General features: G+C 47.6%; 12 protein-coding genes, 2 long non-coding RNA genes and 4 pseudogenes across 17 annotated transcripts; 11 read left to right on the top strand and 7 right to left on the bottom strand.

Moving 5' to 3' along the window:
* Window positions 1-1,697: 1,697 nt before the first annotated feature.
* On the bottom strand, window positions 1,698-4,595 carry LOC117861136 (AUGMIN subunit 1). The gene is made up of 5 exons (XM_034744635.2): window positions 4,060-4,595; window positions 3,435-3,569; window positions 3,214-3,340; window positions 2,089-2,226; window positions 1,698-2,004 (listed from the first exon to the last, which is right to left on the bottom strand). Exons 1-5 carry the CDS (start codon window positions 4,500-4,502, stop codon window positions 1,894-1,896), a joined length of 954 nt encoding a protein of 317 aa, XP_034600526.1. The 5' UTR covers window positions 4,503-4,595; the 3' UTR covers window positions 1,698-1,893.
* A 14,625-nt stretch (window positions 4,596-19,220) lies between these two features.
* LOC117859570 (uncharacterized) lies at window positions 19,221-22,231 on the top strand. Its single transcript, XM_034742698.2, has 2 exons — window positions 19,221-19,481; window positions 21,787-22,231. The coding sequence occupies exons 1-2, from the start codon at window positions 19,394-19,396 to the stop codon at window positions 21,984-21,986; spliced, it is 288 nt and encodes a 95-aa protein (XP_034598589.1). The 5' UTR covers window positions 19,221-19,393; the 3' UTR covers window positions 21,987-22,231.
* Window positions 22,232-24,517: 2,286 nt separating this feature from the next.
* On the top strand, window positions 24,518-27,919 carry LOC117861059 (succinate dehydrogenase subunit 6, mitochondrial). Its single transcript, XM_034744528.2, has 4 exons — window positions 24,518-24,790; window positions 24,891-24,993; window positions 25,120-25,263; window positions 27,569-27,919. The coding sequence occupies exons 1-4, from the start codon at window positions 24,626-24,628 to the stop codon at window positions 27,580-27,582; spliced, it is 426 nt and encodes a 141-aa protein (XP_034600419.1). The 5' UTR covers window positions 24,518-24,625; the 3' UTR covers window positions 27,583-27,919.
* Window positions 27,920-28,379: 460 nt separating this feature from the next.
* Window positions 28,380-30,758, bottom strand: LOC117861058 (MADS-box transcription factor 26). Its single transcript, XM_072294424.1, has 7 exons — window positions 30,376-30,758; window positions 30,220-30,304; window positions 29,614-29,675; window positions 29,110-29,212; window positions 28,987-29,032; window positions 28,867-28,904; window positions 28,380-28,788 (listed from the first exon to the last, which is right to left on the bottom strand). The coding sequence occupies exons 1-7, from the start codon at window positions 30,555-30,557 to the stop codon at window positions 28,627-28,629; spliced, it is 678 nt and encodes a 225-aa protein (XP_072150525.1). The 5' UTR covers window positions 30,558-30,758; the 3' UTR covers window positions 28,380-28,626.
* A 4,348-nt stretch (window positions 30,759-35,106) lies between these two features.
* Window positions 35,107-38,040, bottom strand: LOC117860841 (uncharacterized). The gene is made up of 3 exons (XM_034744231.2): window positions 37,723-38,040; window positions 36,203-36,317; window positions 35,107-35,466 (listed from the first exon to the last, which is right to left on the bottom strand). The coding sequence occupies exons 1-3, from the start codon at window positions 37,963-37,965 to the stop codon at window positions 35,393-35,395; spliced, it is 432 nt and encodes a 143-aa protein (XP_034600122.1). The 5' UTR covers window positions 37,966-38,040; the 3' UTR covers window positions 35,107-35,392.
* A 171-nt stretch (window positions 38,041-38,211) lies between these two features.
* LOC117860840 (ribosome-recycling factor, chloroplastic) lies at window positions 38,212-41,927 on the top strand. Its single transcript, XM_034744230.2, has 12 exons — window positions 38,212-38,369; window positions 38,999-39,098; window positions 39,182-39,248; window positions 39,340-39,435; window positions 39,681-39,778; window positions 39,859-39,970; window positions 40,708-40,749; window positions 40,912-40,968; window positions 41,052-41,102; window positions 41,237-41,293; window positions 41,561-41,601; window positions 41,720-41,927. Exons 1-11 carry the CDS (start codon window positions 38,291-38,293, stop codon window positions 41,576-41,578), a joined length of 777 nt encoding a protein of 258 aa, XP_034600121.1. The 5' UTR covers window positions 38,212-38,290; the 3' UTR covers window positions 41,579-41,601; window positions 41,720-41,927.
* Window positions 41,928-44,867: 2,940 nt separating this feature from the next.
* Window positions 44,868-50,495, top strand: LOC117861097 (probable serine/threonine-protein kinase At1g54610). The gene is made up of 8 exons (XM_034744586.2): window positions 44,868-45,928; window positions 46,519-46,803; window positions 46,903-47,220; window positions 47,870-48,097; window positions 48,561-48,661; window positions 48,760-48,844; window positions 49,195-49,653; window positions 49,925-50,495. The coding sequence occupies exons 1-8, from the start codon at window positions 45,359-45,361 to the stop codon at window positions 50,135-50,137; spliced, it is 2,259 nt and encodes a 752-aa protein (XP_034600477.1). The 5' UTR covers window positions 44,868-45,358; the 3' UTR covers window positions 50,138-50,495.
* On the bottom strand, window positions 50,425-53,000 carry LOC117861101 (uncharacterized). 3 transcript variants are annotated; one of them, XR_011898471.1, is made up of 4 exons: window positions 51,990-52,495; window positions 51,681-51,905; window positions 50,732-51,500; window positions 50,425-50,627 (listed from the first exon to the last, which is right to left on the bottom strand). It is a non-coding gene; the product is annotated as an uncharacterized lncRNA (long non-coding RNA). The 3 variants fall into 3 exon arrangements; XR_011898470.1 differs by lacking the exons at window positions 50,425-50,627; window positions 51,990-52,495 and adding an exon at window positions 52,517-53,000 and having other exon boundaries at window positions 50,731-51,500; XR_011898469.1 differs by lacking the exon at window positions 50,425-50,627 and having other exon boundaries at window positions 50,731-51,500.
* Window positions 53,001-53,366: 366 nt separating this feature from the next.
* On the bottom strand, window positions 53,367-57,535 carry LOC117861100 (uncharacterized; annotated as a pseudogene).
* Window positions 57,505-59,541, top strand: LOC117860696 (pentatricopeptide repeat-containing protein At1g71490). The gene is made up of 2 exons (XM_034744070.1): window positions 57,505-57,585; window positions 57,727-59,541. The coding sequence occupies exons 1-2, from the start codon at window positions 57,505-57,507 to the stop codon at window positions 59,539-59,541; spliced, it is 1,896 nt and encodes a 631-aa protein (XP_034599961.1).
* A 5-nt stretch (window positions 59,542-59,546) lies between these two features.
* LOC117861099 (uncharacterized acetyltransferase At3g50280-like) lies at window positions 59,547-63,774 on the top strand (annotated as a pseudogene).
* On the bottom strand, window positions 63,757-64,454 carry LOC117861102 (uncharacterized). Its single transcript, XR_004641683.2, has 2 exons — window positions 64,103-64,454; window positions 63,757-63,922 (listed from the first exon to the last, which is right to left on the bottom strand). It is a non-coding gene; the product is annotated as an uncharacterized lncRNA (long non-coding RNA).
* A 2,399-nt stretch (window positions 64,455-66,853) lies between these two features.
* On the top strand, window positions 66,854-69,557 carry LOC117861098 (uncharacterized acetyltransferase At3g50280). Of its 2 annotated transcripts, none has more exons than XM_072294439.1 (2): window positions 66,854-67,011; window positions 67,119-69,557. In XM_072294439.1, exon 2 carries the CDS (start codon window positions 67,588-67,590, stop codon window positions 69,061-69,063), a length of 1,476 nt encoding a protein of 491 aa, XP_072150540.1. In that variant the 5' UTR covers window positions 66,854-67,011; window positions 67,119-67,587; the 3' UTR covers window positions 69,064-69,557. The 2 variants fall into 2 exon arrangements, with proteins under 2 accessions (XP_072150540.1, XP_034600478.1); XM_034744587.2 differs by having other exon boundaries at window positions 66,866-67,011; window positions 67,526-69,557.
* Window positions 69,558-88,759: 19,202 nt separating this feature from the next.
* Window positions 88,760-91,681, bottom strand: LOC117861290 (probable inorganic phosphate transporter 1-8; annotated as a pseudogene).
* A 1,515-nt stretch (window positions 91,682-93,196) lies between these two features.
* LOC117861514 (aluminum-activated malate transporter 1) lies at window positions 93,197-95,614 on the top strand. The gene is made up of 7 exons (XM_034745085.2): window positions 93,197-93,590; window positions 93,735-93,875; window positions 93,969-94,241; window positions 94,491-94,603; window positions 94,689-94,838; window positions 94,923-95,280; window positions 95,359-95,614. Exons 1-7 carry the CDS (start codon window positions 93,290-93,292, stop codon window positions 95,376-95,378), a joined length of 1,356 nt encoding a protein of 451 aa, XP_034600976.1. The 5' UTR covers window positions 93,197-93,289; the 3' UTR covers window positions 95,379-95,614.
* Window positions 95,615-103,017: 7,403 nt separating this feature from the next.
* Window positions 103,018-104,756, top strand: LOC117859755 (uncharacterized acetyltransferase At3g50280). Its single transcript, XM_034742940.2, has one exon. It carries the CDS (start codon window positions 103,127-103,129, stop codon window positions 104,534-104,536), a length of 1,410 nt encoding a protein of 469 aa, XP_034598831.1. The 5' UTR covers window positions 103,018-103,126; the 3' UTR covers window positions 104,537-104,756.
* Window positions 104,757-106,742: 1,986 nt separating this feature from the next.
* On the top strand, window positions 106,743-111,715 carry LOC117859754 (succinate dehydrogenase [ubiquinone] flavoprotein subunit, mitochondrial). The gene is made up of 16 exons (XM_034742939.2): window positions 106,743-106,940; window positions 107,136-107,291; window positions 107,998-108,085; window positions 108,252-108,398; window positions 108,478-108,618; window positions 109,043-109,128; window positions 109,215-109,307; window positions 109,400-109,463; window positions 109,607-109,750; window positions 109,837-110,024; window positions 110,116-110,290; window positions 110,377-110,547; window positions 110,728-110,797; window positions 110,891-111,011; window positions 111,109-111,146; window positions 111,388-111,715. The coding sequence occupies exons 1-16, from the start codon at window positions 106,866-106,868 to the stop codon at window positions 111,488-111,490; spliced, it is 1,860 nt and encodes a 619-aa protein (XP_034598830.1). The 5' UTR covers window positions 106,743-106,865; the 3' UTR covers window positions 111,491-111,715.
* A 236-nt stretch (window positions 111,716-111,951) lies between these two features.
* LOC117860694 (uncharacterized acetyltransferase At3g50280-like) lies at window positions 111,952-112,899 on the top strand (annotated as a pseudogene).
* Window positions 112,900-113,444: the final 545 nt, after the last annotated feature.

Here is a 113,444-nt window from a genome sequence, read left to right as displayed (position 1 = left end):
TGACGTCTCCTCTTTCCCTCTTTCAGTTTCCACCACCTTGTTCTTCTAATCTTAGCTTGTTTATCCCTGCGCGCATCTGAAAATGAAAGTCCACCACCACAAGCTTATGTTAAGAAACAACACATTCCTCAACACATTCCCCTGGTATCACCATGCAATCCAAACATGCCCGTTTATCCTCTCTTCTTGTGAGGATAAAATCAAGAAAAAATTAGTTCTATAGCATCGAAAAAATAGCGTTTCTAGAAAATACCACCGAAAGACATCCGTCACGTAAAATACCATCGAAAGAGTAATCCGTCACGATTTTAGGTAATGGCTTCAACTCCTTCCAGCTCCTCGCCTTCTTTCCAATTGCTGAGGCCGGAGCTCATGTACCCTTCCGTTCTTCTTCCTCAAGTCCAACGAAAGTGGATCTGCGAAGGGTGGAGTCCGGCCATAGATCAACATAGCCCAGGCGAGGGGCGAATCCAGGTGGTGGCGCAATCTCGACGAGTCAGCAGGTCAGGCCGAGCCGAGCGGCAGCGTGCCTCGTCGAGTTTCGGCAACTTGGTGCAGCAGCGGCGCTGCGGAGCTCGGAAGAGGGCCTCTATAGCACGGTCATGCGGAGCACGAAAGCTCGATGCGAGCGGAGGCACAATCAAACGGCAGAGGAACAATTCTCACCTCACCTCTCATTCTCCACATTGATTTAATTTGCTTGCCGCATCCAGCCGTCCAGGTTCACCAAATGCACTCGTGTGCTTGCTCATCTGCTACACTAGGGACAAGTTCCCACTGTAATTCTAACGCGGCATCTTTTTTCAGTACTCTATCTTCAACTTCTACAGTTGCTGCCTCCTTCCGCGCGCTGCCGCAGCACTCAAGGAGCTCAGCAGGCAAACCTGCCCGCGTCCAGGCAGCCGCCTCTCCTTCCTTGCGATCTCGGCGAGGTACGTCTCCTCCACGTCCGCCGAGGCCAGCGCCTCCGCCACAGCTTCATCTCCTCCGCAGCCGGGTGCAGCAACGGCACCCGACACAGTCGCGTGAGCTCCACACCGCCGCAGCATCGGCAGGCACTCGCCATCGTTGCGGCATCCTCCTTTCCGCCGTCGTCGCGGAGCCGGCGACGGTGGCCACAAGCGCCACAAACTGGCCGTTGCGTGCACAGCTATGGACGCGGCCGTGGCGTCCTCCTTGACACGTGTGGTGGTGGCAAAACCAGTCAGGCGCACGGCGCGGCGACGTGGGCCCTCTGGCGTGGCTTCAACGCGGTTCAAGTCGTTGGGACCATGCTGCCGCCGCATGTCTTTCGAAAGAGCGTATTTAGCTAAATTATTCAGCCATCAAATAGTATTTCTCTCTCACAACAAATCAGCCGTTTTAGCTTTTCAGCCGGCTTATAAGCTGAAGCGAAGAGATCCAGTAAAAGCATGTCGTTCGGACAGGTTAACGGAAAACGTGACAGAATGCTAATTTAAGGTAACGGATCGTTTTTTATGGTATTTTTCGTGGCTGAGATCTTTTGGTAGTATTTTCCAGAAATGCTATTGTTTCGGTGCTATAGAACTAATTTTTCCTAAAATCAATCTGACTATAGTGTTAGCCACTGCTAAACGGCATTGAATAGAACCGTCAGAAAATGTTCGCTATCATAAGACACTATCCAAAATCAAATTCAAATTAACACAACCACACACACACACAACAGGCCAAGCTGTCTGGAGAGTGTCTTTTATCGATGAGATCATAACTGCAACAGAAATTAATTTCTATGGTGAAATTTGTCTAGTTAGGAAAGCAAAGGATATTACACGATTATACAACCAAGTTACAACTTACAAGAAAGTTAATTTACCATTACGCTTTCAATCAATGCCAACATGAAAGATACACCAAACAAAACTATGCACATTATAGGCCAGTTGTGGTTAGAGCAGATTGCAACACATCTTCTAGGTACTTCTCGGCAGCTGCATACTGCCTCTTTTTGTCCTCTATAGCTAGTGCAGCTAGAGCTTTATCCTGATGGAAATTGCAAACATACCCAAGAATTAGCAATGTACTCCACCAAAAAAAAAAGAAGAAAACAAAAGGTAAAAGGCATACTGGAGGTAAATCCTGGTAACTTCTTAATGTGTCGGCTATGGGTTTTGTCTTCCTCTCGAGATCCTTCTTATGCTCAGCCATTTCCATCAACACACCATGATTGATCTCCGGCGTGTAACCCACTCGGTTAAGCATTGCCTGATAAAGATAAGAAGACAAGCTTAAAAGGCATCGAAATAGACTTCCTAATCAGACAACAGTGTGTCACTGTAATCAAACAGCACATAAACTTGGCCTGCAAAGGGGAAAATAGCTCTACATATCTTAAACCACATGGTAAGGATGCAAAAAGAATACCACACCAGTAAAATATCAGACCTTGATGACGGATTATTCAATCCATGACCATACACCTTTGTTCATCGCTAGCTATCCATCACAGTAATGAAAACAGGTAATTGGCAAAAACAAATGCGCATCATTAGTTCAAAGCTTCACATGATACACATCATATTTGTTCACATGTCCAACAATCCAGAAAAGATATAAATCTCTATACTCTCATCTCTACATGGAAAGACTGAAGGTAGCTTAGCATATATTGGAGGGGTGTGCTCAATTGCTCATAGAACCAGGTGTTATGAAGCTATCGGCTACATAGTGCTTCAGCCCACCTTTATAAAGACATGTCCCCTGAAAACTTATGAGAGATTCCAACCTACTAAGGAAATAAATCCAGAACAGATTTGAATAGGCCACTTGCTGAAACACAAAGTTCAATCAAAAAGGCTGGCTACATACAACGTAATTGCATAACAGCATAGGAATAACAGCTGAGGTAAGGTAAGTCTATCAAGATCTTCTTCAAGTCCAGAAATAGCCTGACTGGGATAATTTGGATGTTGCAACATTCCGTTCAACAACAGTATCTTAGTATTACCGTACCTAATTAACTAATACATGGAATTTCCCTGAAGAAAAAACTAATACATGGAATTGATAGCTTACAGGATTCTTGCAATAATTTGATAGTTTCAAGCAAAAAAGGTATAGGTTTCCTTAGCAATGAAAAGTATCAGCACAAGTGTTTAGGGATTGTCATCCACACCTAGCAGGCCAAAATCAAGAACTGGAAGCACAAGCAGAAGCCAACAGCATATATGAATCATACAAAATGCTAGTCACCTTATAATTTGAGACTTGGAGGATATACTGGCGTTCCTTGGAGTCCATCATTACAAGCTTTGTCTGCCAATCTGTCATTTGCTCTGCTTGTTGCTTCTCCACATCATTTTTAAATTTCTCAAGCATCCTAGAAAAAGCACAAGTTTGACACAGAAATGCAGGTGACAATGATAAGTAGACACTCCTTGAGTCAACTATGGAATGAACAGTTTTCCACTCACTTCTTCAGCTCAGTAAGCTTGTTTATGGCCTTCCGTGTGTAATCAAGTAGTGCCTTTGACTCCTTATGCACTTTGTCTCTCTTCTCCTCCACCTCTGCTCGCCTCAGCGACAAGTCTGCACTCGCCACCACAAAGCTGCATGACCAAAATTTTAGAAACTAGGCAAAAAAAAAAGAATAATCGTAATAGTTCTTACAGCACCCAAAGACCAAAACGTCACTGATATCTATTCACCAGCTTCCTCAGAGTTGATGACAGTTTTTCTCCAATAAGTTGATGAAAAAGTTACAAATCAGATTCAATACATACATAAGGTGTTACACTCAGAAATTTCTAGTATATACAACAGAGGATAGAATTTTACAGGTTTGCTTATCTAGATTTTGCTTCAAGTTGCAGGAAGTGTTATTTTAGCATCAGCTTATTTTGGATTCAACCCCCAGGATTAACTGAAACGGAAGATTCATCGATTCATACAATGTGTGTGATAATATCCCAAACCCTGAAGTCTGAACAAGTGTCCCCATCAGAAGTACAGATCTCTCGCTTATTGGGTCCATGAGAGAAAAGAAGAGCTATGTCCCTCAGATAATTCGGTACTCAGAACCCTAGCACAACGAGTCACCTGCTCATCTCGGTGTCACGGATGGCGAGGAGGTTGCCGACGGCGGCGACGGCGCGCGCCGCCGCTGCTGCGGGTGGCGGGAGCGCGTCCCTCGCGAGCCCCGCCCGCTCGAGCGTCTCCCGCAGGCGCGCCGCCTCGGCGCGGTACTCCAAGGCCTGCGCGCGCAGCCCCGCGGCCGCGATCCCGGCGGCCTGCGACCGAGCCTGCGACGCTGCGGCCAGAGCCCGGAGGTAGGCCACCCCGCGCGGCGTGGGTTCGGGCCCCAGCGACAGCTCCGCGGCCGCCCCGCCGCCGGCGCCGCCTCGCCCTCCCGCTGCGCCCCCGGACCCGGCCTCCGCGGCAAGGGAGGCCAGCCACGCGTTAACCTCGGCGACGGCAGCGGAAGAGGAGGCGGACGCGGGCGCCGGCGCGGTGGGGTCGAGGTGCTCGGCGGCGTGATCCATGGGGGGCGAGTGGGTGGCCGGCGACACGGAGGACGGGAGATGAGAGGGGAGGTTGGTGCTTGAATTTTGTGGAGAATTATTTTCGGAAACGGGAGGACGGGAGGGTGTATTGGGTTGGGCTTTGCTGAGGAGTGGCGTGCTCTGGAATATGTATGATGATGAGTTGAGGACTTGAAGTGTTGAACGGTCCATTAGGCCTGTTGTGCTTGTTGGGCCTAGACTAGACAATTCTGGGCTGGAATTAGCATCGGTTTTGCTCTGGACCCATCTATCAAACAAAAACATTTTTCTCTTATAAAAAATGCATACTCTTCCCCCAAAAAAATGAAACTAATATTCTTGTATATAATAAAGTGAAAAAGGAATTTTGTTAGGCATCAACGGTCCAACCTGTTTCCCCTAACACTGACATTTGTCCCCTGAAGGTTGAAAAAGAATATTATTGTAAGATGCTTATGTGAGGCAGGGTTAATTTGTGTTCAATTCAAAGTTGTCTTAAATAATTTAAATGTACGAATTTCAAAAACAAAGGACAGTATGACATTAGCGCATTGAGCCATCATCGTGTTTGTAGCCTATGGCACGTCTTGCCTCCATGCTCGATCAGCTATATTGGCAACTTGTGTTGTACCTAACCGCCATGGGTTGCGGACCTCTGTTGTAATATATGTCTTGTCTTACAGAAGACATTAATAAAATTAGATTTTTTTTCATTATTCAGACTAAGCCTCAAATTCGAGTTAAAATTTTACTACTTGATGAATTGAATGTCACATTTTTATAAATTCGAGAAGGGAACGTTTTTCCACTTGTGAAGCCAAAGCTCTTGTAACATCCATAACAAACTGAAAGGTCCAGACCACAATTACTATAAGTGAGCCAAAAAAAATCAATTTATCTCTCGAACCTGCACAACATCAAATAGAAACTAAATTTGTGGCAATATTTAGAAATCGAGCCAACTGGTAGTAATTCAACCAGTTAATTAGATTACTTAGTGTGGAACCTTAATCACTCAAGTTGAAGTTTTAATTCAGCACAGTTACTTATATTTATGACTAATTAATTTTCATTGGTAGATGACATGCTCATCAATCAATAATGTGCATGCGATGAGTTCATCAATATCAATCAGCTCAAACTTTTAAAGGTGTTTATAGGGATAGGGTGTGTGTATGTTAGTGAATTCAGTATGTACTACATTTCGCAAACACAACATTTCGAAATTGTACACTCTGAACTACATCTCTAGGTATCGTAATTTAAATTGAGCTTGCATTGTGATTCAAAGACTCAACTCCAAAGGCCTCAGTACATTTTCAAATTACTGATAGTTTAATATTACTTATTTTCCTTAAAAGATCTATGCTTTTTCGGATGTTCTTGTGTTTAGATAAACAATGCACCTTAAGGCTTTGTTTGGAGGTGGTTTGGAATAAAAAACCATAGGATTAAGTACAAATTAAGAGAGGATATCTTTCAAATCCTGCAATAATTGAATTGATTCATGTGCATTTTTCCGTAGTATCCATGTTAAATGCTCGTGTTCCGTATAGGACCTAAATCCAAAAAAAAAAAATTAGAACCCGCCGTTGCGTCTAGACCTAAGTGGCATCTCGAGACCTGAGTTGAAGCTTGAAGACAGACACTTCATTTTTTGACAGCCATCGATCTACTTGTGTTAAAGTGTCAATGACTTCCTCGTTAAGTCTACAAAATCTAATCTTAATTGGAAAGGCGACGCTAACATGCATCCTTATCACAAGTACGTGGACATTTGTGCATCACAAAGTGGGGCCGGATCTGGATGTAATGTAACAAAGTGTGCCATTTCCCTTGCTTTGAATTCCTTGTAATGCATGCATCTCCACCCAGTGGACAGAAATAATGTTCTCGTGGCTTTTGAGGGGGAAATGGGTAAAGGGCTGCACACACTTGCTTTTGCTGCTAATTGTTGCACACACTTGCTATTTGCACTCACGGGTCAATCCCACTTCCACACTTCGTTGTGTGTTTCTTATCTTGATCGGCCTAGCAACAGCATCATCCTAGCTAGGCGTCTCCGAAAGTGGCATGGGACCCATCGCTTCCATGATTCCGTGTCGGTGGAAACATGGAAGGAATGAAAGAGTGGAAGACTAGCGCATAGCGCATCAAAAAATTAAATAATTTCGTAGTATATTATTTTATATTAAAATGATATATTTTTATAGATATATCACAGACCATACCAAAGCGATAACTTTTTCTATATGAAATGTGAGATTTCATTTGACAAGAACAAGTTACATACTTCATCCAAAAAAAATTCGGAACACAAGTGCATGCATTCAAATACACGCACACATACAAAACAAATGCTCTCCGTGAATGCATCAGAACACGCTTACTCTATCTCTATGATTGTGAGTGCCTTCGAGAGAACGGTATATATTGAGATTAATAAAGTCACAATAAACACCTTGTTGCCAATAATATTATGTTACGTCTCGCCATCCTTGTTTATGCGCATATTTGCCTACCACCACTAAAAGAATAACATCACTAATTTGTGGGATAAAATCCATAAAAATATAAGTACATGTACTGAGTTTAGAATTCAAACCAGAAGAAAGTTAACCAACTATGTAGGATCCACGATGGCCCCCAACCTCGCCCCCTCTCCGCCGCCCCGCCCCGCGCCGGCGCTGACCGCCCCCCGCACGCCCCTGCGCCTCCGCCGTGGACCCCCACCCCCCTGCCGCCAAGACCCCAGGCCGCCGTGCCCCCTACCACCTACCTCCCCGCGCGCCCGCTCGTCCTGGGAGCATTTCTTCTCCCCATCCCCGCCTCCGCCACCCCGCCATGGCAGACCGGCGCCCGTCAGCGACGAGTGGGTACCGGAATCGCCGGATCTGCGCATCTCCTCACCAGATCTTCGGCCCCCGACGACGGATCTGCTGCCAGAGAGCCAACCTGGCAAGAGACCATCCTACGCGGAGGCGGTCAGGGGGGGGGCTTTCAATTCCCCCCCTACTCCGCTCGCCCGGCGCAACATTGAAGGCCTCCTTCCCCCTGCCAGAGATGGAAGCAGTAACTCCGGCGACGCGACGGCCATACGGCGCATTCAACCCTCCACGACGTCACCTGCTACCCGGACCAAGCGCGACACGCCACCGGAGATCCAGCCGCGTCAGCCGTCTCGGGAGTGGCAGCCGGTGACGCGCCGCAGGACGCGGCAGCGCGCGCCGCCCGAGCTGCCGCGACGGGATGGCGGAAGTGACCGTCAGTACAGGACCTCTTCAAGGAAGCCACCCACCGCTGCTCTCCTCAACTTCAATCGCGCGACCGAGGGACGCTGCTTCATCTGCCTCGCACCCGACCACCGGGCTGCATTCTGCCGCGACCCGGTGCGCTGCTTCCGCTGCCGGCGCTCCGGCCACAAGGAGAGAGACTGCAAAGAAAGGACCGCTGCTTCCGCCGCATCTCGCCACCGCACCTCCATCAGCCACCGCCCCACATCCGCTGTGCCTCGCCCAACCATCAACTCGCGCAACGCCCCGGCCACCAAAGCGCCGCGCATCCCACCCTCCTCGGCTGCTCCTCTCCCGCCGTCAAGCCGCAAGACCTCCAACGCGATGGCCATCGGTGACCCCCATACGCGCCCGGAGGTCGAGACGGTCTTCGTCTCCGACTCCTTCCACCTCGCCCACGACGCTCGGGATTGGGAGGCCTGCGCCCTCGTCCCATGGGCGCTGCATCTGCCGCCGGGTGCCGGCGCACGGGACATCGCGGGGCTGCTCAGCAGGGAACTCCGACTGCGCCATGGCGAGGTCAGCGTCACCCTACACCAACCAGAGCCATACCTCATCCGCTTCGACAACGAGACCCAGGCGGCGGAGGCACGGCGACGCGGACGCTTCACCGGTGGGGGCATCGACATCTGCCTCCGGCCATGGCGTAGCCTCACCCACGCTCTCGGCTTCCGCATCTTCTACAGAGTACGGCTCTGCCTCGACGGAATCCCGAGCCACGCTTGGACGCCGGAGATCGTCGAGCGCATCATCGGCCACAAGTGCGCGCTCCAGCACATCGTCACCGACCTCGTCCAGCCGGCGGACTCACGCCACATCGAGCTCTGGGCGTGGACGGTCGACCCCAGCGAGATCCCGAAGAAGGTATGGCTAGCCTTCGTCCACAGTCCGGCGACCAAATCCTCTGCTTTCTCTGTTTCGGCCGAACCTCCCCCCACTTCTTGGCAGCAAGGCGCACGCTATGAAGTGTTCATCCACATGCCCCTCCTGGAAGATTTCACGGCGGCGGCGCGCAATCTGGAGCACGCCGTCAACAACCCGGAGAACATCACCCCAATTCGTCGCCGGTATGAATGGCGCTATGGGTTGGTGGATGGCGCCCCTCCGGACGCGCGCTCTCGTTTTCCGGCTCGGCTGCCGCGACCGCCGCGAGAGCCTGAGCAACGGGACCTCGACGACCACGGAGATGGAAGGATGCCTGCCCATCGCCGCGGAGGAACCGGCTCCTCCGGTGCCGCAGGCGGCGGCCGCGGAACCCACGGCGACGGAGGCGCGGCTGTCGGCGGCCAAGGGCGGGAACGACAACATCGCCAAGTCGATAGGAACCGCACCAAGCACCGGGCGGACCAGTCGACCTGTAAGCGGGGCTTCACCTGGCCGCCACGGCGCGGGGAGGACGACGACGATGACGACGACGTGCACCGCGACTACAACCACCCGGGTCACGGGCGCAAGTTTGGCGACGCCTATTGGGGCTGCGCGGCCTCAGGACGCCGTGAACGCACCAGATCCCCGCCCCGCCGCAGCTACGCGCCGCCGCAAGGACATCACCACGCCCAGGAACAGAGCACCTTCAACCCGTCTCAACTGCGGGCCTTATTCCAAGCTCAGGCGGCGACGCTGACGGGGAATGTCCAGGTAACAACACCATCTAACGTGTTTGCTTTGAAGGCCAGAAACAGGGGAACCGACGCCGGCGATTTCATCCGCAAGTTCTCCGCCATCGCCGACCGCCTCGACTTCGAGGACAACTCCTCAGGGGAAAAGGCCTGGTCCGCAACGGTACCTCTGCCCCGAGTCTTCGACACTCTGCGGACGGCGCTGCTCCCGGCGCCACCACCGCCGACGGTGGCGGAAGTTGAACAAGCTCTCGACGCCATGATTGTCGGCACCAAGCAGAGGAGATCCACGATGGGCCGCGACGCCGACTTCAACGAAGGTCCGCTGTCCACCGGGGTAGCGCTGCAGCGGGTGGTACTCCTTCCAGCGCCATTGCCGTCTGTGGCGGACGTCGAGCAGGTACCTGACGCCACGGTCGTCGACCGCGCCGCCGTCTCCAAGGAAGGGCCGTTCTCCCCTGAGGCAGCGTTGCAGCAGACCCCCCAGCTGGGCCAGCGGCCCACTTCGCCTGGGCTGAGCACCAGCCGCTCCAGTGGCTTGATGCTGGGGGGGGGCTCCGCGGGCCGCTCCCTCGCCCTGCCTGGGTCACCTTCCTCACCAGCACAGCTGGGCCAACGGGCCTTCTCCCCTGGGCCGAGCGACATCTCCCCTGGTGGCATGGGAGCGGGGGGGGGGCCACGGCCCACTTCGCTCTGGCCGGGGCACCTCCCTCATCGGCCCATGGGGCGCCACAGGCCAGCCCGGGGTCTACTGCCGGGCACTCTGCCCACGCGGCCTGCCGGGTGAAGAGCCAGGGAAGGCCCACTGACTTGGGCCTCACTCCTCTCAACGCCCAGAGAGGCCCACCGTGCAATGAAAGGGAGGGGGATCAGGACCTGAGAGTGATGGATTCCCTCTTCTGTATCCCACCCCCATCACTACTCCAGGAACCGGGACTGCGTCGCCAACGACAACGCCGCACCTTCGATATGACGGCTGTCCGGAGAAGTGCACGACTCGCAAAGAAACCAACCATGCCGGTGACCGAGAAGGCACAGAGAAACCTATGCAAGAAACTGGGTTTAACCAACGAAGAGCTAACTCCCATTGACGACGTCCTTCGTGACTTCCTGTCCATGTTTCAGGGCCCTCTCCCGGAGACCATTGTGGCAGCCCTGACGACCATCTTTGGCTTGGACGACGAAGGGGGGGACATGATAGAAGATGCGCTCCTGCACCACGCGGGCACGGCCGCGGCGGAGCCACAGCTTGATTAATGGGAGTCCCACGACTTGGCTCGGAAAGAACGTCTTCCTGCGATTACCGTTACTACATGACTGTTATCTTCTTATTTGTACCTGTACTGCAAAGCCCTGCTGGCTGCGACCTTCGGGCTTCTACCTTTTCACGCCCTGCTGGCTGCGACCTTCGGGCTCCTACATTTCCATGCCCTGCTGGCTTCGACCTTCGGGCAATTCCATGTATCATGAACCTGCGAACTTCCCTAAAGCTAGGAGGACCGACTGCCCACGTCATTCGCACGTCAACAACCGTCATCGAACCTGCCTACACAAATGACGCCGTTTTAACTTGCGACGATCACCGTTACGACCTACACCCCGTGTGCACAACCTCTGCCCCATGATATACGACAATCTAGCTATCCTATCATGGAACGTAAGGGGCCTAAACGCGCCAGCCCGCTGTCTAACCGTGCATGATTTCATGAGATCGACACCGTGCCAAATTGCATGCCTGCAAGAAACTAAACTTCAATCCATCGACTCGAGTCTGGCCTCCTTTCTGGGCGCCTACAAATTAGACAACTTCGCATACAAACCGGCGGCAGGTACGAGAGGAGGAATCCTCCTTCTCTGGGACGACACGGCAGTACATCTTCAAAACATAACCACTGGTCGATTCTCCATAACGGCAGAGGTCACCATCCGTCATTGCATGACCACCTTTACGCTCACTACGGTATACGGCCCGGCACGACGTCACGAGAAAGAATCTTTTCTAAGACACATGCGGTCTCTTAAACCTTCCGACGACACCAATTGGATAATCCTTGGAGACTTCAATTTAATCTACCGGGCAAGAGATAAAAACAATACGAACATCAACCGGCGGCTCATGAACAGCTTCAGAAACACCATCAATTACTGCGGCTTAAAGGAAATCAACTTGCAAAACAGGAAATACACGTGGAGTAACGAACGAAGGTCGCCAACTTTAGTCCGCCTGGACCGAGTCTTCTGCAACCAAAACTGGGACCTCCGATTCGAAAACAGCCTGTTACACGCGTTATCATCATCCCACTCGGATCACTGCCCCCTGCTGCTAACTAACCACGCCGATATACGCCGACCTGCAACCTTCAAATTTGAAAATTTCTGGGTACGATTGCCGCATTTCCAAGAGATTGTTTCCACGGCCTGGAACACACCGACCCATCACACGGAACCTTTCCATAGACTGGGCCATAAACTTTATATCACGTCGCAGGCGCTACGGCACTGGAGCAGATCAATGCTTCCAGATACACGAATGAAGATACACATGGCTTAGGAGGTGATTCTACGCCTAGACGAGGCCCAGGATACACGCGCGTTATCTTCGGCAGAAACACTACTACGGGGCAAACTGAAACAGAGGCTCATGGGGTGGACCGTCATAGAGAAAGCCAGGAAAAAGCAATGTTCCAGAGTCACTTATCTCAAAGAAGGAGATGCCAACACAAGATTTTTCCACCTTAAAGCTAATGGCAGAAGAAGAAAAAACTACATTCAGAAGTTACGTCGCGACAACAACGGCTGGGCACTTACCCATAATGACAAACTACAGATCGTACAAGATCATTTCCAAAAGGTCATGCAGGACCCGCCACGTAGGACGCTCGACCTAAACTGGCCAGCCCTTGCTCTCCCGACAGTCGACCTGTCAATGCTCGACAACCCCTTCACTGAAGAGGAGATCCGACAGGCCGTCTCCTAGATGCCAAAAAACAAAGCGCCCGGACCAGACGGCTTCACAGGCCTCTTCTTCACCACCTGCTGGGAGATTATCAAAAGTGACCTCATGGCGGCGATATCCTCCTTCTTCAACTCTCGCTGCGCCGATCTCAACCTCCTCAATAAAGCCACAATTATTCTAATACCCAAAAAAGAAGGGGCGGAGTGCATCGCAGACTACAGGCCCATTAGTCTCATACATGCCATAGCGAAGATTATAACAAAGACCCTGGCCCTGCGCCTAGCTCCTCTCATGCACAAACTTGTCTCACCTTGCCAAAGTGCCTTCATCAAAGGACGAAGCATCCACGACAACTTCTTATACGTCCAGAACCTAGCGCGCCGCTTCCACAGACGTAAGCAACCGACCTTGCTTATGAAGCTTGACATATCCAAGGCTTTCGACTCGGTACGCTGGGACTACCTTCTCACCATGATGCAACACAGAGGCTTCCCACCAAAATGGAGAGACTGGATCGCGGCAATCCTCACTACGTCAACATCACGAGTCTCCCTTAATGGATTTCTGCTGGACCACATACAACATGGGAGAGGACTCCGCCAGGGCGACCCCCTATCGCCGCTCCTCTTCATCCTTGCAATTGACCCACTACAGTACCTGCTATCGGCTGCCACGGAGACGAAACTGCTTCAAAAACTCAACAACCGTGCAACAGTTATGAGAACATCCATGTACGCTGATGACGCCGTGATCTTTGTCAAACCTTCCACACGGGACATCACAAACTTGAAGACTCTCCTCCAAAAGTTCGGAGAAGCGACGGGGCTCAAAACGAACATCCAAAAAACGAGTGTCACACCGATCAGCTGCTCAAACGATACCTTCCAGGAGCTGCTCAGTGACCTTCCGGTTGCAAGGAGGAACTTCCCGATAAAATACCTTGGCCTCCCACTAACGGTCGAACGCCTACGTCGCATTGACTTCCAGCCTCTGATCGACAAGGTGGCGAGCAAACTCTCAAAATGGAAGGGCAGAAATCTCACGCAAGCTGGCAGACTATGTCTCACCAAATCTGTTCTATCCTCACAACCCATCTACACGCTGACGGCCCTCAGAACGCCTAAGGAGGTACTAGAGGACATCGATAAAATCAGAAAACGCTTCCTATGGGCAGGGGACAAAGAACTTACTGGAGGCAAATGCAAAATCAACTGGACGAGGACAACTCTTCCGAAAAAACACGGCGGCGTCGGAATCCTTGACCTTCACAAGTTCGCAAGAGCGCTTCGACTGAGATGGCTATGGCATGCATGGGCTTCCCCGGATAAGAAGTGGGTTGGAACAGATACACCCTGTGACGACAAAGATAGACTCCTTTTTGCGGCATGTACGACGATCACACTCGGCAATGGAGCCAACACACGCTTCTGGTTAGATGCATGGGTCGCAGGGAGACGCCCAAAGGACATCGCTCCACATCTCTACGCGAAAACCAAAAGGAAAAAGAAAACAGTACGGGAGGCCTTCCACCATAGCAGTTGGATTAGAGACTTACAGCACAGAACAGGCTTCACAACCTCTCTTCTCCGCGAATTCGTCACATTATGGCCCCTAATCCAGCGATACTAGCTAAATCCGGACCAGGAGGACGCAATTACATGGAAATTCACCAATAGCGGTCAATACACCTCAGCTTCAGCATACAGGGCCCAACTACTAGGTAGCATCAAAACGCCAGATCTGGCAACAGTGTGGCAAGCTTGGGCACCGGCAAAATGCAAAATTTTCGCCTGGCTCATCCTCCAAAATAGGGTTTGGACTTCGGACAGATTAGCACAGCGGGGCTGGGACTATACTCCCACTTGCACCCTATGCCGCTGCACGATGGAGACGGCGCATCACCTACTAGCTGAATGCAGATACACAAAACAGGTTTGGAAACTCATAGGCCAATGGCTATCACAAGGTAACCTGCAACCGGAGCAATGGAATCACAGTACAAGGGCCATTGACTGGTGGCTCGGCATCACATCAACATCAGGGACCCCACGCAAAGCGTATAGAAGCCTAACCCTGCTGATTATGTGGAGCTATGGATTGAGCGAAACTCACGCATCTTCCGCCACAAGGGCTCATCGACAACGCAACTAATGGCAAAGATAAAGTCCTCAGCTAATATGTGGATCACAGCGGGAGCGAGAGACCTAGCGGCCCTGCTACCGTAATCACAACGCTACGACTCCATGCGTCGTTTTTTTGTTTTTCCCCCTTCCTTTCCTTTCTTTTCTTTCTTTTAATCACTTGACCGCTCCGACGGTTGTTTCTCCTCTATATCAATGAAATAGGCACACTCTCGTGCCCTTTCCGTTCAAAAAAAAAAAAAGTTAACCAACTTATCTACGAACCTACGAAGGTATGAATTTGCTACTTCGATTCTTTTTAAACAACAAAATACAGAAGTAGATGCTTACATGCGCATACATTTTTTTCTACAGTATACACACGTGCACTACCTTATGTTGTTATAAACATTTTGGTGGATTTGATAGATCTCAACACGGACGAAACAACTAGAAGCGTCTCAGCGTTTAGCACCGTACAAAATAGCTCCACAGTCCACACCAACGGATACGGCTACCTTGCTTTTGCCTGCTCGGCTGCTCGTGTGTGCTGCGGAACCAAATTGCTAATCCCATCTACATTAACCATCTGGACTAAGGGGCTGTTTGGTTAATTTTGCTTATTTTTAGCATCCGTCACATTGAATGTTTAGATACTAATTAGGAGTATTAAACGTAGATTATTTACAAAATCTATTACATAAGTGGAGGCTAAACGGCGAGACGAATCTATTAAGCCTAATTAGTCCATGATTTGATAATGTATTGCTACAGTAAACATTTGCTAATGATGTATTAATTAGGCTTAATAGATTCGTCTCGCCGTTTAGCCATCTGTGTAATAGATTTTATAAATAATCTACATTTAATACTCCTAATTAATATCTAAAATTCAATGTGACAGGTGCAGGAAACCAAACGCCCCCTTATAACTTTTTGATCGTGGCATGGAGCCGTGTATAGCAGACTAGCAGCCGAGCACGTTCAACGATGGGCGAGTCAAACCACACCCTCACCGGACCGGCGTCGCCAACCGAAATACCGGAACCGGAGATTCTGACACGAGATAATCTCCGTCGCCATTGGTGGCGCCGGCGCGGTCTCCGAAGCAGGGTAACTGCACATGGCAGAAGAGATAACTGCCAACCCGGGCTGCGTGCACCGTGCAGAGCTCCAGGCTCCCAGTCGTTCTAGGGGCAGTAGGCCGGTAGCTAGGCGCCTAGGCCAAGGTAGCCTGCGGGCCTACAGCGCTGCATCCGGCGCCACGTGTGCGCGACGGATGGCTGGGGTGGCCCCGTCGGCGGTCAACGACAACGGCTCCGTGGCCCGACCGGGGGAGCCCGCATGGGGACCTGTGGGCCGTCGCCGTCGATCAGTCTCAGCCTCATCCTCGTTTGTTTTCACCTTCAGTCCAGTTCCAGTCTGATGAGATGATCAATGAAGCTCCGTTTCGAAAATATATGGCGATTAAGGCACAATCTTCTTTGACGGGCATGCTCCCAACGGCCAAATTTACTCTCTCCTTTTTTTTTTCCTGCACATGAGCTTTGAACTAAGAAGAAGCCTCATTTGACGGGCTGCCACAAAATATATGGCAGTTTCTTAATATTGATATTAGTACTTTTCTTATCATCGAGGTTTTCTTATCATCGAGGATGATAAAAGTCAAAGATATTAAGATAAAATACTTTCCATTCTTTTTGACCTATGTGGCTGTGTGCATTTTACCTGTAGGTTTATTTTACCAAGTCATGTCAATGAGGTGATAAAATCAGTACTCCATCAGTTCCAAAAAATGTCTATGTGCATAATAATATCTATGAACCTAGAAAAGTCAAAATGACCTAAAATTTGGAACGGTGGGAGTAGTTAATAGTTTTTGATGGGGGAAACTGCTAATTAATTTGAGTTAACTAGGGTTCGGGAATTACAAATATTGTGAAAAATCAATACTCCCTCCGCCCAAATTATAGATCGTTTTGACTTTTCTAGATGAGTAAAATGCATAGCCAGCCCACGAACTTAGCAGGGGGTGTTATCTAGGTCTCTCAACTCCTAAAATGCACATTAGAGTCCCCGAACTTGATAATTAGTTCACATGAGGTCCAAATCTGCATAATCAAGGTTAATCCACCCATGTGGCATGCTGATTGGATGTTGACGTGGATTTGGCATGTGGAGCCCACAAGTCAGATCTTCCTCTTCCTCGCCTCCTGTTGGCCACACATCCCCAGGCCCACAAGGAGTCCTGTACAGACTCACACAAAGGACGTACTCGGTCACTGTCGTTGTCAAGATTAGCGGATCAAGACTTAGACTAGTAAATTTCTTTTATGCGCGTAAGGCTTCAGATGGTGGCGTGGGAGACATGGGGTTTAAACTGGTTCGGGCAAAGGAACGTCCTACGTCCAGTATCAGGAGCTGCTCGTGTTGCCCACGCGGGGTTCTGTAGTAGGGGTTACAGGAGTGCGAGAGAGGGAACCGGTCCCAGGTCTCTTGGGTGTGTACTGATGCTCTCGAAGGGTATGTGCATGTGTTCTGTTTTCTTGGAAGCGTTGTGGTGCTTCGAGTTGTCTCAGAAGCCTCCCCTGTCTCGGGCCCCCGATTCCCCTTTTATAGCGTAAGGAGGCCACCGGGGTTACAGGCGAGACCGAGTGTGAGGAGAAGTAAAAGAGATAAACATAGCTAGGTAACAACACGACATTAGGGGAGGGACCAAGTCCCCAGATCACCGGCGTCCTCGCCGGCCTTCGACCTCTGCCAGCGCGTTTGCCGGAGGAGGGCGGCCGCCGTCGCGTCCCACCGACGGTCTCCTCGGCAGCCGCAGCGGCCGAGCGTGATGATGGCGTTTCGTCGTGACACCTGTGTCCGTTGGGGGAGGCAGCAGATCCCCCTGTCCTCCTGACGGCTCGTGGAGGGCGGACGTCGCGTCTCTGCCACCGGACGCGCGGGTCGCGAGAACGGGCGAGACCTACCCCGGGCGGCGCAAGCCATGAGTGCCCTGTAGCGAATCGGTGGAGGTCGCAGCCACCGTAGCTCGTACTGTGCGGCCGCGCATTGGTACTTGTGGCGAGCTGCGTGGGGGACGCGGATATCCTTCTTCCGGACAGATCTGCGGCGCATTTATGGCGAGATCGATAGGGGGACCCACAAGATCCGCGCCCGAGGCGGATACTTGTCTGGAGGGCCCGGGTTAGCCCGACCCCCTACGCCTGGAGTTGGGCGAGGCGGAGACCTGCCGGGGGGGGGGAGGACGCTCCCGACCCCTGAACCGCGGTCGGGCGAGGCGGAGTTTGGTCTTCCGGGGGTCGGGGGCGTCCGACCCCGGGATACGGGGTCGGGCGAGGCGGAGCGTGATTCTCGCCCCCCATGTTGGGCCGACGGCAGTCGTTGTCATCTTAGGTGGGCCTGTGCCTTCATGTTTTGTTGTTTCCATGGGCTTCGAGAGGTTGTTAATATTTCCCCCGACAATATTTATATTTGGTTGATGGTGGGACAAGGTGGGCCATACTAAGGGCAAAATTGGAAAACAAATCTTGGGAAGCGTGTAGTGTCAAGTATTTAGGCTTGTTTGGATCCGTTTGTTAAACTTTAGCAGCTAAATTTTGCTAAACTTGAGTTGCTAAACTTTAGCCATGACTGTTTGGATCCATGGGCTAAACAACATTTAATGAGGTGTAGAGAGACATGTTTGTCCTTATTTAATGTGAGGGGGGGAGAGAGGGGGGGGTCCAAATAAGCAATAATGAGGGGCAAAGGGTGTCCAGCTCCAAGTTTAGTGGTTGCTAAAGGGCTATAGTTTAGCAACCATAGTTTAACAAAGTTTAGCAAGGGTGTTTGGCAAATTTGTTGCTAAACTTTAGTTGCTAAAGTTTAGTAAGGGTACACCCCTTAGAAAAAGAAAAGGTGGTCAAAATTGACTAGTGTTGTGAAACGGAGGTTAGTGCTAATTGTCAGGTAGGCCAGGTGCGTGGCTTATTGTTTCAGAGATTTTGTTTAGGCTTGATTTGTGCCGAAGGATATCTGTTATTTGTTGTTAATCTGCCGGATCACATCACGTGCACTATATGGTAATGAGATATTGCCGCACACTAATTCTCATTTATAATTTTTAGATACGGCTTATTTAGCATGGAGATATGATGCTATAGCATGCGAAGTTTGCCCATAGTAAATTCACATATGAATCAACCTTTTTCACAACCCGCTCTCAGAACCAACCTTTTTCACATCTGGATACATATGATTGCTTGGAGACGGAAAAAAATGAGGTTAAACATGATATAAGATGTTTACGTTATTATGGCGTTGATAGCTTATACACCATAGATCGGTAGTTGCAATTCTTGAGGTGTCGAAGCCATGGACACAAGCATGCAAACTCATTGTGCGAAAAAGGTAATAAACACCAGCTGACAAAGAAACAAAAAAACATCAGAGAATTTTGTTAGCCATTGGTTAGAAAAGTAAGTTGTTGCTAAAGAGATTACGGATAATCGGTACAGGGGTAACAGTAACTGAGTGCAAGAAAAGAAAAACCGGACGTTTTCCGTGGAAGAACAAACTCCGGATGAGCCGGTGCGGCGGCGGCAGGCGCCAACCACGTGCCTCCGAGAAACCCGGCCGCGAGTCGCAGCACGCAAGCGCCCCAACCCAACCCAACCGAACCCAGCCCGAACGGTGCCCCGCGCCCGGCCGACCGGAACCCACGGGATAAAACACCCCCCCCTGCCTCTGCCTGCCTGCCGAACCCAACTGAAACCACGCGCTGCCCCCGACTCCCCTTCACAGGCAGACACACACCCCGCCGGGGCAGGGCGACGCCGCCGCGGCCAAGGAGACTCGGAGGCAGGCAGCGCAGCCTCGCAGGCGGAAGAAGGGGCACCGCCGCCAGCGTCGCGGGATGGTGGCGTGGTGGCGGAGGAAGGTGGTGCCCCGCGCGCGCCGCGCCTGGGCCGCCGTCGCCGCGCGGCTCCGCGCGCGCAAGCCCGGTCAGTGACCATCCCTGCCCCCTTCCCTTCCCTTCCCTCATCCGGATGCTCTCTCTGTTAATGTTTTGGGGGGGAATCCTTGAGAATTAGACTCGAAAAAGCGATCGTACATCTCGTTCGTTCTCCTGGGCGTCGTAGACTCGTAGTGGGTTGCTTGCTCGATTTTGTTGTCGAGTTCGTCGGCTGACTCGGGTTCGCTTCGTCTCTGTTCCGGATTCTACAGAGGAATCGTAGAACATGTTCAACGAAATAAGGGTTAAGGAAGGGTATACGAAATTAATGGTCAAATCATCTCCAAAAACATACATGCATGATACGAGGGTTAGAGTATGCTCGTCTCTCGAATTTTCGTTTTGGCGACTCAGCTGGTACCAGGCTCGGTTCTGGTTACACACAGCACTCGACTGCTCTATTGGTTGTTCTCTCCCTGAAGTCCGGAACTGAAGTCGGCTTCGGCTTTACTGTTTCTCTTCTCCAGTTTTTTCTGTTCAAAAAAATGTAGTAGTATATGAAATCGACACTCAAATTTGTAAAAAGAAAAAGAAAAAAAGGACACGTAATATTCAGCTTGAATACTAACTAGCCTGCATCAACCAGGCTAAGTTTAGCACAATCTGAGAAACGACCAAGCAGAGGTAAACATCTCCCTCCAGGATATCACATAGCATGAATAGCTAGTCATCAGATTCACGAAGGTGAAGGCTCGAATTGAAGGGTACAAGGGGCTGCCGCCGCTGCTGGCAATGGCAGCGCAGCGAAAAGGAGCGGCTTATATTGGATCCATCCCCCTCGCCCGGATCCCGTTGCGCAGCAGCCGCACGAAAATCTCCGCACGATCTCGACTTGAATGGCCGCGCCGCGCTGCGTGGCCCGGCGGCCTCACCACGAGGCGCGCGCGGGGCCGCAAGCCAGGGGCGCGTCCGTCCCCCAACCACACACACGCGCACACGCGCCACATGGTGGCACATTGACACGGCCCCCTCCCTCTCCCTGGCCCGCTGGCCCCCCGCTGCCGCCATTGACCTTTAGCGCCGCCGACGGTGGGCCCCGGCCGCTGCTGCTGTGTGTCCCGCGTCGGATGTCGCTATCGGCCCACGTGCCGGCCTTAAATATCTCGCGTGCCTTGGATACGTATGCGTACTGGGGTGGAGCGCGGCGAGTGAATGCAGAACTGGATGGGCTTCTGCATGCAGTAGTAAAAGAAAAGCTTCACGATGCAGCAGTAGTTTCCTGTGCATGCAGCCTTTGATTGAATACTGGAGCAGTGGAGCCTGCTTTCTTGGGAGCACGGGAATTGTGCGAGGTTTTGGGAGATTTTTACCTTAATTTTCGTACAAAATCCACGTCCTGTGTGCCGAGAGAGGAGAAAATCGAAACCGGATGGAGCCATCCCCTGTGGACCAAAATCGTGATTCGTGAGCCTATATGTCAGCCACAGCGGGAAAAAGGCTGCTCAGGCCAAACGGACACGGTGCCTTGGCAGTGAAACTGCAGATGGCATCAGAGAATCACTTTTCAACGGTGCATCAGAGAATCATCAGTAGGAAGTTTCTTAAACAAAAGGGCGTCACTCACTATATGATTTGTACCGATCTTTTGGGACGTGGCCAATGCTGCTTTTGCATTCTTTTTTTAGGGAGGTTCTCTTTTTGTACCGCAGCCGTCCATTGGGTTGCTTAGGTCAATTTCTGGTAACTTTTCTTGGGATTGGGATGGTCCAAAGTTCCTATCTATGATGCCATTTGGCGGTTTAGCCCAAGGAAAGTGGAGGGACTGTCTCTTTTACATTATAAAATAGTAACAAAGTGTAAAGAAGTGAATATTTCTCCTTCTATATGTTTTTTCTGCAAAGATGTCTTCGTTACATTTGCCACCTTGCCTTGTTGATTTTTGGTTTCTTTTGGTGCTACGCTTCGACGTTTGTCATGGAAATCCCAAGCTAAGCCTCACGTTCAATAGAGTTCTTTATTTCGTTTAGCACAAATTTGTTAGGAAATCATTTGCTTAAATAATTGCAACAGTCCTAAAAGATGCATTAGTTTCGTATATGTACCAAATTAGCAAATTTATTTGCTTATGAATTCAACTTTTAGATTAATAACCAGCATTTTGATTAGATGACAAGTTTGGCTATATCTGTCTGATGAACTTTTAAGGGAGGTTCTTGATGGTTCTGTTTATTTCGCTTTCCTGAGATTAGTTTAAGAAAACACATGAATAATGCCTCTTCACAGAACTGGTAGCTGAGTCATGAATTTTGTTTTCCTCGCCACTATGCGTCTGACAAGATCTCACCTCAACACAGGCAGTGGCGGCATCCTGAAGCTCCACGAGGACGTGCAGACCTGCGGGTACAAGGACGTCCAGGTCATGTTCGACATGCTGACCTCGGAGCTCGAGGCAGCAGCTCAAGCCCAGAAGCCACCGCCGTCTCCGCCGCGCAAACAGGCGCCACCGCCTGTGTGGCCTGGCCGGTCCTCGTCGACGATCGCAGCTGCACAGTAGGATCCGGCAAAGCAGAAATGAATTCGTCGGTCGAGTACTAGCAGTCCCTTACAGTCTTTTAATACCAGGCGTCCTCCCCCTGCCGTTCTTCCGGCAAAAAGAGCGAAAAATCGCAGCAAGAACAATAAGCGAGAGGCTCCCAAACGTCATGTTTTGAGGTGTGTAGATAGAGATGATTATGAACCAATGCTGGACATTTCTTTCGCTACTTCAGAGGAAGAGGGAGCAAGAGGGGTTACTTTCGATTCTGTGGTGTATTTTTTTTTTGTTTTGTTTCAACATGCTGCTATTTGGTTTACAGCTTCAGATGTTCTTACGGGAGCTACTGAACAACCAGTTATACAATCATTCCTGAACAGCCACCGTCTCACAGTTTTCGTTTGACCTTAAATTTGAAACAATTTCAGAAATCCTAGACAACTTATCTTGGCTGAAACTTCAAAACATCAGCGAACGATATACTAGATGGCTTCTAGGGCTTACCGTGTAGTTTTAAAGATTTTATCGTTGACCCAATTCACTACTAATTATCTCGAACTTATGGGAAAGATGCATGAAACGCAACTTCTGATTCATGAAAATACAAAGATACCACATAATTTCTAGAAAAGGATTCCAGAAGGTCGCAAACAGGACATCTGATGTTCATTGAAAGTCAAATTTTAATTACAAAAACAAAACAAAAACCAAATTTTGGGAGCTTGCTTGCTTTCTTTATGGTGGTCTCGGCCCACTAACTCATAATCTCTCTCTCTAGATGTGCACGGCCCATTTATGTTTGGGCTTCTTTGTTTTCATTTTCCTTAGAACTTTTGTTTCCATCCTCCAAGTGAGTGACTGTACTTTTTTTTTCTTCTTTCGGTGAAAGGCAAGCTTCAACGTTCTGTGGGAAGTCATTTCCCTTGGGCCTCGTTAGTCTACTAGGATGGCTAGCGCCCGTATAACCACGTGTTTGCTGTGCTTTTCATTGATTCTTTATTCGTTGATGAAGATCACTTGCTATTGCTAATCACAAAGTGCTAGAGGACACCGAAGGCAAGCTCTTGGCTGAGCTGAACCCTGTCATCTTTACATTCCTGAGGCAGCAGCGGCGGTGTTCTGGTATCTGCCTCAAATCTGAGGAACCTCCAAGAACCGATTCATGCTCCATGCTTTGCTCACTTACCTGAAGAGGATGAAAAAGGAAATTGAGCTAGTGGATCCAATGCAGTGACCAGATGGATATCTTTAATTTGCACGATGGAATGAACGAACAGTGCCTTACCTCCAAGATAAAAGTATCCGAGGAAGGAAACCGGTGAAAGATAATCGTAGGATGGGGAGAAGGCAGGTCCTGATGATGTAATCAACACTATGGTCAGGTGCTTGAGGCAGAGAAATTTGGTAGGCAACACAAGTGTATCGACCACCTGCACAACATACAGCCATATGTTTCAGATCAATTATACACAAGGCATATAACACCTTTGTTTTTATAGCATACCTCATTACTGGAGCATATGAGACTCAAGATTTGGCATAATGGATGACAGATCGGCACGAGCGTAACAGACAGCTCTTGATCGGATCATGCGTAAGCGCTTCATCTTCAATGTTTCTCTAAGTGACAGCTTTACATTTCCATCAAAGCGTAAACTGGAGAGATTTGGAGCCTCCAGCATCCATTAACCTCCAGGCAGCTAAACTTTTGCAGCACACAAGGTACCTTCAGGCAAATTACCTTACTGCAATTACTAAGGTCCAACAGCTCCAAAGCAAGACAGTTGTTCTTAGAAGCCAACTGTCGAGACGGTGATCGGTGATGTCATATTGTTGAAGCTCCAATACCTTCACACCAGTGCCTGAGTGGTTTCTTAGAATACTGTCAATTATTTGGCTGACATTCACTCCGTATGCGTGTTCTTTCGAGAGAAGCACATCCCTATTCAAGGTAAGGTTGGGACGACATCTCCAGGAACGTAGAAAGGCACGAGATCATAGGCAAGCGGCACGAGCATCATCACGCAGTGGCAGTAGAGAATGTATATGGTACCAGATGTCCTGTATACAGTAAAGCATGGGAATAAAAGTTCAATGTTGGGAATACTAAATGGTAACCTGAACTGGGGACAGAAAAATAATACTGTACTTCCTCCATCCCAAATTACTATTCATTCAAGCAATCGATTCACCTACAATGCACACAAGCATGCATGGTTTTCTTCAAAAAGAATCGGAGGGAGCATAAAACAAAAGGAATCTTCAAAAAGAAAAAGAAGGTAAAATTGAAAGCAGCTAGGTTAAGGAAACAATCTTTGCCTATCGCCCTATCCAAGCTCCAAAGTAAAATTCAATCTTTGCCTGGTTTGGTTTTGGACGCCGATCGCACGGTTTCATGCGGGAAGGATCATTTATTGGGCTAGAACGGAAGCTGCTACATGGAGGCCCATCACTTTGCTACAATCGCCGCCAACGAAAGCCCATATAGTAGTAGGTCCGTCCATTCGAGCCCGGAGCAGAAAAGCCCATTTATCATCTGACCCTCTTCTTCCTTCCCCGGCCGGAATCCCACCAGACCAACCGCAGCAAGGGCACCCACACCACCTCCACCTCCTCGCCGTCGAAAGGAATCCAAAGGGATCAGCGAACCGGCGGCGGCGATGGGGATCGGGGAGCATTTCGAGGGCGTGAAGCAGCACTGGGCGCGCAACCTCGCCTTCCTCGACTACTTCAAGAAGGTCTACGGCCGCGCCGAGCCCCTCCCCAAGTGGTCCGACGCCGACGTCGAGGAGTTCATCGCCTCCGACCCCGTCTACGGGCCCCAGGTCGGCGCCCCGATCCGCTTCCCCACTTTCCATCCGTGCCTCCTCCTCTTCCTCTCGCTTCTCGTCTGACCACAGATGCGATGCGATGCGGTTACTGCAGCTCAAGGTCCTACGGGAGTCGAGGAAGTTCGCGCTCGGCGGGGCCCTCGTCGGCGCCGCCCACCTCGGCGGCGTGGCGTTCAAGTACTCCAAGGCGCCGCACGGTACGATGGGGATAGATGCTTTTGCGGCTGCGGCTGCGGCTGCCAGGGTTTACAGATCGATCGTGATCTCTGTTCCGTTGTTGCTGCTGATCGACGATTTGCGTCTGTGATTGTGATTGCCTGCAGGCGTCTTGCTGGCGACCGGGTTCGGGGCGATCACCGGTGCCGTGCTGGGAGCCGAGGTGGCGGAGCACTGGTACCAGCTCTACAAGGTGGACAAGCAGGGGGCCAACCTCAGGTTCATCTACTGGTGGGAGGACAAGGTCTCAGGTCTGTTCCTTGCGCTGTCTTGTCCCCTCCCCCCTTGCTTCATATGATGATCCACTGTTCGTCACATGTTTACTTATGTTGAGTGCTAATTTGCGGTTGTGGTCTGTATTTTGCCCGAGCTAATTACAATGATGAAGTACCACATTTGGTTGTGTTAGTTTCAGCCTGATTAACAGACGGTTGATTGTACTTGACCTACTGAATCCGAATGAATTTTGATGTTGAAATACTGGATGTGGTTCTGTCAGCTTCAACACGAGTAATGGATTGTACTTGACCAACTGCGTGATCTACTGTGTATTAAGCTAGTCATGATGTCAGTTTGGAAAGCTAAGTAGTGCCCAGGAAGGATACATTTCGATATTTGGGATCAATACTACAACGAGATGGGGATATTGATGATGATGTTAGTCATAGAATCAAAGCGGGGTGGATGAAGTGGCGCCAAGCATCAAGAATTTTATATGACGAGAGGGTACCATTGAAGCTAAAAGGCAAGTTTTATAGGACGGCGATTAGACCTATAATGTTGTATGGTGCAGAATGTTGGCATACAAAAATACGACATGTCCAACAGATAAGTGTTGCGGAAATGCGTATGTTGCGTTGGATTTGTGGTCATACGAGAAGGAATCGAGTCCGGAATGAGGATATACGTGATAGGTTAGGGGTAGCACCAATTGAAGAAAAGCTTATCGAACACCGGCTGAGATGGTCTGGACATGTCCAACGAAGGCCTCCGGAGGTACCGGTGCGTAGTGGAACCCTAAGGCGTAACAGTTTTGTGAAGAGAGGCAGAGGAAAGACCAAAATTGACATGGGAAGAGGCAATAAAAGGAGATTTGAAGGGATGGAATATACCCAAAGATTTAGCCCTGGATAGGAGTGCTTGGAAAACTTCTATTCATGTGCTCTTGTTGGATTTCAACTCTAGCCTACCCCAACTTGCTTGGGATTGAAAGGCCATGTTGTTGTTGCTGTTGTTGTTGTTTTGTAGGTCATTACAAATGTACATGGCAATTCTAGCGTAAAAGCTGCAGTGGTGGATTAGGACTGCAAAGTTTATAGAATGAAGTTGTGTCCATTCCTCTCCTTGTCCCAACTAAATACAACAATTGCTTTCTGGAAACACTTATTGCTCATTTTAGAGAAATTTCTTAATTCTTTTCCTGAGACCTACGAAATTTTAGGTTAGTATAATATTTAGAACTGCTTTATGTTCATGTCATAATGTATGCATCTGAAGCTACTCTTTAGCCTTTACACCTCAGATCCACTACCACTACTGTAAATGGTTGGAAGGGAACTCACTTTTCTATGTATCTGAGACTGAAAGCAGCACCTAACTCACAAGTACCACTGGAGAAGCGGTAATATCTGATCAATCGTAGAGGGAGTCTCAAGCTAGCTCATGGCACCCAAACAATATGCCAATAGGTCATTTACATCTTGTTAACCCACCTAAATACTAACAAAGATGCCTTTCTAGGAACACTTTACATTCAATTTTTTGTGCAAACTGTATATTAATATAACATATATTGCTTCTTTATGTTTATGTCAGGATGTATTTAGACTAGTTAGCATTGTTTTTGGGAGTTAAATAATGCTGGCTTCCATGTATTCTTGAGTTATCTATTCTCATGAGCACCAGAACCAGTCTTCTGGTCAAGAGAAACATTTGCAGAGGGGGATGTATATGCAAGTTCTGTGAGGCAGTAAGAAAGCAGGACTTTCAAAAGCCAAAGAATCCTTTGCACTTTGCAAATTGTTGGATAGATATGCTCAGGACCTAGTTCTAAATAACGTCTTGTGCTCAGTACAATACATACATAATTGCCGTGAGTCGCGACTTGATTATGTTTATGATACATCTTTTATGTGAATTTAGAATAGTAAGTATATGCAGTTGCTTAAGTTTCAGCACGAGATTACTCAGAAGTGATTGAAGTCAATCAACTGCATGATTTTATTATGCTAGTTTGCCAGGTTTGTATTAGCTTTTGTGGAACTTTATGGTTAGCAATTCTAGTTTTAGCCTTATAAAGGCATGTCAGTGAATTACAACTGTTAAAACTCTCGAAACTTGAAAGTATAGGATGGAGCTATATTAGTTTCAGCATGGTTGTACTTTATGTAGTTTAGTAGGCTGTCTGCTTGCACTTTTCCATTTTGGTTTTTTCCTACAGTATTGAAGATTCCTTATTGCAGTTTGATTGCAGTGAGCTGTTTGCTTGCACTTTTTGCTTCTGGCTTTCTCCTACAGCACTTGTTCTAACCTCATTTATTTTTCTTCTGCGAACAGGTCAGAAGAGCTGAACCACATTAAATGATGCCGATGTGAGCATACCAGCTTGACAAAACAGTGATGCCTCTTCTGTGGAATTCATAGTTTTTGCTTCCTAGTTTTTTTCCAATAAGGTGTGTATTGGTTGTGGAACCAACTGGACGATGTACCTTACTCTCTATCATGAGTGATGTTTATCCTGATCTTTCCAAAGACATGGTTTCTTGAATGAATATTTTGCAGCTAGTAGTTACAATTGATCTTGGATAAATAAAAAAGGCTGCACGCTGCATTCAAAACCATTTAGTGTTCCTGTATGTATACAACCCTTGGTCTCGAGGGCTGAAGTTATGACTGTCGGTTTCTGAAGTTGCAGTTTCTTCTAGCCCAGTGGATGATTATGATTCATATTGTTATTCAAATGCTAGGAAGCAAACTAGAATGTCATATTCTTGCCTGATGATAAGAATTGCCCGTTTATGTTGCAAGCATTGGTGTATTCGTTTTGCATGTAAAATTGTCTATTGTCAGTATTTCTTGGGAAGATGATCCATCTTTCACTATGCATTTTGGCCCATTTACTGACCCCGAGTTTAGTACATTCATTCCATTTCTGCTACAGTATAGCTAGCAATAGGGCTGATGGCTTTTAGATGTGCTGATGACTCGGTATAGTACCTGATAGTTTGACTTCCTGGTATTAGCTTCTAATGCCTATGGTTCTCTTTATATGTTACTTCTGCTCACCTTAGTCTCTGTAAACTGGGATCATAAGTCCATATTTTTGTCCAATTGTGCACATCACATGCTCTGATAGTAGATGCAAAGATGAGAATGAAACACAAACATATATTCGCCATCAAGTGAAGTAACACAACATCAGAGCTCCTCAAGAGTTCTTTAGGGAAGCAAAGAACCACAATGTATGACAATACAATACCAGGGCACTCCTGAGGGACAATGTCCTATATAGCTAGAAGTTACACCAAAGTAGCAGAACAAACCATTACACAAGCTTATTAATTGTATTACACACTAGTAATCAACAGAACGAGCCCCTCAGGGTGTTATTACCGTTAGAAGGAATAGCCCATCTCTGAGCCCCTACAATTAGAATAGCCACTCAGTATAGTCAGTGGGTTAGTGATCTCTTCTATCAGTGGGACTGTACTAAAATGCCCATTCTGCTGATCTGCTACCATCACGCCTACGTCGAGCAAACCACTCTGTTCTACTATCTGCATGCAACATCACATACTATCAGCTGCTTATCATTGATTAAAGTTTATAGCTCAGAGTGAACTGATAATCGCTACCTTCTCCTGGAGAACTTCGTTAGCAGCTTTCAACATGCCTTCCTGCATGCACAGAGATACTTTTAGTAAGTTGTGAATGTTGATTTGGTTGTTTATAGAGTTGATGAGTAAGAGTTTGACATGCCTTGCTTTTCAGTGCTTGGATCTCTTGAATCATTATCTGCATCTGTTAGACAAGCTACGATTTCAGCAATGTATGAAACTATATTTCTTTAAGAAAATTTGGGAGTTTTCGTAAATTACCTTTGCGGAGCGGATGTTGTACATCCATATCTCCAAGTACCTCTCTAGGGCATTCAGTTCTTCAACAGTCATGTGTTCATTTGCCCTGTTCCCGTATATGTACCTGCAGAATTGTTCCTTGTTTGTCAGCATGAATGGCAGAATTGAAGTGTGATGCTGTAAGCAAACTCTGTTGTTTCCTCTTTTGTTTTCTTTTTAAAGAAATCCTATTTTGAGATGGTAGTTCATGTTTTTCTATTGAACAGTTTAGTGTGAAGTGCAAGGGTTAGTTTCTTAGGTTTTGAAGTTTCTGTCTCTTCACACAAATGTTTTATGTTGCTTGCTTGGTTTGGTAATTCAGTGATGCTACACGTAGACAAAAACATGGAATGTACCGAATCCATGTCACAGCTCAAACTTGTTAGCAAACATAGAGGTTTATCGAGTTTCTTTGCGTGTGCTGGAAACAGGAGCTGATTTGATTGTTTTCTACAAACTGTAAGGTAAAGCTGTGAGAATAATTACCTCAGACCCTTCTGGAGCAGATTGATTTCCTGTTGCAGCACCATGGTTTCCTGTTTTGGGTCCTGGGTCACATACATGGCCAAAGCTTTTAGGCAACAGGCACAGGGAGGGCAGAGGGGAGAGTTGCAACCTGGAGTATGGTTGCAACAGAGGCAGAGAGGGTGCCTCTTGCCCAGCATCTAGCAGTTTAGCGACAGACAGGAACAAGATGGTTTGTGTTTGCAAGTAGTTTTAAATTAAATTGTGCTCAAATTTTATAGATGTGTTGGCATGAGCACAACAAACGTTGTCTCTGTACTTCTATAGCTGTTCATATTCTGGTATGATGCATAAGAAAATTCAGCCACTGGCAGTCTAATAACAGACCCTATAGCAATCACAAAGTTGCAGCGTTCCAGATCCTATAGCAGCTCATGATATGTAGGTGAAACCTAGCACTAGCGGTGTGTAAAAGTGAAAAATGTTGCAATGTTCAAGCAAAGTATGAATGAATAAGCATAGAATATGATGCTAACATTTCGCTATTCTGGGAGCAAAAGATTGGGTGGGGGCAAAGAACCAGAATACGATTCCAACAAGTTAAGAGCCGAGGGAGCTATCGCTAACCATTCTGTGGTCGCCGCCGCCGTCACCCTGCAGGGCTGCTTCTCCACTGGCCGTCTTGTACCTCTCGATCAGTTCCTCCATGGTTCTGTCGAGTGAGTTCATCAGCACACTGATGATCATGGCAGCTGCAGAGGAGAGCTATGCAGCTGGACCTACCCGGTGGTTGCGAGGTCGTAGAGCTTGCCGTGCGCGGAGAAGATGATGATGCCGATGTGGGCGTCGCAGAGGACGGAGAGCTCCCGGGCCTTCTTGAGCAGCCCGGCCCGGCGCTTGCAGAAGGTCACCTGCCGGTGCACCGGGTTCTCGATGCGCCGCAGCTGGACCTTGCCCCTCGCCATGGATGAGGATTGAGAGCTAGGATTCTCTTGATCAATGGGTACGTAGCAGCAGAAGCAGCAGCTTCGTCGAGCTTGGTCGTCGTCTTCCTCCCTGCACACAACCTCCCACTAGTTTGGACTAGCTTCGATGTTGCGAGGGTCCGTCCCTTTGCGCTTTCCCTCTCTTGCCCCTCCCTCCCTCTTGCTCACCACATGCCTGCCCACCGCTGCATCTTATATACTGCTGGCCTGGCCTATCTCTCTAGCTTCTCTCTCTCTCTCTCTCTTTCTGTCATGGAGATGGAGTCATGGAATGAGTGATGGGAGAATATAAGTTTCGTTTGGGTTCGGTCGGGGTGATGCACATACGCATCTCTTGCTTTACACCTGTTTCCATTTAACGTTTGGTTTTTTCTTTGGCGCGTGCACTCATGCCTGGCATGCATCTTTTGCGTTGCACGGCCACGATCTGCTACTGTTTCTTTGGCACGCGTGGTGGATTCATAGCAGAATTGCTCTCTTGTCATGACGGAGAGAATAGTTGAAGTCAAGATGCGTGGCGACGATCTCTCCATCAAGTACTGATGGTCCCCTGCTGGAATTTTGGTTTGGGATAGATGTGGAATTTTGTATGGCTCGATCCATGCTTCCGGTTCTTGATGATAACCAAACTGGTTGATCATGGCTTGAACTCTAATTCTTTGATATATACAGTCAAATAAAGCACAGTGATGCATTTTTCTTTGAACAAGCTTGCTGCTACTCCGAGAATTCTCTTTGCTCGGAGAATAATGATCCTGTTTCTCTCCTATAAACAGCTAATCTACCGGCAGCCCATACCCTTCATAGTGAAATGTGTTGAATTTTGAGACCAATAAGCCCATCTCAACCAAGCCTTAGGCCTTTCTGTCCGTAACACCGAAGTAACACAACAGGTTCTATCGGCACTGTGCCGTTATTTCTAATTTGCTACTCGAGGGCCATGAAGCCACGATTTGGTAGGCAACACTACTACTTGGCTCCCCCTATGGTCAAATCCTGGCTACGCCCGTTCTCTTTGGCAGTTTTATTTTGATCTAGCTCTACAGAATGAAGCTGGCTGGCTTTCTCTGAATTCCACTGGCCTTTTTACGTTGCGCCACTAGGGTTTTGGTGGCTAATGGCGCTACGAATTCCTCCTCCCCCATTGCTTTACGACTATATGTCTTGTTAGAAAGATGGCTAGCTTTGCTAGGGTTCATCGAAAACCGGATGCCCAGCAATTTGCTGTCACGTCAACAACCCCTACTTTCATTCTCTTTTGTTGGACGGGGCATCTCTACCCAACAATTTGCAGTGCCCAAAAGGATTCCCTGGCCATTTTCATTTTAAAACCCCCGCCTTCTCAGCTAGTGCTCTCTCTCCATCGTCTCTGCAGAATTTTTCCTCTGGCTCACAGAAAATTGGCTCTACTGCTAGTCGTTCGGGGAGAACCGGAGAGGATGGGCTCAACAATACATGGAATGGAAGCCAGCATATTTTTCTTTTCTCTTGAGGACTTGGAGCCCTGCATTATGTGAAAAGAGAGTGCCTTGTTCATGAAAACGATGTTTCCTCGTCTAAAACACATCCTGACATGAACATAAAGCAGATATATATAGGTTATACTAATCTGCAGTTTGCAAAAGATAAATGACAAGTGTTTCTAGAAAGGCATCTCTGCTTGTATTTAGGTGTTTTAAGGGGATGTGGATGAATCTGGGTTTCAATGTTTCGATTTCCATGAGCCAACTTGAGAAGCACTTAGTCTTTAAGATGAATCAGATATCACAAAAGGTGCTTCTGAGTTTGGTGCAGCTTTCAGTTTCAGGTACACAGAAGACTGGTTTCTCTTCATCTTCCATTTATAACGGTAGTTAATTGATCTGGTGTGTAGATACTAAAGAGTGAGTTCAAAAACATACATTGAAACGTGAACATAAAGTGGTTCTAAATGATATACTAATGTACAATCTGTACTTATCATCGAAAAATATATAATTGACTCTAAAATTAACGACAGGTGTTTAGCTGGGATGAGGAGATGACGATGAGTCATCAGGAATCACAAAAAAAAAGGTATCACTGAATAAGTTGCAGCTTTCAGTTTCTTCAGGTGTGACGAAGACTGCGTTTAATTTTGTCCTTTGCAACAGTGATTAATTGATCCGATGTGTAGAGACTAGAGAGTCCCTGAAATTCACCAAACCTTATAGAAGCACACAGAAATCACAAGAAACCTGCATAAATCCAGATGTCAGTCCACATTCATCACTAAAATATGCTGCTGCCTGGAGAGGGTGCCACCTGGTGCCATTGTAGAAGTGGAGACATCTCCTTGTGGGATGCTTCATAGTAATAGATGCTATCTAGCTAGTGCTTTGGGGCATAAAGCATGAACTGATTCCAATTGGCTTTTGCCTAATGGAAGGAAAAGCAACCCAAAAGGGGAGTGAGTGAATGCTCATTGGACATTCTTAAAAGAAACATTGTTGTCATCTCCCTGCATGTTTGGCCTGTGACACTCGAGACCTTTTGGATGCTCGCTGTTTTTCAATGCTTTCTATCCATCAGCATAGCATGTTCCTTCTGCAGCGAAACATCTACAATGGTCCTAGCTAGCCAAGGATATGTTATTGTTCAAGCTTGTTCTTCTCCATAGCTTGGCATTATTCGGTGGTTGTTGTAAGGTAAACTTAATAATATGTTTATGTTAAAATGCATAGTATCAAACAAGCTTATCTAATATGGTTCCAAATGCATATATAACTGGAGTCACCAAGAGCAAGATTGTTTGGAGGAATATATTTGGATTATATTGAACTTGAAGTAAAGTGCATTTTGTCACAAATACGCGAGGTGGCTGAGATTGTAAAGTTGTAAAGCTACCTCCTGAAATAAAATATTTTGCCTTTATATTTAGTAAAGGATTCTCTCTGTCTTTTTGTTTCAACAAATTAGTCAGTCAGGGAATATAACATTGGCTGTCCACAAGCATGGTCCTCTTCACACTGACAGGTATTAACATCAGTCTTCTTTTACATGAAACCGCCACAGAGAATCAAGAGCGAACTCCAACCAATCATATTATGTAACATCATCAGATTAAAGCAGGCTGCAAATCTATTACATATATCCTCAAAGTAGATTTCATGGCTTCATGGCTACAGAATGCTGTTATATATATTCTACCTTAGGGAAAAAAAGCTAGATGCATCATATATTATACATATGTGTTAATCATAACAACCGCATTAGTGCTTCATCTTTGAATTAATCCATTTAACGAATTCCTCCAGGATTCTTATAGTTTTAAGGCTCTAACATAATGGAGCATCTTATGAAGCAATATCAACCAAAAAAACTTGGACACTTTTCTCCCCCTTTTATTCTCACATTTGTAACTATCACTCTCTGAGCTCAACAACCATTGGAGCTAGCTTATACACAAAAATCCTCTTCGCTCCCAAGAAGTCGCTGTTCCGTAATAAATCCATATCCATTGGTAAACACAACATATGACCTCTTTCCTCTTTTTTTTCCCTTGAACTTCAATAGACATGGCTTACAGAAATGCACTGAAAATGCAACTATGTTGATCCTCTATACGACACCAATTTAATTCTTGTATAGCAGGTTCTTGCTTGACCTTGTCAGCTCTATATGTTTGCTGAACAAAGGCAAAGAATGGACGGATGAGCCGCAAGCACAGTAGATAGAAGCACACCAGAAGTGTAAGCTTATCCTAGCCTATGCCTAGCCTAATGTTACTCGACAAATAGAAAACTTGCCATCATGTTAGCGGCAGAATGCTGAGCAATGTGACCGAGCACTTGCTCATGTCTGCCATGGTACACTGAACTTCGATTCTCTCTGCATTAGGAGGTACAAGAAGTGACAACAAGTACCACTGCAGGAAGAGAATTGCTGCCGCTGGAAAAGAAATAAAGACAGGCCGGGCTTTCCAGGATGCAAAGGCGGCGAGCGGCAAGGCGTCCAGGACCACTCCCTTTGGCTCTGAATCTTGGAACACCAAAAGCAGCCAATGCAGAGCCTGTTAAGTTGCAGGGTCGGTTAGTACACTAAGGTGGCAAATCAAATAAAATGCCGTCCTATATATGCAACATCCACAATTGGACATGATTCGTAGATATGATCCCTAGCTACTAAAGTTATATGTATGTTAAAGATGCATATAGTTTATGGGTTCCAAATACAGGAGGGTCTTCCTGGTCCAACAAATGTGCACATATTTTGAGAGAAAGATAAAGGAAAAGATTTGCTCTTGTTCGTTTTGACTAGTAAACGAAACTGCTAAACTGGATTTAGTTTATGGCCTATGGGCATGAGCAGATACTTCGTTCTATTGGCCTTTGGAGTTTCATGCGCCTCTCCCTCTGTTTTAGGTGAAAGGAATGAAGCTCGGGAACTTGTCCAGCAAATGTCCATAGGTAAGCATGGTAACACTCCCCTTTTCACTTTTCACAAGCATGGCGAGTGAAAGCACAGATATTGACATGAATGGTAGCCGGGATGGCATTGGTAGATCTGATTGAAGATATGAAACTGAGCCACATTTCATTCAATTTTGTTCGAGTTCAAGCAGAAAGGGGAGCAGACTGTGAGTACAAGATCTGGAACTTGAATATATGATGCCACCAGTTTTACTAGCAGAAAATGCATGAAAGAAAAACCAGAATAAACAAAATTACAATCCAAACTTAAGAAACACCACACACACACACACACACTGTCTTTTGAAGCATACATATAACAGATCTCCAGTGTCTAGGACAACCGAGTTCTGAGCTCAGAACAGAAACATGGTTTGACTACAATCAGCGCATCCGGCGGGAACCATCATCACTCCCCAGTCCAAGGGACTTCTGTGCATTGGCAATTCCTTCTTCATCTGCAAGATGTCCAACACAGGGTTCAGTGAGACGGGAAAAAATCGATGGTGTCTAATTTGAACTAGGACAAGTTGAGGGAACATCACAAGTTAGCTAGATCCATTGATTTAACAACAACTATCCAGAGCAAGCATTTATGCTATTTAGTATGCCTTTTCCCCCTCAGGTTTGGAGAAGGACATCAATAACATTTATCACCCATGAGACCTACAGGAAGTACTGGCTTGAAATTAGTGCAATTCTATTGCTATTGTTTACTATCAAAATTGCCTGTGTGTTGTAACGGCACAACAAATCATAAAAATACACGTGGATGCATAGTTTATGTGAAATAGTGCCATAGAGGCGATAGTGAGTAAATTCCTAATAATCAGACTTAGGGGTGTATGTGGGTAAATAAGAATAAGTATAGGGGCAGAGTGGTGGTGATGGCAGGCACACCATCACCACCAACTCCAATGATTTAGATAATAGAGACTAGGAAAAAGAAATGGCATGTGGGTACTATGGAGTTTATGATTCTTCACAGTGCAGACATTATAAGATGCTCTCAGCTCCGTGGATATGTAGGCTATTGTTTGCAGGCAGAACAAGGTATCAGCCCTTTGCTCTTAATTTGCAGACATTAATGCAACTAGAAGGCAACTAAGTTATTACAATGACACAACCAGAAAAACAGGCTGAATAAGATCAGAAGAATGATTGCCAACACACAATATGATCAACATAGCTTACCCCAGAACTGCGTGAAGATCCGGAAGAAAAAGTTTACATTACGAGATACACTGTATGCCATTACAGGAGGAAGAGGCTTGACAAGTGTGTCCACACTAAAAACTCTCTTCAAAAACTGCAAAACATCCAGTTTAATGTCTAATAATTAAAGCAACAAACAACAAACATTTATTGCATGGAATGCCAATCAAGAGCTAAATTTTCTATAGAATAATAATCCACTCGATATAGAAGTAAAATGCTTCAAAAAAGGGGTATCATCCAGTTATTTTTTCTTATCTATTTGTCCTAGTTCCATGTCCATATCCAAATAAAATAAAGCATGCACTTCCAGAGAGCTTATAATTAGACTGGGCTAAGGTCATGCTGTTAGCACAGTTGAGTAAAAAAAAATGAAAGACAATGTCATAGATCTTGAAAAGCTGAAAGCAGTGGCACGATGTACTGTACAAAGTGGTTACAAAACCTTAGACATCACACACAGTGTGAGATGCCTAAGCTGTGTTTAATGACTTTCAGGTCCTGATAGTGCTCATAGTATTTGCTCCATCCACGCACTAGTGTGTAAAAGCAGACATGACCAGGAAGAAACTGAATTTGTGGAGCTTGGATAAACAATATGCCTTATTTCAGGGTTCTGATGATAGGATGGTGCAAGTAGCAAGGTGGTTGGATGTTACTGTGATGAGCAAAATCAGCATAAGTGTCTAGTTTAACTGCAACGGTACCACGCTATAGTGGAGCATGACAGGCACAACCTTTTCATTTGGACATTGTCTCCATTGCTGGCACTGAATATAGCAGTAAAGCTACACTGCATGCTTTAACTATGACAATAAATTCAGTGCAACACCAACTTGACAACAACAATATTAAAGTACTTGTATAGAGGTGGAATCTGTGACATGACATCAAATCCTATGAGGTATGCAAGCATGTACAAGTTTCTTAAGAAACTGCAGTTTACAAAATTGCAATGCTATTCTTGATAATGATAATCAGGTGCATTTTTTTTCTTTTCCATTCCTATGGTTAGCAGAATATACCCAAAGATTTAGCCCTAGATAGGAGTGCTTGGAAAACAGCTATTCATGTGCCTGAACCCTGATTTGTGGCTCTCGTTGGGTTTCAACTCTAGGCTACCCCAACCTGCATGGGACTGAAAGGCTATGTTGTTGTTGCTGCTGCTGCTGCCATTCTTATGGTTAGCACCGTGAAGGTCAGCATAATCCTGTTCTTTTCGAGCTAATACAATTCAATTCAATTAACTTTTCGAAAACACATGGAAGAATTGTGCGCAACACACGTTAAGAATCCTGAAGTTGCCAATTGTTCCTAGCGCAGGGTAGTAATCCATTACAAGGGCAACCTAATCAAGCATTCAAGGTAACAATTAGTCGAACACCTAGAGCACATAGCCCAGCGCACATGAGCGAGACACCGAGAAGGAACGAGGGAAATTGAAAAAAAAAAAAAACAGAAGATTGGAAGCGAGGGGGCGGGTGGGGAGGGTAATATACCCTGCTGTTCCGCTGGAAGGAGTAGCGCAGCTCGGGGTCGATCTCCTCCTCGTCGAAGTCATCGACGGTGAGGTCGAGGTCCTGGCGCCTGCTGCGGGGCACGTTCATGGTGGCCGTCTCCCCGGGGTTGTTGGTGACGCTGACCTTCCCCTCGCGGCTGAGCCTGGCCGCCTCCTCGTCCTCCGCGGCCTCCCCCGTCCGCCACGGCGCCGACGACAGCAGCTCCTTCCGCTTCCGCCCCATCCTCCTCGGCTCCTCCCTCTCCTCTCGTGGCGGCTTTGCTTCGCGATTGGTTTGGCTTTGCCTTCCGGCTTTGCGAGGAGGAAGAAGATGATGGCGATGAGGTTAGGCGGCTGGTGGGCCGGACCGTGGGAGGATGTGGGCCTTAATGGGCTGGATCGTCCGACGGAGGAGAGATGGGAATGAGACGGGCCGGACTGGAATGCAGCCCACCAGAAGGGCCCTCTTGACCATGACATGACCTTATCCACACGCCGTCCTCTTCCTCCTCCTCCTTTGGCGGCTTGGCCACTACTCCTCCCTCCCCACTCCCTCCCCAGCTGCGCGCATGGCGCTCCACGCCGTCTCCCCCGCGGCGGTCTCCTCCCCGCTGCGCGCCCTCGCGCACCGCCTCGCCCAGCGCCCAGGTCTGCTCCTCCTCCTCGCCCGACCGCCTCCCCGCGCTGCGCGAAATTTGAGCGTCTATCTAGCTGTAGTGAGCAAGGGGGGAAATCGGTTTAAAAATGGGCAACCGTTTCAAGCGCGGGATGGAACAGTGTGCAAGCTACGCGGGATTGCAGTCTCACGCGCGAGCATTTCATGAGCACGCAGAGTGATGTGGTGTTATACATTGTTTTCAGCAATGAACCAGTCACTGTCACAGTGTCACCAGACGGCTAGACACCAGGCCTAGGTTATTTGCTTGCCTGCCATTCCTCAGTGCAGGATCAGAATTTCTACTCGCTTTTAGGATATGCAAGTCCCGCTGCTTTGGGTGTAATGTTGTGGAGTAATCAATACTTGCTAAGTCGCTTTTGGGACAATGCTGCCATAAAATTGACACCCCGGGAAGCTTTTCCACCGAACAATGAAACAAGGTGCCAATAAAATTTATTGTTGATAGGAGTTACCCCGAAATGTTCGGAGTTATGGTCTACATTATATAGAGGATGCTACTGCACTACTCGATTCTCATGTAGTCTAAATACTCAGTTTACAGTGTCCCTTGAAATCAATAATTTGGCAAACTGTTGACAAACAGTGTCTTATTTTGTAGGCTGTGGTTGTCTCCCAAAGCAATTAGTCTCCATTTACTCCTCCGCAAACTTTGCGGGACTTCAGGCTGGGCCTCTTGTTCTTCGACACTCGGACAAGAGGCGAGTGGTTGCAGATATAAATATTTAACCCAATATTGACCTTCATACTAGTCTTCATTAGCTTGTGATTCTCATGTTATCAGAGCAGTTTTGACACATGCCACCATCGAAGAAATCGAAGCAGAAAAATCTGTTATTGAAGAGCAGGCTGTAAGTAATTGTATACACTATTGGAAATGCCCTTTTGTATGGTCAAGTTTTGCTCCTCTAGTTTTAACTAGCTGCTCTTATGTATCTTCAGAAAGAAAAGATGGAAAAGGCAATCGAAACAGTCCAAACTAACTTCAACACTGTGAGGACAGGGCGTGCAAACCCGGCAATGCTTGACCGGATTGAGGTTTGATAACTCATCCTTGTTCCCCTTTTCTCTTATGAAGTACCAACTGTTGCATGATCTAATATGTTCCTATGTGTTGGACACATCTTCATGACTTTTCCTTTTTGCGTGCATTTAGCTATTTTGTTTGATTTCCTGCTTGGCTGGAACAATGTACAAGATGGTGGTTCTCATAGCTCAGTAACTGTAACATAAATTCCTGAACTGATTTTAGCAAGCAATGATTGAATAAGAGTTTCTTACAGGTTGAGTACTATGGAACTCCAGTGAACTTGAAGAGTATTGCACAGATAAGCACTCCAGATGCAACTTCTCTCCTTATTCAGCCATATGACAAGTCAAGGCAAGCTATCTAACCAACTTTCTAGCCCAGAGCCAATGTTGAGTTTTCATACTATGTTTTCACACCCATGTGCTGTGCAGCCTCAAGCTTATTGAGAAAACAATAGTTGCTGCAAATCTTGGTGTAACACCAAGCAATGATGGAGAAGTGATACGAGTGACTGTCCCACCACTGACATCTGATCGCAGAAAGGTTTGTGTTTGGAAATTCATCTGTGCATTACATGTGTCACCTTTCTATGTTGTCAGGAAATGTTCCTGCAAATTTAGAATGGTACTCTGTGCATACCAAAATAAAATTCAGTAGAACATGCAAACTACGGATTCATCAAAAGACTAGAATTTGCAAGTGCTGCCATATATTCCATATGTCCCAAGACTATATAGTGTGTTGAAATAAGTGCAAATACCATAAGTAAATATGTAAAACTTGTTAACAAAGATAAATATTTTTCTTTTGATAATTTAAGTAAAGTCCTTGTGTTCATTCCTTTTTTTTTTGAAAGAGACACCAAGATGTGTCTCAAAACAATACACTTTGCAACGACCTGTAAAAAGGTCCACTTAGATTCTTGTCTGCAAAATCTACTGCTAAAACATATTTTATCCATATTGAATTGTCTATGAATTCTGTGGGATCACACCCCAGCACCTTTGCTGATAAATTTTACCAGTCCTATGTGAATTTAGTCTGGCCTGGCCCAGGCCTAAGTTTAGCCCTGACTATGCTTGGAAAATAGAAAAGGTCTCAGGGACCAACTAGGCCTGGCCCAGAATTGGGTAGCCTGCAGAAACGGCCTTCATTCCATAGTTTGGCATGGGTTTTGGTGTTTGTTCATGTTATTGGGTTAGTAAAAATTGTATGTCTTCCTCTGATCCTATAGTTCTTGGCACTTCGATACCCTTCTGACGTTCTTGATTTTTCTGCAGGAATTAGCAAAAACTGTAGCTAAGTTAGCTGAGGATGGCAAGGTATTATCCAAGTTTTATTTGTTCACCTTTCTTGCTGCGTTTTCACCTCAAATATTGCCCTTTTTATCTTCTTACTTGGACACTTTTACCTCACTTTTTCTACCCATTAAAGGTCATTTTTTATCCTAATGAATGTGGTATCTACGAATGTTCTTTTTGCAGGTTGCTATAAGGAACATAAGAAGAGATGCAATCAAAGCTTATGATAAGCTACAGAAGGTACGCTATTCTCAGTTGGCACTAGTCTATGCAGGCTATTGTAGCTTTGTGATGAAATTCATGTACTGCATCTGTTTATGTAGGAAAAGAAGCTTTCTGAAGATAACGTGAAAGATTTATCTGCTGATCTACAAGTGAGGATACTTTTTCAAACATTTCTTCCTGTAGCTGTACTGAGATTCCCAATGATGTGTCGAGCATCGACATCCCTTAGAAAGCTTATTCGGTAGGTTGAGTGGGGGCTAACTTTCTTGTGCACATTCTGCAGAAAGTCACAGACGGTTACATGAAAAAGATAGAATCCATCCAGAAGCAGAAGGAAGAGGTACTTTTTTATCTATTCATTGACCTTTTTTGTCAACCAAGACGTCCTGTTTGCTGGTTCTATGCTTCCTGTTCCTGCTGAATCAAGATAATTGGCTGATTGGTGATTGACACATTTGAGTAAAAGCTGCTGTACTGAATTGAACTTCTGAATAAAATGAGTACACTTGATACTGGAACAAGACGTTGCAGTATTCTTGAGTTGTCTGCTAATTGCTGTAAACCTCAGAAACAGAAAGTGAAACGGAATTGTCTTATTTTTTTTCAGGAACTGATGAAAATTTAGATCTCAAGCTGACAGTACAACTGGTGAGTTACTGTTCCTGCAAAGAATGATCTGAACCCCAGCATGTCTTGGCGAGACCAGCATTTTTCAATATTTGCGGCCAATGTTTTCTGAAGCAATTTATTGTCTTGTGGTTGGCAGCTTGGCTCTGCGCCGGGGATGCACGTTTTGGTTCGGTGCTTTGCTAGAACTTTTTGGATGCAAGTTCAGACAATGTTGCTGTTGCTGTGCTTCTCTTTTTGTAATGCTCGTAAATAGGCAGGATCTCATCACAGTGGTGGTCGGACCGCCACATTGTCAATATTTCTCACCATCTCAATCTCAAGTGTCTGTGAATTGTTTGGTTCTACCCTCAAGTCCCTGTTTTGAAGTTTTTGAGGCTCGAAACAATTGTGCGTGACTAGATGGGCTGTATCGTGTGCGTGCAAACAGGGGGTGTGGGCTTCGGTGTGCTCGATCGTCCGGGATTAGGTGGGGCCCGATTGAATTTCGACCCAGAATGGCCCTTTTCGGCTTGCAAAGCATTCGTGTTCACAGAAATTAAAGTCGTTGGAATGTTTTATTCCAAAAAAAAGGGGGTAAATTTGCATCGGTGCATTACAAGAATTGAAATATTTTGATAGCCCACTGCCCAAGCATAGAGGCATTTTTATTTAATTTGAGCTAAATTATAGAATTTCTCGGAGCAATCCTATTTTGAGAACCATTGGGTGTACCTTGATTTCCTACCCATTCAACTTCAGAGCGATAATCAAGCATGAATAGAATGTTAAGTTTTGAGTCATGCCAAAAGGATATGTAATCGCCAAAAAAAACTTGGGAAATTAATCTTTGCCCTTTTTATTTTTATTTTATAAAAAAATCTGCCACCCTCTTGCTCTTTTCCTTCCTCCCTCATCCTCCTCCTATATTGTGAGTGGCTATGGTAATAGATGGTGCAACTATTTTATGTATATATAAAAAAGAATGGTGCAACATTCCTCCTCTTTTGTATCCTCCCATGGGCGAAGCCAGACCAAAAGAGCATAAGGGATTCAGGGTCTTACATAGAAGAGGATGGATCATAAGGAACCATTAACAGTTGGATATAGTGATTTTCTCAAAATTCGTTAGGTGGAACTAAAGATTGATTTTGTAGTGGTTATGAATTGTAGTGTGGTGGTACGGTACTGGTGTCAAATACCTACTTGTGTGATTCATTAGAGTGTCGTGGTATTTGCCATGATAAACAAAGAAGGAATATACGATGGGGGAGACCCGCGGAGAGGGAGAAGGGAACGACTAGAGAGTAACTGCATATGCCATAGGACTTGTCTTTCAAAAAGAAAAAAAAACCTCCATGCAGGTTGAAAAAAAATGTGGAGCGATGAAAAATTTTGTTGCAATATGCCAATATATGTGCAGTAGCAAACTTGAAATGGCAATCCTGGTGTGGCCGAAATCTACCACAATCGACATGGCTAAACAAATGCCATCATCCATTGATGTACAATTTGGTTCCCATTATTTTTTTGCCATGAAGTTACAATAGATTTCAAGTAGATCGGTGAACTTGCAGGCCTGGAGCGGCTGTCTTGGCGCTGCTTCCTTGTCGGCATGGTGGCATCCTTTTAGTTGGTCCATTCCTAGCTAGAAAGAAAGCTCTGCTTGGAATGAGTCTCCCTAACACGATAGCTGCAGCCCTGCAGCGTATAACTGGCATCAAGTCTCCCTCCGAAAGCAACACGTTAACTGACCTGACCATGTCTGCTTCCATTTCTTAATCCATTTCTCATGGTGCTGTGGCTCTGTGTGTGTGGTGGTTCCTTTTAGGCAATCACAAGGAGTTGTTTCCAAGCACAAGCAAAGGCACAAGATCGTTTTGCAAAAAAAAGATGGGGGAATTATCTCTTTCGTCCGTCGGTGCTTATACAGTTATACATATGAATATCTGGTGCTTGCTTGCAAGCTATAATTAGTTCCAAAAATATGACGTGACCAAGTCATGAAGCTTGTAATTTTTTTTCTTTTAATAATGAGTGTAACATCTGGTCTCTCTGCATTAAAAAGGACGGGCATTAATATTTTTTCTATTTAAAAATGTGTGTATCAGGATTCGAACACTTACAACGCCACCACCACACTAAAAAAAGATGCTTTTGTCAGATAATCCATCCATTTCAAATTATACGTATATTTTATATTTATAGATTTTGCTATATATATCAAGACATGGAGCATATTAATATGTATAGAAAAACTATACTATAATTTGGGACGGATCGGGAAGAGTAAGATGTAATTAATGCAACATGCGTAAGACCTTACACGAATAAGGTAACGAGAAGATAATACGCACACATATATGTATACAAGCGGCAATATACTCAGTGAAAACATTCTCTTTATCTAGATAGAGAATAAAGGTTAATTCTTTTCTCAACGAATAATGCCTATATCTCCTCATGGTGCATAGAGTCCCTTTTGACTAGTCCCCCTCTTTTGTTTTTTACCTGTGGATGCACACGACCCTTTCACTCTCTTTTTCAGTGGAAATCTACGAGAGGCTGACACCTTGATAGAGGATGTTGCTATCGGTATCAACTATGAACCTAACGACAGCAGCAAAGCAAAATGACAGAGTGCAGGCGTGTCTGCCCACATGCATTATTGTTCGTTCGCTGCATATGTTCTCATGGGAAAATGTGTGCTTGAGATTGTTGACCATCTCCGATCCATCACCACATCTAATGCATTCTCTCCTAGTTGTACATGTGTTGTCACTAAAATGAACATGGAGTAATCAAAAGGATCAATTTGGTCTTAATCATCATCAATGAGAAAATGATTAAGAATCAGATATGCATTAATTTTTTTTTGTATTTGCGTTAGACCAGCTTCTACATGTATTTTCTTGCTCATGCCTTGCAACTCTTTTCCTCTAATTTCCTACCACCATTCCTTGCCAAACGCTATCCATAGTTCAACACGTTGCATAGGAGTAGTAGGCCTTTGACCTTATTCTCTCCAAGATATAGAAGTCTTAGGTGCTAAGGGTTTGACAAACTCATAAGCTATCCAAGTTAACACAGCTAAGCAATTGAACGTTGTACGTATTTTCCAGTCCTAAAAATAATCATTTTTCTCCAAATCCATTCAAAGTTCCAAATCTTGTAATTGGATTCAAAATCATTGATGCTTCTCTCTCTCTACATCTGTTTCTCTTTCCTCTTTTCACCAACCAACGTAATTTCTGACTAAATAAGAGGGGGAGCGAAAAAAAAAAAACAACCCGAACAAAAGGGAAAACGACCAAGTGCTTGCCAAAAACCAAACAGAACAAGGACCAAAGCAAAAGGCCATCACTGACTGCAAAGAGCGAAGAGGGAGATCTCCCGAGGGCCGACGCCTCGCGATTTCCGGCGGCAAGGTTCGATTTTGATCCCGCCCCTAGGTTCCCCCACCCCGATTCGCCCCCATCCCAGCCGCTGCTTCCGGCGGAGCACTGGAGAAAAAGATCCCCGTTTTTTTCCTTTTCTCCAGTTGCAGTTCGTGCCGCCGCTGCCACTCCCTTGTCTCCGATTCGGCAGTTGCTGGACTGAGGGGAGTTGGTGCTGTGGGATTCCGGTTCGGATCTGCGGAGGGGGCAGGTTTCTTGCTCCAATTCGGCCAGCAATGAGGGTCCCTGAACCGTGTTGATGCGCGGCCCAGATGCGGGAGGCGTACTGGGAGAAGGTTTCTTGAAATCTTCGTCTGGGCTTCGTGGAGTGAGGTCCCTCTCCGGGATCGCCCGGTCGTCCTATGGGCTGTGTCAGTTCCAAGCAATTCCACGGCGGGGACGAGCATGGGGACGGGAAGCCGCGCCGGCGACCCTCGAGCAACTCGCTGAAGCGCCTGGTTAGTTACAGTTCCAGCAAGAGGCATGAGGACTTGGAAGAGGAGGATGAGGAAGGGGCAGTTGTGGCAGCCACGTCCTCGACCGCCGGCCGCCGTGCTGGGAACGATGCCAGCACTGCGAGGCTGATCCGGAAGCCTCCAGCACCGGTGGTTGAGGCTGTACCGGCATTGCCAGAGGAGGCAGCCACTTTGGCGATAGGTGTCGTTGATGCCGAGAGGGCAGTTGCTGCTGCAGCTGGGAATTGGAAGCGGGCTCCGGCGGATGTACAAGTCAATGGCGCAGCAGAGCAAGAGCCCAGGAGTGCAGGTCCTAGGACTGAGGGGGAGGCCAAACCAAGGATCAGGGATGTGCCCAATGGAGTCCAGGGGGAGCATGTGGCGGCAGGGTGGCCTAGATGGCTCACAGAGGTGGCAGCAGAGGCGGTTCGCGGGTGGCAGCCTCGGCGGGCAGAGTCTTTTGAGAAGTTGGACAAGGTTTGTCTTTATGACGACTGTTACTTATGCGACAAATTTATCACTTTTTCCTTTTCCAGGACCTTCATTAGCTATCTTCTGGATCATCATTATGACTTATGAGTTATTGCCTATTGGGCATCACTGTTTTAGGTGGCTGATTATTCATACGATGTTTTGATATGTGTTTAACTGGGCATGCTTCTAGGGTGCATATGATTTTTGGAATGTCATTCTTGAGGGTTGGGAATGGTTGAAAAGAAAAAAAGATTGCAACACTAGGAACACAGTGCTCACTGCCAACTCCATTCGTATGTCAAAATGAAATTTACTTTGTATCACAGGTTACGCCATTCCATTTCAGGCATAATGTGTTAACTAGATCCAGAGTCCAGACAGACCACACAGTACACACAGTAGACAAACAAGACACCCGCCATCTTGATCAATGCTACTCCTGCTAGACGGCGACTTCTTTAGAACAATGCAATACAACTGTTTTCTACTTCTGTAATAGAATGCAACATTAGAGAAAAAGTTCCTGATTACAATTGAAACCATCATCGAACCACTGATCCTAACTTTTCTCATGTCATCTATAAATATTTCAGATAGGACAAGGTACATACAGCAGTGTTTACAAAGCACGTGATCTTGAGAACGGAAAAATTGTGGCTCTGAAGAAAGTTCGGTTTGCCAATATGGACCCTGAGAGTGTCCGATTTATGGCCAGGGAAATTCACATCTTAAGAAGGCTTGATCATCCAAACGTTGTGAAGCTTGAAGGTTTGGTGACGTCGCGCATGTCGAGCAGCTTGTATCTTGTATTTGAATACATGGAGCATGACCTTGCAGGACTTGCTGCTACACCTGGCTTAAAATTCACAGAACCTCAGGTTTACCCTCTAGATGTGTCCATTGGCTTTCCATTATGAACCCTTTTCCATTTGTATTGTGGTTTAAGTTGTTCTCACTTCGAAAAATGGTCATTTCAGGTCAAGTGTTACATGCGACAACTACTTTCTGGACTTGAACATTGTCATAACCGTGGTGTTTTGCACCGGGATATAAAGGGTGCAAATCTCCTTATTGACAACAATGGCATTCTTAAAATAGCAGATTTTGGTCTAGCTACATTCTTTAATCCCAACCAAAAGCAACATTTGACAAGTCGTGTCGTAACATTGTGGTACCGGCCTCCTGAGCTTTTGTTGGGTGCCACTAACTATGGCGCTGCTGTTGATCTATGGAGTGCCGGTTGCATTCTTGCTGAGTTGCTGTCAGGCAAGCCTATCATGCCAGGACGAACTGAGGTACTATTTGGCTTTTCTTGCTGTGATCGAACTTGCAGATGGTTGCATTCTAAGAATAATGCTATATTTTCTATCTACAATGCTCCTAATAATGCTATAATATTTCTGTGAATCTGTCATTTGTTTTATTACATTACTATCTCCGATCAGAAACACATGATGTTTCTGACTGGAGATTTGAAATTGAATCTGGTCGGTTGGAACGTCATCTATTACCGACCGGAGGTAGTATTTGTTAAAACTAATTTGGGTGCATAAAAGATTTACGAAGATGATTGTGAGTTAGTTCCTTTGAGTACTTGGCACAGTGAAGGGTATTTTCAGTTGAGAATTTAAAAATGCTAGGAAAATGATATGGTGTTTAGTTCAAGATGCCTGTAGTTTATGCATTAAGAAATTGTTCATGTTTTTAATATTTATATCCCACAACATATTCTTATATTACTGACATACATACAGGTTGAGTGATAATAGGCCTATTTTACTTTCACATGGACCACTGCCAGTTTAAAGTAAATAATATTATCTGTAACTTTTTTATCTTCATGATAAATGGTTGGTTTATTTATTATACGTCTTTGTAGTTTTAGATTTTTTTATTATCATTGTGAATTTGCAATGGTTGATTCTGTTGTGTTAACTCATTCAGGTGGAACAGTTGCACAAGATATTTAAGCTTTGTGGTTCACCATCAGAGGAGTTTTGGGCTAATCTGAAGTTGTCCCGAGCTACCATATTCAAGCCTCAGCATCCATACCGCCGATGTGTGAATGATGTATATAAGGACTTCCCTACTACAGCTTTAGCACTACTGGATCGTCTACTTGCTGTAGAACCTGGTAATAGGGGTACCGCTGCATCTGCCCTTGACAGTGAAGTAAGTACTGGCCCTTACATTTATTGATCTGCATGTCTGGCTCATGCGTGCGCTAAGTTGGCCTGTCCATTTTTCAATCTGCATGTCGTTTATTGCCTGCACTAAATTACCAAACTATGATGTATAGTGTACTTTTGCATTGTTTGGCATGTTGGTCTTCATCTAACCTCCCCTATATTTGTTGCTACGTGTGAACTTTGACATTTTCAAGTTTCTTTTATCTTCTTCTGTGACTTTTCTTTTTTTTCCCCCTAAGTTGCAGCCTTGGGCCCTAGATGTTCCTTTTCTTGTTTTCCTTGCCAGGAATGACTTTTACTCTTAGACGTGGGCATGCATATGAGATGCTAAAACTGCTCCTAGATTTATGTGTTTACATGCAACATCATTGGCATGGATCAGGTTGTTTGATCCAGAAATACGAGTTTTGTGACATTGCTGTTAATATGTTGTTTTCTTTTTATAGTTCTTCACAACAAAGCCTTATGCCTGCGATCCATCAAGTCTACCCAAATATCCTCCAAGCAAGGAATACGATGCCAAGCTTCGAGATGAAGAAGCTAGGAGGTGATCTCTCTCAGCAACCATGGCATGCTAAGAAGCCGCATTGCTGATTTCTGTTTGTACATTTCTTATTTAATCCAAGAGCATGGCTTTGTTTACAGGCAAAGAGCAGCTGCTAAAGGACAGGAAGCTGAAGCTGGACGGAGGAAGCAACTTCCTGGACCTGATGGCAACAGTGGATTGCAGGTACTGAATTTACTCTTAAAATACCGAGATCTTTGAGTGAAAGTAGATAACCATTGCACAAGAACTACATTCTTGTTCTTTTTTTTTTCGTGCCAAAATGGTAACAGTATCGAGCTTTTAAAATATTGCTGGGAGATTATTGAACCATCAAATGCACATTAATTTTACGGAACACGGATTCATTACAGTGATTAGCAGGCTACATAACCATTTGAGTATTCGTTAGGAAGTTAGTGTGCATCTGTAATGCATAGATTCTACATATTCAATTCCAGAATGAAATATACCATGTATAACAGCTAATGCTTTTGTATTCCTCTGTTTCTTTAATTTGTTCCATGACTTTGCAGCAACGCCGAGTTCAGGTGAATCCCAAAAGCGGCAGTTACAAGTTCACTCCAAAGGAGGATGCTGTTTCTGGTTTTCCAATTGATCCACCAGCAAGGGCTGCAGACAATGGTTACCCTCAGCGTGTTCCTTTGATGCATGCTGGCCGTTCTTCCTCCACTCTGGGCAGATCAAGTGGAGTGGATCCAAAGGCCCAAAGATTTCACACCTCTCAAATTGTTGGCGCTGATATGTCCAACCAATCTACCGCAGCTGGGCAGCGAGGCAATGCTCCTAAGATGTCTAACCTTGGGGAAAGTGCCAGGAGGCAGTATTTGAGAGAGCATCGGTCCAGTTCAAGATACAGTCAGCTGACTGGTGCTGACCCTTCTGACAGACCCGAATGGACTCATCAATTCCAAGAAAGACCGTCATCTTCCCATAGGAAGGATGATGCGGTGGCAAATAAAGAGCCCACAGTGGTGAGTTTTAAACTTCCACGGTCGTTTAAATAGATGTTTTGTCTAAATGCCTCATAATATACTTTGGTCATTGCATATACTAGTACACAGTTTCTTCCCCCATTCCTATATTCTGTTGGCACTTTGGTCAATATAAATGCTTCCGTGTAAGTGTAAATCTATAGAATGCAATTGGAAATGGTCGCACATGGACTGTATTCCCCACATGCTACCAAAGTGTAGAAATCAGTTTGTTGCTGGCATATGATCAGAGTTTTTCCTCCTTGTGTAGGTAAATGGCACAAAGAAGAACAGAATCCACTATTCTGGGCCATTGATGCCTCCTGGAGTGAACATGGATGAGATCCTTAGAGAGCATGAGCGACAGATCCAACAAGCGGTGCGAAGAGCCCGTCTCGATAAGGGAAAGGGAAAGCACAACGGTGAGAGAGACCAGTCAGAGGCACTGCTGTATACTACCGTGAACATCAGGGCCGATCGCTGAAAAGTTTGGTTCAGTTCGGTCTGGACCCCGATTTGAGCAGCAACCATCAAAAGAATAGAGAATAGCGTTGGATCCCTTTTACTTTTCTGTCCCTCAAGCGGAGAGGTTTTTGTTTTGCCAGAAACTCGACTCCCTGATGCGGTTTGGTATACCCAGGAGGCAGCTGCAAAAAGAAAACCTGTTCATGTAGAGATTTACCGCCCCGAGCTTAGCATAGGCTGTCTGAAATATTTTCTGAAGATTTGTTGGTTATCCATAGTCGTCAATTGTATATCACAAGAGTACACTCCCTGAAAATTGATTCATACACCTGTTTTTGGCATATGACAAGAGGAATACAAATCAAATTACAGGCCAATGCTATCCTCTGAGACTCTGTTGTTAGTATGATTTATGATGCTGAATGTGCTGATGCTTCGTGACGTTTTTCTCCTGTTAGGATTTGATTGGTTGAACCGCTTATTACAACTACAAAAGCTGGATGTTTTTCCTGAAATTCAGAACAGAAAACGATCAGCAACTGCTCCGTTTCTCTTTTTTGATGTATATAAGTTGCCTCTTGTTAAGGCAAAGAATCGAACTCATGAAGCGCACAGGAATCCAAATCACGAACAGGCGTCGATGGCGTTGGCCTGATCATGGAGTTGACAGAGGAAGGGGTTGTCCTGAGAAGAAGAGGAACAGGCGCCGGCGCTGCCGCTAGTGCGGCGTTCCCGCTCCTCTTCGCCGTCCGCCGCGTGCCCATGGTCTCCATCTCCTCCTGACCTCCTCCCATGCTACAGCGGGGCGTCGCCATCACGAGCAGCAGCACCACGAGCCCTGCCACGACGGCTTCATGCTGCCGGCGCCCATGGCGGCAGCGCTGCTTCACTACGCGGCGTCGCCCGTCACGCCGCAGCCCGCAGGTTACGGGGGAGGAACGGGGCCTGGCGGCGCGCGTTGTCCCGCCGCGCGCCCTGTGACCTCCTCGTTTTTGGCCTGGGCCGCGACACCGCGCTGTGGGCGACGCTCAACCACGGCGGCCGGCACCGTCTTCCTGGAGGAGGGCGCATCCTGGATGGCCTCCGCCCGCGCCGCGCACCCGGGTAGCCTGGACGTGGGCGTCGGGTGCCTCCTCATGGCCAGGCTGACCAGGTGCTGCGCGAGATGGACGGACGGGAGGTCGAGGCGGCGCCACAGTGCTAGATGGAACATCGCAATTGGAGCGGAGAACTACCATACCACCATGGCTCTGCTGCAGTACTCCATGGAACATCCCAAACTCAAAGCAAAGTTGAATGGATCTTGAATGCTCAGAAGCAATCAACAGTACGTCGACATAGCTACAGAGTAGAGTCTTCAGGAACGTGGCATGTGATGAGCACTGAAAAATGGGAGCTTTGTTCAGTTTCAGACATTCATCAGTTAGTTAAACAAAGAAAACCACTAAAACCAGGAAGAGGAAAACCAAAAGAATGGTCAGCTTATTCGACAGAACGATCAAGGTTGTATTCATGTCAACGCCACACACACATCTCGTATGGTCATTTTAACTCGAATTAACCTGCAGTTGCGTCATAGCCTGATCCAAGCACTGGCAACTGGCATTGCTAGCATGAATCCTGCATCCCCAAAGCAGTTGCAATGTGGAGGCGCATGGACCTTTCTTCGCAGAGCTGAACCCTGTGATCTTCACACTCTTGAGGGAGCGATGCTGGTGTTCAGCTATCTGCCTCAAATCCGAGGAATGTCCAAGAATCGATTTATGCTCCATACGTTCCTGAATTACCTGAAGGTGAAAATGAAATTGAATTAATGAACCCAACATTGTGAAAGTATCTTTGCAGGATGGAATTAATGAACAGTGCCTTACCTCCAAGATCAATGTCTCAGGATGGACATGCATCAAGGAAGGAAACAAGAGAGAAATAGTCATGTACAAAGAGCATGTGAAAAGTGAAAACTGACTTTATGCATCGACATAGCTACAAAGTAGTCTTCAGGGATTGTGGCATGTGAACACTGAAAAATGGCTACTTTGTTCAGTTCCATACATTCAGTTAAACAGACAAAACCTGGCAGAGGAAAACCAAAACAATCATCAACTTATTCATGTCAGCGCCACACACATCTCCTATGATCATTTTAACTGGAATTAACCTGCAGTTGTGTCTTTGCCTGATCCAAGCACTGGCAACTGGCATTGCCATCAAAGAAGCTAACTTAAAACCACAGACATTCAATCATCTTAGCCGCTGACACTTGTTTTTATCTTTCCACATATACTAGGAACGGGTCTATCAGCAGGGAAAGCATTCGAAGTGCAGCACTGCCAGACGGGGCAGAGCTGGGGGAAGGCGGAAGAGGAATGCAACGGCGATTGGGTATCTCTAGGAGTACCTGGAGTTCATTCTCGACGGCGATGGCTGCCGCTAGTGCTTCACTGCCGAGGCAGGACCGCCGCCCCACCGCAGGGACGCGCTGTGGGCCGGAGGAAGGGGATGGGGGTGGGAGGGCGCGAACTAGACGGAGGGGGACACGGGACGCGCGCGGCGGCGAGGCCAGCGGTGGTTGGCGGGTAGCAGCGCAGCGTCGCCGAATTGCATCGCCACCGGCGCCGACCGTTTCGCAGAGAAGCCCCTCATAGTTGTAAATACCCCCTGTTTGGATCGCGATTAATGATCGCGATCCCATTATTTGCAAATTAGTCCCTTAGTTTACAAATAGACCCCTTTCTCAGTCTTCCTGGCCCTCCCCCGCCACCGCGGCGCTACCGGCCAGAATCGGAAGCTCCGTCGTCACCCTCTCAAGCCCTAGCACAAGCGCTCCGCTCCGTCACTCTTTGTCTCCCTCAGCAAAGACCGGAGGCGCTCGCTTCGTCGGAGCGAGCAGCCGCGGCTTGAGCTCGCGCGGAGGACGGGAATGTCCGTCGTGGGCGGCAGGTGCGCGGCTGCATCTTGCTCTGCCATTTTGTGCAGAATGCTGCTGTCAAGCAACCACGACCGCGGCAGTCTTCACTCTTGCACTTTTGCTCTGCCTTTCTGCAGAATGACACTTGTTACTGAATACTGTTTGATATGTGACTCTGCGTATCTGTTCACAAAATTCAAGGACAAAACTGCGCTGATCTAGGGGCATCAAGTGTGGACAGGCAACAAGCCATTGAAAAGAGTCGTGCACAAAGTAACCTTCAGGGATTTAGTTCCTTTTCTAAAAAAAAGTAGTCTTCAGGGATGTGGCATTTGTAACATTGAAAAAATGGGAACTTTATTCAATTCCAGACGGGGAAAAACAAAAGCAATCATCAGCTTATTCGACAGCAAGATCAAGGTTATTGTACACAGCAGCTGTATTCAAAATCAACGCCACACACATCTCCTATGATCATTTTAGCTGGATTGAACCCGCAGTTGCTTCTTTGGCTGATCCAAGCACTGACATTACCAGCCTGAATCCTGCATATGCAAAGCATAATGCTGCCCACGTCTGACAGGTCATGGTTCATCTAATTTCAAGTCAAAATGATTACAGATTATGTGATTAAAGCTTATTATGACACCTGCCTACCATCCTCCAACAGGAACAGCATGGCATCGGCTGCAAGGCTCCTTGACGGTCAACTTAACTCTAGCGGGAACTTTATCCTCGATGTGGGTTTTGATAGCCTCAAGCGCTCTAGGGGCTTCCCTCAGAACACTCTTGTCCCTGAATTGGCACCTGCCATAATATTTGTCGGAACACCTAAAACCATAAAGGGTGTCCAATGTAAGACACTCGAGTGGCACTGCGTTCTTGAGGATATGACATGTTAGTTCAACTAGGCTCTTCGCAGAGCTGAACCTTGTGATCTTCACATTCTTGAGGGAGCAGGAGTGGGGTTCTGCCAGCTGCCTCAGAGGTGAGGAATGTCCAAGAACCGAATCATGAAGATGCTCCATAGGTCCTTGACCTACCTGAGAATGAAAGGGACATTGAATTAATGGGTCCAACAGAGTGACCAGATATCTTTGCAGGATGGAATAATGAACAGTGACTTACATGTAAGATCAATGTCTCCAACGACGGAGACGCATCAAGGAAGGAAACAAGAGAAAAATAGTCAAAGGGTGGGGGAGTTCCATATCTCAAGCAAATGGTTAGGTGCTTGAGGTAGAGGAATTTGGTAGGCAGCATCGGTGTATTGACCACCTGCACAATAAACATGCCTCAGTTAATTATACACAGGTATGTCTATGGTGATACGCATATATCGCTACTTGACTACACCTAAAGTTCTAGAGTATACCTCACCACCCGATCATATGTAAAGAGTCTCAAGATTGGGCATAATGGATGGCAGGTTGGCACGAGCATAACAGACTCCCTTTGAACAGTTCATGGTTAGGTTCTTCATTTGCGATGTTTCTCCAATTACATTTCCGCTTAAGTATAAGCTGGAGAGGTTTGGAGCTTGGTTATCTATCACTTGCAGCCTGGAGCATGTAATAGCACTCAGGTAGCTGAACCACTGCAGCATGCAAGGTATTTTCAGGCAAATTAGTTCATTGCAATGACTGAGGACCAACCGCTCCAAAACAAGAGAGTTGGAAAGAAGGCACTCTAACTCATCTCCCGTAATATGCACAAAATACAGATTCAGACTTGTTAGGCTTCTCAAGGGGCAAAGTTCAGCTGTGGGATGGAAGGCACAACGACCAAAATGAAGAGACCGTATTGAGTTTCCACTCCCATTGGATAAGAGTGAGCACGGGAAATTGTAGTTCATATTGAATATACTTGCCACAACAGTGAGTTCTTCAATCCCTGGTGTAACACCAACCTGAAGCCAGCTGTCAAGATTGTGACAGGCGATAGTAAACAATTGAAGCTTCAATATCTTCACACGGATGCCTGAGTGGTTTCTCATAATGCTGTCAATTATGTTGCTGAAATCCTCTTTATGTACATGTGCTTTTGAGCAAAGTGTATCGCTATTCAAGGTAAGGTTGGGACGACATCTCCAGGAATGCAGAAAGGAACGAGACAGGCAAGCAGAACGAGCAGCATCACGTAGTGGCATAAGGGAATGTATGTGGCACAAGATGTCCTGCACGCATAGGCATAGGATGTAAAAAAGTTCAACATTGAGATTGTAAAGCAAAATGGTTACTTTATTGGAGAGTAAAAACAAGAGAATCACGATGAGTATGTTCTACCCAATGTTGCTGTTTGCATGCATGATTGCAAGGCGTGCTGCATTAGTGCATTACTAGGTAGGTAGTACAGTGAATTGGAATTTGTGGCAGGTGAATTGAGCATTGCATAAAGAAATTTCATTAGTGACTTTCCAATAAAAACAGAAAAGGGTTAAGCCTTTAACTAAACAGCAACTCGTTTTCTTTATTTTGCGAAGAGGGAAGAGTTAAGCCTTTAACTAAAAAGGAATTGCTACTGTTGATTAGCAATGAAACCTAGTCCTACTTATATTGGAGAACCGTAAAATCAACAACTGCTCTATGCATTCTATTTCCAACAAAACAAATGGTGGTTGTGCATTTGTGTCAACCAAAATGCAAACAATGATGTTTCTTGAACAACAACATAACTAATAAATAGACAAAAAAGCAAATCAGTAGAAATCAATATGTAACTTCTCGTGGGGTACAAATGTTACACCTGAATGCTTAAACAAACCAATGCCCAGGAGATGGAATCAAATAATTTTGACAGACACAGTGTAAGATAGATGTAAAACTTCATAACTACATGAAAGAGATAATAGATGTCAAGATCGTGTATAAATTAAAAATATCATGGAACAAAATGTGTTGTCAAGCAATATCAATGCTCTAGCATGAATTGTCAAGCCAGTGGAAAAACTAGGAACTTTTAAATCTTGCCACAATGAATGTGCCAATCGCTTGAATGAACTTGATTACAGCACAACACTTCAGCAGTAAATTACTAAAGCATCATTTGCATTTAAGCTATCTAGATTGACCATACTTGGCAAACTTGACATGGTTAGGTGGGCCTGTTCTAATCCTTGCCTGACCTAAGAAGCCTCTCATGACAGACCGTTATTTTTATTTTTAAATAACCATGACAGACAGTTCTCTGCTGGAGTTAATGCTGCAACATATATAAGAAACCAAAGCCATTACAGTTCAGTTTAGAGTGTGGGACTATAAAGAATTGCAGAACAGAAAGATCTGCTCATTATTTATGAATAATATTTACATATCATAGTCCCATCAAGCTTTGGTGCGGGTAGAAAAGCCACGGTTATATTACAGTAGGAACCTAAGGATTCCATGGTATGAAAATGCTGTCAATGCTGTACCTCTGGAAGTTCGGGGACAGCTTGGGAATCACCATCTTCCTCTTGTTGATAGGTCGAGCCTTTTCGTTTATTCACTGGAGCAATCGATTCATCTGCAACAAAGCAAGCATGGTCATCCACTAAAAGGAAACAATCACTTGAAATCCCCTGCCAAAATTTATGTTTTCTAGGGGAACATACTCATCAAACAGAAAAGGAAACACCTAATCTCACTTTTCACCGATTTGCAAATCTAATCTCAAATAAATATAAATAGCTTGGTACCCGCTCAAATCCATGTAAACAGAAGAATAAAAAAGAAAAAAAATTTGTTTTTTCTTCTAATGAATCAGGTAGTGACGGTCTGACGGAGTCTCGTTGCAGTTGCATAAAACCAGAGATGCAGTAGCCCCGTTTGGTACAGTTCCTCCTGCTTTTTATTCACTATGAAAAGTGATTCTCTATGTTAAATTTTAGATATGAAGCGATTATGAGATTGGATCTGCTTAGCTCTGCTAAACATGCCTAATAATATTCTAAACAAGTTACAGAGATGCTAAGGGGAGGCTTACTCCCGGCTCGCATTTTCCGGCGACGTCCCTCCCGGCCTCGGCCACGCTGCAGGGACACGATCCTCTCTAGCGCCGGCAGCCGATACGATGAGCTCTCGACGCTGCCTCCCTCGTTCCTTTCTTCTTCTGTCTTGTTATCGTCTTGCTCGGATTCTGTTTTTCTTTTCTTTTCCTTTCCTTTTCTTATTTTTTTTTCCAGTTTGGTTAGAACTCAGTTTTTTTGAGTTCAGATTGTTGGGCCAGCCCAGGAGCGGCCCGTTAGATTGTTGGGCCAGCCCAGGCGCGGCCCGTTAGAGTGGAGTCCATCATACATAGCCCTGAGTGCCAGTGTGCCACCGATTTGGTGGGCCCAGCAAGTCATCGACCGCAAGGAAAGGAAGAGGGGGCTCTTCTTGGCGGCGTTGGCGCGCGCACAGACCTGGAAGCCTCCCAAATTCCCAATTCACCCGCCGCCTCCCTCTCCGGCCGGCGGCGAGGTGTGATGCCACGAAGGCGGCGGTGGCGCCGTCCATTTGATGCGCCCACCACCACCTCCTCATCCTCCCGCCGCGCTGTCCAAGCACCACCTCCTCCGCATCCGCCGCTGCCTCCCACCCGTTTGGCTTAATGCCGCCCCCGCCCAGGACCCGCCCCCGTCCCCGCCACCGCCGCCGCCCACCTCCTCATCCTCCCCGGCCTCCCTCTCGTCCCTTCTCTTCTCCTGCACCTCCCGGCGCGCCCGCTTCCCCGGCGAGCAGGTGCACGCGCGCGCCGTCGCGCTCGGCCTGGGCGCGCACCCCTCGGTGCTCCCCAGGCTCGCCTCCTTCTACATCGCGCTCGGCGACCTCCCCGCCGCGCGAGCCGCCGTCGAGCGCGCGGCATGGAAGGCGCGGGCGTTCCCATGGAACCTGCTCATATGGGGCTACGCCGACCGGGGGATGTGGGGCGACGCGGTCCTCGCCTACGAGAGGATGCTGGCGCTGGGCGTGGGCGCCGACAGGTTCACGTACCCGTCGGTCCTGCGTGCCTGCGGCGAGCTCCGGGATGCCGCCATTGGTCGGGGGATCGAGCAGCGGGTTCAGAGATGGAGGTATGGTCTGGATATGTACGTCTGGAATGCTCTGGTGGGGATGTATGCCAAGTGCGGGGAGCTGGAGGATGCGCGCAGGGTGTTTGATGGAATGCCTGCGAGGGATGTTATCAGCTGGAATGCGATGGTGTCTGGTTACGCGTCGGCAAGTATGTGGGGCGAGGCGTTTGAGCTGCTGCAGCAGGCTCCTGGGGCAAACATTGTGACCTGGAATGTAGTTGCAGCAGGGAACTTGAAGGCAGGGAATTACGATGAGGTTATGAGGCTGGTGTCGCAGATGAGAAGTTCTCATAGTCCAGGGCTGGATTTTGTGACTGTCATGATTGGCCTCAAGGCATGTGGTCGGAATGGTTATCTGAGAATTGGCCGGGAGTTGCACGGTGTGGCTGTTCGTCTATGCTTTGATAGGCTTGAGCGCGTGGAGTGTTCATTGATCACAATGTACTCAAGATGCCAGATGATCAGCTCTGCCTTCCGTCTGTTTAGAACATGCTCACTTCGGAGCGTAGCAACTTGGAATTCATTGCTAGCAGGATTTGCTTTCATGGACCAGGTCGAGGAAGCTATGTTACTTTTCAGAAAGATGATTGAGTCTGCTGTCGTTCCAAATGATGTTACTGTGTTAACTATGCTTTCACTTGGTGCACGTTTTGGACACCTCTGTCATGGAAGGGAGATGCACTGCTACATTCTCAAGCATGGATTAACTGGCTCTAACTTACTGCAGAATTCACTTGTGGACATGTACTCAAAGTCTAGACAGATGGCAGCTGCCCACAGAGTGTTTGACCAGATGCAATGTCAAGATAGGCACGCCTACACTTCATTGATTTTGGGCTATGGAATGCAAAGAGAGGGTCTTGTATCACTGGAGCTCTTTGATAAGATGATTGCCAACAATATCAAGGTGGACCATGTAACTATGGTTGCTGTTCTGTCAGCATGCAGCCACTCTGGGCTGGTAACTCAAGGGCAACTAAGGTTTGCTGAGATGATTGATGTATTTTGCATTGCACCAAGGGTGGAGCATTTTTCTTGCATGGTCGATTTGTACTGCCGTGAAGGTTTGCTGAAGATGGCTGAGGAGATGATTAACAGGATGCCATTCCAGCCAACTGCTGCAATGTTGGCAACTCTAATTGAGGCTTCGGGAATCCATGGCAAAACAGAAATTGGGGATCGAGCTGCAAAGAGGCTGCTGGCAATGAGGACGAACAACCCTGGTCACTACAAATTGATTGCAAACATGTATATATCAGCAAAACGCTGGCCAGAACTAGCTAAGGTTAGATCTTTAATGAGCGGGATGGAGCTAAATATGATTCCAACTCATTCCTTACTGGAGTCAGAATATGGCGAATGTCCAGTTGAACAAGATTATTGCTTAAACCGCAGTATGCCTGGATGCTTGTCTGATGACATGACAGATACTGATTTCTCTAGTAGTGAGGAAGTGAAATTTAATGAAGCTTTTGGTGGGTAACAATAATGCTGGAAACATGGCTTTCATGTTAGGGAAGCAGCTTACAACCTGTGTTTCTTCGCATCACAGAAGAGGCGATATATTGTTCATACCCTTTACTGTCACTACTTACTGGTATGCTGTCTACAAATTGATGCTACTTCACCATGCTAGTTTATAACTTAGGGATATTTGTCTATATGTGTTCGCTTTTGATGTTCGAATTACATGTACCTGGGAAGTACTTCTATACACCAATTTAGTATGCTGTAAAATTTCCTAGATAGAAATAGTTTGAGCTACGGATTTCTGAATTGGTACTTTAGATTTCTTGCCAGGTTCTTTTACCTCTTTCTTGAAAAGGAACCAATCTTAGTGATATATGTTTCAAGTTCTTACTAAAGGATATTATTGGCCTCTGATACCCTGATATTCCTTTGTTTGAATGTTCTTCTAACAGAGAACCTTGCATTGCTGAATTAAAGATGACACTTCTAGTTCAATCACAAACAATTTGGCATGGTAATATAAAAATCTGCATAGTACTGTCAATTGACATTGTTATTTTACTCTTATGCGCTCATGTGATTCATGGTGATTCCAAATTCAGAACCATGCTACCACCCTATGGCGTTAAGAGCAGCTGACCAACTTGGTTTGCATGAGCGAAGGATAGCTCTGGTAAGTTTGTTCAGTCATTTATGGAAGCTGAGAACTTTTTAACCCAGAGCACAAGCAAACTTCGATTCTGTTGATTTGATTTGAGGTCTTTTCATGTGTTCCCTATCTAAGTATTGTCTCTCGCTGACCTCTAGTTTATCCTATCCCAGAGTCGTTATACCAACTTTGTTTATTCTTCTTTATTCTTTCCGCGTATCCATTGATTACTGTGTTTCTATAGTTGCTTGGTGATGAATGAATTTGAATTTCCAGTATATTATGCAAAACTACAGTAGCACATAGCCTACTGGTATAATAGTGCTGCTGCTCCATTAGACTTTAAAAGATAGGGATGTCTGGAAATTCTTGGACATCAGACACGTTGGGGGATTTATCATTAATGTGTGGTAGAGAAAATCAATGCATCAAATCTCTGAAATGTTCTAGTTTGGAGAGGAGCCCACTGATAATGCTGATTGATTCCATTTTCTCAGATAATTAAGTAGCACGCCCAGCTTTGCCAACCACTACCAGAGGAGCAGATCCAACAACAAGGCAGCGTTCAGTTGGGCACACTTCATTAATTGGTAACAAAAAATGGAAGGCTCCACTGGTGTCCAAATCGTTGACCCCGTGGGAGGGATCGGAGATCAATCGCAGCAGCAGTACTGAAAGTGCAGACTACATCAAGCTATCCACACCACTTGTTAGAATAATTGGGCTGGCCCAATTATTTAATTAATTAAATAAATCCCAAGGCCTATTAGTGGTGGTAGTTACAAATAGAACAAAACCAACTTGGAAGAGGGTCTCTGACCAACTTATAGGGTGGAGTTGTGCTACACCTGTTGAGAAGTTGAGAGAGGGATAGCAAGATGCCCCGCGCGCTCGCTCACCTCGCCGAGACGCGATGTGATGTGTGGGCTCGGACAATTTCTAGTCATTATTGGCTAGCAGTTACCAAAAACTGACCATTTGATTGCTTCATTAACCTGGGCATCCAAGGGTCTTCTGGTGCCTACAAGAGAGGTGCTACCTCTCATTCTTTCGTGCGCGAAACACATACTGCCATACTGCCAGAGCTTTTCTCCACTGCTACGCTGCGCTTTTGCTATCTCCGTTCCGTTGATCTGTGCACGGATTTTACCGGAAGAGCAGGTCTCCGAAGCTGCGCTCTTCACCAAAGACTCTGCACCCAAGGAGTAGAAGGGCGATCAAGTTTTTAGGGAGCGCATCTGCACGACTGCTCGCTGTGCACAACTACTTCCTAAAGGCGCAACTGCACTGCGGTCATCTGCACACATCGACTTCTGATCGACTACATCGAACAAGCTCAACTAACAATGTTGGGTAATGGCGCATCTGGTTCCTCCGGAACTGACCCCGCCTCATGGTACTTTCTTTTGAACTTCCTGGTTCAATTCCTATGTTTCATAGTATCTGTTGGATGCTTTATGTTCACTGCAAATACAATAGATCATGTTCCTGTTTATGCTATTTTAATTGTCATTTTTTGTTCTATATTTTGGATTAAAATGAACTGTGAAATGCCTCTACTTCCAACACCACTGCCAGTGGTCCACAGGTGGTTCCTCGACACTTGCCCCGTGCTGAACCTCTACCCTTCGGCAAGCTGGAAGATATCGTCCAGCGCGACAGGAACACTCGCCGGTGGTGCGTGAGTGTTTCTTCCATTTCTCCGCGGAGGGCATAAAGAAGCTGAAGGCGAAGGCAAACGCCTAGGTTGCTGGAACGCCAAGTTTTTTAATGTTAATCAGGTTGTTGTAATCTTCATTAGTGTGCGAGTTTGTACCTTTTTATGTAATAAGACCTATGTACTAGACTGATTTTCTCCTCTTGCTTAAATGATTCCCTCAGCCCCAGCTTTGCACACCACTACCAGTGGCAGGCGCCGGCAAGGAAGCCATTCACATCCAGTGCTTGAAAGCACCACCCAATTAAAGATGGAAGGCGCCACCGTCGAGGTCCAGATCGTGTCCAGGCGTGTCATCCGGCCAGAGCCGGCGACCTCGCCGGACGGCGGGCCGCCGGAGCCGGAGATCATGCACCTGACACCATGGGATCTCCGCATGATCACGGTGGATTACATCCAGAAGGGAGTCCTGCTGCCCAAGCCCCAAACAGGAGGAGAAGCGGCGCACCTCGTCGACAGCCTTGCCTCGTCCTTCGCGCGCGCCCTCGACCGATTCTACCCTCTGGCCGGCCGCCTCACCGTCGCTGAGGCCACCGACGGCGGCGTGCCCCGTCCGGGCATCGTCGTCTCCCTGTGCTGCAACGGCGAGGGCGCCGAGTTCGTCCACGCCGTGGCGCCGGAGGTCACTGTCCGCGATATCACGGCGCCGGTGTACATCCCGCGGGTGGTGTGGTCGCTCTTCCCGTTGAACGGGGCGCTGGGCACGGACGTGTCCCTCCCTGTTCTGGCGGCGCAGGTCACGAGCTCGCCGACGGCGTCTTCGTGGCCATGTCGCTCAACCACGGCGTCGCTGACGGGGCGACGTTCTGGCACTTCTTCAGCACCTGGTCAGAGATCAGCCGGAGCGGCAGTAGTGATGCCGGCGGTGAGCTCTCCACGCCGCCGCCGGTGCTCGAGAGGTGGTTCCTCGAGACTAGCTCGGTGCCTATCACTCTGCCCTTCGGCAAGCTGGAAGACATCGTCCGGCGGCCGGAGTACCCCCCGGTGCAGGAGTGCTTCTTCAATTTCTCAGCGGAGAGCGTGAGGAAGCTGAAGGCGAGGGCGAACGCCGAGATGGCCGGCACGGCGACGGCCACCAGCACCATCTCGTCGCTGCAGTCCCTGCTCGCGCACACATGGCGAGCGGTGTGCCGTGCCCGGGAGCTCGCGCCGGAGCGGGAGACGACGTACATCCTCCTCGTCGGATGCCGGGGACGTATGAAAGGTATACCGCGGGACTACGTCGGGAACACCGTGGCGTTCGCCGTCGCCAGGTGTACGGCCGGCGAGGTCGTGGAGAAAGGTCTCGGCTGGGCGGCGTGGCTCATGAACCGCGCCGTGGCGTCGTTCGACGAGGCGACGGTGAGGGACGACCTGGCGTCGTGGCCGCAGGATCCAAGGTTCCTGTACGTGAAGCCGCCGGGGGAGGCCGCCGCCACCATCATTACCGGGAGCTCGCCGCGGTTCGACGTGTACGGCAACGACTTCGGGTGGGGCCGGCCGGTGGCCGTCCGGAGCGGCGCCGGGAACAAGACGGATGGGAAGGTGACGGTGTACGCGGGGCGCGGCGGCGCGGGCAGCATGGCGCTCGAGGTGTGCCTGGAGCCCGAGGTGCTCGCCAGGCTCGTCGCCGACGAGGAGTTCATGGAGGCGGTGAGCGCCGCCGCCACCGCGTGAAGACGGCGCCATGCGCGCGAGTCAGGCTCCTCCGCTGCTTGTCGCCGCCGACGACGAGGGATTCCGGGCTTGGAGTGCGCGCCTCGTGAGTCGTGAGTGCTTCTTCATTTTCTCGTGAGTCGTGTGTGTGGTTTCAGAGGAACAAGCCCATTTTCGGGCAAAGATTCCATCAAATAAGGAAACTTTAGATCCCCCACCCAAGAACACAAGCAATGTATGATTTACACGGTGTCCCAGTGTCTCACTGGTAAATGGTAATCACATAACGAACCAGAGATACATGCATCAGCAGGTGGTTGGTACACACCATGACACCAAGATGCAGATACTCTCATCAATCGCAAGCCACGCACACACCTCGGCCGGCCAGGCCTGTTTGCAGGCAAAACCACAAACTAATCAACCACAGAGTCAGCAGCAGCAGCAGCAGCAGCAGATGCAGAGTGATGGAGGCAAACCACAACGGGAGTGCGTACTGGAGGCTTGGGCAGGAGCGAAGGTAGAGGTGCCGCGGACTTTTGAAGTACGAAAGTGCTAGAAAAGAAACTTTACCTTTGCTCCAAATGCAACGGGCCGTCCGGAGATCTGATGTCCATATGGTCTGCAAACAATCTCCAGCTTCCATTGCACCAAAAGGGAAGACGACATCCACATTGGGGCACCTCTCGACGCGGCACCATCTGAGGTGATGGAAGTATCTTCCAGGCATGATAGTTCTATGCAGGGATTCTGTATAGCTGCCAGGATTTGAACTAAAGTTGTAGAACACCAACATCAATTGACAGAAGGACGGTGATCACAACTGACTGTCGCTCTAAAATCATCGATCAATGAATCCTCTAATTGATCAGAGATAGCTAGATGCGTGCGTGCACAGCATTAATTATTACAAGCAATTAACCTGTCAGCGTTATCATCAAGCAAACACGGAAGAGGATCGGAGGTTAATACCCTGCAAATCAAATCAAATGGAAGCTGATCGGATGAACCGAAAGCGATTCCGAAAGAGACAGCTAGCTTTCCTTAGCTTTACCACGGGATAAATCATCGTGTTAAGAGTTTGCTTCCTCTCGTCCTCTTCTCTTACGTTTCCGCATTACATTCTTGCAATTTGTGTGCCTTTACATTTTTAGTGTAGCATCTTGTTAGGATTGGCTTTAAGTTGCAAAATTTGTTTTGGGATGAGGGTTTCACACTAGATTAACCATAGTTGCACATTTTAATAGCATGATCTAATTTAATTTTGATGCAAAAGTAGTGGAAGCTATAAAATAAGATTTTAAGTTGCCTGATTTACCCCCTCCCCTCTTATACTATAAGCACCGATTCTTTACGGTTGCCTTTCTTTCAGATTTTTTTCACCTTTATTTCAATAAAGTTAATTTGTGTCTATGTCATGCAGAGTCATACTTCACCTTTGTACATATAACACAAATATATGTGAAGAAGTTCGTCCTTGTCATTTCTTGAATCTTTATTGCAGAAAAGATAAACGCGCAAGCGTGTACACCTCAGTTACACGTAGACTTCATCACACTGTCGATGTTGTGCTGATGGAGTTGGTCATTGGTAGATGAAGACAATGAATTAATTGAAGGATCTCCCCACATAATGAAGCTATCAACCTACTTTCCAAATGGCGGCGATGTAACGTTAAATCTTTTGTTATTTAAGGCAACCAATTCAACTATGTAGCTTACTTAGGCTCTGTTTAGATCCCACCAGTTAAAGTTTAGCTGGCTAGCTAGGAGCAACATTTCAAAATCCCTTATAAAATTCCCACCGGCTAAAGTTTCAAAACTCACTTCATAAAAAAATCTCTTAACCAATTAAATTATTCATAGCAAAATCTCTTAGGAGGCACTACTGGAAAATTGAGCATTTGTTCTTAGGCTCAGTACCAGTTGCATTTTGAGGGGTTGCCTGTGAGGCCCTTCAGTACCGGTTAGGGCACCAACCGGTACTAATGTGGGGCACATTAGTACCGGTTGAACCCGGTACTAATGTGCCACCCCTTTTAGTACGGGGTGGGAGCACCAAGTGGTACCAGTGTGGACCTTTAGTACTGGTTGGTGCTCCCAACCGGTACTAAATTTTCTCCTATATATCTACCTCCTTCTTCCTCCTGCCCGAGCCATTCACCACAGCTTGAGCTTCACCCTATCCATGGCGCCATAAGGGAGGTGTTGCCGGATTGAAGACCATTTCTTAGGGATTTCACTCATTCAAGTGTTCTAAAGGTCTTGATAGATGATTAGTATAGTAACTAGTAAAGTTGAAAAATTGTACCCTACCATCCAATAGGCTTTGTCGGGCTCGTGCTTCCTATTCTTTCTAGTTGAAAAATGAAATTAATTTTTTAGGCGGGGCTTAGGTTGGTCCGAATTTTTTTTGAGCTTGGTTTTCCCTGACCACACCCAACGAACCCGGCAACCGGCGTGGGCGGACCAAAATCCTTCTGGCTCGGGTGGCTCGGGTGGGGCTCACAGGTTGAGCCATGTTTAGGGTGTCTTTGGTTGAGCTGTGGATTTTAGAAAAGTAGCTGTAAGCTGTGGGTTATGGAAAAGTAGCTGTGAGTTGTGAGATGTGGAAAAGCCGTTTGATGGAGAAGCTGTGGCTTTTGGGAAATACTTACAAGCTGACCCCACATGTCATTCATAGTCCACCCTACTCAACCCTCTTCCTCTCTCACTGACGAGCGCCCCTTCTTCCTCTTCTTCCTCCTCCTGCTGGCAGGACTGGGGGAGCTCGCGCTGTTGCCGGGAGGGGGGGGGTCTCGCGCCGCCACCGGGAGGAGAGGAAGCGGCCGGAGAGGTGCACCGCCGGTGGGGAGGACGGTCGGTGGTGGGGCAGCGGTGGGGAGGGCGGCTAGCGGTGTTCTGTCGCGGGCGTGTGTTCTGTCGCTCGGGAAGGAGGAGGACGAACCGGTACACTCATAACCAATGGCAGTGGGTAATTTTGAGGAAAACTTGGACGCCACAGCTGGTGAAACCAGGGGCTCAGGTGCTGTGAGAATTGAACTAAAGAGAAGCTGCTTTTGTGGAAACTGGTGGTTCGCAACCCACCCCTTTGGTTAGTTTTGACATTTTTGGAAGCCAAAGCACGACCAACCAGAAAGACCCTTAAAATGCTTAGGTCTGCTCTCAGTCAAGATCTAGCTAGGGTCCATGCAAGCTGCTCTAAAAAATTAATACTACGCAAGCGAAGCAGCAGCTAGGATCCAACCGCCATGACGCGTCGTCTCCTATGCTCGTCCGTCAACGTGGCAAGTCAAGTCAATTGGTCATCTCATAAGTCTATAGATGCGATCCGGCATTAGGTACTTCAGTATAGGTAGGTTGTAGGTATAAGCAGTAGCCCACATGGACGGGTGCCACCGGCGGCGGCATGATGGTCCTCCTATCCCGGCGCATGGTGTGGCCGTCGACTTCGCCGCCGCCGGCGACCTACGGGAACTACAGGTGCGTGCTCTGCAGCTGTTCTTCAGATTCTATATTTTATTTTGGTTATTATAATTAAGCCGGCCAAGTAACTATCTGTTTCTTTACTCTTGGCTAAAATAAATCAGCGTGATTGACCGGTCGGGCTGTAAATATCTTAATAATCTGATGATAGGGGTGAGTCTGCGTGCGTCACTGCTGTAGAATAACTAAAGCTCCCTGCTAAAGTTTAACAGTCACATCGGATGTTTGATGCTAATCAGAATTATTAAACATAGGAAAACTAATTGCACAGATGGAGTTTAATTCGCGAGATGAATCTATTAAGCCTAATTAGTCCATGATTTGACAATGTGGTGCTACAGTAACTATTTGCTAATGATGGATTAATTAGGCTTAATAGATTCGTCTCGCGAATTAGCACAGGGTTCTGCAATTAGTTTTATAATTAGCTCATGTTTAGTCCTCTAATTAGCATCCGAATATCCGATGTGGCACCGCTAAAATTTAGCATCCTGTATCAAACACCTCCTAGGTAGATATTGGTGGCGTGATCATGCAAGCAAGCAAGGCAGCAGCTAGGATACAAACACGCAGATGATGCTCGTCAAGCACGGTGGCGTCCGCGTCGTGTCCCGGCGCACGGTGCGCCCGTTCACGCCGCCGCCGATGGTGAACGGCAACAGCTGCTATCCGGCTAAGGAGGAGGTCGAGGTGATCCACTTGACGCCGTGGGACCTACGCCTGATCAGCATCGACTACATCCAGAAGGGCATCCTCTTGCCCAAGCCTCCGGTCTCCGGCGACGTCCTCGTCAACGCCCTCGAGTCATCGTTCTCGCGTGCCCTCGAGCGGTTCTACCCGTTCGCCGGCCGGCTTGCCTCCGAGGAGCGCGGCGATGGGACCATGTCCGTGTTCTTGCGGTGCACCAGCGAAGGCGCCGAGTTCGTGCACGCCGTGGCGCCAGAGGTCGCCGTCGCGGACATCGTCTCCTCCCTGTACACGCCACCGGCAGTTTGGGCGTTCTATTCGAATTCGTTCGACCAGGTTCTCGGCGCCGACGCCGCCATCAAGTCCCTCCCTTTGGTGTCCGTGCAGGTCACCGAGCTCGCCGACGGCGTATTCATCGGCATGACGCTGAACCACTCCGCCGGCGACGGCACCGCATTCTGGCACTTCCTCAACACCTGGTCGGAGATCCACCGACGAGCCGGAGGCGGCGTTGGCGTCAGCGACGACGACCTGCGCGATCTCTCGACGCCGCCTCCGGTGCTCCAGCGATGGTTCGTCGAGACCTGCCCCGTGCCCATCCCCATGCCATTCAGCAAGCTTGAGCACATCGTGAAGAAGTTCGAGCGAACGGCCGTGCAAGAATGCTTCTTCACCTTCTCCGCCGCGAGCGTCAAGAAGCTCAAGGCTCAGGCGAACGCCGAGATCGCCGGCACGGACACTGCCGCCGCCACCATCTCCTCGCTCCAGGCCGTCCTCGCCCACCTCTGGCGCGCCGTGTGCCGAGCCCGTCGCCTCCCTCGAGAACAGGTCACGTTCTACTCCGTCGTCGTCGGATGCCGGGGCCGCGTCAACGGCATCCCGCCGGGCTACGTCGGCAACGCCATGGTGTTCGGCAAGGCGGTGGCCACCGCCGGCGAGATCGATGACAAGGGTCTGGGCTGGACAGCGTGGTTGCTGAACCGCGCCGTGGCCTCGTTCGACGAGGCAAGCATGAGGGAGTCGCTGGAGTCGTGGGTCCGGGACCCGGACTTCACGTACATGGGCAACCTGTCCTCCGCCGGCACGGCGCTGGTCACCGGAAGCTCGCCGAGGTTCGACGTGTTCGGCAATGACTTCGGGTGGGGGAAGCCGGTGGCGATCCGGAGCGGCGCCGGGAACAAGGCCGACGGCAAGGCGACGGTGTTCGAGGGTCCCGAGCGGGGAGGGAGCATCTCTCTAGAGGTTTGCATCGCGCCGGACGCGCTCAAGAGGCTCGTCGCCGACGAGGAGTTCATGGACGCGGTGACGACTGATGAGCTTGCCGGCGTAAGGGTTGACCGTGAATTAATCACATATAATTGACAAGCTGGCATGCATTTACCTGCATGCAGAGAAGGTGAGCATTAAAGTTTGTTGCATGTGCATGTACGCCGCCTCAACCGTTGATGCAGAATCAAATATCGTGGTCCATTTAGTTAAATAATACTCCACTCCGTTCTAAACTATCTATCTAGATGTATAATAATATTTATAAACCTAGAAAAATCAAAACGATCTATGATTTAGAATGGAGGAAGTATACATGTACTTGTTCTTCAGTGGTTCTTGCATTAGAGTCAAACAATTTGTTATGAAGGTTCTTGCATTAGAGTCAAACAATTTGTTATGAAGTTCTTAAGGTTGTGTTCAAGGACGTGTCACCAACGATTATTGCTAGTTCAAGTTACAAGGAAATGTGCTTACTATGGAAAAGGTGAATTATAATTCCATTAGCAGTCGTATGGAAAGTTATTGTTATTGAGATCAATAATCTTTGGAGAGCTAATTTACCGGTCGTATGGAAAGTTGTTGTTATTGTTGCTATGTGGTGATCTGTTGTTGCTGTTGTTTTTGTTAGAAACTGAAGCGTTAATGAACGAAAGTGAATAGGATAGGAAGAACTTGTCTTTTGTATTGATATGTTGTATCATTTTCAGTGGGGGTTTCATAAATGATGTGCCATATAAACAAATAAAATGACATGGTATATCATAATTATGAAGAGCCCCTTGAAACTCTGTTTCCACGGTTTCATTTCATCATATCTCTTGTCCAATCAAACACTTCCACATCATGCATTGAGGTCATACTGGCTATCATGCGTGCCTAGGTTATCATGCATTCGTCTTCCAAGACAATAAGCAGTGAAGCACAACATATTCAAATACTTCAGGGTTGATATTAACCTTAGGAGAGTTGCCCGCCCAATTGCATGGAAAAAGATGATTGCAGCAATCTCTGCTCTTTTTTTTGGTAAAAGAGACTTCCATTTAGTGTTATATTTTACTGGAGTGTTATATTTAATATGTCACACCGGCTATCATGCCTGTTTGTTCGTCTTCCCAAGATATCATTTATTTTGTTATTTTTCATACTACTTTCAGTGGAAGAACCCTCCATTAAACTATTTTTTTGGGAGCATAAGGCATCATGGACACGACTGTTTAGTATGGAAAAATTATTATTCATTTAGTGTATTTGTCTTCTCAAGGGAATATTTGCATGGTTATAAAAAAACATCATAGGAAGAGCGCATATATGCAATTTACCTACTTTCAAGTGGAGAATCGTCATTGGCTTATTTTATTAGAAAGCCCAAGGGCATCATTAGTGTGAAAAAAAATCTCGTGGTGCCATGCACACTATTTGTTTTAGGGTGCAAACATCTATTTTGGTCAGGAGAGTACATATACAAGAGGCAAGAATTTTTACAACATTTAGCAAAACCAACTAAAGTAGCGGCAACGAATTGAATCCAGACATTTTAGATCAATCTTTGCAGAGTTTCCCAAGTGTAAGGAATAGATACGTTTGTACATGTGCACGTACGTTTGGTAAAGGAGACATGCATGCATTTGTCATGCGTGCTCACGGAGAGTTGATGTCACACACTCACACATATGTGCTCGTCCAATGTATGCATTTGTTTTTGTAATTTTGCCTACTTTCAAGTGGGGAATCCTCACCATCTTACTTTAGGAAGCATAAGGCATCGTGCACACAATTTTCTAGTGTGCAAAAAATCTATCTTTATTAGGAAGTGCGATTTTGTGTTCCGGAGGGAATAGATGTCTAAAGTGGCAAATCATTCTTTAGTTTATTTGTGTATATGTGTTCTTGATGGAATATATATATGTCTGGTATGAAAAATAACATATTCCCTCCATTGCAAATTATAGTTTACTTTACCTTTATTCTTAGTAAAATTTGTCTAATTTTGACCAAGTTTATAGGAAAAATATAATAACATCTATAATACTAAATAAATATAGTACCAAAACATATTTTATAGTAGATCTAAAGATTTTGATGCTTTATTCTACAAATTTGGTTAAATTTAGAGAAATTTGACTTAGAACAAATAAATCTAAAATGAACTATAATTTGTTAGAATAGGAGTACATCTTAGGTCAGGTATCTTTTCTTTACGCACCAGATGGGATGGGACTATGATGGAGGGTCACGCATGGTGGCAGTTTTCTCAGCATAGTGCGGTAACGCTTCTCTCCCGGTTTCTAATGATCCAATGTCACGTATAGTTTCGATCGATGGCTACATGTGTGTCGGTGTGAGATCGATAATATCCTGGCGTTATTGTGGCAGTTGGCTCTGCATAGCAACGACTAGTCCAGTGTGCATGATGAACTACTCAGCAGTAGTGTAGAGTTGTGAAGTTTGCGATGGTTGATTTATGTGGTATTGGAGTGGTGATCTGGTTGTTGTGGTGTGTTGAGTGGTACGACGTGTGTTTGTTTCTTTTGGATAACAGACCGAAATCATTGTTTGAATTGTTTGGTGTTGCGATATGTTAGGATGTTGTACTAGTTGTTTTTTCCCTCATTTGTTGTGTTGCCTAGTGTGTGAACTTTCTTTTTTTCTTTTTAAGACAATCGGCAGCTCTTCTAGTGCTTCGTTCAAAAAAGAAGAATCAGTTGGATCTGAATTGCTCTTCCGGAGTACTAGCATTTCAACGAAGGAACCTTCTGCTGAGCGCTGAGGTGGTCAAACGGTTGAGCGTTTCTTCAACCTAGAGTCGCAAGTTAGCCAGGTCTCGCTCTCGTATATATGAATATGATACATAATATATGTTGAAAGAGTCTATACTTTGCCACTTTGCCATCAAAACACCAAAAGTCTGCAGGTCAAATTTGGGTCTCCTTCCTGTCTGCTGGGAGGTTCTGCAGTAAGTCATACAGATAACTTGGTTACTTGTCAGCAAAGGCTGCGCGCATGCAATCTGTTGGTCAAAATAGGTACATGTTCAGCATCGGCATGCTTTTGTTTCAGATATGACAGTAACACTGCTAGAAAAGCATCATCGGTAACAATTCCTAACCCCCTTAGTACCAGTTGTGCAACCAATATTGCTACTTCGGTAATAAAGGTGGCCTTTACCGAGTCAAATAATTGATACTGAAGGGGACCTTTAGTACCGGTTGCTAAATTGGCTGTCACGTCACGCGTGGCTGAGGCTAATTTAGTACCCGTTGTTTAACCGGTACTAAAGGTTTTTTTTCTGTTTCTTTTCTCATTTTCTTTTCTATTTTTTTATTTTATATTAGTAGTTTTTGTGGTGAAAAAAATTTAATAGCTCTTTGCATGCCATCCTGATATGCACCTTACCAGCACTCATACGAATACAGACAAAACAAACAAAATAGATGGCCTCTTGCACACGCAATTAGATCGATCATGCATTTCATACATATAGCAGTCCAATACTTAAAATTGGTAGCAGCAGGACTCAAACTAGAATCAAGACTCAAACTGGTAGCACGACTCAAATTGATAGCAGACCATCTAGATAACAAAATAGGAGTCAAACTGGTAGTCTTTCATGATAGTAGTTCATCAAAATAAAAGAACAATAAGTAGTATAATTTCATATACAAGAGCACTTCATCCATCCAACATACACACCACCAAATGACAAGACATGATCTGAAGAAAGGAAGAGAGAGAACCAAATGACAAGACATGATCTGAAGAAAGGAAGAGAGAGAAGTAAGAAACATACCTCAATTATCTTTAGAAAATAGGGCTAATGTCATGCACTCGAAAGCTTTGGATCTCTCAGCCTTTGCTTCTTCAGTAAGATCACTTGTGGGAGCACACAGTAAATCTCTATAATGGTCTAGCATTTTACTGCTATTGTCGATTTCACATATGCATGCTAAGAGTACAACAGTGCAAGTCTACTTGAATGTTTCAGACATACTTCTACCATCAAACAATCTAACAAGCTAAATAAATTAACGGCGCGAGAGGGGGCCGGTGGAGGGGAAGGGAGGGGGTCAGCAGCAGAGGGAGTGAGGGGGCTAGCAGGATAAGGAGAGAGGAAGGAGAGAAGTAGGATTTGGGGAGAGAAAGGGAGAAGTGGCGGAGAGAGAGAGAGGGGGGGGGAGCGCGGACGTCAAGCGCGCTTAGCTGGATTTGAGAAAGATTTCAGGTTCGGTTGGACCAGTAGTCACCCACTAGTACCAGGTGGAAGCTCCGATCCACCTTGTACTAATGGGTGACCTTTAGTACCGGTTAGAGCTTCCAACCGGTACTAAAGGGGGTCATGGGAAGCTCCTAGGGAACTAGTCATTAGACTGGTACTGATACTAATGCTTACATTAGTACCGAGTCAAAAATTAACCGATACTAAGGATTAGGATCAATGCTCAGTTTTCCAGTAGCATAACTACATTCGCCTAGAGAACAGGGACTGCTGAGTGCAGCAGCACGCTTTATTGTATTTTCAGAGTTGTGAATTGACTGATGACCGTGAAACTGTGCTAACAACTACCGTTGCTATTGGCTTGCAGCCACCATGGTCTGTGCTTAGTGCAGAGTGCTGACGATGCTACTTACTCGCAAGTCTGTACACGTGCATGCATGCATTGCAATTCTTCGGTTAATTGGAACTTGGAATAGTATAGCGTGCTGCTGACTGGCTCACTTGGAACTGGTGGTGTGACCTTGCTCCGGCGCTGCCCGTTTTACGCATTCGTCACATCGCTCGGACGCATATGCTTCGGCGGTGCGAGGCGGCAATGACTAATATGATGCGTATGTGGTGGATGGGGAGAAAAATGAAAACCATATACGCAGCTCGATTCGGGCATTTTTTTTCTCATATACAAGTACGCACGTTCATTCCTACGAATACATGGATACAACTTCACTTCTCTTATGAGCATCTCCGAGAGACTGAGTCGGGAAGGAAAAGATACTTTAACAAAAAGAAAATTACAATGAGATTGTTTGAGATCTCCTTCCTTCGAAAACATTTTGCCTAGCGCATGGATGGAACCATTAAGGGCCCAATGAGATTCTCACTCAACTTTTCAGTCCACCACGCTCATGTATAGAAACATAAGTTTTTAAGGCGTCGCTCAGGAACATATAAAGCCCAGGATGGAAAGATAGATCAAAGCCTAAAGAACTAGGAGCATGTAAGCCCACTCAGGCATAGATAACCTAGGAGGATGAGTACGTAAGTCCACTGGGGAATCCACCTTTACTCGCGATTGGTAACCCCTTAGTATCGGTTGTGCAACCGGAATTGGTAATTCGGTACTAGGGGTTCTTGAACCAATGCTAAAGGGTATTAAAAAAATAAAAAAAAAGAATCCCTCCCCCACCGCCCCCGCCACCCCGCCGCCCTCCTCCGTCCAACCCCGCCGATGCTCCCACCTCCGCTCTCCGCCCTCTGAGCCGAGAAGGAAAAGATACCGGATTTCGTCATCAGTAGAATCGGCGCCAAGGAGAAAAGAAGTCGAAGAAGTACAGTTGGGAATCGGTCAAATGGTGCTATAATGCGGAATCGGCCGGCAGCTTTTACTTCGCTTCAGGGTGAATGCGCCGAATTCCCAATCGGCAATCCTTTGCCAATAAGAAATCGGCCGATCAAGAAGACGGACTAGTTGGGCCTGTATGGGCTTGAGAAGATGGAAGGATAAGGTAGAGGTCAGCCCACGAAGCGTGGGGTAACTAGTTTAGTACGGGTTGTGCTTGTAGATATTTGTTTTCTGTTTGAATTAGAGATAGAGTTCTAGTCGGTTAAGAAGTTATCTGTACGGGGCTATAAATAGCTACCTTTGTAAATCTGTAAAGAACAATCAATCAATACAACAAGTTACTTTCTTCTTCGTACTTACTTTCGAGCAGGCGACTTCGCCATCACTTTTTTCTTCTCACGAGTTCGTGCGGGTTGGCAGGGCTGCATCATCTTGATCTCCGGCCGATTCTGTAAGTTCCGCTTATCGAGTAATATCTAAGCTTTAACTTCCGACGCATCGCTGTTGCTTCGTTTAGATTTATTCATCAGTTATCGATATCAACTAGATTCATAGGTTTTTACCTGTTTTCCTAGTTTTTATCACCAGTTATCCCGCTAGGAATCGGTAGTATCGGCTTTTATTATTTTCTGTCGTTAAATCTATTTATTGCCGATTAGATCCTTTCCTAGTGCTGTTTTCATAAGCTTTGTACCGATTACTTTAGTATTTTTCTGTTTACAAGGCTACAGGGATCGCGCTGTATTATAGTCGATTTCATTATCATAGTAAATCGGCCGATTCGCCGATAAACTCTCTCGACGGAAATTTAGCCGATCGTGGTTTCTGAATTTGACACGTGTTCTTCCTTGCCAATCAACAGGTCAGATTGGCTGGCACGCCGCGCGAACTGCACCAGGGCATTCACCCGAACAGGAGTTAAGCAGATTCTCCCGGGTCGTGTGTCGGTCGCTGGGATTCTGTTGACCGATTTCTAGCGCCAACACACTTTTGGCACGCCCGGTGGGACGAATACAACCGCTATCATGTCAAAAGCTTCTGAAGTCTCCGAAGAAAACGTCATCGAAGTGACGGAAGCAGATCTAAAGGACGACCAAAAGGAAGATCTGAATAATTATTTGGAGCAAGTTCGGAAAACTTGCTTGAAATCCTTCAGTCGTTCCAGGAGCGGGGAGACGGTTAAAAAGACTCCTTTCCCTACCCCCCGTTAGATCACAATTTCTGAAGATTCGGATAAAATGTCCGATATGATTCAACAATCTCTTCATCACGCCTTCATCAATCAATCCCTGGTACTTTCAAACATGGTGCACAATGCTGTTGTCAACTCCTTTGCCGGAGCTATACCTCAAGGGTACAGGGGACCAACGTATTTTCAGCCGATTCCACCAAATCAGGCTTATCAGGCTTCACAGCCGATCCAATCTTCTGTCGGAGGATCCGGTGCTTCTGCGTCATCAACTCCTTTGGGATATGGTTCTATCCAACTGTCCTCTGCACCGTTCCCTCCAGTCAGCCCTTCACCCTGGGGGGCACCTTTAAACACGGCCGGTTTGAATCAATTGGTCAGTCAAGGAAATCCTCCGTTCCAGACGCCCTCCCAAACGGCCACTCGGCCGATCATACCACCATACCAGCCTATCGCTCCGGAGGTCAACAAGACGTCAGAGCTCATGCTATATGATGAAACAAGTGGTTCATACAAGCAGCCGCCCTTTACTACACCACCGGCTTATACTCAGATACCACCTTTTCATCAACCTCCTTTTATTCAGCCTCCGATTTATCAGCACGTACCGATACCGCCGCCAACTGTTCCCCAGCAACAACCAGATTGGTCGGCGCAAATTGCGGAGGTAATGCAAGAGCAATTCGGCTTGAAGCCGAAAATGCAGACTTATACCTATAGAACACCATACCCATCTACATATGACTTGTTGCCGTTCCCCCATCGGTACAAAGTTCCTGATTTTACCAAATTTTCGGGGATGGATGACACTTCTACCGTAGAACATGTGAATAGATTCATCATCCAATGCGGGGAGGCAGCTACGCAAGACGCCCTGCGGGTACGGTTGTTCTCGTCATCCTTGTCTGGATCGGCCTTTCAATGGTTCACGACTCTGCCACCAAACTCAATTAACACGTGGGCCGATCTAGAAAGACAATTCCACAAGTACTTCTATGCTGGGGTCCATGAAATGAAGCTATCTGATTTGACTAGCCTCCGGCAAAGAAGTGATGAGCCGATACCCTCGTATATACAGAGGTTTTGGGAAATCAGAAACAAATGCTACTCCTTGGCTCTAACCGATGCACAGTTGGCCGATATAGCTTTCCAAGGCCTGCTGCCACACATTAAAGAGAAATATGCTTCACAAGAGTTCGAGAGCTTGAGCCAGATTGTCCACCGATTGTCCGGGCTGGAAGTACGCCCATTCGATCCAAGGAGGAATTTCCAAAAGAAAGTGGCATTCCTGGAAGAATTAGAGGGCGAGGACGATGCCGAGATAGGACTTGCAGAGTGGATTAAGGGAAAGAAGCCAATATCATGCCCATTCGGCAAGAAAGAGCCGGAAGCATTTGGTTTCGATACAACTAAAGCTGACAAAATCTTCGATCTTCTACTCCAGGAAGGGCAGATTAAACTCTCGCCTTACCATACAATACCCTCTGCCGAACAATTGAAGAAGATGAAGTATTGCAAGTGGCACAATGCCACATCACATGATACCAACGAGTGCAAAATCTTCAGGCAACAAATACAGTCGGCCATTGAGCAGGGCAGACTCAAATTTGAAGTGCCGGCAAAACCGGCCAAACCAATGAAAATCGACCAGCACCCTTTTCCTACCAACATGGCTGACACGGGAAAGAATTCTCTCCAAACAAAAGTGCTGACGTCCGAGTCGGCCAAAAAGAGTGGCGCTGTCGATCCTAGAAATCAAGTCGCGTCTGAAGACATCAAGGGAAAGCGACGAATAGAGGACGATGATGGTGAGTCAGAAGGACCACGCATTACTTCCCAGTTCCTGCTCCAAAAGTACCAGCGCCAACATGAACGCTCGAGGTCCCGAGAGGAAGCGATGCGTCGGCACGAGGAGCACTGGAGATGCCCATTCTTCGTACATTGTTGGGAAAATAACCTCAGGCTACCATCGGCTGATACTTGCCCGGAGTGCAACGGTCCCTATCGAGGCAATCGGCTGTTCACCAGGTCTCACTCCAGAGACAGAAGGCCAGAACCGATCAGCAGGAATTGGCGCAACCCAGATGAGCAGCGCCCTCCCATGCGTGATCGGCTGGGGGGCAGAAGTGACCAATATGATCGGTCAGAAGGAAGAAGCCATAATAGGCAGGGGGCAGGGCCGATCGTCATGATCAATCAAATAGCAAAGCCAGCGTTCACAGCCGGCTCGAAGACATGGCCGATGCTCGGGTAACGGACGAGAACCCGTTAGGACGCGAGCCAGAATGGGAACGCGCCGGGAAAGAAGGGAGGCCAATAAACCCCAGATGGTGCCCCGATGGTTTAACCAAATCACAAAAACGGAGAATCCAACGCCTCCGCCAATGGGAACAGCAAGAAGAAGAGAGCGCGATGGACAAGAAGGAAGGGAGGCCTCGGGTGTGGCGCCCCAAAAGAAACGACAAGGGAAACAATGAGTCGGCGGGTGATGAATCGGCAGCCGAGATCGGTATGGTTTTCATATTGCCGATGGAGTTCATGACCCCTGCCGATCAACAGGACGTGTCGGCGATAGAGGAACAACAGCACGGTTGGCTTTAGAACCAATGATGGCCACGTTCGAAAAGCCCGAAGACGACGAGCGACAACATATGAAGGCGTTGTTCCTTAAAGGGCATGTTGACGGTCGCCCCCTCACTAGATTGATGGTCGACGGGGGAGCTGCCGTCAATATCATGCCGTATGCCGTACTCCAAAAGTTGGGAAAGAGCGACGACGACCTAACCAGGACGGACATGATGCTCAAAGACTTCGAAGGCAAGGTGTCAAACGCTCGCGGCGCCCTCTGCGTCGACCTCACCATCGGCAGTAAGACCCTTCCTACCACGTTTTTCGTTATTAATGGCAAAGGGTCCTATAATATGCTTCTTGGCCGAGACTGGATACACGCAAACTGCTGCATCCCGTCAACTATGCATCAATGCCTTGTACAATGGGTCGGCGATAACATCGAGGTGGTCAAAGCCGACTCCGCGTACAGCATCGCAGCAGCCGACGCACAGCAATGGAGCTGCGAAACCGTCAGATGCATATCAGGTAGGGTGTGGGAAACCGATTTCCTGAAGGTCACCGATTTTGGCCTACAGCCGATCCGAGCAGTCGGCTCCGAAGACGCGGAATAAATGGATCAGTTCGCCCGAGAAGATGGGAAGCTGGGGCACGGATTCACGTCGGCCGATTCATTAGAGATGATAGACTTAGGTGACGGAACCAAACCAAGGCCGACTTTTATTAGTGCAAATTTAGATCCAGAGTATAAGTGTAAATTGACAAATTTATTAAGAGAATTCAAGGATTGTTTTGCTTGGGAGTATCATGAGATGCCCGGTTTAGATCGATCTATTGTTGAACATCGGCTACCCATAAAGCCAGGGTATCGGCCGTACCAACAACCCGCACGGCGATGCAATCCTAAAATTTTACCAGAAATAAAAGCTGAAATAACTCGGCTAATTGAGGCAAAATTTATTCGGCAATGTCGTTATGCCGAGTGGATTTCTAATATCGTGCCAGTATACAAGAAAAACGGGAAGCTGCGCGTTTGCGTTGATTTCAGGAATCTTAATCAGGCCACACCGATGGATGGTTACCCCATGCCTACGGCCGATGTACTGATCGATGCTGCTGCTGGACACAAAGTTATTAGCTTCATGGATGGAAACGCCGGATACAATCAAATACTTATGGCCGAAGAGGACATACCCAAAACCGCTTTCAGGTGCCCGGGGCATCTTGGTTTATTCGAGTGGGTGGTGATGACTTTCGGCTTGAAGAATGCTGGCGCTACATATCAGAGGGCCATGAACTACATTTTTCATACACTCATTGGCCTCCTGGTGGAGATCTACATTGATGATGTTGTGGTCAAGTCCAAAAGCCACGAAGAACATCTGGCCGATTTACGAAGGGTGCTAGAGTGTACCAAAAAGCATGGTCTTAAGATGAATCCCAACAAATGTGCTTTCGGCGTCTCCGCCGGACAATTCTTAGGATTCATGGTACACGAACGAGGTATAGAAGTCAATCGGAAGACCATAGCGGCCATCAACAAAGTCGTTGCTCCACAGAACAAAACTGAGCTACAGTCTCTAATCGGCAAGGTAAACTTCATCAGAAGGTTTATATCTAATCTATCGGGACGACTCCAGGCATTCACGCCACTTCTGAAGTTGAAGCCCGACCAGGAATTTGTATGGGGAGAAGAACAGCGCAAGGCGTTAGAGGACATCAAACGATACTTGGTCTCGCTGCCGGTCTTGGTTCCCCCTCAAACTGGTAAGCCGTTTAAACTGTATTTATCAGCCGATGAAAAAGCTATCGGCTCGACTCTAGTCCAAGAGTTTGAAGGCAAAGAGCGGGTCATTTATTACGTCAGTAGGAGACTCCTGGACGCCGAAACAAGATATCCTCCGGTGGAGCGTTTATGTTTGTGTCTTTACTTCTCGTGCACCAAACTCAGGCACTATCTACTGTCGGCAGAATGTATAGTCGTATGCAAAGATGATGTGGTGAGATACATGCTGTCACTGCCGATATTGAAAGGACGAATCGGTAAATGGATCTTAGCTTTATCAGAATTTGACCTACGGTATGAATCGGCAAAAGCCGTCAAGGGTCAAGTTATGGCCGATTTCGTCGCCCAGCACTGTGGACCGGAGATCGCCCTCGTGGAACTAGCACCTTGGCAATTGTTTTTTGACGGGTCATCATGTGGGGTCGGATCAGGAATCGGCATCATCCTCATATCGCCTCGGGGGGCAAGCTATGATTTTTCTCTGCCAATAGAAACCGCCGCCACTAACAATCAAGCGGAGTACAGAGCTGTATTGAAAGGCTTACAATTATTGAGAGAAGTCAAGGCCGATTCTGTTGAGATCTTCGGGGATTCTATGCTGATTGTGGATCAACTAACCGGAAGGGCTGAGTGCAAAGATGATATATTAAGAATCTATCACGAAGATTGCGTACAGCTTTTAAAAGAGTTCAAATCGGCAGTAATCGAGCATGTTCCAAGAGACCGCAACGAGGAAGCAAACAAACTCGCCCAGCACGCATCTGGGTATCGGCCGATTCTGGGCACCATGGCCTTAGAACTTGCAGCCGACGATTGGCGTAAAGAAATCGCCGATTACCTGAAGGATCCGTCTAAAAAGGTGGAGCGACGAGTACGCTTTCACGCCACCAAGTACGTGCTGCTCGAAGATGATCTGTTCTACCGGACGATCGATGGTGTCCTCCTTAAGTGCCTTGGGACAGAAGAAGCCAAGACTCTAATGGGAGAAATCCATGAAGGGGTATGCGGAGCTCACCAATCGGCACACAAGATGAAGTGGATGATTAGAAACAACGGGTACTATTGGCCTACGATCCTCGAAGACTGTTTCAAATATTATAAGGGTTGTCAGGAGTGTCAAAAGTTTGGAGATGTCCAACATGCACCCGCGTCGGCTATGAATCCCATCATCAAGCCATGGCCGTTCAGGGGGTGAGGAATAGACCTCATCGGCCAAATTTATCCACCATCGAGCAAGGGGCACAAATTTATCCTGGTGGCTACTGATTACTTCACCAAATGGGTGGAGGCAATCCCATTGAGGACTGTGACTTCGGCTATCATGGCCGACTTCGTAAGGGACCACATCATTTACCGATTCGGTATCCCTCAACCTATAACAACCGATCAAGGAACAATGTTCACGTCGGGGGAATTTGAGGAATTTACGACCGATATGGGCATCAAATTATTGAATTCTTCTCCGTATTACGCTCAAGCCAATGGTCAAGCGGAATCCTCCAATAAAGGAATAATCAAGTTGATCAAAAGGAAGATTGAAGAATATCCGAAGAAATGGCACCTATGTTTGACTGAGGCCCTGTGGGCATACAGAATGGCCTGTCATGGAGCTACCAAGTTATCCCCCTATCAGCTGGTATACGGCCACGATGCAGTACTGCCATGGGAATCAAGGACAGGATCAAGACGCATTTCACTTCAGGACCAGTTGTCAGCCGATGATTACTCATCTCTGATGAAAGGAGAACTTGACGACTTGGCTGGCCAACGACTAAGGGCTCTGATAAGTATCGAAGAGAATAAAAAGAGAGTAGCCAGGTGGTACGATAAGAAGGTCAAAGTCAAACAGTTCTCTCCCGGAGACTTGGTATGGAAGTTGGTACTACCGATCGGGTCGAAAGATCCTAAATTCGGCAAATGGTCTCCTACCTGGGAAGGGCCGTATAAAATCGGCAGATGCGCTCCAGGAAATGCCTATATTTTGGAAACCATAGAAGGAGAAGAATTTACTAGAGCCCTAAATGGAAGATACTTAAAGAGATACTACCCTAGTATATGGGTCGGTACGTGAGAAATTGACCGTGACACAATCACACATAGCCGATACAGATCGGTTTAAATACATTGTCGACCGGGACGGCCGATTACATTCATTCGGTACGGGCGACGGGTCACATGGCCGACAAAACGTTTAGTCGCCCTTAGAACAAAAAATACAACAACTAATTATTCTTTTTCTTACGCTCCCTCTCAGCCCGACCTAACTCTATCATGAGTCGGAGGTATTCTTCTTCTATGGCCTTCATTGAAATCTCCGCTTCGACTTGACGGGGGGAATCCACGGGAGGGTGCGAAGTCCCTGCTCCCGCGTCTTCAAGAACGACTTGCCGAGGGAGTGGATGACTCCTGTCGATGGGAGGTCGCCGGCTGCCGTTCCTCTCCACGAAGTCCAGGATCGTTCGGGCCGCCGTGGCGATGTCGTCTTCAAGATCGCCACAATGATGGCTCCTGACGGGTGGAGATTGACGGTTACTTTCACTCACCACGGAATCCAAGACTACGCGAGCCTCCGTAGTAATGTGGTCCTGGAGCTCCTCTCGGTGAGCCACGATCAGCACCTTGTCCTCCGACGTTAATGGATCTTCGGAATGAATGCACTCAATGGCGCGCACGAGCTCGGGGCTAAGACGTTGAGGCTGAAACAAAGAAGGAATGAGGGGGGACATTCTCTTCCTTAAGGTCTAAAAAGAAGGGAAGGTAGAGGTCAAAGACTTCACCTGGTTAACAGAGGAAGAAGAAGACGACGAGGCCATGGCAAAGAAATTGCGCCGATGAGAAGGGGCAGAGAAGTTAAACCGAGAGCCAAGATTGGTGCTACCGGGAGTAAGCGCCGAGGTCGGTATTTATAGAAGAATGCATGGAAATCTGGTAAAGCCACGTCCCATCGGTAATAAGAAGGCAATAAATAGAAAGGGCGTCGCGAGGGGCGGCCAAAGAAGATAGTAAATGATTCGTACAAAACGGTCAGTGTTTTACAGATTACCCAGAAGGGTATCGATAGCCGTGATGGCCCGACGCCGGATCTGATCGGCAGAGTCAAGAACCCGTTGGTCTTCTTCCGCCGATCCAGGGACCTCCGATGCGCTGCGATGGAGTCTCAGTGCCTCATGAGCAAAGCGTTGCCTCTCCCGTGTCAAATCGGCAATAACAGAGGGTAGCTCTTGGAGTTTGTTCTCTTCGGCACTGATTGCCTTGGTCACTTGCTCCATTTCCTTGGCAAGTTCCGCCCTCCGACGCTTGAGGCAATCTATCTCACCTATGATCGCCGGGCGGGAATCTTCTAGAACATGGATACGCCGATGCGCCTCTTGAGCCTGACGCTTGAAAGCGTCTTCCTCTTCGCGAGCCTTGGTCAGCTTGGCGCGATCGGCCATGTGACGAAGGGCTCTGAAGACTGGGATTCTCATAGACTCGATGAAGGCCGCCGGCGCCAGGGCCTCCTCCGCCTCTTCTGGCACTCGTCCGCTGACGTCATTGAAAAGCTGCCGAATCGGTGAAGCGTCTTCTACTAGTCGGCCGATGTCCCCTTGAAGGAGGGATCGGATGCTGGAAAGTTTGGCTCGGACGTCATCAGGAACGGAACTAAAGGCGACTTGGCGAGAAGCAACCTCCTCGTCGTCAGAGAGGGCGACCGCAAAAGAAAAGAGGCTGTTGTCGGGGGTGTCCTGTTCCTGGAGATAATAAAGAAAAGAAATAAACCAGCTGTAAGTAAGAACAAATCGGCTAAGATAGAAGCCGAAACAGAAACTTACCATTTTGAAGCGAATCTCCTCATGTTGCACTTGTGAAGCCGTCATGCCTTGCTCGGGGGCCTGCGCCACGGGTTCATCGGACGAAGAAGACTCCACGATAATCGGCGCAGTGCTTGGACCAGCCCCCTGAAAAGAAATCGGCGGTCGAAGAGCGATTGATGTGCCAATGGCCTATGTCAGAGGTTTGAATAAATACATTACGTAAATACCCAAAGGAAATCGGTACAAAAAGTTCTATACCTCAACGCAAGGAAGTGGGGGCGCGTCAATAGCTGGAGGGGCTGCTACCGATTGTGGTATTTCCGTAGGGATGCTCTGTGCGGTTTAAGGTTAAAGAAAAGTTAATATCAAAATAATAACCGGAGGCGGTGCAACTCAGGTTTACCTGTATGGCCTCCAACAACAACGATGCGGCGGCCGCCCCAGCTTGCGTCATGGTTTGAGTATCGGCACCTTGAATGACCTGGGAAGGTGGTGCGGTCGAAATTTCTGCCGATACGCGCACAGGAGGATCCGCTGATCCCGTACGAGCCCGGACTTGACGACTGGTCTTCTTAGTGGTCCTTTTATGAACTTGTTTCGATCGGCCCACAATCACGTCGACAGACGGAGCGTCATAGCCGATAAGGGGATAAATAGTGTATGGATAACTCTCTATTAGTCGTCCGCTGCGGCTGTGTGTTGGAGGGGTCCGATTCTCGGCCTAAAATAATAAAATCATTAGTACTCGATTATGTTAAGAGGAATAAAAAGGGATAAAAATCGGCTATGAGAAGTACCTCGGCGTTTGGGTCAATGTTAGTCGGGTCCAGAAGATTGCAGTATGCTGATGTTGAATTGCAGAATAGAAACTGCTTCCATTCGGCCCACCAAAGTTTGAACGGCTGGACGGCAAATGGATATAATAGCCAGTCATTCAGATTAATCGTGCTGGAGTCCGGAATTCGGTCTCGCAGCCGACAGTAATCCAGGCCAGTTGTAAGCACATCTCTGAACTTGATTCGGCCAGCAAAATACACCCGTATCGGCAATTGACCCATGCCGAATTGTCGTGCGGCAGTAGACGGGTTGTAGAATTCGTATGTAGGGGCATCTTTCCCCGAAAAGAAGTTAGCCGGTAAGAGTCCTGGTTTGATCAGTTCTTCATAAAGATCTTCATCAAACCGGCCAGAAGTTGAATCGAAGCAGGAGGGGAGCTCGAAGACTGGAATGTCTCGCTGGTATGGAAACCAGATGGTTGCATCCTCATTAAATCCATTATAAAAGCACCGAAAGTACTCGGCCACCTTTGTAGCGGAGTACGCGCAACCTGGAAAAGCTGACGCTGCTTCGCCATAAGACATGCATCGGCGACGCTCGGTAGGGTCCTCCGCCGATTCGATGTGGGGGAACATCATATGGTCCACTGGCTGCCAGGTGATTCTGTTCATGTAAAGGTTCAACCATAGATTGACAAACCACCAAGGCCCACCTGGGTTGCCGATTGGTTCTCCCTTGGAAAGTTTTGTGCCGATTTGATGGAGCATATGGTACACGGCGCCCAGAAGATGTTTCCCGAGAGGAATATGGTTTCCTCTAGACAGTGCTTCAGCTAAGGATTGGGTGTTGGTTGTCGGGCCGGCGGCTCTTCCACAGAAAAGGTGTTTTTCTAGCCACATCGTCAGGAAAGCGGTGTGTTCCCTGTTCTCAACAGTACTGGTCTTCTTGTTGCTACTGATAAAGCCCTTCCAGCCGCCGATTCCCCTTGTGTCCAGCCGATGCGACGTTGCGGTCAAAAGGTGGAAAGGTGTGTCAGGGGAAGATATGTCCAGGCCGGTCAAGAGGACCACATCGGCCAGAGTGGGGGTCATAGGACCGTGTCCAAATAAGAACGCATTAAGTGCGTCAGACCAAAAATAGGAAGCCGCCATCACTAACGGCTCGTTTTTCTCCATTTGAGACAGGGAGAGGTTGATACATTGGCCGATTTTGAGTTCGTCCCACGAGACGCTCCTTGACGCGGCCACCCGTTGGTACCATTCTCTCCAACCTGGGGTTTCATTTGGCCAAGATCTGAAAGTGCTGGCCCATTGATCTAAGTTCATATCGGATCGTTTGAAAGGTATCCGGTCAGTTTCCAAGTTTATGAGGTCTGCCGGATCTGGGTCTCCCATGGGACCAAGGCAAACAAGGCCAGGACTACCCGTGAGATGAATAGTAATTCAATGTCTAACCGCCTAAAAAAGGAAAAGGGGCATAAGAATATAAGGAGTAGATCTAAGATAAATACGTTGCCGATAGGGGAAAGATTCGGTATTTACCTCCGGTATAAAATTCTGAGTAATCGGTGTGATCGCCGATGCAGATGTGGATGACGGGGCCGTGATGGGGACCGCCATTGGGATTTCTGATGAAGCTCTTTCATCTGCGGATGAAGTGACGGCCGTCGCTACCACCACCGGAGGCACCAGCTCTGGTTCATTGTGTGCGGGTGAGCTGCCGGAAGGAGTCGCCATCGGAGGAAAGGGGGAGGAAGTGCAGGAACTGGAACTAGAAAACTTCGATGGCAAGGGAGAGTTAAGGAAGAAGGATGCGCGCGCGTTGGAAAAAGAGACGTGAGCTTGAAGATGAGCTGCGGTGAAACGCTATTTATAGGATGCCTGAAGAGAGGGTAAAGACGGAATTTTCACCGCGCCGGCGCTTCGAGTTTTTCGGGGTAGTGGCTGTCGTGGGCGCCCATTTCAAAAAATCGCAATGATCAGCCGGGAGACCGCGAAACGGAAGGATATTTTCACTGCGGCCGTTTCGGAGGGGAGGTTATAAAGAATTTCGAAGTAAAAGACTGTGTTTTACTCCGAAACTGGGGGGCATGTGTTGACGCCGGATTTCGTCATCAGTAGAATCGGCGCCAAGGAGAAAAGAAGTCGAAGAAGTACAGTTGGGAATCGGTCAAATGGTGCTATAATGCGGAATCGGCCGGCAGCTTTTACTTCGCTTCAGGGTGAATGCGCCGAATTCCCAATCGGCAATCCTTTGCCAATAAGAAATCGGCCGATCAAGAAGACGGACTAGTTGGGCCTGTATGGGCTTGAGAAGATGGAAGGATAAGGTAGAGGTCAGCCCACGAAGCGTGGGGTAACTAGTTTAGTACGGGTTGTGCTTGTAGATATTTGTTTTCTGTTTGAATTAGAGATAGAGTTCTAGTCGGTTAAGAAGTTATCTGTACGGGGCTATAAATAGCTACCTTTGTAAATCTGTAAAGAACAATCAATCAATACAACAAGTTACTTTCTTCTTCGTACTTACTTTCGAGCAGGCGACTTCGCCATCACTTTTTTCTTCTCACGAGTTCGTGCGGGTTGGCAGGGCTGCATCATCTTGATCTCCGGCCGATTCTGTAAGTTCCGCTTATCGAGTAATATCTAAGCTTTAACTTCCGACGCATCGCTGTTGCTTCGTTTAGATTTATTCATCAGTTATCGATATCAACTAGATTCATAGGTTTTTACCTGTTTTCCTAGTTTTTATCACCAGTTATCCCGCTAGGAATCGGTAGTATCGGCTTTTATTATTTTCTGTCGTTAAATCTATTTATTGCCGATTAGATCCTTTCCTAGTGCTGTTTTCATAAGCTTTGTACCGATTACTTTAGTATTTTTCTGTTTACAAGGCTACAGGGATCGCGCTGTATTATAGCCGATTTCATTATCACAGTAAATCGGCCGATTCGCCGATAAACTCTCTCGATCGGAAATTTAGCCGATCGTGGTTTCTGAATTTGACACGTGTTCTTCCTTGCCAATCAACAGGTCAGATTGGCTGGCACGCCGCGCGAACTGCACCAGGGCATTCACCCGAACAGGAGTTAAGCAGATTCTCCCGGGTCGTGTGTCGGTCGCTGGGATTCTGTTGACCGATTTCTAGCGCCAACAGATACTTTGACATAAGAGAACCTATGGAAAAAAAGGAAATTATAAAAGTTGGGAAAGATGGGAAGTCTAGATGGTCAAAAGGAACCCAAAGCATCAGAACCATTATCAGAGGAAACGAAATACAAATCACTAATATCAGTTCTATCTGAGATGAGTGCAAATGAGTTAATTTGTGGTCTTTGCGACTACATCAAATCAATTACTTGTGCAAAGACCTTGGAGTAAGCAACTTAAATTTAATTACTGCAGAAAGTGTTTTTATCAATGGTAAAATACGAAAGTATATCATTTTCTTAATGATTGATTGACAGAAAAGTATGGGTATGAAACTCCAAGTCATATCCCATTAGCTTGACTATGAAGAAACTGCAAGAAATTTTAAAGGAAGATCTGCCATGGACCATGATTGTTTTAATTTGGTCATTGGCAAATTCATGTTAGATGACATCCAAATGGTGAAAAAAATCAAAGCATTATCTAGACATACAATTTTGGGTATGTTCTTCTCATAATATATATATCCTAGATGATTATTGATTTTGGACGACACCTCAACTTCCGTGAGAAGTTAGATGTGCAAAAATTAGCAAAATCTTTTCATAGCTGGCCAGGTATTAACTATACTGTTTCAAGTTGCAAATTTGTAAGATCACTTCCTATGTCAAGCCTTTTTCCAGATTCTTATGCTCCTGTAAGCACCATTGTTCTTGCTGTTCTAACAACTAACAGATGTATTTGCACATGTGAAACAAACAATTGTGCCAAATTTGTTGTGCAGAAAACACAAAGTGCAATAGATACCTGATACCTCTGATTTTGACATTTGCTTCTGTTCTTTTGCTCTCTTTTATATTTTATATAGAGATAAAAATAACAGATGCACATGTGAAACAGCATCTCTGACTTCCTACATGGGAAAACGAAAACAAGTGAACCGGCCTACACGTATCACCAGTCACCACGTCATACTACACCATCTGGGTCTCGGACGGCCGCTCCGCACGGCCGCCGACGGCCTCCTCCTCGCCGTCGTCGGCCTCGCCGGACATCTCCTCGAGCGACTTCCCCTCGGACTCCGGCACGAGGAACGTCAGTAGGAAGCCGAGCATGTTGACCCCTTCGAGCACGAAGAGCGAGCTGCGGACGCCGATGCCCGCGGGGTACCCGTGGTCCGCCTTGCTCTTGTCCTGGTTCTGCGCCGCGTACAGGAACCCGAACGCCCCGATGATGGCGCCGGCCTTCCCCGCGGCGGCGGAGATGCCGTGGCACGTCGACCGCAGCCGCGCCGGGAAGATCTCGGCGGGCACGATAAAGGTCGTGCTGTTGGGCCGGCCCGAAGTTGGCGAAGAAGAAGGTGAAGGCGTACATGACGACGAAGCCGATGTGGTTGCCCGGCGTCGTCCAGTGGTGGTACGGCACGGCGAGGCCGAGCATGAAGACGGTCATCATGAAGAACCCCAGCAGCTGGACGGCGAAGCGTCCGACGACGTCGATGAGGGCGACGGTGAACCAGTATCCCGGGACGGTGCCGCAGAGCGCGATGAGCGTCTGGGCGCGGGAGATTCGGAACACCTCCTCGAGTGCGCTCATGGTGCGGGCCTTGGGGATCCAGTTGATGCTGGTGAAGATGTCCTTCTGGAACAGGTTCTGACTGTAGAAGGCGATGTCGAGCAGGAACTACGTGCTGGCGGTGCCGAGGAGGTGCAGCCCGTGGCGGCGCGCGAACTCCATGGAGAAGAGGCCGAAGCTGTTGCCCGTGGAGGTGACCATCGTGTCGAGCTTCTCCTGCTCGTCGACGATCTCCGTCTGGAGAACCTTGGACATGTCGGCGGCGGCCTGCTTAGCGTTCTTGGCGACGAGCGCGGTGTAGCGCGCCGTCTCGGGCATCTTCATCCGCCAGTAGTAGGTGAGCAGGGCCGGCGCGGCGCCGAGCATGAGGATGATGCGCCACACGAAGTCGGCCTGCGGCACGGTGGAGGCGGCGGCGTTGGCCTGGTACGCCGGGGCAGGGTACCCGGCGCGGAACGACGCGGAGATGATGAGCGTGACGATGCCGCCGGCGAGGATGCCGAACCCCTGCATGGCGAAGACGGCCGCGATGAAGGCGCCGCGGGTGCGCAGTGGGTGCGCTTGTTGGTGTACTCGGACATGATGGTCGCCGAGAGCGGGTAGTCGCCGCCGATTCCGAAGCCGAGCCAGAACCGGAAGAAGCAGAGCGTGGCCATGACCCCCGTGGGGGTGTGGCCGAACGAGAGCCCGGACGCGATGGAGCAGAGCACCATGGGCATGAGCGTCATCCCGCTCTTGTGGCCGAGCTTGTCGCCGAGCCAGCCGAAGAAGAGCTGGCCCGCCAGTGTGCCGCAGAAGGCGACGTCGGGCGGCAGCGAGCCCGGGTCGGGCTTGGTGGTGTCGGTGTAGTAGATGCGGCCGAGCAGCTTGGTGACGAGGGAGATGCAGAAGAGGTCGTAGGCGTCGGTGAAGAAGCCCATGCCGGCGACGATGATGGCCGTGAAGTGGTACCGCTGCGTCTTGGCCGCGTCCAGCGCGCTCAGCACCTGCACGCAGCGGCATATTTAGGATTTTACCATAGGATATATATCGAAAAAAAAATTATGCAATTCGATAAAATCATTTACAATTTAGTAAAACCATATTCTAATTCGATAAACCACATGCACTAAATGCACTAAATAACATGATAAGTTTTAAATTTAAAGATTAAGGTATAAACACATATAAATAGTTCAAATGAAATACAAATAGTTCGAAATATAGCATAAAAGAAATTTACAATATTACTTCGGGATAGTGTTTGAAGCAGCAGCTGCAGTTGTCTTCTTTGCTACGTGTTTCTGGAAAAGAAATGCAATATTTTCACCTCTCTTCATAATCCAACTGTTCTGAAAAAATAATATCTATGTAATGTAAGTACGACAACTAATTAAACAATATAGCAAAATAAACATGTAATGATAGAATCATGTTTTAAACTTTTGGATAGAAAACTTACAAATCACAGCCTCACAAAATATGAATTTAAGAATGTTGATGGATTGAACCTCACGAACTTAAATAAAAAAATACTCATATATAAATAAATAAATAATATTTAAGAGTATAAGTTTTTTCAAATAAGAAAAATAAGATAGATTAATCTTAAACCTTAAACCTTCTTGTGTACGTTCAGAAGATCTCCTCGTGGAAGACGAAATCGGCTGTGGTCTTGTCCGAGAAGTCCTGCGACAGGCGGCGGAGCTCCGCGCGTGAGCTTCTAGTCGCCGACTCCCACGCGCCGGCCGGTTGGCCTGGTGCGGCGGCGTAGGAGAGTAGGAGACGAGGAGTCGTGGCGGCTCGGGGTATACCCGGCGTATAGCTGGGCCCTGTTCAACTTCGAGCAGTTCGAAGGGTTCACGTTATGGCCCATCAGGCCACAAGTTTCCTTCGTCGCCGTGCTCTGGTCCTATTCGGCTATTCCTGCTCTACCTACGCCGCGGCTCCGCCGCCTTTCACCGCTGTGGATCCGCCCCTGCCTGCAGGTTGTCGCCCCCACGCGACATGGCGCCCGCCGAGAACTAGCCGCCGCCGCCGCGCACTGGCAAGAGGGCCGCCGGATCGATCCGGCTCTGCTGTGTTTGGGAGGTGTGCCGTGCGCTGCCGTGGTGGTGTGGGGGGAATGGCGCTGCGGCCGCGCGGTATATATGAAGGCAGCTGCTGGTCAGCCCGGTGGAGACAGCTCAGCAGCTGGGGAATCTCAGCCGAATATTACGGCAATTACCAACCTCTCTCCCCTCCGCGTGGCTGCGGGTTGCGGCTGGCGCACGATCGGCGGGTGAGAGCAGAGGCTCAGCGGATGGCAGTGGCGTTTCAGCATTCAGCAAGGACGAACTCGACCTCCTCTCCTCGTCTTGTTATGTCAGAAAACGATTCTCCTGATCTAGTCTCCTGAAATTACGAGGGCTCGATTTCTTTCCAATGAATGAACCTATGCAGACTACCAGGCAATCACCCGTGCTCGTCAGTCGACGTTTCAAGCCAAAACTGAGATTTTTTTTATTTTTTATCTTTAATTATGCGTAAGGAGCTCACTAAGGTCGAGACGGCAGAACGTACTGGTCACCGTGAAAGGACACAGGAGGCCAGAAAGACGGAAAAAAATTCCGCGCAGGAGGGCTGCAAACCACCCTTCGTGCAGCCCTTGCTTAGATGTGCGCCGCGTGGACTCCCACGGGATACAATGAGAATTAGCATGCATTATCAGCTCGGCTCTCCCAAACATAAAATATGTGCTTGGAAGTTTCTCTAGTCTCCTACGGCTCGACTCTTTGAGTCGGCTTAGCACCGTCCTGCTCTCCTTCTAAGTCGTGACGCTGCTGGATACGTAGTCCGTTGCGGCCTCCGGTAGGCTAGCGCGAGTTCAAGGCCGCGATCGGGAAGAAGGACCTCTCCGGTGCACTCCACTTCCTGTAGTCCGTGGACATTCACGGTGGCGGTTCCTGATACCTCTGTGGTGCAGATCCGGTATCCGGTGCTCGTGTCCCAGTGTCCAGACTAGGAGTTGCTCGACACCGACGGACATGTGGCTCGTCTGCTGGGGCTACCACTTCCTCGTTGACCGGTGGTTCCTAGCCTAACTTTAGCAAACGCAAAAGGCATCGATGGGTTGGGAGCTGGGATGCAAGAGCGAATTGCAATCAAAATTGGAACAATGGAACTTGTTGTTTCTTAGTTGTATTTGACATGGGTGTGTAGCATCTAACAAGTGGTGATTTTTATTCATATGCTAATTTATTTGATTAATGTAGTTATTTGTACGCATCTAGGATGATCTGCTTCCTTCAACTCACAGCAAGAACCTCATCAGAATTCATCATATCGTCAGGATGAGACTACAGGTCCCTGCTGTGGCACATTGGACAAGCAAAGCGGCAAGCTCACCACCTTTGAGATCCTGCATAATTCCACAAGTCTAGAATCAGGTAGACACCATTCTTGAATTCTCGAAACGAACCTTCATGAAACATAAAGGTGTTACTTAATGATCTGAACTTCGTTTACAGGAGTCAACGTTCTACTGTATTATAGTGTTGTCACTTCCTCCTTTGGATTGCCTGACTGTACAGGTGTTCTACCCGTGCTACGCAATGCCGGCGCCTTAATTCGGTCTGGTCAAAGTTAAGTTCAGCACGTTCACTGGAGGCACCAAATCTTGTTCCAGAAAGGCGGGCGGGTCACTTGTCGTTTTGACTTTTCATGCGCCAAAAAAAGAAAGCCATCGCGTCAAAACGCAATCCTGCGCGTTAAAAATGAGCAGCTGCAACTCTTCCTGCAGCTTTTCCTGGGGAAAGACTCTTCCTATAAAAAAGGAAAAGGAAGCCCCGTTAAACACACAGCCCCTCAGCTGGCGAGTCCCCCCACACACACACACACATTCACATTCACACAAAAATAGCTAGTCTCGTGCACGCACGGCCCTAGCTAGCTACCTCGATCGGCAGGCCATGCCTGCCATGAAGGTTGACCAGGCGATGACGCCCAGCGGCTACCTCGAGTTTCTGGTGAGGTGCTCGGAGGGGGTCCTCTCGGTGCTGGGCAAGGTCTGGGGAGCCCTCGCCGGGCTCGGCAAGAAGCTGGCCAAGATGGCGACGGACGATCCCCGGCAGGTGGTGCACTCGTTCAAGGTCGGGCTGGCGCTCACGCTGGTGTCCGTGCTCTACTACGTCCGCCCCATCTTCAACAAATGGGGGCTCTCCACCCTCTGGGCCGTGCTCACCGTCGCCGTCGTCATGGAGTACACCGTCGGTAAGCCCGGCCGTACGCTCCCGTGCATCGCAGTTAGTTGCAGAGATCGATGACGTACGAGACGCGTGCAACGTGACGCGTGGCGCCATGCACCCGTATAGTTTAAATAATGGCTTTTTAACGGGTGCGTGTGTGTGTTGGCAGGTGAGACGCTGGTCAAAGGCCTGAACAGGGCGGCGGGGACGCTGATCGCCGGGTTCATCGCCGTCGGGGCTCACAAGGTGGCCAACCTGGGAGGCAGAAAAGGGGAGCCCATCATACTCGCAACCTTCGTCTTCCTAATAGGTACGCGTGCAGGATGATTCCTTGTCTAGGCACGCAGGCTAGCTTCTTATCAGTCCGTGCTTTAATTTAATTAATTCGTTCTCTCTCTCGCAGCGACGGCGGCGACGTTCACTCGGTTCATCCCGGCGGTGAAGGCGCGCTACGACCACGGTGTGACCATCTTCATCCTGACCTTCAGCCTGGTGGCGGTGTCGAGCTACCGGGTGCAGGAGCTCCTCCGCCTCGCGTACCAGCGCTCCTCCACCACCTTCGTCGGCGTCGCCACCTGCTTCTTCACCACCATGTTCGTCTGCCCGATCTGGGCCGGTGAGGAACTCCACAACCTCACTGCCGACAACCTCGACAAGCTCGCCGAGTTCCCTGAGGGTACGTACCACCATCCGTCCCACTCGATCCTTGGAATATGTACAACGAATCGACGGCCCCGTAGGGATCCGCCCCGGAGGGACGACGCATGGCTCCGTTGCGACGCTCAATCGCAGCGTGAGCGTCGCTGTCGTGAGCGTCAGATGCTGAACGGAACCACGCTTAGGGACTTTACCGACCATCCTCACCTAATCTTTTTTCCGGATTCCCATGTCAAAGATAAACTAAATCATGTATTTGTGTGTGCAGGACTGAAGTCGGAATGCTTCGGGGAGAACGCTCCCGGCGAGGATTTGGAAAGCAAACCGTTCCTCCGAGTGTACGATAGCGTCCTCGACTGCAAGGCCACCGAGGACTCTTTGGTAAGCAGCAATAAAGCTCGATCCTGTATCCAGAAACTGGGACGATATGTTATAATGCATGGCTTATATTCTTCCAAAACCGCAGGCAATTTTTGCCAAGTGGGAGCCAGGTCATGGCAACTTCTACTTCCGGTACCCATGGGACCAATACCAGAACATCGGCGCCGATGCTCGCCAGTGCGCTTCATCAATGCAGGCTCTTGCTTCCCACATCGTCACACTCACAAAAGCTAAGGTAATTGCAGATCCAGCCATTTCACCATAGATCAAAATTAAAGGATTACAAAACCATGTTGCATCATCCTTTTCCTGCTCACAGTATCCTGAAACGAATTTGGAGCTATGCCCGAAGGTTCGAACAGCATGCGGTGAGATGTGCTTGCACTCGGCCAAGGCGCTCCGGGCGCTCTCAGCGGCGATTCGGGCGACGACTGTGCCATCCCCAGCCATGACTACTCACATGACTGATGCAGCGATCAGAGCGGCGGAAGGCCTCAAGGCCGAATTGTCGCATGTTCCTGTCATTGCATCTCTCCTCTCAGAAGTGGTTTCTCAGATAAAGAAGATCACAGAATCCGTTGGTAACCTAGCGCAAGTTGCCGGCTTCAAAAGCCCTGATGGGAATGATCGGAAGGATGTGGTTATCAATGTAGATAGTGGAGAGGCAGCGGCAAGACGTAAATCTCTTATACACTACCACGTGCTAACATCCTAATAGTAATATATTCTAATCTTCATTTATTTTATACCTGCAGATGCCTACCATCAACAGTAATTATAGCAAGATCAAAGACAAACAAATCGACAACATTTGTACAGATGCGGCGAGATTCATCCTACGCGAGATTTGTTATGAGAATGGAGCATTCTTTGATAAAGATGGCGTGTTGATGGCGGATGAGTGCACAAATCTTCATAGATGGACGTAGTAGTTTTAATATTAATGTGGCAAAGAATAGCTCTATTCCAAATGTTGGAATTTTTAATAATATGAAGTAGATATTATGTACGATGCAGTTTTTAATAATGTGAACTATTTATTATTCAAGTTGTTGCTATGTGGTTAGAGATACATATTTCAATTGACGGTTAAAACTGGCGGGAAATAAAAATTATAAATAACTCACAGGAAATAACATATTGAATGGGAAAATACATATTCCTAGTGGGAGGTATAAGCACCCGCCAGCCCATAATCAATATGCGCTGGCGGGTGATGTAATTAACCACCCGTCAGCACAGAAAGCATCCGTGCTAGCGGTGGCTAACCTCGCGAATTAGACTCCATCTGTGCAATTAGTTTTATAATTAGCATATATTTAATACTAACCATCTATCAAGGCCTTTAGAACACTTGAATGAGTGAAATCTCTAAGAAATGGTCTTCAATCCGGCAACACCTCCCTTATGGCGCCATGGATAGGGTGAAGCTCAAGCTGTGGTGAATGGCTCGGGCAGGAGGAAGAAGGAGGTGGATATATAGGAGAAAATTTAGTACCAGTTGGGGGCATCAACTAGTACTAAAGGGTCCACACTAGTACCAGTTGGTGCTCCCACCCAGTACTAAAGGGGGTGGCACATTAGTACCGGGGTTCAACCGGTACTAATGTGCCCTACATTAGTACCGGTTGGTGCCCTAACCGGTACTGAAGGGCTTCACAGGCAACCCCTCAAAATGCAACTGGTATTGAGCCTAAGAACAAATGCTCAATTTTCCAGTAGTGCCTCCTAAGAGATTTTGCTATGAATAATTTAATTGGTTAAGATATTTTTTTATGAAGTGAGTTTTGAAACTTTAGCCGGTGGGAATTTTATAAGGGATTTTGAAATGTTGCTCCTAGCTAGCCAGCTAAACTTTAACTGGTGGGATCTAAACAGAGCCTAAGTAAGCTACATAGTTGAATTGGTTGCCTTAAATAACAAAAGATTTAACGTTACATCGCCGCCATTTGGAAAGTAGGTTGATAGCTTCATTATGTGGGGAGATCCTTCCATTAATTCATTGTCTTCATCTACCAATGACCAACTCCATCAGCACAACATCGACAGTGTGATGAAGTCTACGTGTAACTGAGGTGTACACGCTTGCGCGTTTATCTTTTCTGCAATAAAGATTCAAGAAATGACAAGGACGAACTTCTTCACATATATTTGTGTTATATGTACAAAGGTGAAGTATGACTCTGCATGACATAGACACAAATTAACTTTATTGAAATAAAGGTGAAAAAAATCTGAAAGAAAGGCAACCGTAAAGAAAGACCGGTCAATCACGCTGATTTATTTTAGCCAAGAGTAAAGAAACAGATAGTTACTTGGCCGGCTTAATTATAATAACCAAAATAAAATACAGAATCAGAAGAGCAGCTGCAGAGCACGCACCAGTACTTCCCGTAGGTCGGCGGCGGCGGCGAAGTCGACGGTCACACCATGCGCCGGAATAGGACCATCATGCCGCCGCCGGTGGCACCCCTCCATGTGGGCTACTGCTTATACCTGCAACCTACCTATACTGAAGTATCTAATGCCGAATCGCATCTATAGACTTATGAGATGACCAGTTGACTTGACTTGCCACGTTGACGGACGAGGAGACGACGCGTCATGGCGGTTGGATCCTAGCTGCTGCTTCGCTTGCGTAGTATTAATTTTTTAGAGCAGCTTGCATCTTTTTGACCCTAGCTTGATCTTGACTGAGAGCAGACCTAAGCATTTTAAGGGTCTTTCTGGTTGGTCGTGCTTTGGCTTCCAAAAAAGTCAAAACTAAGCAAAGGGTCTTTCTCGTTTGGCCGGCCACCTCCGCGTCGTTGAAAATCATGGCTTGTTTAGTTGCCCAACTTTGGAGAACCAAAAATACTATAGCGTAACTGTAGCGTTTCGTTTGTATTTGTAAATTATTGTCCAAATATTTACTAATTAGGCTCAAAAGATTCGTCACGCAAAGTATAACAAAACTGTGCAATTAGTTTTTGATTTCATCTATATTCAGTACTCCATGCATGTACCGCAAGTTTGATGTGACGAGGAATCTTCTTTTTGCATAGTGTTAAAGTTGGAATTTGGGAGTGAAATAAACATGGCCTCAATCATCGACCGATCGATTGATCAATCGACCATGCATGCCGCTGCGGCTTGACCTGGGCCATGTTTACTTCCCTCCAAACTTCCAACTTTGACACTATGCAAAAAGAAGATTCCCCATCACATCAAACTTGCGGTACATGCATGGAGTACTAAATGTAGACGAAATCAAAAACTAATTGCACAGTTTTGTTGTACTTTGCGAGATGAATCTTTTGAGCCTAATTAGTCAATATTTGGACAATAATTCACAAATACAAACGAAACGCTACAGTTGCGCATTTATGGCAAAATGCCAATTTTGCCTATCCCAAATTGGGAAGTAAACAAGACCCTGATGCATGAGGGCGGCAGAGGCAGCACGTGAGGTGACACGACGCCCTGCGTTTACGCGCGACCGGCCACTAATAATCCTTTCGGATCATGCGCGCGGCGCGGAGACGTCGCGGTCTCGGCTTTTCGGCGGGAGAGGGCGGGGTGGGTGGTGGCTCGGCAGGCAGGCGAGAGGGGCTTGCGTTGCGCTGCTTTCTTCTTTTTCTCGGCGCTGTGACCGTGACCGACGAGTTGCGCTGACCGGCTCGTCGGAATGCGCTCATGGGATTGGGGAAAAGGATCGATCCCCCGTATGTGCGTATATACGAGACGATGGAGGTGTTTTTAGCTTCCGCGTATTTTTATGGAAAGAATGGGTGAGCTGTTTGAGGTAAGTTGTTTTTTATTTTTTTCTCCCTAAATAAGATTTTGAAGCAATCTTAAGCAAGCTCTTGGAGTTGCTCTAACCCTAACCTTATCATCTACCTTGGAGTTGTTTTATGGGAGCAAGCCGGCCGGCGAACGGGTAGAACCGCTCGAGGGCACGCGAGAACGATGACTCGAGGGCGTTGACGAGGACGTGGCCGGAGACCGGAGGCTTGGGCAAGAGGATGCCCTTCTGGATGTAGTCGATGCTGATCAGGCGTAGGTCCCACGGCGTCAAGTGGATCACCTCGACCTCCTCCTTAGCCGGATGGCAGCTGTTGCCGTTCAGCATCGGCGGCCGCGTGAACGGGCGCACCGTGCGCCGGGACACGACGCGGACGCCACCGTGCTTGACGAGCATCATCTGCGTGTTTGTATCCTAGCTGCTGCCTTGCTTGCTTGCATGCGCGCATCACGCCACCAAGAGGTGTTTGATACAAGATGCTAAATTTTAGTGGTGTCACATCGGATATTCGGATACTAATTAGAGGACTAAATATGAGCTAATTATAAAACTAATTGCAGAACCCAGTGCTAATTCGCGAGACGAATCTATTAAGCCTAATTAATCCATCATTAGCAAATGATTACTGTAGCACCACATTGTCAAATCATGAACTAATTAGGCTTAATAGATTCATCTCGCGAATTAAACTCCATCTGTGCAATTAGTTTTATAGTTCCTATGTTTAAATAATTCTAATTAGCATCCAACATCCGATATTACTGTTAAACTTTAGCAGGGGTATTTCAAAGGGGGCTTTAGTTATTCTACAGCAGTGACGCACGCAGACTCACCCTATCATCAGATTATTAAGATATTTACAGCACGACCGGTCAAATATTCCGCGGCCGGACACCTGACGCCTGACGGCGGCAGAGGCAGCACGTGAGGTGACACGACGCCCCCTGTGTTTACGCGCGACCGGCCAAATAATCCTTTCGGATCATGCGCGGCCGTATCAGCCCGGCGGCACGGACACCTGGTCGCGGCTCGTCACACGTGGAGGCCGGGGCGCGCCCGTGCCGGCACCTCCGCTGCCACAGGTTTTCTAGGCGTTTCGTGGGTGCAGGTTTCGTTGACGAGCCCCGGCGTGGAGAGCGACCGGCCGGCGCGCGGACGGGCTGGTGGGGGACCGGCTGGAGCCAACTCTTGGCTGGGGGACGACGGAGAGGCGCGACTCGGTCGGCGAATCCCGGGGCTCGTGGCGGGCGCGGCCGGCGACGTCGCGGTCTCGGCTTTTCGGCGGGAGAGGGCGGGGCGGGTGGTGGCTCGGCAGGCAGGCGAGAGGGGCTTGCGTTGCGCTGCTTTCTTCTTTTTCTCCGCGCAACTCGTATTGGGGAAAAGGATCGATCCCCCGTATGTGCGTATATACGAGACGATGGAGGTGTTTTTAGCGTCCGCGTATTTTTACGAGAAGAATAGGTGAGATGTTTGAGGTAAGTTGTTTTTTTATTTTTTCTCCCTAAATAAGGTTTTGAAGCAATCTTAAGTAAGCTCTTGGAGTTGCTCTAACCCTAACCTATCATCTACTTCCACACTCGTCCCTTTCCCAGCTCCAGCATCAAATCCAAAGAGCAGGGGCTGATGGCATGGTGGGCTATTGTCCCAAGTTTATCGGGAGTCAACAAATTCAACGTGAAATACATTATTGGCGGTGTTTCCCCCTTTTTATCTGTGAGCAACTTCAAAAGTTCCCAAAACGAGACTAAATTTTTTTCCCCTAAAAACGCATTAGACCAGAGCAGCTCGCTAAAAATTACCTCAATAATTTAAAACAAGCTACATCATCCCATTACGATCAGGAATCCCCTTCGTCAAAAACAAATTCCCCATCTCCCTTACCCTCGACTGGCGACTGCACACCGCTCGCCAGGTAGCCTAGACGTCCTTCGCTCCATCCTCCTCGTAGATCCCGTCGGAGGCTGGCGTCCACCCCGTCCCCATCCACTTCAAGCGCGCATCTGCATCCCGTTCGCCTCGCTCGCATCCTCTTCGTCCGCATCCTTCCTCCATCGTGCCGGCATCCTCCCTGTCTACATCTGACATCACAGGACATCACAGGTTGCTCATCTGCGTCCCTGTCTGCATCTGCATCATAGGCTGCTCATCTACGTCTTCATCCGCATCCCTGTCTGCATCTGACATCACATGCTGCTCAGCCGGGATGGCTCGCAAGAAGAAGCTCTGCTCAGCCGGGATGGAGCCGAAGGTGGAGGTGGACGAGCGGGCGGCCGAGATGGCCTGCAAGAAGGCGGCGGCGGTGGCCAAGAAGGCTGCGGAGGTGGTTGATGTGGAGGTGGTGGACGGTGAGGAGGAGGAGGTTGAGGAGGAAGATGGGGAAGAGGTAGTTGATGGGGGGTGACTGATGCGGCTAGCGCAGGGCGAGCAGGCGGCGGGGCGAGTGGCGCGCGGGGCGAGCAGCGTCGACCGACGCGCCACGGGCGGCGCAAGACAAAAAAAAACAAGCACGGGACGCAAGCAGGAACGGAGCTCGAGGGATTGGGAAGTCTTCGACGCCACGAAAATATATGGGGTGAGGGGGTGTTTTTTTTTTTGTGAAGTTTTGAGTGGACTGTTGGAGTTCGTTTTTTCTCTTTTTTCTCTAAAGAAAGTATTGAGAGTAAGATTAGTGTTCTTTTGAAGTTGCTATACCTGTGGCGTCCTCCATGTGTAACACTCAACTGTACGTTTGACCATCTCAGCGCTCAACAGAAGGTTCCTTGGTTGAAGGAACATGCTGCCGCGCTGCATGCACTGGCGCGGCGGCTCCTGCCACGCTGGCGCGACGAGTCGCGGCGCCAGGTAGGCTGGTGCGGCTAAAAGTGTTACGCCGCGCAAATAAAGTCCCGGTGAGATTATTTTTAAAAATAAATAAAAAAAAGGTTAAAAATAAAAAAAAGTCCTGACTTCGGTCGGTTGTCCAAAAGAAACTACCACTTAACACATCACAACAACCAGATCACCACTCCAATACCACGGAAATCAACCATCGAAGACTCCACAACTCTACACTACACTATCGCTAAGTAGTTCATCATGCATACTGGACTAGTCGTTGCTATGTAGAGCCAACTGCCACAATAATGCCAAGATATTGTCGATCTCATTAGAAACCGGGAGAGAAGCATTACAGCACTATGCCGAGAAGCATTACCGCACTATCACAAGATATAGTGAATTCCTAGCTGCTGCTTCACTTGCGTAGTATTAATTTTTTAGAGCAGTTTGCATGGACCCTAGCTAGATCTTGGCTGAAAATAGACCAAAGCATTTTAAACCTAGCTCAACCTGTGAGCCTGACCCGAGCCAGGAGGGTTTTGGCCCGCCCACGGCAGTTGCCGGGTTCGTTGGGCGTGGTCAGCAAAAACAAGCTTTAAAAAAAATTCGCATCGACTTGAGCCCGCCTAAAAAATTAATTTCATTTTTCTACTAGAAAAATAGGAAGCACGAGCTTGACGAAGCTTATTGGATGGTTAGGTACAATTTTTCAGCTCGAAATGAATTAGGATTTCGGCGTGCTCAGGTCTAATTGAGAGCTAGCTTTTTCTCTCTCCCCCTCCCCTCACTCTTCTATGCAAGTAAAAAAAAAATCTAATCTAAGGCGGATCTACTAAAGATAGCTGAGACTAAGATGGGGCCATTGGAGGTACCCCTTCATATCTTGAAAAACCTAGAAATATGTTACCATGAAGAGGAAGTGGAAGAGGAAGTGGGGTGTGATTAATCTAGACCATTGCAGTCTAGTTGAGTTATTAGACAATTTGGAATTTTAATTGACGACCTTACCTATAGACACAACTATTAAGTAGAAAATGGAACTAATGGTGACACTATAAATGAGTATTTTAAATTAAACATGAGTACACTTTATTGTGAACGGACACACCACTTGCTGTGATCTAGCTTTTCTACAGGAGAAAAATGATGACTTTTCTATACGCAATTCTTCGGTTGGAACTTGGAATAGTATAGCGTGCTGCTGACTGGCTCACTTGGAACTGGTGGTGGGACCTTGCTCCGGCGCCGCCCGTTTTACGCATTCGTCACATCGCTCGGACGCATATGCGTATGCGTGGTGGGTGGGGAGAAAAATGAAAACCAGGGCATTTTTTTTCTCGTATACTAGTAAGCATGCAACTTCATTCCATTTTTATAAGCATCTTCGAGAGGCTGATTGAGTAGGTTATTGGAAGCGCAACATGCACGTGAATTCTCTCTCCCAATCAACGAAGGCTCCTCACCCACGTATAGCCAATAAATTAGTTTGCAATTCTGCATGTTTATGGACTATTGACCAACTACGTGTCAGTCATTTTGACCAATCCATACGTCTCAATTTATAGATATATACTTATGTTTAAATATATAACAAATATTATGGATTTAGAAAATTCAAAACGACGTATAGTTTGAAAACTAAACGAGGATTTCGGAACACATTAGTTCAATTATTCAACGCGGGCAGCACACATGTCAATTAGACCCTATTTTAATTAGGTTTGAAAGAAAGGAATTAAAAAAGTTTACTTAGCAGCTGTGTATGACCGGAGAAAACAGTGTGATGGCCAGAGAAGCGATTTGCGTAAGCATCTTCTTCTTGCTTGTTTGCTTAATGCACATATGCTGGATGCTGTACTGTCTCTGCTGCATAAGCAGCCCAAAGAACACGTCTTAATTCCAAGAAAGCAGCTGCCGCATACATGGAGGGCGGCGCCACCGGCGGCCACCTCGTCCGGGTCGTCTCCCGGCGCACGGTGCGCCCGTTGACGACGGTGAAAGTGAACGGCTGCCATCCGCTGAAAGACGAGGAGGTCGAGGTGATCCACCTGACGCCGCTGGACCTACGCCTGATCCGCACCGACTACATCCAGAAGGGCATCCTCCTGCCCAACCCTCCGCTCTCCGGCGACGTCCTCGCCGACGCCCTCGAGTCCTCGTTCGCGCTCGCCCTGCGGCGGTTCTACCCGTTCGCCGGCCGGCTCGCCTCCGACGAGCGCGGCGACGGGACCGTGACGGTGTCCCTGCGGTGCACCGGTGAGGACGCCGAGTTCGTGCACGCCACGGCGCCTGGTGTCGCCGCCGCCGACATCGTCTCCTCGGTCCACACGCCACCGGTGGTCTCGGAGTTCCATTCGTTCGACCCGGTCCTCGGCCCCGACGCCGCCGCCATCGAGGACCTCCCCTTGCTGTCCGTGCAGGTCACTGAACTCGCCGACGGCGTATTCGTCGGCGTGACCTTGAACCACGCCGTCGCCGACGGCACCGCGTTCTGGCACTTCCTCAACACATGGTCGGAGATCCACCGACGCGGCGGCGGCGGTGGCGGCGACGGCGACCTGTCCACGCCGCCGCCGCTGCTCCGGCGGTGGCTCGTCGAGACCTGGCCCGTGCCGATCCCTTTGCCGTTCCCCAAGCTGGAACACATCGTGCGGCCGCAGTTCGATGGAACGACGGTGCAGGAATGCTTCCTCACCTTCTCCACCGAGAGCGTCGAGAAGCTTACGGTGCGGGCGAACGACGAGATCGCCGGGACGGCCGCCGCCATCTCCTCGCTCCAGGCGGTCCTGGCGCACCTCTGGCGCGCCGTGTGCCGCGCCCGTCGCCTCCCGCCGGAGCAGCGCACGTCCTACTCCGTCGTCGTCGGATGCCGGGGCCGCGTCAACGGCATGCCGCCGGGCTACGTCGGCAACGCCATGGTGTTCGGCAAGGCGGAGGCCACCGCCGGCGAGATCGAGGCCAACGGGCTCGGCTGGACGGCGTGGCTGCTGAACCGCGCCGAGGCCTCGTTCGACGAGGGGGATGTGAGGAAGTCGATGGAGCGGTGGGCCCGGCAGCCGGAGTTCATATTCATGACCGACCTGTCCTCCGCCGGCTCGGCGCTGGCGACCGGGAGCTCGCCGTGGCTCGACGTGTTCGGGAATGACTTCGGATGGGGGAGGCCGGTGGCCGTCCGGAGTGGCGCGGGGAACAAGGCCGACGGCAAGGCGGCGGTGTACGAGGGGCCGGAGCCGGGAGGGAGCATGTCGCTGGAGTTGTGCGTCGCGCCGGACGCGCTCGAGAGGCTCGTCGCCGACGGGGAGTTCATGGACGCGGTTAGCTTGCCGGCGTGAGGTGACCGTGTGCATCGATCACTAAAGCAGCTTCCTTCGTGGAAGACATCAATATTGTTTTGTTTGCATGTGCATGTAGCCGCTCAACTGTTATGTACTAAGTGTTGTACTCGTTCGTTCCTTAGTACTCCCTCCGTTTTTTTTATAAGAACGAGTTAGTTAACTAAATTAAAATGTGTATCATTTTGCCCATAGTCAAATGTACTTTAAATTTAATTTGTTGGTTTTATGTATTTTAAATGGTTTATCTATTTGAAAAATATATGCAGAAAAGATGAATAGTCAAACAAATGAAAAAAATCAACAACGTCGTATATTTAAGAACAGATGGAATTAAACAACGTCATATACCAAGTGTGCTTTACTATAGGAAAGGTGAAAGACAACTTCATTAGCTAGAAAATAGAAAGTACGTGTTCATCAAACACTTGTGAATTGAGATTATTGATCATTGTGGGCCTGTGGCTATATGATGGCGTGCTTTTTTTGTGAAAAATTAAAATTGATTTTTGCATTTGGCTTGCCATAAGCTTTGCATGCATGTTCAGTGAAGGCCATGCTTGATCATTACACGGTCACCTTCAGAGTTTTCAGCCACAGAGCATACGCAGCTTTACAGCGGCCGTGTAGATGAATAATCAGGCTACCGGACTGGACAGGCTTCTGGCCCATGAGCTGGATACGGATCGGCCAAGTTGGGCCCGCACCATCCATCGGACAGCCCACAAAGCCCAGTGGTGCATAGCGCACCCTGTGGCCCACCAACATCGCACAACCCAGCAGGCCGTCTTGCTCAGCATATATAATCTGTTTGGTGGCTGAAGGCTCATGTTTAATTACAACATTAAGCACTGTGGACTCAATAACCTAGTCTCGGATAGGTACCCTTAACTATGTGGTTCCTGCTGCAGTAACATGGAATGCTCGTTCCTAATTGTGTTCCACCAGTAGGGCTAGTTTGATAGGAGCCTTTTAAAATGAGAAAAAATCGGAGGAGCCACTATTTTTGGCTCCGGCTTCTCTGTATAAAACGGCTCCTACTTTTCTAGTGTTTCTGGGGTGGAGCTATTTTTAACCAAACTGTTTGGTAGAGTTTCAGTTGAAACCCTTCCAAACTGACCCTGACTCTCAAAACGGTTGGTATATCACACAGTGCTAGCTGACAGGTTATGTGATACTTATAAAAGGTTCCTGCATCAAGAACTGCACGTGAAAGAAAGGAAGGAAAAAGTGGACGGACACGCTGCTGTGGCCGATCACGGCCAATTCCGAACTGACGATGACTTGGTGCTTTGTGGGTTTGCTTGGGCGATGGCCGGGCCGCGTATCCTTTTCCGAAGCCACGATCGTGGCCATGGCGCTCTCCACTGAAGTGCACAACAATTCCCTCACGTCAAGGAAGGAGCCCGGCAACCTTCATCACGTTACGCATTTGCCCTTCTTCTTTTTTTTGGTCAAATTGACTACTATCAGTAGCCCATGATTAATTTGCACAAGGAAATCTCTGAGTTTCTTTTTGCATCATTTGCTAACTCCCTAGGATTTGCCATCGACCAATTTAATTTGTTGGGTAAGTAAAATCAGTTGAGTAGAATATGAAATACATGCTATGGTTGCACTCAGTGGTAAAAAGGTCTAAAACAATATAACCTAACAAATTTAAAGATGGGACCTAATAAAAATTGAGCTGAAATAATATAGGTTTTTGAGCTAAAACTAATGAAGGTTGAGTTGGGCATGATCCATACAATCCCTATTGCATAGTATGATCAAGATGTGTGGCAATCAATTTGATTTGCTGTTTGATATTTTATGATGGCATTCTATCTTATCTACTCCCTTGATACAACCTTTGAATCGTGGGGGAGGAATGTCTTGATCCGGAATATCTTGATCAAGATATTCCTCCAAATATTGAGCTGGGGAGGAATGTCTTAATCAGCGGGAGGAGGCTACATGTTTTCATGGATGAAAAAGCTATCTCTTTTTTTTTGTATGGATGAAAAAGCTATCTCAAGAGCATATTATCTCAAACGGAGTGCCAAAAGGAACGTGAAGAATGAAGAAAAACAAGGAATTATATTTTTCGACGCAAAAATAAGGAATGGTATTACAGTAAAAAATCCGGATATGCGAAGGGCAAAGTGGTCCCTTCCAAAGCCCTACCTCCCGAGAATAAACGTAACGACCTTCCCCTGCCAACCTCCCCCCGCCCGCCGTCGTGTTCCCCCACCGCCGCTCTCCTCTTCCTCTCCCACCACCACCCTCCCCCTCTCCAGAACCCCCCCGCTCGCGCGGCGCCGCTGCCGCGAGATCTGCTCCGCTCGCGATGTGGCGCAGCTGCGTCTCGCGGGGCCTCTCCAGGGCCAAGGCCTCCGCCTCCAGGCTCCTCTCCACGGCATCGGTACGGCCCCAGGCCCTGATCCGCCTCACTCCGCTCGATCGATCCGGTTTCCCTTTCTCGGATTCCCCCGCCCGTTTGCTGGTTGGACGCTGGTCGTGGAGTCGGGGATCTGCCACACGGATTAGGAAATTTTTCCTAGCAGAGTTTGGCTGTCACGGGATGAGAATGCAGTGACGGATTCCGTTCCTTTTGCAGTCGTCCTACACGGTGGTGGACCACACGTACGACGCGGTGGTGGTGGGTGCCGGCGGCGCGGGCCTCCGGGCGGCGATCGGCCTCTCCGAACACGGCTTCAACACGGCGTGCATCACCAAGCTCTTCCCCACGCGCTCGCACACTGTCGCCGCACAGGTAACTGCTGCTGCATAACCTACCACTATTACTCAGGCGGCTAGTGCTTCAGTTGAAGTGAATGGATTCATTGTTTTGTGCACCGAATCACAGTGTGGGTAACTGGTTTTGTTTGGTCCAACTTGGAGGGGGAATGATACAACTATCGCTTGTTAAAGCCACTAGCTTGTCCGATGGCATGATTTCTGTTCAGTAATATTGTTCTAAGGAATGCTTAAACTAGCGAAATTTGTTAACTAGTGCTGAACTGCTAGGTGCTAGCTTGAGTACTAGGTTTGTGTCCATTTTATTTGAAGGAGCCATGGATCATCTGATTTTAATCCAGCGCTTCCTTAAGGAGGAGGTGTGATTTTGGGTTTTTATAATTGGCACTATGTTAGGGGAGAAAAACATGAAGCATAAAACTTGTATATGTAACCAAAATTAGTTTCAACATACTGACCAGGCATGACTAATAAGTATGTCTTTTGGTTTGCCATCAAGTTATTCTTGTATTGTGATGTGGTGCCTCTTGTTTATAGTTACAATTTTCTTTGTTTCATACCTTTTATAACCCTAGTTCACATGGCTCAACCAGCACAGCAGCAGTTTGATTTTGTTAAGTAGATCTAGGTTGGATGCAAGTTTTTCAGCATTGACACATGAATATTTCCTCTAGACTATGCAGTGCCATTTTAAGCATTAACTTGCAAGAATGTGTTACCAGGGAGGCATAAATGCTGCGCTCGGAAACATGACTGAAGATGATTGGAGGTGGCATATGTATGATACTGTTAAGGGAAGCGATTGGCTTGGTAAGCTAATTTATCATGATTAGGTTTCATTGGAAAAGCACTGACATCTTTAGCTTGAAATAGTTTTTCTTCATAAGGGTTAACAGGGAATGATTTCTTCAAGTAACTATCCAAGTGTCATTTATTTTTGACATTTTTTAAATTTGCCATTCTCATTCATTTCCAGGTGACCAGGATTCTATTCAATATATGTGCAGAGAAGCACCAAAAGCTGTTATAGAGCTTGAGAACTATGGGTTACCATTTTCAAGAACCGAAGAGGGAAAGATATACCAACGTGCCTTTGGAGGACAGAGCTTAGATTTTGGAAAAGGTCATAGTTCTGGAACCTATTCGAAAAGCACCCTCTCACTTGTTGTAGTCTGCTTGCTTTAACTGTGTGTCATCATCAGGTGGACAGGCCTACCGTTGTGCCTGTGCTGCTGACAGAACAGGGCATGCTATGCTACACACACTATATGGTCAAGCAATGAAGCACAATACTCAGTTTTTTGTGGAATATTTTGCATTAGACCTTATCATGGACAATGAAGGTAAGAAAACTTCTTCTTTTTAATGCTATTAATTTCCTTTTAACCTAGTACTTTACACTGCAAGACTTAAAAAGGGTGGATCAGAGAAGAATGCCATAAGTTGCCACTAGTTGCTCTATACCCTTTTCCAAGATTTGGTGCTTTGTTGGGCTTACAGGATTGTAGCGCTTTTACGTCTTAACCCATTATTGCTGTGTTTGTCTCTTTTAATCACTATGGTGTTTCATGAACCTAGGTTTGCTTTTGAAATATAGTACGCATTCTTTCTAGTAGTTAGGATTACTTGCCTACAACTCTGTAATTGCACTAATGTGCATAATGTTATTCATATACCTGTATTTTTCTTGCTACTTGCATCGAGTGATGTGAAGCTTAAGCAGTCCATGGTTAAACTCCTATTAATGAACTTGCACCAATTTTACAGGCAACTGTCAGGGAGTCATTGCCTTAAACATGGAGGATGGCACCCTTCACCGTTTCCGTGCTTCTAATACAATTCTAGCCACAGGAGTAAGGCATCTTACGAATTGGAAGTACAAAATTGTTTAGATTATGTCGACAATAGTGATGAGTTTGCTTTTGCTTTATGAACACAGGGTTATGGCAGGGCCTATTTCTCAGCAACCTCAGCACACACTTGTACTGGAGATGGCAATGCTATGGTCGCACGTGCTGGTTTACCTCTTCAAGTCAGTCTTTTTATCCAGGGCTGTGTTATTAGTTATTATTATTAGCCCATGTTCCTGTCCTGATCATGCTTTCCTCGTATGTGCAATTGCAGGATCTTGAGTTTGTGCAGTTCCATCCTACGGGCATTTATGGTGCCGGATGCCTGATTACTGAAGGTTGTATATATCCAACCCTTTCTTCCTGTGCTTACCTTAGGCAATACATTTGTTTGTAATAAGTCTGTTGATGGTATATTCCTGCTGGTGAATAGTTTTCTTTTTCTGACAATTTATATACCTTGTTCTCATTTTGTCATCAGGTTCCCGTGGTGAAGGTGGTATCCTTAGAAACAGTGAAGGTGAACGGTTCATGGAACGATATGCTCCTACGGCAAAAGATCTTGCTTCTCGTGATGTTGTTTCAAGATCGATGACAATGGAAATTAGAGAAGGCCGTGGTGTTGGTATGTGCTGCAGCACTAATTTCATGTTAGGTGCCTAGAGGTTTTTCCCCTTCCACATGGAACTTATCTTTTCATCATTACTATAGGGCCATTGAAGGACCACATTTATTTGCATCTGAACCATCTGCCGCCTGAAGTTCTGAAGGAAAGGCTTCCTGGTATTTCTGAAACTGCTGCTATTTTTGCTGGTGTTGATGTCACCAAGGAGCCAATTCCAGTTTTGCCTACTGTGCACTACAATATGGGTGGTATCCCAACAAACTACCATGGGGAGGTTTGTGTTGAATATGCAGTAAACATGATTAGCATGGGTTTAACTTGCTGGTATTATAATAGAAATTCTATTCTATTGTTCTGCGTAACAGGTAGTGGATATCAAGGGTGATAATCCAGATTCTGTTATTTCTGGTCTATTGGCTGCTGGTGAAGCAGCGTGTGCATCTGTCCATGGTGCAAACCGGCTAGGCGCAAATTCACTCCTTGACATAGTTGTTTTCGGCAGAGCTTGTGCGAACAGGGTTGCTGATATTTCTAAGCCAGGCAAGTTTTTTTTTTCTTGTTACTTGGTAATTTGTTACCTTTTTTCTCTTCCTGATGATCCTAATCCGTGTTGCACTGTGTTATAGGTCAGAAGCAGAAACCTCTTGAAAAAGATGCTGGAGAAAAGACCATAGCCTGGTTGGACAAACTGAGGAATGCCAATGGGTCATTGCCAACTTCCAAGATCCGTCTCAACATGCAGCGTGTTATGCAAAACAATGCTGCTGTATTCCGTACACAAGAAACTCTTGAAGAAGGTATTCCTCGTGTCCTTTGTCTAGCTCCACACCCTGCTCTGCTGAGTATTGTCACCTGTCATGATATACTTCTGAGAACTATTAATAGAAGGAAACAAGCAGGATACAAAAACTCTACTAGGACTGCTATCTGTGGAAAACAAAATCGCCATCTATTCTCACCAACCTTTTGTTTATTAGGTTGTAAGCTGATTAGCAAAGCATGGGAAAGTTTTCATGATGTGAAGCTCAGTGATCGGAGTCTCATTTGGTATGTTCTTCAATCTTCCTCATTAGAACTGATTACTGGCTTGTATTGATGCATTTTTCATCCATTTTGATCCTTTATGATTTGTTTCCACAGGAATTCCGACTTGATAGAGACCATTGAGCTGGAAAATCTGTTGATAAATGCATGCATAACTATGCATTCAGCGGAGGCTCGAAAGGAAAGCAGAGGAGCTCATGCTCGTGAAGATTTCACGGTTTGCAGCTGCTCTCTCTGTTTCTTTTTATTTTTTTCCTTTTACTTCTACCTCATGCTGATATGTTGTGATAATCATTTTCCCTCCATGCTTACAGACAAGAGACGATGAGAAGTGGATGAAGCACACACTGGGGTAAGTATCTCTGTTCATTAAGCCTCCTGAAAAATGTAAAAAACAATTTCTCCTGTTGTTGTGCTGCATCATTTACATGACAGATGTCGCAGCATCACAGAAGCCAATCTATGGACTTCATAAAATATAAGCAGTAGTAACATAAATTCAACAACCAACATCTATAGCGGCACAAATGTATGATATGCGTTACACTGCCATTCAGTAACATCTCCATTTACTGATGTTTCTTCTTGTACAGGTACTGGGAGAATGAGAAGGTCCGATTGGCTTACAGGCCGGTGCACATGAACACATTGGACGAGGAAGTCGAGTCATTCCCACCCAAAGCGCGTGTTTATTGATTGATCACTTCAGGCCTGACACCTCAGGAATTCTCTGTAAGGTGTTAATAAAGCAGGAGATGGGCATTCCTGGCTGAGAACGTGACCAATATTTTTGCCGTTTTCGTTTTAAGGCTGTATGGTGTAATTTGATAGGAATAAAGAAGAAAACACATGCTAATGCCTGATTGACGTTTGTGTAAATGAAATTTTGATGGGTTGGTAAATGGTGATGCTCTACCTGAACCAATGCGTGTTTCGGGGTGATTAACGTTGGTGGTGTGCAAAATATGCTCTGTTCAGTTGGTCCTTTGGAAGCAATGTATGAATGTGTTTACCTGTTGGAGAACGCACGACCAGTACTCCGTTTTAGTTCTGCGTTCATGGAACAGCGAACAGATGCCGATTGCATTTGCTTTTGGCTGACCAAATTTTAGTTGAACGCAAAAAAGACACTGAATTTGCACGGGAATATTCCGGCCATGCCTGCGGTGACCGTGCCGCTGGCTGTCGTCATGCCGGCCGGCCGTGCCAAGCCGGGCTGCTGGGCGACGAGCCCGAAGCCTGAGACGGTGCACCTCACGCCGTGGGACCTCCAGATGCTCACCGTCGACCACATCCAGAAGGGCGTGCGTCCTCCAGGCGCTGGCGGCGGCGACGACCGCCTCGTCGAACACCTCGCGTCGTCCTTCGCGCGCGCCCTGGCCCGCTTCCACCCCTTCGCCGGCTGGCCGCCTCGCCGTCGCGGAGAGTGGCGGCCGCGGCGACGACGGGTCCACCTCCGTCACCGTCTTGTTGCGCTGCACCGGCGACGGCGCCGAGTTCGTGCACGCCGCCGGGGCGCCGGGCGTCACCGTGGCCGACGTCGCGGAGCCTCTCTACGTCCCACGCGTGGTTTGGTTGGTCGTTCTTCCAACTCGACGGACTGGTCGGCGCGGACGCCTCGACGACGTACGGGCTCCCGCCGACCCGTCCTCGGAGGACTCGCGCGCGCGCAGGTCACTGAGCTCTCGCTCGCCGACGGCGCGTTCGTCGCGATGTCCCTCAACCACGGCGTGGCCGACGGGGACGCGTTCTGGCAATTCTTCAGCACCTGGTCTCGCATCAGCCAAAGCATCATCGGCGCCGGCGGCCGGCGAACACGTACGACGATGAGAACATTAGTTTCCGTCCCACCGCCGGCTGCCCCGTCCCCGTCCCTACGCAGGCAACGCCGTAGTGCGCTGCACGGGCGACGGCAACCGCAGGCGAGGTCCTGGAAGACAACAGGCTTGGGTGGACGGCGTCGCTGCTCCGCAGCGCCGTCGGCCCATCGCGTCGCTCGACGGGACGGCGGCGCTGGTCGGAGCTGCGGCGACGTGGCACCGGGACCCCAAGTTTCGCGTACCTGGCAGGGTGTGGTGGCACCCGGCGGTGGTGGTGAGTGGTGACCGGGAACTCGCGGCGGCTCGACGTGCTCAGCAACGAGCCAACGACTTCGGGTAGGGATTAGGGAAGGAAGGCCGGTGGCCTTGGTTATTCAAGTTAGATGAAATAGTAATAGTTTGGCTCGTGCGGAGTGGCAGCGCGAAGTGGACGGGAGAGCGACGGTGGACGAGGGGGTTGAGACGGCGGAGGGAGCATGCATGGGGGATGGAGGTGTTGTGCCTCGCGCGGTGGCCCTCGCACGGCTCGTCTTGGCCGGTTTTGTTTAGAATTCAAAGGAGATAATCTCTGATCCGTATGCATTGCAACAGGACAAGTCCAGTGTTCAGCACAGAATAGTTCCCAAATTTTGCCTACGCCAACCACAATCTGCTCCGGCTGTTTTTTCACGCTTAATGAACTCAAGCAGTACCATCTCATATTCTCATAATAGTCATAAGAGTCATTAACAACCAAAGTTGCCATCCAGACATCACCGGTATCACCATAAATACACCACCATAAGTACACTACACTCACTACTAGAAAATTAAGTACCGGATGGTGGTCT

Source organism: Setaria viridis, chromosome 6 (genome assembly GCF_005286985.2).
Source record: "Setaria viridis chromosome 6, Setaria_viridis_v4.0, whole genome shotgun sequence".
Lineage (NCBI taxonomy): Eukaryota > Viridiplantae > Streptophyta > Magnoliopsida > Poales > Poaceae > Setaria > Setaria viridis.
Note: the sequence above shows the minus strand (reverse complement) of the source record. Positions and strands in the feature narration are given on the sequence as shown.

Bases quoted from the DNA above. Each gene is read 5' to 3' on its own strand.
- LOC117861136 (XM_034744635.2), bottom strand. From the start codon at position 4,502: ATGGATCACGCCGCCGAGCACCTCGACCCCACCGCGCCGGCGCCCGCG. The intron at 3,570-4,059 runs GTGACTCGTTGT...TTGGTCATGCAG, and splicing joins CGTGACACCGAGATGAGCAG to CTTTGTGGTGGCGAGTGCAG. The intron at 2,005-2,088 runs GTATGCCTTTTA...AATTTCCATCAG, and splicing joins GTTACCAGGATTTACCTCCA to GATAAAGCTCTAGCTGCACT.
- LOC117859570 (XM_034742698.2), top strand. From the start codon at position 19,394: ATGGTGGCGTGGTGGCGGAGGAAGGTGGTGCCCCGCGCGCGCCGCGCC. The intron at 19,482-21,786 runs GTCAGTGACCAT...ACCTCAACACAG, and splicing joins GCTCCGCGCGCGCAAGCCCG to GCAGTGGCGGCATCCTGAAG.
- LOC117861059 (XM_034744528.2), top strand. From the start codon at position 24,626: ATGGGGATCGGGGAGCATTTCGAGGGCGTGAAGCAGCACTGGGCGCGC. The intron at 24,791-24,890 runs GTCGGCGCCCCG...CGGTTACTGCAG, and splicing joins ACCCCGTCTACGGGCCCCAG to CTCAAGGTCCTACGGGAGTC. The intron at 24,994-25,119 runs GTACGATGGGGA...GATTGCCTGCAG, and splicing joins GTACTCCAAGGCGCCGCACG to GCGTCTTGCTGGCGACCGGG.
- LOC117861058 (XM_072294424.1), bottom strand. From the start codon at position 30,557: ATGGCGAGGGGCAAGGTCCAGCTGCGGCGCATCGAGAACCCGGTGCAC. The intron at 29,676-30,219 runs GTTAGCGATAGC...TATGTGACCCAG, and splicing joins GCGGCGGCGACCACAGAATG to GACCCAAAACAGGAAACCAT. The intron at 29,213-29,613 runs GTAATTATTCTC...ACAATTCTGCAG, and splicing joins CTGCTCCAGAAGGGTCTGAG to GTACATATACGGGAACAGGG.
- LOC117860841 (XM_034744231.2), bottom strand. From the start codon at position 37,965: ATGGGGCGGAAGCGGAAGGAGCTGCTGTCGTCGGCGCCGTGGCGGACG. The intron at 36,318-37,722 runs GTATATTACCCT...GATGTTTTGCAG, and splicing joins CCTTCCAGCGGAACAGCAGG to TTTTTGAAGAGAGTTTTTAG. The intron at 35,467-36,202 runs GTAAGCTATGTT...GACATCTTGCAG, and splicing joins GATCTTCACGCAGTTCTGGG to ATGAAGAAGGAATTGCCAAT.
- LOC117860840 (XM_034744230.2), top strand. From the start codon at position 38,291: ATGGCGCTCCACGCCGTCTCCCCCGCGGCGGTCTCCTCCCCGCTGCGC. The intron at 39,971-40,707 runs GTTTGTGTTTGG...ATTTTTCTGCAG, and splicing joins TGACATCTGATCGCAGAAAG to GAATTAGCAAAAACTGTAGC. The intron at 40,750-40,911 runs GTATTATCCAAG...TTCTTTTTGCAG, and splicing joins AGTTAGCTGAGGATGGCAAG to GTTGCTATAAGGAACATAAG.
- LOC117861097 (XM_034744586.2), top strand. From the start codon at position 45,359: ATGGGCTGTGTCAGTTCCAAGCAATTCCACGGCGGGGACGAGCATGGG. The intron at 46,804-46,902 runs GTTTACCCTCTA...TGGTCATTTCAG, and splicing joins TAAAATTCACAGAACCTCAG to GTCAAGTGTTACATGCGACA. The intron at 49,654-49,924 runs GTGAGTTTTAAA...CTCCTTGTGTAG, and splicing joins CAAATAAAGAGCCCACAGTG to GTAAATGGCACAAAGAAGAA.
- LOC117860696 (XM_034744070.1), top strand. From the start codon at position 57,505: ATGCGCCCACCACCACCTCCTCATCCTCCCGCCGCGCTGTCCAAGCAC. The intron at 57,586-57,726 runs GTTTGGCTTAAT...CCCGGCGAGCAG, and splicing joins TCCGCCGCTGCCTCCCACCC to GTGCACGCGCGCGCCGTCGC.
- LOC117861098 (XM_072294439.1), top strand. From the start codon at position 67,588: ATGATGCTCGTCAAGCACGGTGGCGTCCGCGTCGTGTCCCGGCGCACG.
- LOC117861514 (XM_034745085.2), top strand. From the start codon at position 93,290: ATGCCTGCCATGAAGGTTGACCAGGCGATGACGCCCAGCGGCTACCTC. The intron at 93,591-93,734 runs GTAAGCCCGGCC...GTGTGTTGGCAG, and splicing joins CGTCATGGAGTACACCGTCG to GTGAGACGCTGGTCAAAGGC. The intron at 93,876-93,968 runs GTACGCGTGCAG...TCTCTCTCGCAG, and splicing joins AACCTTCGTCTTCCTAATAG to CGACGGCGGCGACGTTCACT.
- LOC117859755 (XM_034742940.2), top strand. From the start codon at position 103,127: ATGGAGGGCGGCGCCACCGGCGGCCACCTCGTCCGGGTCGTCTCCCGG.
- LOC117859754 (XM_034742939.2), top strand. From the start codon at position 106,866: ATGTGGCGCAGCTGCGTCTCGCGGGGCCTCTCCAGGGCCAAGGCCTCC. The intron at 109,129-109,214 runs GTAAGGCATCTT...TTATGAACACAG, and splicing joins ATACAATTCTAGCCACAGGA to GGTTATGGCAGGGCCTATTT. The intron at 110,798-110,890 runs GTATGTTCTTCA...TTGTTTCCACAG, and splicing joins AGTGATCGGAGTCTCATTTG to GAATTCCGACTTGATAGAGA.